This window comes from Anomalospiza imberbis, chromosome 14 (genome assembly GCF_031753505.1).
Source record: "Anomalospiza imberbis isolate Cuckoo-Finch-1a 21T00152 chromosome 14, ASM3175350v1, whole genome shotgun sequence".
Classification (NCBI taxonomy): Eukaryota; Metazoa; Chordata; class Aves; order Passeriformes; family Viduidae; genus Anomalospiza; species Anomalospiza imberbis.
The window spans coordinates 15,408,835-15,522,924 of NC_089694.1; the positions used below are offsets into that span (position 1 = coordinate 15,408,835).

Sequence of the window (114,090 nt, forward strand, 5' to 3'; positions counted from 1 at the left end):
AAACTCAAGGCTCATTAAATAACATCTCAGTTTTGGCTGGGAAACTATTTTAGGGAATGTGGGTGTTTTTCCAAAGGCCACGTGTGTTCTGCAATATCTCCAGGGTATTTACAACAGGCTACTGGGCATCCCAGGAAAATCCCTCAGGCATCTCAGCACCCCCACCCATGGCAGGGGGGTTAGAACTAGATGGTCTTTAAGGTTCTTTCCAAACCTTATCAGGCCACCTGCAGCTCCTTCTCAATTCCCTTCAAATGAGCAAGAGGAGCACCTGGGAGCTGCTGCTCCTGGAGCCTGACAGTGCCTGAGACCAGCAATCACAGGGCAGGGAGGGAGGGGAGGGTCAGGAGCATGAGGAAGAGACACAGTCTCTTTCCAGAGGGTATCAGCTGTTTCTTGAGGCACCAGACCACCTTCTCAGGGTTTTCTCTTCCTCTGTGCAGCACTCAAGTTCTCTGGTTTTGGCTGGCAGAGGTTTGCTGGTGAATAGCTGGTGAGTGAAGGAGGGTTTCCCATATATGTAAGGATTTTCCAGGAGTCACTCAGAGTTCCCAAGGGGCTGGTCAAGCTCCTGCAGCCCCTGAGCATGTGGACTTTCCTGAGACACACAGCCTGACTTAGCTCCTCACCTCAGGCAGCAAGTAAAGCCTCCATCAGGTGCATGCTTCCGAGGGAAGCCCAGCCAGCCACACTCTGCTTTGCTCTGTCAGCAGCTTCTGAGGATCCAGCCTTCTGCTCTGGCACCCTCAGCAGGACCCAAGTGCAGCTTTCACCCTGCACATCAGAGCTTCTGGGTCCATCCTGCTGCCATCCCCCCTTCCTGGTGCGGGCACCAGGAGCAGGATGGATGGACAGCCCACCCAGGCTGTGGTGCTCCTGCTGAGTTTTTCACCACCTCACGCTCTGCAGAGCACCATTTCACTGATGCTGAGGCAGCCATGAGCACCTCTCAGGTCTCATTAACTTACCTGGAATTTATCCATGGAACCAGCCTGTGAGGACAAGCCTTTTTGGAGAGAGCAGCTTGGGAAAAGAGTGGGAAGGGGGAAAGAGCCCTAGAGTGACTCTGGTATGTGTAGCCAGAGGCTCCCTCCTACCCAGTCCAGCCTCACTACTGCACTCAGCTTTTCTTAGGTTTTACCCCAATATTCCTGCAGGCACCATTCCAGACAGGACTTCTCACCTTGTGCCACAGAAGCCATGAGGTGCCAAGAAGGAGTTTCCTGCACCTTTCCACCATCACTGGCCAAACTGTGCCTGGGAAATACTGATCCCAGAATTCTCAGCCTTGGCCAGGTGGGATGGACTCCTCCAGGAGAGGCAGGAGCTGCACCAGCCCTAGTCCAGGTGCCTTCAGAGTGAGGAGGAATGTCCCTCACTACTCCACATTCTGTGGTTCACCATCAGGCTGCCTTTGAAGCTTGCTAAGCTGGAAAAACACATGAAGGCAGTGATGGAAAACAGCTCCTGGTCACAGGGTAATGGAGAGCAGCTCCATCCACAGTTCTTCCCATGGGACAGGAGTGCCCAAAGGGAGGGTCTGGTTCCCCAGGACTCAGGGAACCCATTCTGTCCTTGCTGCCAGGGATTCCTGCAGGAGGAAGCTGAGCTGTGGGCAGTGCAGTGGGCAGGGCTGGGGGCTCCAGCACAGGGCAAATCCACACAAAGTTCCACAGGGGTGGGACAGTCTCTGGAGCTCTCACTCCAGACTCTCAGCAGCTTTCCCAGGTCCTGCAGCAGCAATGGGAGAGTTGGGTTGTGAGAGATACTGCAGGGACTGATGCCACCAGCCCGAGCTGCTGACTCTGCACAAGGGGCATCGCAGCTGTGAAGAAACCAGGGAAGGGCACAGCAGCAGCACGAGATGTGGGAGCAGAGCTGAGGAGCTGCCAAGGCAGGTGGGACACTCCAGCCCCTTCCCAGCCAATCTGCATCCTCATGCCTCCCCAAAGCCCTGCTCTTCATGAGGAGCTTTCTCTCAGAGCCCCCTCTGAAAAGCCCAGAGTTCTTCAGCACTAGAAAGGGAAGGATCTGATCCCAGTCACATTTTGAAATGATTTTGATTTCCCCAGAGAGGCTGCAGATGCAGTTCTGAAGGGAGAACAGTTAATGCTCAATTTAGCTCCACATGACCTAATTTGCCTCCACTGATTCAACAGGGGGGAAGCAAGGGAAGAGAACTCCTTCCACATGAACCTTGAGAGCCAATACATTCCAGGTGCAGAGGGAAGTGTCTCCAGTGGCATCGGTGCAGGCAGAGGATGCCCAGTGGCCACGAGCTGGGGACAAAAGCTGGTGGTCTCTCCAGGATTCCTCCAAAGCTGGACTCCAGTTCCAGTCTTCCAATAAGGCCATGGCTAAAGTGCATCTCCCTTAGGCCCTCTGCTGGGGAGGTTTCTGTGGGGAGTGTCTGCAGCTGACCTGCTCCATGCCCCTGTGCGTTACTGTGCCAGTCCTGTGCCGACATGAATCACTCCTTTTTCTAACCCACCTTGTGCCTTAAAGGAGATAGAGTGATTCAGGAAGGGATCAAAATAAAGTTTTCTGTGCTGCACCCCAAGCCCATGAAGAGGCCGAGGTGAGCTGAACCTGCCTCCAGGTTGTTTGACACAACCTGAAAATTGTTTGACACAATTTTCTCCCCGCAGCCAGCAGTGCAAGGACTTGGGGAGTGGTGTCACCAAAGGAGCTGGCCCTGGGAATGCCTGGGAACTGCAGGAGGGTCTGGTGCAGGTGACCTCAGAGTCCCCATCCTGGGGGAGCATATGCTGCTGCTCCACAGCCCTGCAGCCCAGGGCAGCTCCTCCTACATATTTCAGAAGTCAAGCATTTACTGGGGGGATTTTCTGTCTGGTGCCCAGATGCCATCACTGCTCACAGTGTTTTGTCCCCTTTAGTTTGGGGCATCTTCATGCACCGTTTGCCCTCTGGAAGAGCAATCCCTGTGTGATGCTGTCCCTTGGTGCCAGCTTCCCATTACTGGAGCAAAGGCTCCTCCTGATCAAGTGTGATGCGGTCTGGGTACCATTGGCCTCTGGGTCCAGCCCAAGGCTGACATCAGACGGAACACTGCTCAATTCCCCATCCCCAGCTGCTCCTGGTGCTTCCACACCCCTGCATCTCCGTTTCTGCTTCCCGGTGTTCCTAATGGCTGTGCTACCACCCTCCTCCATCCCCCCGCTCCTCTTCCCAGCTGAACTCTCCCCCAAACCATGTGTATATTTCTGATTAAAGGAAGAGAAGTGCATCTCTGCAGCCAGAGATTCCACTGCCCATTCCCTTCCAAAGGCCCCTTTCCAGCAGACTATTACTCCAACACGCAATATGCAATTTTTTTATTTAAGAAAACAAGGACAAATGTTTGCTGATAAACATTTCAGGGCAGTGTGCCAACAAGCAGATCCTTCTATTCCTCCCAGAACTGTAAAACACCAGCCTGCTGCCAGCCACAGGGATCAGAATGTTTTTCTTTTCATACATAAAAATGTCTTAGTAATGAATGCCCGTGTCAGTGGCCAGTGCTGAGGCAGCTCTGCCATATGCTGATGCACACCAGGACCTCGTGGCTTGGGGAATATTTAATACTCACCAGACACAGGGAATATTGTTCCCTCCCTGCATAAGTGTTGGCTGAAAATGTAGGGAAGTACGTGAGCCCCACGGCATGGCCCCTGCCCCGTCCATCTGCTCCAATGACACATTGTCCCCGGGAGGGTGAAGGGCACCCAGCTCCCTCGCTGCCTGGCCCTGACTGCAGTGCTGGGGCACCACTAAATTAGGGACAACTGTGGTTGCCAATGGCAGAAAAACAGGTGAAGTGACAGGAGTGACAGGAGTGACAGTCCTGCGCTGTGAAGGCCGTGTGACAAGTGCTGGTGCTTCCTGGTTTTGCTCTTCATTGTAGGGTTGTGAGGGGATGGGTTATATCTTCTGCTGGAACTTGAGATAAGTGACAAGCTTGTCCCCAGAAGAAGTCACAGGTCCGTGCTGGTCTCAATGACAGAGACCCAAAGTAACTCCCTGGTGTACATTCAGAAAATGCCTTGAAATATTTTTAGAATATTGAGAAGTGGTTATAACAGTCAGAAACTTCAGTTCTGTGAGGACCCATTTCCATTTTCAGAGCCAATCTGCTGAGAAGCCGTTCTTCTGAAGCCTGTTCTGATCTTTTGTTTCCTGCAAGATAGACAGAGCTGTGTGTGACAACGGGGAGCTCTGGAGATGCTCCACAAGAACAGGAAGTTCAGAGCAACCCCACACACCCTGCTGGGAGCTGGCCCCAAAGGGCACTGGACAGAGCCAAGAGGGACGGCCCCAAACACCTGGAATTTAAGAAGTGTGGATGTGGCACTTGGGGACATGGGTTAGTGGTGGCCTTGGCAGTGCTGGGGGACAGCTGCACTTGATGAACTTGGAGGGAGGAGGGATTTTCCATGATTCTGTGAAATATGCCCCACCATGCCACACCAACATCAGTGCTTCTTGCCCCACCTGGAATGTGGCTGAGCTCAACTCAGTGAATCGCATCCCCACCATGGGCTGGAGTAGCTCCACACCCGGCTTTACAGAGATCCTAAACAACCAAAGCAGGGATGCAGCCCTGCATGTTCCCAGCTCCAATGGGAACAGCCTCGTCATAAGGCTGTGATCTCTGTTCTACAATAAACCTCACCTCCACATCTCAGCTGTGAAATACCAGTTTAAAAACAGTCCCATTGGACAGGAGAAACCAAGATGTTATGAGGAAAACACTCAAGGATTTATCAAAGATCACACCCCACTGCAGCAACCTGATGGAAATCCAGGCAGGAACCCATAACTGTGGCTGCGACATTTAAGGAACAGTGTGGATCCCAAACCCTAGCCTAGGTTTGGATCCTGGCTGTTATTGCTGCATAAATGCCCTAATTGCTGCCATTTAAATTACACTCATGAAGAAGGGAGGTCCATCAGTCACTGGTCCCCCATTACAACAACGAAGAGCATCACAAACAAATCATTAACAGGCATGAAAATGGCAGGTAATTAATTTAGTATGAGCATAAACACTGTCATATGACTTTATTACCAGCCTGACCTTCAGGAGGGGATATCAGTAGTCTTAATCCAACAACATCTTCCCAGTTAATCATTTCCAAGAGGCAGGAGGTGGGTTTTAAGTGCTAAAGGCTAAAATGGGAAACCATCAGGGCTGTCAAAGCAACATGCAGGAATCTCATCTCTCTCAGGACATTCCATCCCACCCGGGGACACCCTGTGTGGGACACGCAGGCTGAGGCAGTTCACACACTGCCCAGGAGCTGAGCACACAATTTGCCACCTGACCTAAAACCTGGCACAGCCAGAGTTATTCCTTCCTCAGCCACCGTGAGATGCTGTCCCAGAAAATGGCATCCTGCTCTTTGGGCCACAGCAATTCAGACTCCCTTGGGTAACATCTGGTGGGAGAGAACAGACATTTTACTTTCATAACCTTGAATCTACTTTTCCTGAAGAGGTGGCCACATCCCATGGGGTAGAGAGGTATTCCCGGAGCTGGGGGTCCAGAGCCCTGAGCTCCTGCACTGGTTCAGCACTGGTGAGTATCCAGGGAGCACAGGCACAGCCTGGAGAGCTGGAGCTGCTTCTCCCACGTGGGAAATAGTCCCACCCTAAAGGCAAAATTGCCCCTATTTGGTTAATTAAGTGGGCACCAGGGAGAAAAAAAAAGGCAAAACAAAGGCAGACAAAGCCCAACCACGTGGAACGAAGGGAACACAGAGCCCTTTCAGGGAATGGGGGAGTGAGAAGCATCAATTCTCTCTGCAGACAAGGTGTTTGGGCACGCACCCGAGGCAGCATGAAGAGCACACAACAGCATGAAGACATGGATAATTACTTCCCCTGCATGGGGAGACACAGACTAATGAGGAGGAGGACAAAGAGCCTTTTATTTAGTTTTTGGCTGTGTGCTAACACTGCTGAGTGCTTTCCCTGTGCCTCTCTGCTGCTTGCAGAGCTATCCCGGGCTCCTGGGGCAGCGTCTGCCTCCACGTGTCCCAGGATGGAGCTGGGACACACTGTGGCCACAGGTGCCTGGCCTCAGGCAGCGAGGTGACTCCAGCACAAGGCTGTGCTTGGGATGGGAGTCTGCCTCGTGGGGAGCAGCTGCTCCTGCACCCCATCCCTCTTGGCAGCACCACACCCGCCCAGGCAAAGCTTTAGAGCTCCCCAGCCTCCCCAGCAGACAGCACCTCATTCCAGCCCACAGGGACCGGGGGAGGAGTTCTGCTGGCAGCACCAGGCACCCCGCAGGCATTGCCACACACCCCAGGCTGCCTTCTGAGGGTCCTGCAGTGATGCCAGACAAGCTCCAGACCACAGCTCCGGTCCTTGTGAGTGATGGGGCCCAGTCCCCGCGTTGAGGTGCTCACCAGCCCCCCATCCAAGCATGTTCCACCTAACCAAGAACACCTGGGCAGGGTGCTGAGCCCCTCTGCCCGGCCCTGCAGGGGGATAGCGGCTGGGCTCTGCAAGGTGCTGCCCACTGCCCACGGAGGTGCCCGGGGGCTCCAGCCCTGCAGCTGGCACATCGCAGAGCTGTTCCTGGCATGCACAGGAGCCTTGGGATGTGGACACACTCACAGGTCCAGGGTGTGCCCACCCCTGTCTCTGTGTAACAAATGCAGTGCTCACCCTGTCCCATGCTCAGACAAATAGACCGTGATAACGATGAGCATCAACTTGTGAGTGAGCATGAGAGGCAGTGAGGAGAAAATAAAAGCAGTTTGCACCAGGAGCACCAAAACCCATCCCTGTGAGGCCCTGAGCCTGCATAAATCACCTGATGACTGACAGAGCTGTCACTGGGGCTGACTGGAGTGCAGCCCAGGAGCAGTTATTCCATGCTCAGGTATCAATTACCATTGCTAATTCTGAAACGGAGACCAGCTGATGCTAACAGGGGACAGAGAATTAAACTGTCACAAGTTAAAAACATCAAGTGCCTCTGTATGTTTTCACCAGGAATGCTGAGTTTGAAATGGCCAGAGGTGCTGGGATGTAAATGTCATAACTGCTGCAAGATAAAAGGAGAAATCAAAACCATCAACTTTTGTCTCGGGTGGATCTGCCTGTAAAAGGAAATAGAGGCGTTTCCAACCCACATCCCACCCATCCTCCCACCCCACCTTCACCACCAGCGATGGAATGACACTGCTGGGCTGCTGCAGACACATGTGACTCCTCAGTAAAGCTCCCTCAGGGAAGGAGCAGGGCTTCAGCTGGAGTCCAGGCTGGTCTCATCTGTACTTCTGGGGAGGGAGATGACTAAGGGAGTCAGGGATCATCTGGCTGCTATTTTTAGGTATTTACTGGATTCAGACTTCAGTTGCACGGCAGAGCCCCCGGCTCCCTGCGCTGCTTCCCGCCGGGATGTCTGAGTGGGATGAGATGCCAGAGAAGTGCCAGACCCGCTGATTCATTGATTTCCCGACGAAAGAAATCACAGCTCCGTGCATTCCCTGCCATGGCTTTCCTCCCTCTCCAGCCTTGGCTGCTCCATTCCCAGCGGGGCTGCCGCGCAGCTCTGGGCTCGGCGGGAGCATTTCTGCCCCTGCTGCCCGCACCGCGGGACGGGCGCTGGGGCTGCCTGGGCACTGCGTGGGCAGAGGCTGCACCTGCACCCAGCACTTTGGCGTCTGGTGGTTGTGTCTTGAGGTGGGAAGAAGAGTCCTGAGCAGTGAGAACTTTGAGGTGAATCGAGTTCTTCCTCCAAAAAGAGCTTTTTAACCCCAAAGTGAAATTTTACATGAAGAGAAACTGGAACAAGTGGCTTTTGAAGGTTGGGAGGCTCAAAACAGCTAAACGCATCAGAGTAGGGATGAAAGGGGATCATAAATAAACCTGCACCCATGGCAGGTCCTTTCCTCCATGTCTGCTTCCCACCAGCTCTGGGCTTTCAGGAGTTACCACAGCCCTTCAGAGCCCCATCAGCTGCCCAGGAGGAGCAGGAGCCTGAGCCAGAGGCAGGAGGAGAGAACCAGTGTGAGGTGCAGGATTTTAGCAGGAGGGGGAGAGCAACTGGAAAAGGACAGGCCAAAGGGGACCAGCACCCAACTCCAAAGCTCTTGGCCATCAGCAACACTGGCAGCACGTCAGGCTCTGAGGAATATTTTCCTTCCCTCTGCTGGGCCAAATCCCCTCCCAGGCAGCACTGCTCGGCAGCTCGGGAGCGATTGCACAGTGACACCCACAGGAGAGGCCCCCAGGCTGTCCCCATCACACCCAGCCACCGTGCCAGTGCCGGGATGGAGCTGACGACAGGGACATCCTCACAGAGGAGCCAGCCAGGGGCGAGCACGGAGTCAAATGCTCCCTTCCATGGCCTGCGTTGGTGCTGGATGTGCACATGTGAAATAACTAATTTCTGTTCTAGAAATATGTACTGCCATACCAAAAAGTGACACTATTTATTTTCATGTACCGACACCACCCCTCCCTGCCAACCCTGGGCCCTATAAATATTTATATGAAGCCAGGGAAAAATATGTAGGTGATGTAGTATGCCTTTGAGGTAGAGATTGCATATAAAGCAGCCCCTATTATTTGGATATATTGCTGTACCACACACAGCTGCGGTTCAGCCGTTCACAGCCACATCAGACATTAAAAGTTTGGATTAGGAAAGGACACAGTGTGAAGCCCAAAATGCAAAGCCACATTTTGGCAGAGAGGTGCTTTGCTCTAGGCCCCCCCAAGTCCGTGAGTGTGTCCGTGACTGCTCCCTGCTCTGGTGTGAGTCCAGCTGGGGCAGAGTGGGTGAGTGCTGATGGACAGAGGTCCTCTGGGATGATCCATGAGTCCCCTCTCCTGCCTCATGTGCTCTTCCTTTCACAGCACTTGCTGGGATGTTTTCCCACCTGGAGGATCTTGTGGTGTGGGAACAACACCCCCAATTCAGTGCCCCCTCTGAGACTCTCCGAACCACACTGCCACTCTCTCCCTCCCCTGTTTCCCCTACCCCCTGCAGCTGGAGAGGGATCCCACAGGGACCAGCCATGGGCAGCACTGCACAAGCTTGTCTCCAGTACTGGGGCACTTTACACGGGAGTATGAGGGAATGCCCCCAAAAGACCAAGCGTGGACCCCCTCACACCCGTGTTTGTGCTGTTCTGCAGCTCGGGGGGCTCACCACAAAGCAAGAACAGCACAGGCTGTCCGGGTGTGGAAAGAAATATGGAGGGAGTAAACTCAAAAAATATGTGAAACCTGTGAAATCCACATCACTTCCTCACTGAAGTGCAGTGTTTCATCCTGACATTCCCTCCCCAGGAGGGGCATGGGGCCAGGAGTCCGTCCATACACCTGGGGCATCAGGGGGATTCAGCGTCTTGGGTTGCAGGAGCTGAGGTTTGTAGGGAACAAAAACCAATTTGGTGTGCAACAGTGACTCAGTGGGTGTAATAATGTGATTATACAACAAGGGAGATGTCAATTGCTGATCTGCTCTCAAAATTCATCCCTGTGAGGGAGATGAGGCCCTGGCACAGAGTGCCCAGATCTGCTGCTCCTGGATCCCGGGAAGTGCCCAAGGTCAGTTTGGATGGGACTTGGAGCAGCCTGGGATAGTGGAAGGTTTCCCAGCCCATGACAGGGGGTGGAATGAGATTTAATGTTCCTTCCAACCCAAACCATTCCATGATTCATCCTGCTAGTGCAGCCTCTGCTCTACCTGGCAGCAATTCACGTACCTGGAACCAAAACATCACCGGGGTTGAAGGAGTTACAGGCCAGTGAGTCTGTGTTTGTTCCTGGAAAATGGCTTTAAATTGTGATTAAAAATAGGCTAATGGAGCACAGATGGGATGACATGGGTTCTGTGATGGAAAACATGTCAGTGTCTCCAAAACATCCCTGCTCCTGCTCCCAGCAGGAGGTGTGGATGGTTGGGGTAGCCAGAGGCCTGCAGGACTACAGACAGGTAAAAGCCAGGGGAACGGTGCCTGTGTGGAAAAAATTACTTGAACAGAAAACTGAGGGACTTATATTCAATTTTTCACCGTGGATCTCACCACGGCACATACTAATGTTTTCCACAGCAATCTGGAAAGGACGAAGGGCTGGGCAGTGCAGCCCAGTCCACAGATGACACAGAGGGAAGTTAATTGAACCCAGAAAGTCCATTGCACCTCCAAACAGCCAAGCCAGGCAGCTGGAGGAGCAGTTTGTAGCTGAACATTCTCTTCAATGAACAAGCTATTCAGCACCTGCATTTCAGGAGCGCAAAGCCCAGCCCCTGGAGTGCACAGTGGGGACTGCCAGGGTGGGAGGGACTAACTTGGAGGGAAAAGGAGCTGCTATAATGATTAGGACCGTGTGTGAGTCAAAAACAGGGGAAATTGTAGCACATTTTGGTACCAAATGGCATCAGGGACCAGCCTGGGTTGTGGGACATACTTGGGGTACTGGCTGTGCCAATTAATTTTTAGCAGGAGGACAGGGAGTGGGGGGTGGTGGGAGCTGGATCCATGGGCCTGGCTGGGGATATTTCACGCTCCTCAGATGAAGTTCCGAAAAACCGGTGTGTAGCTTGGGAAATAAAGTGAATTGTGTAGGAGAAAATCTTGATCCCAGGTGCTGTTCCCTGTCCTGCCTCAGTGTCCTGGGCCACGGGGTCACGTCTGAGCAGCCCCATGGCCCCGGCAGCCTGTGTGTCCACGCTGGACCTCCTTGGCACCATTGCACGGCATGGCTGGAGGAGACACGGGGAGAGCCGGGGGGCTGCAGGAGCTGTCGGGCTCTGGAGCAGGACAGGGACTTCCCAGAGGCACCCCAAAGGGTGTCCTGGGAGGCACAGGCACACAGGCTCCCAGGCAGTGGGCTCTGAGGCTGCGGAGAGGGGCGCAGCGTGGGCTGGAGGTGTTTACCCACGGCTCGGGCACAGAACTCTGCCCCACAGCAGAGCCTGGGAGGACAAATCGAATGGGGGGGAGCAAACGGGGGCAGGACCTGGTCCTGGGGCATGTGGCCGCGGTGGGGATCCTGCGTGGTGCCCAGCAGGGTCCAGTGCTGTCTCTCGCAGATTCCACCAAAACCGCTCCAACCCGTCCCTTATTTTTTCCTCATCAAGAGCTGCTTAGAAGCATCCACGGTGCAAATCTTGGCAGAGAGCACCCTCCAGTGGGCACTGGGAGGCCAGTAGGGCCCCGCGCTGGGCACGGGGGGGCTCCAGCATCCGTGCAGCAGGAGTGAGCCCCTGGTGAGGGGTGGTGAGGCAGATGGAGCAGCTCCCATCAGAAGCTGCCCACGAGGAGCCACGCTTGGCTCACCTGCACGGCCGTGGGCTCCAGCTGAGTGCTGCCCTGGCGCCAGAGGTCTACGAGCAGTAAGAAGCAGTTCTGCAAAAGCAGAGAATTTGGCTGTTGGACACCGAATATCTTGGGGTTGGCCCAACCAGTGACACTGCTCTGGATTTATCAGCATCCAGAGATGCAACATGGGACAGGCAGTCGTGCGGAGAGCCGATGATCCTCAATCACCAGATGTTTAGTGAGTAGACACGAGGCAGAGGCAGTGGGAGTCCTCAGGACAAACTAGGGAGAAGGTCGGGACCGCCTGTTGACTTCCTCCAGGGTCTGGGCACCACCATCCCCTGACCCTCTCCACTTAGTGAGACTCACCCAAAGCCCCACAAAGCCCACCCCGAGGTGTCCCCTCTGGGCACGCCTCCCCTTCCTCGGAGGGGATGCTCTCCGCGGGGCGGAGTGGAGCCAGAGCAGGGAAGGCAATCCCTGTGACATCTGGTTGTAATCAGTGTTTGCAGAACTGGCCTCGCTCCTGCCGGCCACTGGCCAGCGGAGCTCTTTCCCACGGGATGCCGAGCCCGTGGCTCCCCGCGCCAGGGTTTCGCACATCCGGCACAGCAACCGCATCCCGGAGAGCCCCTGGAGCTGGCTCTGCCCGCGCCGAGGGAGCCGGTCCCGCCGACAGCCAAAACAATGTTCTGGCACTGCTTCTCCCAGGATCTCTCCCTGGGCCTGTCCACAGCTCCAGAGCCATCACGGGGCTGTGGCTCCTCATTTCCAGCCCTCCCACCCTGGCCAGCCCCACTCCTGATCATCAGAATAATGTGGTGACTTCATGGTGCAGTTTACTTCACATGGAAAGGGCCCTTGTAATTTTCTCATGCTAAATATTTGACAGAAGACTTCAAGAAAACACAATCCATTTAGGAAAAAAAAAAATAAAAGCCAGTTTAAGTTGCTAAGTGACCAAATTTTTGTCATTTATTGAGGTTGTTGCACTACACGATGGTTTTATGAATCCCTTGGCTCCCGGAGTCTGGATCTTGGCTCGCACTCAATGGCAAGGTGTTCACACCTCTCCAGCTACAGAAAAAGCTTTGGGAACGAGGCAAAGGCACACAGAAAGCAAAAGCAAAAGCCTTTGGCACTTACCTGGCTTAAAATCCTCCTTGCTAAGCCGGCCTCGAGACCTGGGCACTGCTGTCACAACAAACCTGCATCATGAGTCAGAACAAGAGAAAATCACCTGAAAACCAGACAAAAAATTCAATAAATTCCCATTTCACCAGGGTTGCTTGCCCTTGCCCTGACCAGCAGGACATTGCCCAAGTGGGTGTTGAGGTTGCTGGGGAGGACAGTTTAGGCCTCGTGCTTGAATTTCAAGACACACAGATCTGTGTTGAAAAAACCACAGAGACAGGCCCACTGTCCATGTGTTCCTTCTCGGCTGGCAGGAGGAGAGGTCAGTGCTGGGAAGGGCGGCTGGGCTGGGAATGGGGAGTGAGCAGAGCCCTGATGGGCTCCAGATGCTCTCCTTGCCCAGATGATGATTCATGATTGAGGCTGTCCAAGCCAAGAGAATCAGGCTGACTTCAGCCTCGCCGCATCCTAGCAGGGTGTGACACTGTACCTCAGTTTCCCCATCTGTGCTGGGAACAGAGCCAAGGCACCAGCACTCCTCAGCTCCTTCTGCCTTGATCCCATCCAGGCAGGTGACAACCACTACAGTCCATCAGCCCAAGGAATGACAGCACGGGAGAGCTCCAGGACTCCTGCAGGAGACACCGTTCAGCTCTCTGCACAGAAAGGAGCTCAGGGCACCTCACAAAGCTGAAAGGGGAAAAGGCAAAAGGGGAAAGGGAAAGGGAAAGGGAAAAGGAAAGGGAAAGGGAAAGGGAAAGGGAAAGGGAAAGGGAAAGGGAAAGGGAAAGGGTAGTTCTCAGTGGTAGCAGCCCCATGGAGCTGGGTTTGGATGCACAAACATTTAGACAAACCCAAGCAGAGCAGAAATAGTTCAGGAGTCCAGCAAGGTTCACCACACAGGGAGAAATGGTATCACAGGAAATTCTCAGCAGGAATTCTAGTCCTGCTCTGTCCCAGGCAACTGGAGCTGCTGGGGATGGGGTGCTGGGCCATCTGGATTGGAGGTTACATCCACCACAGCCACTCTTCTCTCAGCTTTTGCTGCTGCCCTCACTGCTGCCAGGAGCCTGGATCTCCCCGAAGCTGGGCAGCCAGGACATCCGCACTGCACCCTGGTGCTGCCCCGGCGCCACCCAAATACTGCTTTAGCGGGAACTGGAGCAGGGAAGACGGGGAGAGAGCAGCTGTTGGAGCAGGAAGACCCATGGGAAATTCGGGGAAAATGCGGAATTAACGGTCTGTCCTGCTGGGCGCTGCCTGCCTCGGGGAGCCTGAGGAGTCCGGGGCAGGACACGGGGAGGCTCCGCAAGCCCTCGGTCGCCTCACGGGAGGGACGGCTGCAGCTGGAGACAGCGCTGGAGGAGCCCGCAGCGGGGAACTGCCGACACCGAAGGGTGCCCGTGCCCTCGGGCAAGGCACCGGGAGGGAACAGGCGGCCCTGGCAGGGGTGCCCGCGCCCCAGCCCGAGCCGCGCCAGCTCCGGGGCTCCGGCCGGCAGCCAGCCCGCAGCGTCCCCGCAGCTCCTGCCGCCGTGCCCCGCCGCCGGCCCGAGCATCCCCGAGCGGGGCCGCCCCTCCCTCCTCTTCCTCCTCCTCCTCCTCCTCCCACAGACCGGCTCCGAGCCCCGGCGCTGCGGCCGGACCACAGCCCCTCGCAGCCGCGGGGCTCGACGGGGGGAACGGTGCCTTGCCTTGGCTGAACGGAACCGGGCCTGGGGGTAACGGGACCGGGGGAAACAGAGCCGATCCGCCCCGAGCCGATCCGCCCCATGCCGTTCTACCGACGGAGCGTGGCAGTGCGGGTCCGGCCGGCGGGGCCGCTGACCGATCTGCGGGACACCTGCAGCCTGGCGGCCCTCGCCCTGCTGCGGCAGCTGGCCGAGCTCTGCGGCCACTCGGTCTCTCTCCTGGGGGACATCGAGGGCCACCTGCGGGCTCTGGCCCGTCGCGCCGCCCGCCTGCACCGCCGCGCCGCCCGCCTGCAGTCGCTGCTGCGGGGCCGCCCGCTCCGCGCCGCCGCCACAGGTAAGGGGACACCCAGCGAGGGACGGGGCGTCCTGCGGGCCCCATCCCCCTCTGCTGGGGCCGCTTCCCGCTCCGAGGGGTTCCGCTCCAGTGGGATTCTGCCCCAGTGCCGGAGGGCCACGCTGCTGCTCCTCCGACGCCGTCACGCCGTGTCCCCTCCCCGGGCGGGTGACCCACGGCAGCTCCTTGCTTTCGGGGCCCATCATCCCTGCTCCATCAGCAGGGAGAGCTGGGGGAGCGGGGTAGGGGTGGCAATGCCTCGCCAAGGCCCGTGGTGCCAGTGGCCAGGGAACCGTGCCGGGCACTGGGGTGAGCTGTCATTGGGATGCTGGTGGCCAGGGCAACCCTGTCCTGGGGTGAGGCCAGGACAACCCTGCACCCTTTCCCTCTGCCCAGACTTTATTTCCCTGCTCACAGTGGGCATTTTCCAGGCTGCCAGCCAAGCACACCTCACGCTGTGTCTGCAATTACTGGGGGCTCTTTTGAGAAAGCAGGGACACTGGGCTGTCAGGGCCGGTCCTTTGCCACCCCCACACTGTCCCTGCCTCAGGTGCTTCACCTCATCCTGGGGCAAAGGACCAAGGGGGCTGTCCTGCCCAGCGTGGGGCAGTTTTCACTCGGGGTGTTGTGCATCTGGGGAAAATGCTGGGTTGTCATCCAGGCATTGTGTCAGCTCATCCCCTCTCCTGGCAGTCACAGGGTTTGGGTTGCCTTGGACTGCTTCCACTTCCCATTCCAAGCATTTCGATCTGGCACGGGCTGCTGTGCTGGGTCAGGAACAGGCAGCGCCGTTTCGGAGGATCTTAAAATAAGCTCATTTTGGAGTTGTTTACAGAAGTTTATTTTAAAGGCTTTGCGGGGCGGGGAGGGCAGTGCTGCTCCAGCACGTTCCCCTCAAGCTCCACGCATTTCCCAGGCCCTTGGCAGAGCGTGTGCCTCTGCTGTCGGCAAATCCCCTCGCAAGAGCTCCCTTGCTGCTCCATCTGCCTGGAGCCATGGGAAATGACTACCAGATCCTCGCAGTCCCGGATGCCGGGAGCGAGCGGAGCACCCAGCCCTGGTGTGGGAGCTGCACTGCTCTCGACAGCGACAGCGCTGTGGACCCGTCATTAGACTGGGAAGCGGCTCCCACTGCCCTGTGCATGGACCAGGAGGGGACAGCGAGCTTTCACAGTCACCCAGGCTGACCCGTGCGCTACACCAGCATGTGCCAAACCTGGCAGCATCACCGTACGAGCTGGACCAAGGTCTGCTGGAGGAGGAGCTGATCGTGCCCGTAGCCAGATGGTCCCTCACTGCCTGTGTCTGGCCAGCAGGCTGGGACTGCTCCAGGTGGCCACAGGAGTACTGTTTGTGTGCCACCGTGGTGGCAGGGCGTTGGTGTGGGGGGACCATGGAGGACACCATGGAGGAGATGGTGTAGAGGACAGGGGTCAGCAGAGGGATGCTGTGGGGGGATTGTCGAGAGATGCCTGCAGTTGCTGCTGTGGGCAGGTGGAGCCCACCTTGTGTGTTCAGCTAATTCCATGCACCTGGAAAGCAACACCACAGGTAGCTGCAGGTGTGTGTGTAAGGCAGCAGCAAATTGTCCTCCTGTGCTGCAGCTCCTCATCAGAGCCCTGAATATGCACGTGAGTAGATGTGCTGGGCTGGCTCAGAGCTGGGGTCAGAGGTGTATAGTGATAAAAATGCTGTGATTTATCTTGTGGGAAGGGTTGGGGCACTGTGAACAGAGCCAAGCTCACCTTCATTGCTGCTCAGTGGCACAGAGGCTTAGGAGGTTCGGTTCTCCCAGCATCCTAAGGGAACACAGCCCATTCACCCCCCCCCTCACCTGTTCCACCTCCATCCACCACCAGCCAGCGGGATGCCAGAGCTTCCAGTGTGACTGAACTTACTTGGGTAAAGAACAAAATCCTGACTGGTACTTCAGCGGCAGTTTGCTTTGCTAAGTGCTCCAGCATCAGCCCATGGTGGGGGATCAGATCATGTCTTGGGGGGATGGGAGCTCCTTGTGAGGCCCCAGCACTGTGGGAGAATGATGGCTGCCCAGGGCTTAAGAGGACACTTCCCACTGAGCTGCAGCACAGCAGGGACCCAGGAGTGAGAAGCAAACACTTAACAGTGCCCCGCACTGGGTTTGGGGCTTATTTTCTACTCTGGTTTCATTTCTTGAAGAGGATCCAATGGCAAAAATCACAATTCCCCTCTTAAAATTGAATGGAAGCCCATGGAAGATGCTCTAGGGGAGTTCACCCAGGACCAGTTGTGCCCTGGCGCAGCCTCTATTTAGCCAGTGTGGGTCCAAGTGACATGTCACAGCCTGTCTGGCCAGCTTGTAAGGACAGGGAAGGATCAGGCTGGAGATCCAGCAGGTGCCTCCCAGGCAGGGCTGGAGACAGCACCAGCCCAGCACCAGCTACAGCATGTCCTTGCTGCAGACTCAACATCATCCTGGGCTGTAGTAGTTCCATCCTTTAGCTCCTTTGAGGCCACTAGATGGGGACCAGACAGTTCTCAGGAAGTAGAAATGCTCCAGGCATGACCAAAGCCCAGCTGCAGTGCAGGCAGGGCATTGGGGTGGCTGTCCAGCCCTCACAGATGACCTGACTTCAGCTCCCATGTGCCTGTGGTGGTTTGCCCTGCCCAAGCATTGTCCTTGGGCCAGCTCCCAGATTTGGGCATCCTCAGCTGGGTCACAAGCCTTTGCCTGGTTTTGGTTCCTACCAGAGAGGTTCAGAAAGATTCAAAAGCCATGGGCCTCCTCACCCCAGAGCTGGGGAGTTCAGGTCACCACTGTGCAGAAGGACATGTCCATTGGTGTTTCCAGAGGCTGTGAGCTGAGGGAGCTGCCTCATCCTCCTCAGGAAGGGGAGATGCTAGTGGAGCAGTGCTGCTTCCAGATGAAGAAATCACACAGCAAAGGGCTGGGGAAACACTTGTCCAACAAGGCAGTGTGGCTGTTTCCAGCAGGAGACGGCAGCCAAGGGCTGTTGGATTCCTCTGCTCTTATTCACCGCCATGCAGGGAGCGGGGAGGGCTCAGCCTGTCACCAGGAGCTGGGAGCATCCCTCATCCCTTGGTGCAGCCAGCCAAGGATGTCACAGCTGGGTGCAGGGTCCCACTGCAGCCAGAGCAGATCAGGGACCAGGCCCACTCCCACTGGTACAGCCATGTCCTGGAGGGTGACACATGCCAGTATGGCTCAATCTCCTCTTCAGGACCCTGCAGCTCCAGAAATAAATCTCAGCAAAGCAAAGGATGGGGCCAGCGCCGAGAGCTATTCAAGGTGCAGTCCCTGAAGAGCTGCAGGACAGTTCTCTGGAAGGAACCCCAGGCTTTGCTGGCAGGAGCAGCTGTTTACTGCTCCTGCTGAAATGTGCAGTGTTCCCATCCTCTGACCTCCCAGCCTTCTCTGAAACCAGCCATGGAGATAGACAGAGCTGTCGGCCAGCCAGGGCTGCTGCCCCCCACGCCCTCTGCTCAGCTCTTCCCTAACTGAGCTAGCACAGATGTTTTCCCCCATATTCTGAGACTGGATTTTTTTTTTTTTTAAGGAATGAAAGAAAGAAAGGAAAAAAAAAAAAACATTCTGACATGCTGGAGTTTCCTGTGAGGCTGAAGTAGCTGTCTGTCCTTCAGTCCCTGGGACAGGGGACAGGGGCTGCAGCTGTAACTGCAGTCCCAAAGCTCACCCACGTGAACCTACCTGAGCCCCACTCCTTTGACCCCACAGCTGCCCTTGTCAGCACCTGTCCATGGGGTCAGTGCCCTTCAAGTTAGAACAAAGTGCCAGGAATGGTGCAGGGCTCTCACTGCAGGACCATGGGAAGGACATGTCCCAAATTCAGGGGTACAAGAGGTGTCGGTTTGGAGTGAGATGTGGTCTCAGTTCACCCTGATGCTCTCTTCCCAAGCAGCCCTGGCCTGCTGTGGCCACAACCACCCCTGTGAAATGGCTCTTGGAGCCTTCTTAGCCATCAGGCTGTGGCCAGTGTGGGGTGAGGGTTGCTCAACCCACAGAACTGCCAAAGCCTCACAGTAGTGCTGAAGATGCTTGTGGGGGCCCCCCCCTCAGGAGCCCAGCACTGCTCATCCCAGCCACAACCCACTGCAGCCTCCTCTGCAGGGCAGAGCAGCTCCCAAAACCCTTCCAGACCTCCAAGACATTTTCTCTGCCTGCATTTCCCCGAGCCAGTGGTGTCTGCAGTGTCAGAGAGGCGAGCACATCTCCCCAGGCTGCTGGTGTGGCTGGGAAGTGGGACGCTGACCAAGGCTGGATAGTTGGCTTGGCTGCCGGAGGAGGAGGAGAGGAGCCACACCCTCCTCTTAACAGGAACCGTCTGCAGGCTCAGCGAGAGGTGGATGGATGGATAAGGCACAGCTCCCATCGGCCTGCTCTGGATGAAAGCCGTCTTCGGCTGTGGGCTGATGGCCACTCCCTGAAAATGTGTGCTGCAGGCAGTGTGAGGGGAGGATACCCTGCTGATGTTCCTGCAAGGAATGGACAGCCCTGTCTGGGCTTTTCCAACCTCCACAGTTTCCCCAGGCTCCCCTGCCTGTGGGTGTGGGGTTCCTGCACAGCCTGGCCATGCTGGGGGAGGCACGTGGGACATCCTTAGAGCTGATGCTGAGGATAGCACCTCCAGCTCATTGCTGCAACCTCTCTCCCACCCTGCTGGGGTTTTTTTCAGGGCTGAGATTCCTGCTTGGATGGATCTAAACGCTCATTCCAAAAAAAGTGTTTTCACCCTTGGGTGGCATTTTGGAAGGATTCATGTGAGAGCTGAGCTGGTGGCCCTTGCTTAGGAGCTGGGCTGTGGCCCTCAGGGGCAGTAGGTCCCCTGGGGAGAGCAGGTCCTTAGGACCCCCATCACCCAGTAAGAACTGCATGAAAGCACGAGGGAGTACAATCACTGCTGCTCCCTCACAGCCTCAGACACCCCTGGTGTTTCTGGTTCCTCCTGCCTGGACCCATCTCTGCAGAGCAAGCTTAGAAGGAACTCCACGAGCACCAGTGTTCCTGGTTCTTCTTAGGAAGCACTTACAGCCTCTCTTTGGCTGGGAATATGGCAGCACTTACGGGCCAGGAACATGGGTTGGCTTCAACTATGTGTCTCCTTGGAGTCTGCGTCATCCTAAGTCAGCATGTGGGATGCGTTCACCTCCGTGTGGAAGCAAGCGCTGCAGCGTGCCTTGGCAGCCGGTTCTCCAGCTGTAGGGAGCTCCGTGGTGCTCCAAGGAGGCAGAGGTGGGAGTGCAGGATGGCTCCCCATGGCACCCGTGCAAGTTATCCATGCAGCGAGGCACCAGTGGCTGCGGGGCTGTGCTTTGGAGAGCAGATGACCCTTGAGGAAGGACACAGGAACCCACCAGGGACCCACCTGGCTGCTTAGGAACCCAGCAGTCCCTTGGGGATGCGTATCCAGCTCCCAGCCTGGTCTGCACTCCCCGGGTGCCCAGCGCCCTGCCCGCTGGCCATGTCCATTGCCCTGCAGGTGCTGGCACGGGGCCGGCCACACGCCAGTCCCCGCGCGTGCACAGGAGCCCTGGGCTGCCAGCACAAAGTCTGGATTGAGCAGGAGCTGGCGCAGCGCCCAACAGGCCAAGGATGCTGGCAAGGAGAATCTTCTCCTTAGCCGTGCCAGCGGGTTCTGCCACCCTCCTCCTGCTCTCCCGCTGGCTGCCCACCTTGGCACCGCGATGCCTGGCAGGGAATCAGGCTGGCACCTTGGGCAGCAGCAGGCGTGTGGCTCTGCGGGAGTACCCATCAACACGGGGGGTGACTGTCCCGTCTGTCTGCTGGAGCCTGACCCCACACAGATGCCAGCCCGGCACAGCACAGTGTCTGGCAGCTGGGGACGGCTCCAGGAGCCAACATGGAGCTGCATGGCATGGGGAAACTGAATGTGGTGGGGAGAGATCAGGGGAGGATCATTACTCTTGGAGTTAATTAATGGCAGCAGATCGAAGCAGACAGGGCAAAAGGTAATTCCACCTGTTACCCAGAAAGTGGCTGTCAGAGGCCATTTCCTCCCTTCCTGGCACCCTGAGGGGTTGGCTGCATCCATATGGAGCAGCATGGCCCCACTATGAGCTTGGATCCTGACTCAGGGTCCCCATAGCCAGGCAGGAGGAAGGGGACAGCAGGGCACCACACATCCCCAGTGCAGAGCAAACCCCCCTGGCACATGTGTCTGTGATTCTGTACATGTCTGAGTGTGCACACATGTCTGTGATTCTGTACATGTCTGAGTGTGCACACGTGTCTGTGATTCTGTACATGTCTGAGTGTGCACACGTGTGTCTGTGATTCTGTACATGTCTGAGTGTGCACACGTGTGTCTGTGATTCTGTACATGTCTGAGTATGCACACATGTGTCTGTGATTCTGTACATGTCTGAGAGTGCACACGTGTGTCTGTGATTCTGTACATGTCTGAGAGTGCACACATGTGTCTGTGATTCTGTACATGTCTGAGTGTGCACACGTGTGTCTGTGATTCTGTACATGTCTGAGTGTGCACACGTGTGTCTGTTGCAGAGATGGGGGCTCCTGGCATGCTGAGGGTGCCAGGATCTGTGTTGTCAGTGCTTCTGGAAGGGCACTCCCGAGTTGTCTTGTGCTTGGTCTGTGCTCTGTGGAAATGGGGGCACTGTGGGGTCAGCCCCGAGATCATCTCCCCCTGGGTCAGGTTTTTGCTGCAGTGCTTTCCCATCCACAGACCATGGCCCATGGTCTGTGGGCCATGGCTGCCCAATGCCCACATCTCTCCACTGGACAGGGAGAGGTCAATCACCATCCAGTCATAGCCGTCCCCAGGGCCTCTCACGTAGCTGTGTCCTGCAAGCAGGGACAGCAGATCCCCCATTGCATACCCAGCATGGGGTGGCCATCCCCCGGGCGTTCCCCTCCCCACAGCTGCAGCAGCAGCCTCCCGGGTGGTCCTGGCTGTCAGGCAGAGCGTGGGCTGCCAAGGCCACCTGCAAGGCGCTGCCTGTGTGGGACCAGCTCCCTTCCTGCTGCACTGGGACCCCAGCCAAGGATGGGGGGGATGGACAGCCACCTCCCTGACAGCCATGGGGTGCTGCCAGCGGCAGGAAACCTTCACCTGGCTGCCTGACCCCTGTTGATTACAGGAGGGTCAGCTGGCACTGCCCACAGCACCCACGCAGGCTGGCACAGCTGACAGCAGAGGTGGTGGATGCCATCTCCTCTCCACCAATCTCATCCCTTGCTGTGGCTCTCAGACTCACCGGAAAGACGCCGGCTGGCAGGATGCTCCATCCCCACTCAATCTCCACGGCTCCAGCACCCGCAGCAGGGTTGTGTAGCTATGTCTTTAAGAAGGGCCTGGGCTGGGGTGGGAGAAGCGTTTCCATCCAGCCTTTCTCCAGAAACCTGGTTCGATTTAGTGCGAGCAAGCGACTGCCAGAGCTGGCGCTGTGGCCGTCTCCCGCTCCCGGCCAGGGCAGCCGCCAGTCCAGCCCGGCCATGGGGGCTCGGGGCACCCACTGAGGTGTGGGGCAGCTGCCGTACCCCCGGCCTGGGGCCCGCTGGGGAGAGGAAGAGGAGGAGGCAGAGTTGGGTAAGTAAGAGTTTTGTTCTTTCCTGCCTGTGGGACTCCCTGCCCCGCCCCGGGAGGGTTTGGCAGCACCGCAGGACAAGGGCAGGGAGGCGTGGGTGCACGACGTGGTGGCTGTCACGGCAGGTGGGTGCAGGCGGCAGCAGCCCCAGGGTGGCACAGCCGCCTGCTCGGCTCCTCGCTGCTGCCTGCGCGCACCAAGGCATGGGGGTGGTGGGACGGGGCCAGCTGGGGCTGGGCACCCCGTGCCCATCACGGGAGGGCTCGCAGGCAGGACGCATCGATGGCGGTCACAGGCAGAGCCCCGGGAGGGGTGCGGTGCCCTCTGCTCCTTGGCAGTGCCCGTGCCCAGCCCAAGGAATGGATGTGTCCCCCCTCTTCCTCCTCACGCACTCGGGCTGGGACAGAAGCCTCCCCAGAGACCCCAGCGGGAGGAAGGTGGACGGCGTGCCCCTGCAGAGGGGCAGGGGGATCCAGTGGCAGTGCGGGGGCCGTGCCAATGCCACCCCTCGCACCCCACGTCTCCCGTAAGAGGCTCATAAATGACAGGTGCTAGTGATGGTGCCACGGCACGTGGTGGCAGCCTGGCTCTGCGCTGCTCTCTGGCACAGCTGTTTTGAGGGGCATTCAGAGGAAGCTCTGGGGGTGTGGGTGCAGGTTGTGGGGTAATCAGGGCTGGGACAACCCTGCCTCCTCTGCCTGACTCCACTCACCGCTTCATGCCGAGCTCTCACCCTGCCAGGGGTGTAGCAGAGCCAGGTGACCACATCCTGCAGCCCTGGCACACCGGGAGCGGGGAGGGCAGCCCTGGCAGTGCCGGTCCTGGGCAGGACAGTCAGGCCCCAGTGCAGTTACCAGGACACAGAGCAACGAAATGTGTTTGGTGCACTGAAGGAATCCCAGGAATGCAAGCCTGGAGGGGACTCGAGGTGGCACGAAGGTGTCACGGCAGCTCCAGCCCTGCACGCAGATCCCCTGCCGGGCCTCGGGGGGCAGCTTGGGGGTCACCTTCAGCAACATAAGGTGTTGTGGGACTCGGTGTCCCAGCTCTGCCCTCCAGCTTGGCGGGGACCCTGCCGGTGGCTCTGCTGGGACGTGGCACCTCTCAGGGTCCAGTACAGCCCTGGGAGCGACTCACCATGGTGCCGGCGCGGGGCTGGGAGCCCTGGCCCTGCTCCTCGGCTCTGGCCCGGCCCCAAGCCGTTGTTCTCCTATGAGCTCATCTGCCTCGCTGATGGTGAGCTTTAATATGGCCTCTTGGCCCGAAAATAACCAGCTCGGCCACTTAGCAAATGTTTATGGCTTCTTCATAGCTGGGTTCTCTGCCAGTAGAGGGTCTGCTCCGGGAACGCGGAGCGGAGCCGCTCCCGCGCTCAGGCCGGACTGAGCCGTGGCACCGGCACTTCCCCACTCAGCCACCTGCAGCCTCCTGCCCTTGGCCCCGGCACGGTGAGCCCGGTGTCCTGGATGAGCCACCTGGATCTGCCTGGGCCCCCAGGAGCCAGGACAGTGCAGGCCGTGTGTGCCCATGGGGCTCGAGGAAGATGCGGGGTCTGGGACTGCCCCGCACAAGGTGACAAGTGACTCGGAGTGATGGGCACCTGGCGTGGGTCCCCAGGGCAGGGAGCAGAACAATGGCCACGCTGTCGGATCACAGCCCAATGACCCACAGTGGGGCTGTTTGTGCAGGGGCCGCTGCCCCCCTGCCTGACACCGTGTGCTGGGCTCGGCTGGGGCTTGGCAGAAAGTATTTTCTTGTTGGAATTTCTGCGAACACCCCCAGCTCACTCCAGTCCTTCACCTCCCTGGGGAGTGCAGAGGCTGGGTGAGGTACCTACAGCCCCATGCCAGGGTCCCTGTGAGCTGAGGCACTGCCACAGCCCAGCCCCAGAACAGGGGCACAGCATGGGCAGCGGGGTGCCACCGCGGGGCCCCCGCACCGCTGCGGCTGTCACACCCACCTGCTCCCACATCAGTCACACAAAGTGCTCCTTGCACCAAGTACTGATCCAATTTGTGGCTGTTTCCATAACAACCTCCCAGCGCTTTCTGGTCCTTTCTGTTGCTATATGGATGCCGAGATCCGATGTGTCAGGGATGCTAGGTCCTGGGACACAGCGACTGGGCTGAGCCGTCCCAATGCCTCTTGGCTCCCAGGGGTGAAGCACTCCGCACGTGGGAGGTCTTGGCATGCTAAACAGGTTTCCCCACTCTGGAAGGGCTTTTTTCCTCATGAGAGGGATATGGTGAGGTTTGGGCCAGGGGAAGAATCCCAAGGGCAGTAGCTGATCCAAGACTCCTGGGGGTCCCTGCATGCAGCTGAACTTTGTGCAGTCATAGCACTGCCCGGGACACTCAATACCAGGAATGGGGACCTTAGAGGCACTGGCAGACAGAGACGACCCTGTTTCTCCTATCTGAGATGACATCACCCCCAGGCCTGGCTCTTGCAATGTCCTGCAGCTCTCACATAGTTTTCCTGACAGAACCCAGCCCCAAAGCTCTTCCCACACCTCCTATTTCCCTCTGTGCATGGCTCCAGCTGCTCTTGGAGCTGACCTCTGCCTCCTGTCAGAGGTCCCCGATCCCTTGCCTCCATCCATCCCCTGCTCAGCCACCCACCCCACAGGGCCAGCACTGGGGTCCCCACCCAGCCCCAAGACCCCTGGTGTGCCCAGCCCCAGGACCTCACATGCAGCCCCCATTGCCTCAGGGGTGCCCAGCCCTGGCATCACCTCATCCCCACCACGCCCGGGGGCTGTCCAGCCCCAGGACCCCCTCCCACTCATCCCTAAACCAAGCAACTCCCCAGGGACTACCCAGCCCGAGGGCCCCCAACCCAATCCTATCGCCCTGGGGGCATCCTCACACTAGTGGTCTGAGAGTGCCCGGCCCCGGCAGTGCCCCACAATCACCCTGACACCCCCTATCTCCTCGGGCGGTGCCCAGCCCCGGTACCGCCACCCCCGTCACCCCAGTGCTCCCCAGCCCCAATCCCCCCAGCCCATCCCCATCACCCCGGTATTCCCGAGTCCCGCGCCGCCCCCGCCCGGCCCCCGCAGCCGCCGCCATTGGGCGCCCGTTCGGCTCCGAGGGGGCGGCGGGGCGGGGGCCGGTGCCGGTGCCGCCTGGCGCGGCTCGGCTCGGCTCGCCTGGGCTCGGAGCGGCGCGGCGCGGAGCGGAGCGATGCGGCCCGGCCCGGCCCGGCCCGGCCCCGCGGCTCCTCCCCGCGCGGCGCGGCGGGCCCGGCGGGGGGCGGCCGGGGGGCGGCCCGGGGGCGGCGGCGCGCGGAGCCCGGGCCGGGCGGCGGCGGAGGATGGGCAACGCGCAGCGGAAGGGGCCGCGCAGCCAGCGGCGGGGCAGGATGCGCTCGGCAACAGGTACCGGCGCGGGCGGGGCGGGACCGAGCCCGCGCCCCCGCCGCCCCCGGGAGCGCCGCCGCCCCCGCGATCCCCGGCTGCGGCGGCGGGCGGGGGGCGGCTCGGGCTTGCTCGGGCTGCGGCTCGGCACTCCTCGCTCCCCCGTCCCGGTGGGTCGCTTGGAGGACGCGGGCAGAGGTCACCCCGGCCGAGGCTTGGCCTCCTGACGGGGACGGCACGGGATGGGGCTGGCGGCGGGGGCCACCGCGGTCCCCCAGCGTGTGGGACAGGTGCTGGCTGTCCGAGCTGCTGGGATCCAGCCCCGGGTTACAGGGAGCCGGCCCCATGCAGTGGGGAACCAGTCCTGGGCACGGGGATCCAGCACCAAGGTGTGGGGAGCCAGCCTGGGCAGCGGGGATCCAGCCCTTGGCATGGGAATCCAGTCCCAAGCTGTGGGAAGCCAGTCCTGGGCACGGGGCTGCAGCCCAGGCAGTGGGGAGCCAGCCCTGGGGACAGGCACGCAGCCCCAAGGTGTGGGGAGCCCTGTAGTTGCTGTCCCCGGAGCTGGGCCCCCCCAGGCAGGGAGCCCAGCGCCTGTGCAGCCCCCGCAGCCCAGCTCCCTTCTCCCACACATCGCCGTGCTGGTGGGTGTCTGGGGGCTCCTGTACCACAAACAATCTCGGGGAGGCGGACAGCCCTGCAGCTCTGCAGGGAGCTTTTTGAGGGGGAGCAGAGGGAGCAGAGGACCCACTTGGAGCTGGGAGCGGGCAGTGAGGGCAGGTGCCCTCTGAGGAAGCAGGGTCAGACAAGCAGGACCTGTCTGGTCACTCCTTTGTCCCCATGTAGCTGGTCCAGGCAGTTCAGCAACCCTCCCCAGTGCTCCAACTCTTCTTCCAGCCCAGCTCCTGGGAATGCCAGAAGAGCCGGGAGCTGGGGTCTGCCACAACTCCTGGCACCAGGCCCATCGGAGTCCTGGAGTCCTGGAGTGCAGCATGCTGGGCTCTGCTGGCTCTAGCTCCTGCTGCCCTTTCCCTGCCTGCTGGCTTGAGAGCGGGACACAGCAATGTGGGCAGCAGCAGGGAACTGAGCCCTGGGAGAGACCTCGGGAAGATTGCTTAGAAACTGTAGAAGAATGGGGACTGCTTGTCACAGCCCAAATGACTGTCACAGCTTAATAATCAGTGGGCAGAGAGGGTGGCAGCACAACCGCCGTCTAATTTTGCAACCGCTGTTGTAGCAGTGGGTGCAAAGCACCGAAATGGGGCACAAGAACTCGGGGTTGCACAGGAGGCGACCAGGAGAGAGGCTGAGCTGCGGGTTGGAGGTGGTGAGATGTGGGGCTGGTCAGTATCCATCACATCATCCTTGGCTCCCCTCTTGGGGCCATGGGAAGCGGGCAGTGGTTGGACTGTGGGGCTCAGAGGGATCAGGGGATGCTGGCCTATTCCCTACCAGGAGGCAGTGCCTGGACCACAGGCCTGCAGGTCACGGGGGATGAGGGATGCTGTGCCAGCTGCTACCCAGCACAGTGCCCTTGGTTCCCATTTGCAGGCATGGAAGATGAGCAGTGCCCAGACCATTGCTGCTCTGCTCCCTGCCTGCCTCTCCCACCTGGTGCCACTCAGAGGGAGAACTAATCACATTCTGGATTGTCAAAGGAATTCTTAGAGAAGGACGGAGAAGGACCCAAGGGGGATTGTGGGGCCAGGCCCTGGCCAGAGCTGGTTCATCTCTCTCCTCAGGTCACAGTTCCCCACCAGCCTGGAGATCTCCAGCAGATCTCCCTCAAGTGCCTAGTCTCCCTGGAGAGATCTGCATGTGGCTGCTGGGGTCAGGGAAGGGTGGGATTTGGCACAGCATGGCTCAAAAGTTGTCTTGGGTGTAAAGCTTGAACAAATACTTGGACACTCACAGGGCTGCTGAGATCTCAGTGCCTGGGGCATTCCTGAGCAGTTGCACACCGGCTTCCATGCAGAGAGGTGGCAGCAGGTCCAGGCTGGAGCTTATCTGCCAAGGGGAGGGAGCTGAGGCTCCAAAAGGAGCAGCCCTGTGGTGGGTGTGGGTCGCTGGTGGTGTGGGATGTTCCTGAAAGACGCCTGTGCTTGGGGAAGCATTCTTGGCTCTCCTGCAGCCCTGGCTCCCAGGAGCCTCCATCCTCTGGGAGAAGCCAGCTCAGCTTTACAAAGCCCTGGGGCACTGGGAAAGTGGTCCCCCAGGAGCCTTTGCTCCAGGCATTGGAATGAGCTGAAGTGAGATGAAGCTCCAGGCACTCTGGCAGCTCCCAGGTCAGAGCCAGGGGGTTCAGAAGGGCCCCTGGTTTTGTTAGCTGTAAGGACTGGGGGAGCTGGTGGGCAGCAGTTCAGCCGGGCCGGGGGCAGCCACAGGCTCCAGGTGCTGTTTTCTCCACAAGGAGTCTTGTGGTTGCTCCATGTAGGAATGGCCATGCTCTGCTGAGAGGACAAGGCACCACGTGCTGTGTCCCCCCAGGTCACCCACCACTCTCAGATGGTGCTCCAGCCACAGCTGGGGGATATTTTGGTTCCATGACCCTGTCCAGCTCAGGGAGTCCAGGCTGTCCTGGCTATAGCATCCCTCTCCAGGTGCTGCAGCAGCGATGTACATAGAGGGATGTGCTTTCCTGGGGCTGAGGGCGGGTGGATGTGGGATGGGCTGTGCAGAGTCACGGTCCCTCCACCATCCTTCCCCGGGGAAGGAAGAGGGGCCGGGGCCAGGACAATGGGCTGTGGCGCTGACTCAAACAGTCAGTTCCTGGTCGCTTCCTCTCCCCGCTGGAGCTGGAGGCAGCGAGGACGGGGAAGCTCAGTGCTCTCGGCCTGGTTTGAGGCAGGAGCTCCTGGGTGGCTGGAGCAAGCGGCCTCCCCCCACACTCACAGCCATGGCCAAGGTGGAGTGGCTCCTGGCACCCTGGCACCGGGCAGGTAAGGCAGGCAGTAGGGCAGGGCTGAGGCGAGCAGTGGGGGAGGTGGGGTCTGCAGGCACTGCTCACTCTGCAGGGCAGGACCCCGGGCTGGGGGCAGCTCTTGGGCACAGACCCTCTGGAGGCCACGCAATAGCCCCCAGGGTCAGTGCTGTCCAGCAGTACCAGTCTTGTGCCGCCTTCCCCAGACTGACCTGAGCTGTGGAGTGTCCCTGTCCCTTTTAAATCCTTCCGCCATACCCCAGCCTAGTGGGGCGTCCTTGCTCTGACAAAGCAAGAGAAAGACAGAGACTCCCAGCCCACGTGTCTCACTGACCACTCATCAGTCTTGCGGGGACAGGTCCTGCTGTCCCGGTGGTATTGTGCCCTCCTGGCAGCTTCCACGTGCTGCTGACAGCAGGAGGGAGGACCATGGGAACGTGGACTGTGGGTTGACATAAACATCGCAGAGACCCAGGACCCTCGCTGTTGTCACTGCTCTCAGTCCTGCTGTAGCTGATTTCAGGTCTCAGGCCCCTTTGTCCCAGGGCCTCTGGCCACATTCCCCTCTCAGGCGACTTCCTCACATTGTCCCAGCCCTGCAGAGTGTAAAACCAGCTGGGCACAGGGGAAGCCATGCTTTCCTGGAAGCAGCCTCTGGAAGCAGCCTCTGGCACAGGCAGCCCACACTGGGCAGAGTGGTGAGCACTGCCTGGGCTTCCATGTGCCACCGAACAGTCCCAGCCAGGCTGGGGACATCACCGTGGGAAGGCTGGTGGGCAGCCAGCTACGGCCACCCTGTGCCCGGTGGCTCCTTCGGCCATGATGCAGCGATGTTGGGCTGCTGGGACCAGCTGGGGCTGACAGGTTGCCATGCCAGGCTTCCTGAGGCTCTCAGGAAAGGTTTGTGGCTGGAGTTTTGCTGGGAAGCATGGGAGAGTGAGGGTTGCAGTATGAGGAGGCTGCCAGGCTCCCAGGGAGCCACAACAGGGCTGTGAGAGGGCTCTGAGTGCTGGTCCTACTGCCCATGGTGGAGGGCTTGGTGCAGGAATCTGGGTCCAGCCAGACTCTGGGGCTGCAGTGCATGCCCCAGTGCTACTGCTCTGGCCCCGGGAGCAGTGGATCTCAGCCCCTTGTCAGGGAGCAGCCTGAGTCCACCTTGGCTGGCATGGTCCCGGGCCAAGCCCTGCTGCCAGCTCAGCTGTGGGCAGTTCCCATCCCCACAGCACGGGCGAAGGGCACAGTGGGTTCCTCCAGGGCCAGGCTCACCGGCCAAATCCTGCAGCACACACGCCTCTCCTCCTGCCAAAACTCCCTGACCAGGGTCCATCGCACTGCTGGGACTGAATGTCCTTGCACACTGCAGCTCTGAGTCCTGCCGATGGACAGGGACATTCTTGACTTGTTTGCTGCTAGTGGTTTTCATTGACACCTCACATAATCCAGCCTTCTCCCCATGAGCTGAGGGACCCCCAGAGCTGCCAAATCCGCCCTGCCGCCAGCAACTTCTGCAGTGCCCTTGCCTCCCATCAGTACAAAAAGCAGCTGATTCCTTGTTAGACAGGGAGCTTGGAAGAGCCGAAAATCTCCGGCAGATCCGGTGTGTCGAGACAGTGTTGTTTCTGAGTGCCTGTGGTCCTGCTGGGCACCTGCATGGGAGCACGGGGATGTGCTGGACCAGGGTGCTGGCATGGCCAAGCTGGGGTCTGGGGTCTGAATTCTGCACCTCTGAAAGGCTTCCTGCCCCTCTGGCCTCAACCACCAGCAGGTCATACACCTGTGCAGGTGGCCCTGTCTCGCTGGGGGATTGAAGCTGAGCCACCAGACGTGTGACAGTGGGAGGTGTCCTGGAGAGGGTCAGATTTGGAGAGGGCACAGTCTCTTGGCTTTCCCAGTGAGGGTTCATCCCAGGCACAGCGTGTGCAAGTGGCACACAGGGCAGGTCTGCTCAGTGAGCACCGCTGCCTTGTGGCACTGGGCCTGGGGGTGTCAGCAGGGTGTCGCTTCAGGATTTCATTCAGACGCGGGTGGGCATCCGGCCCTGGGGCTGCCGTGCACGCAGACGCGGCTCCACATCCCGCAGGGAGCTGGTCCGGCAGGTCCGGTTCGGCAGGGGGTGAGCTTGGGACAGGAGGTGTTTCTGCGGCCGCTGCCAGCTCCCTCTGTGTGCTCTTTTCACTTCCTCCCCGCTCGCCGCGGAGCAGCATGCGCCTGGCTCGTAGCACGGGAATGTCCCCAAGCCGCACGCGCCGGCGAGGAGCAGTCCAGGATCGAGGACAGGCCGCGGCACTCGCTTGAAGCTGGTGGCACACGGTCCCGGCGCTGCGGCACACGGCTCCGGCCGGCGGGCTCGGGGTGCTGTCAGCAGCGGTCTCGGCTCCCCGGTTCACTGCCCTCGCCCTCCGGCGTGCTCGGTGCTCCGGACCGGCGGCGGCAGCTGCCGCTGTGCCTGTACCCGTTGCCATGGCTGCTCTGCTGATGGCGCATCGCCTGCTGCTGCTGTTACATCATTCCTGACAGTGCTCCACGCTGGTAGAGAGGGTCCGAGCGGCTCCAGACGCGCCCCCGGCATCTCCTGCACGTGGGGGAGCGAGCCTGAGAGGGAGAAGTTTGGCAGTGAATTCAAGCGAGAGGAATCGTTTCGCGGGAGCTTCAGCCTGGATTGAAACAGCTCTGATGGCTCTGTCAAATATCTCCCTGTGGATTCGGGATGCCTGGGCTGTGGGTGAGTAGGGATGCTGCTGTGGAGCAGGGGTGACTCAGGAGATACTGAGGGGCTGAGGGTCCTGCAGGGATGTCGTTCCTGCAGGAGAGAGCAGAGCTCAGCTCCCCTTCAAGTGCACTTCCCTTGAATTCAGCCTCAGTCCTTGTGAACCCGCCATGGCCGCAACACCCCGAGCCTGGACACTGGCTCACGCTCAGCAGGACTCCGAGGCTGCAGCATCTGCTGCAGCTGATGGTGCTGACTCCGGGAACATTCCAGGCAGATGTCCATCAGCAGGCAGGGTAGGGGATGCTGCCTGCTCCTCTCTGCATGCCCTAGGGCCGGGAGGGGGCCTGGTGCCAGCAGGGAGCATGGTGAACCCCCTACCAGCCATGCCTCAGTTTCCCTCAGCAGCAAGGCTGGCCAGGCTCAGGTCTAGACTGCTGAGGTTGGTGGGATGGAGCTGTCCCTCTGGCTCTGCTGTCCCAGGATGCCTTCATCTCCTGCAGGCATTCAGCATGGGGTGGGAGCCCCTCAGAGGTATTTTGGGCTCTGAGCCTGCCGCTGATAAGCGTGGTAGGAGGGTCACTGCCAAGGGCATTGGCTCAGCTCAGCTCCACTATCCTGGCCAGCCGCTGTGTCCTCTTGCCAGATACTCGTGCTTGGCTGAGGCATCCCATGCCCACAGATGGGGTGGCAGCTGGGCTTCCTTGGACGCTTACAACCCGGCCTTGTACTGAGCCTGCATCAGGCTGCTCCCGAATACTGCCTGTCCCTCGGGAGCACTGTGGCAGTGGCACTGAATCGGGACTGCCGGCTCCTTACACCCTGTCGCTGAGCTGCCGTGCGGTGCTGGGCTTGGCGTGCTACTCCCAAAACACCCTCAGAGCCACTGCTGCTGAAACACCCTCGGAGTTGCTCCTCCCAGGGAGCCAAAGCCTCAGGGTGCTGCTCACTCTGGCACAGTGCTGTCCTTGCAGTGCAAGTTTGGGGCATCTGGGTGCCAGGAGAGTGCTCGGCTCATCGGTTCTTTCCCCCACCCCTTCTCCCCTGCTGGAGAGCTGGAACCCACGATGCCTATGCCTCGGTGATGCCAGCACCTTGGCAATGCCAGCGGCCCAGCAGTGCCTGCACCACAGCCCACACCGGCTCAGGACTGCACTGTGTCACTCACAGTCCCAAAGGAGCATGTGTCAGCAAAGAGGGGGAGCTCCACGGGGGAGGACCCCCGGCACTGCGTGTTCCCCTTCTGGCCGAAGCTGCCCCCGCGGCGGGGCAGGGTGCTGGGCGTGGGTGCTGCCACGTTTCCGCCGCGCCCAGGGCGGCCCCGGGTTTGGTGCTGTGGTTTGCCCACGTGGCCGGTGCCCGTGGTGGGTGGCGGGGGTGACTCGGCAGCAGGCCCGAGGAGCAGAGGTGAGCTCCCGTATTCCGGGCACGGCAGCAGGGGCTTGCAGAGCTGCAGGGGCTGCTCAGGATGTCCCTGAGCCCTTGGTGGGGGGTGGCTGCAGGGGGATATATGGGCAGAAGGTGAGGAGCATCAGCTGTGCTGAGGCCAAAGGCTGGGGCTGCGTGAGCCAGGCAGGAGGTGCAGCAAGCCAGGATTTGGGGTGCACTGTTGGGCTGTTCTCAGAAAGGACAGGGCAGCACTGGATCCCCCACCTCGCCAAAAACAGCAGGGTCTGGAGTCTGCAAAGGGGAAGGTGTGGTCTCTGCCCCTGGCACGGGGGTCAGGTTTTTCGGGAAATGGGCAACCTTGCCCTGTGCATGGCACACACATGCACACATGCGCCCCAACACCTCTTGGTTGGTATGGAAACAAGTCAAATTATTTAGAGGAGGAGGAATGGGAAAAAAAAAAGGAAAAAACCCAGTGTTAAGGACCGTCGTTATGGAAACAAATTATAAAAGTAACTAGGGTGGGGACATGGCACCTTGCTTTGGGGTGCTGGGCGTTGTGCAGGCTCCATCAGCTGGGGGAAGGGTGTGCATGAGGGCACCAGGGGCGCAGGAGTGTTGTAGGCAGCAGGGCATCTGGGGGCAGGATGGCACTATGAGCAGCAGGGGGGATGCTCATGATGCAGTGCAGATGAGCTGGACCACAGCTGCCTGACCAGTGGGGGCAGAGGGAAATGTGGCTTGTGCTGGGGGTCCCACAACTGTTTTCGGGCCATTCCCCTTCCCAGGTATGTGGGATTGCTTCCGCTGCCCCAGCTGGGGCCTGGCACAGAGCAGGCTTTGGCAGGAGGGCAGTGGTGTGTTCCTGGGGCCGGGCACTGCACTGCACGTGGCAGAGGTGAAGTGTTTGTCACGCACTGGTAATCGGAGCGTCTCAACTGATGGGGAAGGGGACAAGACCATGCAGCAGAGGATGAGCCCTAAATCTCCAGGGATGAGATCCTGCTCATCCATATCCCTGTGTAAAGCTCATAGAGCCCCACTCTGTGCCTGACAGGGCATGGATGCCCTTGGAGACCTTGTGCCGTGTGCCACTCCCTTGAATCCATGCTGGGTACAAACCCACATCCACTCAGAGCAGTGCAGTCAGGGCTGCAGTGTTCCCATGGCAAAGCGTGTTTGTGGGAGCAGCGCTCAGCTCCCCACAGGGCCAGCTCACTGCTGAGCCCAGATTCTGCTCCCAGGGACTTTTCCACCCATCAAGGTGTTTCAGAGGGTCTGAGCAATCCTCACAGAGGTTTCCTTCCCTGGAAAGCTTTGGGGGTGCCCACGCCAGGGCAGGGCATGTGAACCCCAAGCTGCAGTGCAATGGAAGCGGCGGGTCCCTGGCTCCTGCCTTTCACTTGCAACTTCTGCTCCTCCACAGCCAGGATGTTGCTCCACCAGAGCGTGCAGCGTTTCCTGCGCCCGGGCGCGGTTAGGCACGGGTGGCAGGGCTGGCTTCCTTCCCCAATTTCAGCCAGCTCCTGTCTTGGCAGCCCTCAGGGACAGCGTCCAACCCCCAAAGTGGTGGTGGCGATGAGGGCTGGTCCCAGCAGGCAGCAGCCTGCCCGGGTGGGATGCAGCCACATCCCAGCATTCCTGGAGAGCTGGAATGGGATGAGCATTGTGCTGGCACCGTACTATCCCACAGCAGCAGCTGCAGGGAAGCTGTCCCCCACCTGCCTCTGACCCCACTCTCCCCTACCTGCAGCCACCTCTAACCTGGACGTTGAGAGCAAGAAAGCCGCCCCCGCCAAGCTGCCATGGCAGCAGCCCGTGAACGTCTTCCTGGCAGCTGGGCGCCCACCGGGCATGGAGCAGCTGCACCAGGAGGCCCAGCTCAACCTCCAGAGCATGCTGCAAGGTAGCAAGGAGAGGGGCTGGAGTAGGCTGGGTGAGGGTGGCGGGTGGGTGCGGACCAGGCTAGGTGACCACCATGAGCCTGAGCTCATTTCCCACACGCATGTCGGAGCCACTCCTTGGACCTCACCAGGCCGCAGGAGTTGGGTCCTGGGGGTCCCAGCCTCCAGTAGTCCCTCACCAATTTCTCCTCCCAAGTCACAGCTGCAGGTGCCAAAGCAACTGGGACCAGGATTGCCTTCTGGGGCCACTGATGCCAGTGGGGCCACCAGGGCACCCATGAGCTCCACCACAGCACAGTTCTCACAAGGGCCTAAGGGACCTGCCACGGATCTGCCTAACTGGATCAATGTGGCCAGTGGTTTTGTTTCCTTTCAATCTCTGGCCCAGGCTGTCACGCGGCCCTGGCTCAGATGCTCCTCAGGCATCAGATGAGATCAGCAGCCCAGCCATCCCCCAGCTTGTAATCTCATTAAATCAGCCTGAGCAGCCCTGCTTTCCGCCAGTCCACAGCCACCAGCATTAATTAGCCCAACAATTACAGGATGGGGACACATTGAGTTCCTGGCTGTCCCCAGTGGGGCTGTTTCCCAGTGAGACCCACCACATCCCCTGACTGCACCCCAGGAGTAGTGGGCCAAGCTTCTGGCATCTTTGCACTTCTTCGGTTCCCCTCCTTGGGGTCTCCCTTCCTCACCTTCTGAGCTGTCTGTCCTGAGCAAGGATGGCCAACTAGGCTGGGGACAGCCAGAGGGGACAGTCACCATCCCTTCACATGCCCCCTGCTCCAGGATCTGGCAGCAGGAGCAGGGTCCCAGGTGCCGTTTTTCTTGCAGAGGAGTATGAGGAGCAGTACACCGAGAGCAGGGTCACTGGGCAGACCTTCCGCGCTGCTGGTCACCTGCCCCCCGACACCTCCCCTGAACCATCACCTCGACCCCCGCCTGCCAAGCGCCTTGAGTTCGTGCTTATGGTGAGTTCTGAGGTGGCAGGGTGGGCAACAAGTCCCTGTTTGTGTTCCACCCTTGTCCCTTTAGTGGCTGATGTGCCTTTCTCTCCATAGCCCCCGAGCCAGCGAGTGGCTGAAGAGGAGACCAGCAGCAGCACTGTGCTCAGTGCTCGGCCTCCTGACACCTCCCTGAGCCTCCCCACCAGCCCGGACAAGCAGCCCCCCTGGCCCAGTGCCTTCCCCTTGCCCCCCGTGGAGGAGAAGCAGTGGCACCAGCCCGGCTCCATCCAGACCAACATTGTCCCCATCAATGTCTCCGGTAGGGCAGCACCCCATGGCGAGGCGGGGGGACACGGGGTGCAGGCAGAGATGTGCTCCAGCAGCCATTTGGGGCAGGGGATGGGTGGTGGGAGGGGGCTGTGGCTGCGAGCTGTGTTCCTGTGGGTTAGGTGGGCACCGGGGCAGAGAGGGGACAGCAGGGCCATGCTGGTGTCCGTCACTCCCAGCCATCTCTCGTGCCATCTGCAGCTTTGTGCATCTGGTCCACTGGCCATGCTGCTGGCAGGTCTCACATCCCTGATGTAATGCCCAGCCAGCCAGGTCTGTTGTCACCTGGGCTCTCACCACACACCGTGCACCCTGCCTGTCTCACCTGTCTCCCCTGTCTGTCCATCTGCTCATCCTCTCGGGGCTGCAGCTCCCAGCAGCACAGTCCTGTCCAGTCCTTGCAGACACAGGTGCCATGCTCTGGCCCAGGTCAGAGTCGGGGGCTGGTGGCTGGGTGAGGTGCCCCTTCTGAAGGGCAGAGGTGTCTCTCTGCACTTTCTCTCCATCATGGACAGCTGTGCCAGGGCCACACTGGTCCCTTTCCCTCTCTGTGCTTCATGTACTCATTCCCGGTCTGGCTCACCACAGTGGTGTGGGACCCGGCATCACCAGCACAGACCAGTGCCTGTCACGCAGTGCAGGGCTGGTCTCTGTGGCTTTCCATCCATCTCACCTCCCTCGACAGCATTCCCACCATGCCTCCATCTCCCCCATGCCCACCCCATGGTTCACACCATCATCCTGCATCCCACACTCCCACCTGTGTCACCATCCCAGGCTGGGGACACACAGAGAACACGGGTGATGGAGGGGGCCGAGCTCCCGGCCCAGCAGCGGCTCCCGGCACCGCGGCGTACCGCTGTTTGTTTTGGCTACAGGGCAGCACTTTGCTAGGCACGCGAGTGCTCGTCACTCCCTGTTTAACACAGAGACCGCGATGAACCCAAAGTCCACCCTGCGGCGTAGACGGACCATTATTGGATTCCCTAACCTGTCCCTGCGAGACCAAGGTGACGGCAAGAACCGCGCAGGCAGCACACGGGCAGGGCTGGCAACCCCCAGAGCTGCCCTGATGGTGGCACAGCCATCCCAGGGTTGGCAGCCAGCTCAGGCATAGACAGGCTCCCGGGGACAGCCGGATTGCAGGGAGGTGCAGGCACCACACTGACTCTGTGCCCTCCTAAGGCACTGAGGTGCTGGGCTCACTGGTGACACTGGGCTGCCTGAGGCTGGCATGGCATCCGGGACAGCCCCTTCATCCTGAGTCAGGGTTCTGAGGCAGGAGTCACCCAGCCTCGGCTCCAACAGCTCCCTGTGCCCACCTTCCCCATGGGCAGACCCTGTCTCAGGGTGCCATGGCTGTGAGGTACACACCTGGCCAGGTCTTTGCTGGGCTGGCAAGCTGGCCATGCCACGTGAGAGTGCCTGGAGTGCTTCCAGGCTGGCACTGGACCCTTGGGAGCACCAGCCACTGTGGCTCAGGAGCTCTGAGTTGCTGTCCCCTATGGAAGATGTAGAGAAATCAGAGCCAGCCTCTCTCTGGAGGCAGGTAGAGACAGGGGGAGAAGCCATGGCACCAGCTGCTCCAAGGCAGTTTTCATGGTGTAGGAGGAAGGTTTCTTCCCATGACAGTGGTCACACTATCAACAGGATGGTCACAGCTCCTCCTTGGAGTCAGTCAGACCTCAGCACACCACTTGAGCATCCCTGTCTGCTGGGGGTGTTCAGAGTGGGGCTGCTGGCTCTTGTGATGGGGTGGCACTGTAAGCCACCATGTCCCTCCCTGTCCCAGCTGGCAATGCCTGACCTGGTTCCTCCTGAACCCCATCTGTGTCCCCACCATGGAGCAGCACTAGGGCAACACTTTGGTTGCCATGGGACTGATGCCCCCATGGGTAGAGCCTCCTGCCATGGCTGCTTATTTGTCCATGGCACATTCCAGCCAACAGATCCACATTTTATGCCTGGGCAGAGGTGCAGCCTCAAGACTGGCTACGGGCTGGGACAGCGTGCGGAGCAGGGCCATGTCCCTGTGAGGGAGGCGGGAAGGTGCTCACCAGGCTGTGTCTCTCCATGCAGGCAGCGCCAACGGCCCCACATCCAGCACACACACGCCCATTGGTGAGTCCCTGTCCTGCAGCTTTGTGCCTGAGACCACAAGCAGGGGGACGACGCCCCAGGAGATCAGCCCTCGCCCGCCCCTCTCAGCCCCACTGAGGAAGACCTTCAGTGACCTCGGGGCCCGCTGCTGCCAGCCACCTGCTGCCATGGATGGGGCAGCCAACCCCTGTGCCAGTGCCTGCAATGGGACACAGGGCACCCCTTTTTCCCCACCTTGGACACCCCTGGGTTATGGGAGCCCCCCCAGCCTCACCACTGGCCCAGGCAAGGGGCCCACCTGCACCTCGCCAGGCGGCTTCATCCCGTCGCCCAGCCCAGGTTCACCCGCCGCCTCCACCTCCTTCTTCATCTCCACAGAAGAGCGCATGGGCAGCAACGGGCCCAGCTTTTTCTCCGGCCCAGTGCCTGCTTCCCCCCCTAGCTCCGAGTGCATCCAGGGAGCCAAGGGGAATTTGTTGCCTGGAAGCCGAGAGGAGCTGGAGCCAGCAGCAGGGCCAGCTCAGCTGGAGGTGGAGCGGGCAGGGTGCCGGTTCCGGGAGCGCTCGCTGTCAGTGCCCACTGACTCGGGGTCCCTCTGCTCTGTGGACATCGCATATGCGGAGACCCGGCGGGGCAGTGCCAACTATGCACTGGGCTACCCCAGCGCCAGCTCCGAGGGCAGCACCAGCACCGACAACATCTCCCTGGGGCTGGAGCCTGAGGGGCAGCGGCGGCGGCGCTCCAAGAGCATCTCCCTGAAGAAGGCCAAGAAGAAGCCCTCGCCACCCACACGCAGCGTCTCGCTGATCAAAGAGGGGCAGGACGGTGATGTGGGGCTCAGTGCGGCACTGCCCAAGGACCAGCGGCCCAAGAGCCTGTGCATCCCACCAGAGCTCCAGGGTCACCGGCTGGTGCACGCCGACCCCCAGGGGAGCGCAGGCAGGGAGCTCAACAGCACAGCTGCCCCCCACCAGTGGCATCTCACGGACTGGAGGGCTGGCAGTGATCCCTACCAGTCCCTCTCTGGCTCAAGCACAACCACAGGGACCACTGCTGTTGAGTGTGCCAAGACACGGGGCAGCTCTGAGTCCCTCGTGTCCCCTTCGGTCTCCAGGGCCACAACGCCCTCCCAGCTCTCTGCCGAGGCAGACCTCAAGACCTCTTCGCCAGGCAGGCCCACAGGGCTAATGTCCCCCTCCAGTGGGTACTCCAGTCAGTCGGAGACCCCAACGCCCACCGTACCCACCTCCACCATCCTCGGGCACTCCCCGCACCAGGTGCGTGTGAGGCCACTGGTCCCTGAGAGGAAATCCTCTCTGCCCCCCACGTCCCCCATGGAGAGGAGCCCCAAGGGCAGGCTGTCTTTCGACCTCCCACTGACTCCACCCGCCCACCTCGACCTCTCAGGGCTGAAGATCTCCCTGAAGGGGAAGACGAAGGTCAGCCGGCACCACTCTGACTCCACCTTTGGCACCAAGCTGGCCCAGAAGACCAGTCCCATCACACCCATCATGCCCGTGGTGACACAGTCCGACCTGCGCTCTGTCCGCCTCCGCTCCATCAGCCGCTCAGAGCCAGAGGACAATGTTGATGGCCCAGAGCACACAGAGGAGCCAGCGCGCGTCCCCTGCCCAGGGCCAGAGAGGAAAGTGAAGCCACCCGTGGCAGAGAAGCCACCACTGGCCAGGCGCCCCCCATGCATCCTGCCCAAGCCCACAGTTCTACGGGAGGAGGGTCCCCTGTCCCCCAAATCCCCACCAGGCACTACCGCCAAGGAGAAGGGGCTGGCACAGGATGCCTTTGTGGTGCTGCGGAGAGGGGAGCTGAGGAGGGGTCTGGGGGAGCCCCACTTGTCTCTGACCCCAGCGGGGCCCCGTCGGCTCTCGCAGGGCAGCCTGGACGAGCTGCGGCCAGAGCGGAGCGGTGCCGAGGGGGAGCGCAGGAAGGCCAAGGTGCCCCCGCCAGTGCCCAAAAAGCCCAGCGTGCTGTACCTGCCGCTCATCCCAGCCCCGGCACAGTTGGGAGCTGGTGTGGGGGACCTGCCACCCACCCCCAGCCCCATCATCACCCTGGACACTGACCCCACCTGCTGCGAGCCTGACGCTGAGGATCCGCCAACCCCCAAGGCTGTGGGCACCACTCCTGCCAGCGAGCCTGCCAGCGAGCCTGCCTCAGAGCAAGGTGAGGGTCTCTCCACCCCTGTGGTGGGATCACCCCAGGGATAGGGGTTCCCCATGCTGCACTGCTGTCTTCTCCCTGCCCACAGGCAGCTCAGCAGAAGCTGGCATGGAGGAGAAGAGCTTTGCCAGTGACAAGACGGCTGAGTCCATCGTGGAGGAGGACGATGAGGTATTCGCAACATCCCGCACTACGGAAGATCTCTTCACAGTGATCCACAGGTAAGGCTGGTGCATGCACTGGAGGGGACAGCCCCTGCACCCACTGTCACAACTCTGGGTGCAGCGTCCCTCCACCATGACACCTCCATTTTCCTTACTGGGGCCAATGTTCATCCTTGGGGACAGCCCGGTTGCTGCTACCTTGAGCAGAGTGCAAGCAGCAGAGAGGGTCCAGATTAGTCCTACTGGCCAGGAGCACCAGCTGCCATGCTCATGTTGTCACCTTGCCCCAGCAGAGCAGGCTGGGCACTACCATGCCCCTCGCTCTGGGACCTCACCACAGCCCCAGACTGCTCCCACCCGTGTCCCTTTGATGCCTAGGTCAAAGAGGAAGGTCTTGGGACGAAAAGAGCCTGGTGACACCTTCAGCAGCCGACCCACCTCCCACTCACCTGTAAAGACTTCAAGCTCCCCAACTGGCGAGTCGCTGGCAGCAGCAGGCAGCAGTGGGAAGTCTTCCAGCAGGAATGAGGATTTTAAAGCCCTGCTCCAGAAGAAGAGCAGCAAAACAAGCCCCGGTACTCGGCCATCTGCTGCCGAACTGCTCAAGACCACGAACCCGCTGGCCCGGAGGGTCATCACAGAGTTTGCCCCTGAGCTGGATGGCGCAAACAGCCCCAAAAGCCAGCCCTGACCACACAGGGGCCCCTCCAGCTGGAGGGGTGGCGATGGCTGCAGAGGGAGCGCTGCTGCAGAGGGCTGTCCTGGCTGCTGGGGAGCCCCTGTGTCCTGCTGGGGGGTTCTTCTGCTTTTGTTCCTTACTTGGAGAGCTGCTGGCAGAGAGGCAGTGGCTGGAGCCCAAGCTGTCATGACTCTGGGCCCTTCCCACAAGGGAAGTGGCTGGAACTGGCCCTGGCTGAGCCAGCTCCTGGGATTGAAGGCACCTGCCCAGGAAGCAGAACAGGATCACAGCCCCTGGTGTTGCCCCATGCCCACAGCAAAGCAGCTTGAGACTTTTTGGTCCCTTCGGCATGTGGTACTTTAAACAGATTTTCTAATGCACAGTGGTGGTGATGTTTGATTCTCTTCCCTTTGACATTGTACCTTGAGTTTCCCATGCAGAGATCCCCTGGTTAAATTCAGCTGGACACACAGATGCACTTTGGGAAGACGCCAGGGGTTCGGCTGGATCTGCGGTTGCTTGTGAGGAGTCACAGGAGGTTCCCTGTCATTGCCCTGAGCATCCTCCCTGTCACACAGGGAACTGGCACCCGGCGTCTGCAGCCAGTGCCACCACCTCAAGCCAAACCCCCACCCCTTGAAAGCCCCCAAAATGCTGCATTTTGGAGCTCCTCAGCTCTCAGTCCAAAAACAAACCCTGGGGTCACCTCCACTGCCAGTCCCCCTGGCCTCACTGCACAGGGGGTCTGGCAGCCACCCCACCCCCTGCCAGCTCCCATGCTGGGGGTCCTGCACCCAGCTGCCAACTGGGGCATTGAGCGTGCTGTGCCATGGGAAGGAAGTTCATCCCCAGCTCTGCCTCCTGCATCTCCACTACAGACCCTGCGACAACTTCTCCTGCTGTCCTGGCCACCGGAGGTCCTGAGATGCTACCAAGATGGTGGCTGGAATCCAGATGGACATCACCTGAGCCACCTCTCTGGTGACTCCTGGGTCCCCCCAGGGGTGCCCACCACTCACCTGTGCCCACTGGCCACCAGGGAGCCGAGCAAGGCAGAGTGGGACACGTGCTGTCAGGGCATGTGCACGGGGCCGTGGAAGAGGGTTTGCACATCCCTGGATGGGATTTGTCCCCCTCACCCCCAGCTGCTTCTTCCTGGCCTGGCTCCAGCATGGGGGCCCAGCAGCCAGTAACAGAGGCTGTGCTGTGGGGCTCGGGGCAGGGCGGGGAGGAGACATGAGCTCCGAGCAGGAGCACGGCCGGCCGCACACCCAGAGAAACAGGAAGGGCCAGCCACGGCTGACAAGGAAACAGGGCGTTTAGGGAAATTTCTGCCTGATTTCTTGATGTATTTTGACACACTCCAGCCCTCCTGTGCTGGCAGAGAGCGGTACAGTGGGTCCAGGCAGCAGCAGGGCACCACAGCAGTGCTTCAGCTGCCCTTCTGAGGGGCCTGGGCTGCTCTGGAGGGTCTCTGCCCCACCAGGAGCTCTGCATCCCTGGGGAGCACAGCCCAGGCAAACACTTTCCCATCCTTGCCACCACCCTGGATCTGATCCCACTGAGGCTCCAGCTGGTTCCCCTCTCCTCCCTCCTGGTACTCGCCCATCTTTCTCTTTCCTCTCCCAGGGCTGCAGATTTAAGCCTGTAATTAAGAGCCAGGCTGAGAAACTCAGGAAAAAAAAAACCACAAAAAAAGCTCTAATGAATGTCCACATTTCACCCCCATCCCATGGCCCCAGCCAGTGGCAGGGTGCTGGCACGGGATGGGGCCAGGGCACAGCTTGGGAAGCTCTGGGGACAGGTACATTTTGCACATGACTGCTCAGGAAACCAGGGACAGAGTCGGCAAAGTGGGCTGGGGGCAAGCACAGGGCAGGGACCTCCCTGCAACATCCCCAGCACCACTGGCAGCTGGAGTGGTGGCCAGTGCTGCTGGGGTAAAATATCCAAGTGGGCCAGAGGTCAGCTGTGGGACAGAGATCGGCCGTGTGATGGAGATCGGCCGTGTGATGGAGATCCTAAATTCCCTGGCCAAAGGAACATGCTCTTCCTGGGGCTCTTCCTGGCTGAGTGCTCGTCTCTGGCCGCTCGCTCCCTGCTCCCTCTGGCTGCTGCTATTCCGCTGGGAAGGCAGTGGGTTCCCGGGAAGAGTCCGACTGGCAGGACAGCTCTGCCCCGGCGTGGGGGCCGCCAAGGTGCCAACTACGGAACGTTGTACTTTTTATCTCGCCAGCTTGGTAAAGTGCTCCCTGCTGCCCGCCTGTGCCTGTGCTTCTTTGGGCTGCCGAGGGACCGGGGTGGGGAGGTGGGCACCCCCTGACACCCCGGGTGACTCGAGGGGAAGCGGCCCCCGAAGCTGGGGCCTTTCACAGCGTCTGCCGCGCACTGCTGTGTCCCCAGTGGCTCCGGGGCGGGGGGCGCAGGGACACCGCGAGGTGCGGGGACAGCCCAGGCTGGCACTGCGGACAGGCCGGAGCGGGGGCCGGGCATGGTCCCGGGGGCAGCTGGCATGGATGAGAGGGACAGAACAGCCGGGGGGACTGCTGGGGTCAGCCCCGCGCTGGGGAGAGCTGGGGACAGCCCTGGGCCCTGGGTACAGGCCGGGCGGAGGACTCGAAGTGGGGAAGGGTGGACTGGGACTGGGCTTGGAATCGGGGGACCGGTGGGATGGATGAGGGCGACAGCCCTGAGTGAGTGCTGGGGACAGCCCTGAGCGAGTGCTGGGGACGGCCCTGAGTGCTGGGGACAGCCCTGAGCGAGTGCTGGGGACGGCCCTGAGTGCTGGGGACAGCCCTGAGTGCTGGGGACGGCCCTGAGTGCTGGGGACGGCCGTGCATGACGAACGCAGCCCTGTGTGCCGGGTGGCTCCAGCCCCGTCCGGGCGGGCACAACCCCGTGTCCATCGGCCCCGTGTCCCGCAGCCCCGTGTCCATCGGCCCCGTGTCCACCAGCCCCGTGTCCATCAGCCCCGTGTCCATCGGCCCCGTGTCCACGAGCCCCGTGTCCATCGGCCCCGTGTCCATCAGCCCCGTGTCCATCGGCCCCGTGTCCATCGGCCCCGTGTCCACCAGCCCCGTGTCCATCAGCCCCGTGTCCATCAGCCCCGTGTCCATCAGCCCCGTGTCCCGCAGCCCCGTGTCCATCAGCCCCGTGTCCATCGGCCCCGTGTCCATCAGCCCCGTGTCCATCAGCCCCGTGTCCATCCCCGTGTCCCCCGTGTCCCGCGGCCCAGCCCCGCGCGGCGGCTCCGTGCCGGCACAGCGCGGGCAGCCGGGGGCCTCGGGGCGGGGCAGGGGCGGCCCCGTCCGGCGTGGAGTGGGCAGCGCGGGGGCCTTGCGGCGGCAAGATGGCGCCCAAAGGGAAAGGCGGCGGCAAAGCCGGGAAGGGTGAGCGGGGCTGGGCGGCACCGAGACCGGGAGGGGGACCGGCCGGGAGGGGGCTCGGGGACGGCACCGAGACCGGCCGGGAGGGGGCTCGGGGACGGCACCGAGACCGGCCGGGAAGCGGCCCGGGGGTGGTGGGGGCCGAGCCGGTCTCAGAGCCCGGCAGGGTCGGCGGGGACCGGGCCGGTGTCAGGGTGCTCGGTTCACAGGCGGCGACAGCGGCGGCGGCAGCAGCAGCGAGGGCAAAGCACAGGGCCCGAAGGGAGGCGGCAGCGCCGTCAAGGTGAGCGCGGGGGGCGTCGGGGACCAGGCGGGGTGCGGGCTCTCCGCCCCAGCGCCTGCCGGCTGTCCCGCCGCCGGCCCCGCTCGCCACAGCCCCGCTGGCCGCCCCTCCAGGTTCGGCACATCCTGTGCGAGAAGCACGGCCGCGCCATGGAGGCCATGGAGAAGCTGAAGTCCGGACAGCGCTTTAGCGAGGTGGCGGCACAGTACAGCGAGGACAAGGCCAGGCAAGGGGTGAGTGAGGGCTGCACCCGGGACCGGGCAGTGGGGCCGGGCAGCGGCTGCGGGAGCCCGGATCCTGCTCGACACTGGCCCACGGCCTCATCACCCACCCTCCCTGCTCTGAGTCTCAGAGCTTAACCCTGACGGCCCCTTGCTGCAGGGGGACCTGGGCTGGATGACCAGAGGCTCCATGGTGGGACCATTCCAGGAGGCAGCATTTGCCCTGCCTGTGAGCAGCATGGACAAGCCCGTGTACACGGACCCTCCCGTCAAGACCAAGTTTGGATACCACATTATCATGGTGGAAGGCAGAAAATAAAATGTGAATGACCACGATGACCTTGTTGACTGCTTGAATCCTGAGTCCCAGACACCTTGGCCTTGGAGCAAGTTGGGCACAACCAGCAACGTGCCTGGAGGCAGCTGGCTGTCCCTGCCACTGTGCTAGCAGAGCAGGGCCCTGCTTGGAGAGGTAAAATGTCCCTGGGAGGGGTGAAACAAGAGCCTTTTACAGATGTTGAAGTCTCTGTTGCCTGGCAGGCCAGCCTCTTGCTTCTCTACGTTATCTGTGGAGATAATGGCCTGTCAGTGGAATGAGGTGCCCAGGTTTTTATCAGCAAACAGAAATAATGCAGAAGGGGACAGAGGGGGCCCCAGGGCTTGGTCTCCATCTCCATCCTCCCCAGGAGGATGCAGACAGCTCCCATGGTGCAGTTTGTGCTCCAGGGCTGCAGGACAATCCGTTCAGTGGCGGGTGCGTAACACTGGAGCTGGGTCAGGCCAGGCAGGGAAGGGAGCAGGGGGCAGGAGGGGAGGAAGAGCTCTCCTGAGCACAGACTCATATCTTCCTACAGCTCCACCTTGCCCACTCAAAGATGGGGGAAGAAACTGGATAACTCAGGTTTGAATAAGAAAAAAAGCCACTAAATGCTTGTGTGCCACTTCCTGCACTTCCCTGTGCTCTGGGGAGTGCAAGGGAAGCAGCCCAGCAAGATTCCAGCCATCTCAGGAATCCAGCCCAGAGCCATGATCCTCTTCCTGCCCACAGAGCCCCCAAACGAGCCACAGCTCCAGCAACAGACACCAGCTTTGGTTACAGGTGAGCACCATGCAAAGAGCTCAGAGATGTGGAGGAAACATCAAAGAAGAAAAGGTCCTTCTCTTCCCTCCCTCTTCAGGGTGTTGGTTTTGCTGAGTATGGAACACCCAGAGAAGCCAGTGAATGGTCTGCAGTGGAGGGCAGACAGGCTGCCCAGAGCAGACACTGCCCCATGGAATGGTGCTCTGTTAATAAACCACTTGTTTCCAGGCTACCGGAGCTCTGTTCTTTCTTTTGGCAAAAACACATTGACACAACTGCACCAGCAGAATTTGCCATGTTTACTGTGGTTCTGAATACGAAGAGCTCCTCTCCCAAACTGCACAGCTCAGCCAGGTGTGGTGCTGCAGAAGGCAATGCCATGGCGGGAGGAAACATCCGTATCTGCTGCTGCGCTCTTAGCAGGTGAGACTGGCAGGAGTCAGTCCCAGTGACGAGCACGCCAGACTGAGGCTGTGTTGGTGAGGGGCAGGGTCACTCAAAGCCAGAACCAGGAGCTTTTGAGCTGCTGGTTTGTGGGATTGAGGCACTCTCAGCCAGTTTGCTGTCAACACTGAGCTGTGTGGTGTGGTCACACACTGGAAAGGAAGGATGGATCCAGAGGGATCTGGACAGGCTGGAGAGGTGGGAGCACGTGAAGAGTACAAGGTTCTACACTTGGGTCAGGGCATTCTCGGGCACAGCTGCAGAAGAGTCGGAGAAGGGATTGAGAGCAGCCCTGGGAGAAGGGCTTGGGGGTGATGGTTAACGAAAAACTCATGAAAAACCATGACCAGCAGTGAGCATTCCCAGCCCAGAAACGCCCTATGTCCTGGGCTGCATCCAAAGGAACGTGGGCAGCAGGTGAGGGAGGGGATTCTCCCCCACTACTACCTAGAGTCCTGCACACAGTTCTGGGGCCTCCAGCATGAGGACATGGAACTGATGGAGCAAGTCCAGAAGATGCCACAAAGTTGGTAAGAGGACTGGAGCATCTCCCATGTGAAGAAGGGCTGAGAGTTGAGGCTTTTCAGCCTGTTCAGGCTGGGGAAGGTTGTGTGGACACCTCATAGCACATTTCAGTATCTGAAGAGGCCTACAAGGGAGCCAGAGAGGGACTCTATCTAGAACTGGAATGACAGGATACAGAGTAATGGATTCAGGCTGACAGGGCAGGGTTAGAAGGGATATTGGGAAGAAATTCTTCTAAGAGTGATAAAATATTTGCACAGGTTGCCCAGTGAAGCTGTGGCTGTCCCATCCATGGAAGTGTTTCAAGGCCAGGCTTGGACAAACCTGGTCTAGTGGAAGGAGTCCCTGCTTGTGGCAGGGGTTGGAACTGGAAGATCTGTAAGGCACCCAAATTGGCTTATTTTAAACCCAAAAGGAGGGAATAACTACAGCATCTCAGAGCTGGGCTGTACAGCAGCCATGGGACTGTACTGTCCCTATCTGCTCAGGGGAGAGGAGCAGCAAAACCTGAGGGTAGAAAGGTGAATCCAGGGCTGCCAGCATGGAGAGGGGCTTAGACATCAACAATTCCATTCTTTTATTGAATAATCAGGAACATGAACCATTTTCACCTTTGTGAGTTGACTTCACAGTGACATTCCCTCCCCAGTATCGAACACCTGGATGTTTGGGCTGTTTCCTCAAGCAGGAGGTGCTGAATTTGCCCAGTCCCATGAATATAAGGCAGGCACCAACCCGGAGCTGGCTCAGGGATCCCAGGGCCATGGTGCAGACACACGGTAACAAGGAAGAGCCAGACAGTCTTCACAGAGCCACATACATGTCACTTCTGGGCCAGCTGTCGGTACAAGTTCAAAGTCAGCAGCATAACTTCAGGATCTCCACTTTTTATGTCAAGAGCTTGCAGGAAGCAGTCCAAAGCCTCCTGGAGTTTTCCATCATTCTGAAGTTTCTTCCCACTCTGTACCAAAGTGTCATAATCTGCAGCAGGAGAGGAACTCTGCCCAATGCCCTTTTCAGAGCTGCTTTCCTGGGTGAAGTAGTCAATCTGCTCGCCTGACTGGAGCTCAGCATCACCTGTGGATTCCTCCTGAGATGACTCCATCTCCTCTGCCTCAGACTGCTCAGATTCCACACTGTCTGTGTGGGAAGATTCTTCACTTGTATCAAGTGTTTCTCCACTAGGTTCTTCTTCAGGCTCAGCAGATTCCCCAGTGCACTCCTCAGCTTCGTCTTCCACAAGCCCATCTTGCTCCTCATCACCATCATCATCATCATCTTCTTCTTCTTCATCAGTGGTTCCCATGATTTCCCCAATATCCTCCACCTCATCTACCAACCTGCTGATGAACGAGCGCCTGGAAGCATTAGACCTGCTTCCACTGTTATTTAGTTGGGGAGAAAAGATGGCTTTAGCTCTTGTTTTGTCATATTTAGGGGTGGAAGCGCTAATTCCTTCCAGAAGTCCATGCCGAGTGCTGTCCAAGGGAGAGGAGGGCACTTGTTCTGGCTGCTCTTCACTCTCACTGTCTGAAGAAATTCTGTTTAAGCGTTTCTTCCGACCAAAAGTAAAGAGACCACTGCTTTCCTCCAATGATTTACTCTCTTGCAGAGAGGCATTTGGCTCTTCCTCAGCTGTGGGACAGGGTTTGCCATGGCTACTGGTCTCACTTGGCCAAGTTTTGTTTGGAGATTCTTTGTCTGGAGATTCACACAAGCTTTCTGCCTGCAGTTGTAAGCTCTCCTTCTCAGGGTGTTCCACTGATCCTCCTCTATTTGAGGCATCCTGCCATTCCTCTTCAGACTCTTCCAAAACCAGATTGAAGTCAACTTGATCCTGGAAAGAAGGAGCAGATGTACCCTCCAAGTTGTCTTCTAACACGTGAGACTTGTAGAGCGCAGCATTGATTTCTGGTGTAGCATTTGATAAACTCAGCACTGCAGAAGCAGAAGCCGGCTCAGGAACATTGTTCTGCTCTGTCCCCAGGGCAGTGTGTGGGTCACATATCTGAACTGACAATTCTGCCTCACTTCTAGGATCATCAGCCATGCCAGACTCAGAGGAATTGTGACAATGCCAAGACAGGTCATTCCTTGTCTTGGCCGAGCTGTCTGAATGGACCTGCGAATGCTGTTTCTCTTGGAGGCTCTGACTCTCTTTCTCGAGTGCAGGAGATGATGGTGTAATGCTAGATTCAGGATTTTGCTCAGATTCTTGTTCTGCTTGTTCTTGTTCAGATTGTTCTGCTGTTTTGCTGGTATTGAGCACTCCTGTCTCCATGCTGGACACACCTTGTGCCAGTTGCTCTTCATCCAAGTCAACAACAGTCAGAGTTGTCATTCTGGAACTGACATCGAGCACCTGAGCCTCTTCATCGTCTGTAAGATAAATAACTTTGTCTTTTTCATGTGCATCAGCTACTGGTGGTGAAACAAAGTGATTTTTGTCGTTCAACCCTGGAGACAACTTCTTTGGCCTGGGAACTGATCCCGATGGTCTTTGCCACGTATCTTCACAAGCATTTCTGATCCCCTCCATCCTCTGATCTCTGAGCTGGGACTCCAGCTGGACCAGCTCATGGGCTTTCTGTACCCTCCGCTGGATGTACTGATGGGCTTCCTCGCTCTCCACCTGCTCCTCATGAGCCATCTCCCTTGTGTAGATCAGGTCGTGGTCAGAAATGCCAAACATTGCCAGGGAATGCAAGTAAGCAAGATGCTCATCCAGCTGCAGGTCAGACTTCCTTTGCATGGCATGCAGGGACTGCAGCTGGATCTGAGTTGCAGATGTCCGAGTATCTTCCAACGTGAAGAGCTCCCTTAGTTCCTGTTTGGAGAAATAACGGAATGGGTTCTTTTTGTCACCGGTGGTCTGTCTGATTAACGAGTCCTTGAATACCTGCCGCCTGTATATCTTCTCTTCCACGGTGCCGCAGGTGATCAGCCTGTAAATCACTACGTTCTCTTTTTGCCCAATTCTGTAAGCTCTGTCCACAGCCTGAGCATCGGTTGCTGGATTCCAGCTGGGATCAAAGATTACCACTCGGCTGGCTGCCGTCAAGGTTATGCCAACGCCCCCAACCTGCGTGGTGAGCAGGAAGACAGAATAGTCGGTGTTGCTCTGGAAGGCGTTGATGCGCCTCTCCCGCTCCGTCAGGTGGGTCACCGTGCCGTCAATGCGCAGGATCTGGAATTGTCGGCGAGACAGGACGAGCTCTATGATATCCAGCATCTTCCTCGACTGTGAGAACACCAGGGTTCGGTGTCCCTCTTCTCTCAGCCGTTCCAGCAGTCCCACAAGGAACTGCATCTTCCCAGACTCCTGGATCACAGTCTCATCAGAGAGATGATCTATTTTGTTCATGCCTGAAAACATACCTGCTTCCATCCTGTAATCCTGCTCAGAGCCCACCTCCTCTTCCAAGCCCAGCTGGATACAGGCTCTCGCAGACAGAAGCCTGGGGTGGTCACAGAGTTTCTTCAGGACTGTCAGCTCAGCCAAAGGCGATCGGTTTGTCATCAGTACTTCCTTCACATGATCCAGGCAGAGAAAGTTCCTGTAGATTTCTTCCTGCACTGGTGCCAGGTATACCCACACAACAAAGTCATTTTTCCTAGTGAGAGATGGCATGACAGGAGCCTTGTTCTCACTTGGATCCTCAGGAAGAGGAGCATCAGCTTTATCAGCATGATTGTTTTTTATGTCTTCCTTGGTCCTTCTGAGGAAATAGGGCTTTATAATTGACATGAGATTCTCTGATATCTTTAGCCCCAGTGCTTTCTCACCTGGAGTTGCATCCTTCTCCCTTGCCCTGGTAATGGGATTCTCATATTCCATTTTAAAAGTTTTGGCAGTTCCCAGGAGGGAGCCTTGACAGGCAAAGTCAAACAAGGACCACATTTCCCGCAGGTTGTTCTGCACAGGGGTGCCTGTAAGCAGGATGCGGTACCGGGCCGGGATTGCATACACACACTTGGTTGTCTTGTTTGATGGGCACTTGATCTTATGTGCTTCATCAAGAATGATGTAGTCCCAGACAAACTCCTGCTCATGGCGGCTGGCCAGCTGCTTCCAATTGTTAATGAGCATCTGGTAGCTTGTGATGATGATGCCATTCTTCCTCTGGACCCTCTCCAAGTTCCTGGTGCGCTCTGTCTTGCTGGTGCCATGGAACTCCTTGACGCGTAGGCCGGGGGTCCAGCGAGCGAACTCAGCCAGCCAGCTGCTGACCAGGGTGGTGGGCATGATGAGCAGGACATGCTGGACGAGCTCGGCATCGAACATACCCGAGAGGAAGGCGATCACCTGGATGGTCTTGCCCAGGCCCATGTCATCTGCCAGGATGCCACCGGGCTTGCTGTCCTGGTGCAGGCGGTACAGGAACGCAACACCTTCCCGCTGGTGTTGGAACAGCTTCCTGTGCATCTCCCCGTAGATCAGCAGGCCGCTGCCGCACACGTCCACGAAGCCCTCATCCTCCTCCTCCTCCTGCTGCTGCTGCTCGGCCGTCGCCAGTGCCTCCTGCACCCGCTGCATGCGGTTCCGCAGCTTCTCGCTGGGGCGGATGGCAGCCGCCAACTGGAACAGCCGCAGCGCCTCTTCCAAGTCCCCGTCGGCCGCCGCCGCCTTCGCGCTGGCCACGAGCCTGTGGGAGTCACCGTGTGCACCGGGTGGCCAGGCCCGGGCTACACCCAGGAGTGCCGACCCGACCCGACCCGACCCGCCACCGCCACCCCCGGCCCAGCCCGCCCGCGGCCGCCCGGCCCCGTCCCCGCTCACCCCCGGTAGCGCTCCTCTTCTGCCGCCGCCGCCTCTCCCGGCCCCGGAGCGGCCATGGCGCCAGCGCTGCCGCCCTGTGCTTCAAACGCGGCCCTTCCCGGCCTGCACCGCGCCACATGGAAATCACAGCGCCCGCAGCCAATCAACGCCGGGGGCGGGAGCAAAGGGGCGGGGTGGAGCGCTGCCCGCACCTCCTCCCTAGTCGGGGCAACACCGGGACGAGCACCGGTCCCGGCCGGTCCCTTTCCCGCCGCGCGGTGGGAAGCGGGGTGCGGGACGTGCAGGGGGAACCCGGCAGATCCACAGGTCCACCCGGCCCCGGTGCACTGCCGGTTCCTGCCGTGCAATCGGTGCACGTCACGGGCACGGGCGGTGGGGACCTCCCGCCAGCAGGGGGCGCGGCGGCGGGCGCCGCTCTGCTCCGCGCCCGTGCCCAGCGCGGAGTCGCCGGGAGACCGAGCGCTGCCATGGAGGCGCGCGCCGCGGGCTGCGGCCTGCTCGTATCCGCCGGGCGCGGGGGGCCGGGCGGGCGGGGGGCAGCGGCGGGGCGGGGCAGGCCGGGGACCGGAGGTTTTCTTAACTGCGGCGCAGAGCGTTGCTGGTGCGGAGGTGCGGGCCGGGCGGCGGGAGCCGTGCGTGCTCGGCCTGGAGCGGCGGGCCGGCCGCTACGGGTGAGTGCGAGCGTGGCGGGGCCCGGCTCGCCTCGCTTGGTGCCGCCGCGGCGGGGCTGGGGGCGGGATGCGCCGTGCCCGGGCACGGCTCGGTTCTCCGCCCGGCTGCCACAGCCGTCGTGACTCACGGGATCCCTGCGTGCTCCCCCGGCAGGCTCCCCTCACCCTGCGGGCGGGGACCCGCGGGACCGGCGCTCCGGAGGTGCCTTCCCGGCTCCCCGACGCTCCTCCGGTAACCAGAGCCGCTGCCACCCCGGCGTTGGACCTGCCCCGTGGCAGGGAGAGTTCAACAGCTTTTACTTCTCCCCCGGGTTATCCGCGTCCTGCACGGTCTCGCCCTCGTTGCCTTTTTCTCCTCCTGCCCCAGAAGCTTAGCGATAAAAATCAAACATTGTGTCTCTGTACACACAGCTCCCGTTCCTCTGTACACACAGCTCCCGTTTGTGTGCGTTGCTGTCGGGGTTTTACAAGCCTTCCTTCTATCTGCAGGGTCGTTATTCGCTCCCAGGAGAAAGAAAACTCTGATCCGGATTATATTCCCATCAATAGCCGTTTTAAGTGTGTGCAAGGTACTGACTGCTGGGGGGAAGGTCGAGAATCCCCTGCTGTTCTTCCACAAACCTTAAACTTAATGGTATTTCCTGAGCAGTCTCCTGAGCCGCAGCAGATTGAATCCTTTCCCTGTGAAGCAGCAAGTCACATTTTATGGCATCCCCTTGTTCCTCATTCAAGCAGGTTGTCATTCCATGTCAGCATGCACTTGTGAGGAACTTGGCAGGCTCCAGTGCGTGGTGGGCTTGGCATCACACAGAGCCAACATATGCAGCACCTGGTTTCAGGGTCTGGAATTTGGTGTCTGCTGGTGTCTGCCTCTCAGACTTCTCTGCTATGCCAAGAGCTGGGAGCTGTTGCTTTTTCCTGCATGTTTACATCTAAACTTCCTAAGGTCTTGAAAGCTCTCAGCATCCCAGGTGTTGAATGAGGAAGGGCTTTAGGCCTTGTCTTGGAAGAACTTAAGTAGCAGTAAGTGGCCCTGGGGCGAATCTTTGTAAGGAGTAAAAGTCCTTTTTTCTGAATTTGCTCATTCCCTTGTGTGCAGTTCAGGATGTTCTGCCCCTGGTTTTGCTCTGTAGAGAAGCTCTGAAGTTCCTTGTCAAGTTGGTCTTTCCCAAAGTAGCTGCACTGATGGGGAAAAACCGTCCAGGTGTATGAGAAGTGTGTGGTGGGAATCTCTCTGGGACACTGGTTGGGAGGTGACTGTTGAGGTTCTCTCTGCCAGAACCGTTAGGAATGTACAGATGTAAATTAGAGCTCTTTGTTCCTGTCAGGACTCTCTCATGGCTGGTAGCAGGCACTGTAATTACATGAGTCCTCAATTACTGCAGCATCCAGCGTCAGCTCTACTGATCCCGTTTTTCTCTTTTCTAGAGGCAGAAGAAACTCTGCTGATTGATATAGCTACAAACAGTAAGTTTCATTAGGGTAGTGGTGTAGCTAAAGGTCCTGTCACGGAACAGCCTCTGGTGCTTGTTTTGCCTTCCAGTCTTCCTGCAGGCTCTGTGTTTGTCCTCTGCTCAAACAGGGGTTGTTTTCCCTCTGACACTGTCATCTGGCTCTGTGAGACACTCGGTTGTCATGACAGACAAGGTTTGAAATGCAAATGGTCAAAATGTTTGCAATTTTTCTTCCTGCTTTTAGAGCTCTTTTCTGCAAAATTGCAGTAGGGAGGATTCCTAAAGCCAGGAGAATGTGCTGGGGATACCCCAAGCAGGGTGGGGGGACCTCAGAAGCGCAGGGAGGGTAACTTAGGTGCAGGTTTCCATCACAAACAACACCTGGAAGCTGGGTGGGAAGCCTGGGGACTCTGAGGCAGCCTGGGCTGACTCAGTGAGTGTGTTTGAAGCAGGCTGCAAGGTCCGGATCCAGGGTGACGAGGCGCCGGAGCGGCTCTTCGAGATCCCCGACGAGGAGCGCTGCTTGGGATTCCTGTCAGAAGTGCAGAGCATACAGGAAGGTGAGCAGAGTTGCCCCTGTGCATGTGAAATCCTCTGCTAGCAGTTTCTGACGGAGATGGATTTTTTTCCAGCCCACCTGAAAGCATCTCTTCCTGAATCTAAGGACTCAGCCATTTGGCATCAGGTGGAGAAGAGCCTCACAGGTCTGTCTCCAGGTACAGTTGGCTTTGCTCCAGGGCCTGTGCAGTGCTGGGGTGCCAAGGGTAGGAGCTGGGTCTGGCCATGCTTCCTTGTCTGTTAATTCCTTCCTGAGTGCTATTTTCATCCTAGGTTTGTGCATGTTAAGCTTCTTCCTGCCTTGCCTTGTGGTTAGTGCCCCTTTCTCCCGTTTCCAGGGTCACACAGTTGATGTATTCCTACTCTCATTTGGTTTTTTGCTTTCTATGGAGTTACATTTTTTCCTTCTTGATCTGAGCTGTTTCAGATTGTTTCTCAGGGTGTTTTTCTTGGATTTTTCATTACAGGAGCTCTGGGGTTTGAGGATGACTTCAACACTCTGAGCCTAGAAGAGAAAAGAAACATGCAAAACCACCAGACGGGATCTCGACGGGAACCCCCACCTCCTCCTGTCCCTCAGAATAAGCAGTAAGTAACATCGGGGATCTGTTCCCTTTTTTACTTTTCTTCCTAGACAGCAGAACTAGTTCTAGTGCTGCTCTTGCTTCCTTCCTAGATTTCACCGGGAGAGAGAGGGCACATCCAGAGACCAGCCCAAGGTGACCAACACGATGCGCAAGATGTTTTTGCCCAGCACACGGTCAGGGCAGAGAGAGGGGCTCATCAAACATGTGCTGGCCAAGAGGGAGAAGGCCTACATCAACCTGCACAACTTCAGGTGAGACCTGGGAGGGAAGGACAGAGCTGTGGGATCTCTCCTTTGAGCTTGGATTTCACCCAGGATTGGACCCTGGCAGGTGGTGAGGGGTTGCAGCTCAAGTGGCCAGTGAGGATGGTACAGCCCAAAAGTCTCGTGTCCATGGGACAGCCGCTCCTTTTGTCTTCTCTCTGTGTATGTCAGATCTCCTGAGCCTTGGTGAGGCTGGAGTAGGTGGGCAGGAAGAGTGAAGACAGAGGTGCCACCATAGTGTCGTGGTGTTGCCCCTCGCGACGTGATGTTCAAAGAGCCAGATGTTTGCTGGTGGAATGCCTTACTCCGAGGGGACTGTCACTGGGAGCGAGCCAAGCCTGGGAGAATTTTCAAGGAGCCGCTGAGGGAGCAGGGAAGCCTCAGCCTAGAAAAGAGGAGGCTCAGGGGGACCTCTTGGCTCTCCCCAGCTCCCTGACAGGAGGGGGCAGCCAGGGGGGTCAGGCTCTGCTCCCAGGGAGCAAGGGAGAGTACAAGAGGAAATGGCCTCAAACTGCGGCAGGAAAGGTTCAGGTTGGACACCAGGAGGAATTTTTTCATGGAAGGGGTGGTCAGGCATTGGAAGGGGCTGCACAGGGAAGAGTCCCCATCTCTGGAGGTGTGCAAGGAATGCCTGGATGTGGCACTCAGTGCTCTGGGCTGGGTGACAAGGCGGGGATTGGGCACAGGTTGGACTCAATGATCCTGGAGGTCTTTTCCAACCTCAGTGATTCTGTGACTTTCAGCTCCCCCGTGGCAGTTACTGCCCCGTGCAGGGACAGCTCACAGTGTGTGCTTCCAGCCAGAACACTGCTGTGCTGCTGTGGTTTTCATTGTGTTTTCTAACAGCTCAGCTGCTTTTGTGTTGTAGGTTCTTTGTAGGAACCTGGAATGTGAATGGGCAGTCTCCTGACAGCATCTTGACCCCATGGCTGGTGTATGACATGGAGCCCCCGGACTTCTACTGCATCGGGTGAGCAGCTGGGGGGATCCAGGAGGGCTGGGTTGGGCTTAGGTTCCTGTCATGCTCTCAGAGGCTGCACAGAGCTGAGCTGTGTCACACAGGGGCCATCTGAGGACAAAACACCATTGGAAGAGGCAGAGGATCAGGTTGAACAAAGCTAGCATGACATAATAGATTTTTCTGGAGAGCTGGAAATATAGATTTTATCTGCAGAGCTCGCTCGTTGTCCTCTGCCTAAAGTGGTGTTTCTCAGGGAAAGGGCTGCTGGGGGGTTTGGGGTGGGATCTCAAAGGCACTATGGGGGAATTCTACTGCTTTATTTAGCAATTGGCCATAAGGAGCTGTTCCTCCAAGGGTTGTTGCTGGAGGTTTCGCATTCCTGTAGGAAGAGGGGGATGTGCAGGAAGGCTGGAGGCGCTAAGCTCTTGGGTTTCCAGATTCCAGGAGCTGGACCTCAGCACGGAGGCTTTTTTCTACTTTGATTCTACAAAGGAGCAGGAGTGGCTGTCTGCTGTGGAGAGGTCCCTGCACCCTAAGGCCAAATACAAGAAAGTGAGTTCTGCTCAGTGGCATGGGGGCTTGTCATGGAGCTGGCATGATGGGAAGGAAAGAGGAAAAGGGCTGCCCTTTTCCTCCCTCTTCAAGGAGCAAGGCTTGGAGAAACCAAGGGTGATACTGGGCATGTGCGTGCCTGGGCATGTGTCAAACGTGTCAAGTTAAATCTGGAGCATCTGTTTCTGCACCACAGTTGTAGGAGATGCTGTGCTTTGAAGTAGAAATTTATAAAGGTGGGGACTGGGACTACAATACCTTTATCAAGTAGGAGGTAGGTGTAAGGGAAGCAGCAGGTTCAAATTCTCTACCTATATTACCTTCTCATCCTGTACTATAGAAGCCAGGTGTGTCCTGAACTGGTAAATTAAATTAATAGCTTTTCCCCGAAGGAATGGGATGATTGATGAAGTGAAATCTTCCAGATGCTGCTGCCTTGAGTCAGAATTGCTTCAGCTGTGGCAGCAGGACTTCGATCTGGCTGGGTTAGAGCAAGACATTGGTTTTATCTCTGCTGTGACAAACCTTTCTGCTGCAGGGGTCAGCCCTGAATACACAAATGGGTTTCCCTTTCTTCCTTAGCTTGTGTGTTTGCTGTCACACCCCATACTGCTTGCTCTGAGCAGGTGTTACAAGAAATGAAGCAGGGAATAGAGTGTCTTGCTGAACTGAGACCTATCAAGAAGAGCCAGGAGTCAGGGCTTGAACTGCAGAGAGGCTCCTGCTCCCTCTCCTCTCTTTGCTTCACTTTAGTTTCGGGTGAATTTCTCCCATCTTAGTGAAAGGGAGGGCTATGACAGGATATGGCTGCAGGAGGAGGAAGTGGCTGAAGCTGTAGATAAGGCTTGTGGTCACTTGCAAATTCTGCTCCTGCAAAGCAGACTGGGTGCTGGACTCTTGCAGCCAAATTTTCTGCTCTCAGCTTCTTTCCTCACTCCATAGACTTAATCCCAACACATGTGAATGTTTCTGTGCATAGAGGTGAGCATGCAGACTGTGCTCAAGCAGACGAGGCCTGGTCACTGTTTCAGAGTGGTGATGTCACTGTTTCAGAGGGGTGACACCACTGTTTTGCAGGTGCAGGAAGGTCACAGACTGGGCAGTGTTGGCTTAGCACATGTAAAAGATCAGCAGCAGACCTGAGATCCCGATTGGGACAGGGCACATGAGCATGGTGTTACCCTCTGTGGGCTGAGCTCTGTGGAAGCAGATAACTGCTCAGATCCAGAGAGGCACTTGGCTTTAGGGAACGAGTATTTCCTGAGAATGAGTCAGTCTGTGTAGCTCAGAGATGCCTTTTGCTACCCCATTCATCAGGCACGTCTGCCTCAGGGAAATAGGAACATCTCTGTCCATTCCCCTCTGCACTGGAGTCCACAGTAAGCCAAGGTGGGCTCTGACTCCCACTGCACCTGCAGCCTTCTCTGCTTGTGCTGGTTAGAGCACGGCAAGGGCTGAGACCTGAGTCACAAACTTGCTGGGCATTTATTCAGTTTCTCTTTGCCTACCCTGTTGTAGGGAGGGACCAGAGTAGGGAATGTAGTGGGCTCAGCACTGCTGACAGCTCCTGAGGGGTGACAGATAGACCCCAAGAACCTTGCTGTGGACAGGAGACCCTTTGGGTTCTGTTGTTGCAATTAGGGATTGAGTAGAGAACATGAGGAACAGGGAGAGCCAGAGCAGCAGAGCATCAGGCAGAGCAGATCAGATCAGACCTGCATTCCCACTGCCTCTCTGGGAATTCAGGATCCTGTTTATTTTTGCAGGTGCAAATGGTCCGCCTGGTTGGGATGATGTTGCTCATATTTGCTAAGAAGGATCATCTGAGCAATATCAGAGAGATTGTGACAGAGTCTGTGGGCACAGGAGTCATGGGAAAGATGGTGAGTCACCAAGGCCAGCTTGTTGCTTCCCTGTATCCATGCAAGAAGTGGCACAGTCTGGTTTGGTTCACCTGTGCCATCCCAGTCCCCTCACCTGCCACCTGCTCCAACCACACTGGTCCCTCCTGTCCCTAGGGCAACAAGGGTGGCGTGGCCATCAGGTTCATGTTCCACAACACCACCTTCTGTGTCGTCAACTCCCACCTGGCTGCCCACGTGGAGGACTTTGAGCGCCGAAACCAGGACTACAAGGACATCTGTGCCCGGATGAGCTTCCTGATCCCCAGCTCGGACTGCCTGTCTGAGCCCAACATCATGAAGCACGAGTGAGTTGTACCCTTTGGCAGTGGTGTCGAGTAACCCAAGTCAAGTCAGAACCGCAGCAACAGGAGGTTTGATGCAGATAAGTTTTCTGGCTTAATAAAATAATTTGAAATCCCAAGGGCTGTGGTGTGCTGCAGTTCCTGCAGACAAACTGGTCACCTTCTTGTTGCAGTGCCTTGTGCACCCTCTCCTTGCACTTGTGTATAACTTCCTTTTCAGCAGGCCTAAACAGAATACAAATGGCTGGTACCTAAACAGAATACAAATGGTTGGTACTTGCATAATGACTACTCAAACCATTTAAAAACCAAAAATGAAGAGTGGATTAGTACAGAAAAAAACCTTGAAATATTAGATTATCCTTGATAATCCACTAATGGAAGTGTTGAGGTTTGACTATAAACAGGAAGAGCTTTGTTACTAGCAAGAGATTTAAATTTTAATCTTTAAATGAAACCTTTATGGAGTAAAGAGTAAGTCCCATGAGTGTTTCTTGAGCTTCTGATAGCAAGAAGGCTGTAGGCCTGGAGAGGAGCAGGGTGAGAGCAGGTGCTGGTGAGGTGTGGCTGATAGCAGGGATGGGAAACAATGTCCAGAAGGTTGTAAACTACAGGAACCTAATTCTGCTCCTGCTAATGCTGCTTCAGGCGGTCTTGGCTCGGTGGTGCAGCAGTGGCCTGCTCTGGTTGAAGGAAAGGCAGTGAAAAACCAACAGGTAAAAGCAGGGTGTCACATGAGGGATAACCCTGCAGATACAGATGCCTCACCTGTCCTGCTGGCTGACAGGCTGGCTCCACTTAATGAGCTCCACCATGGCCCTCTTCTTAACATGAGAAGAGCCTCAACACCAGCTGGATTTTGTGTGAACACTAGTCTTGCTTCATTACAGAGTTCTCTGTTCTCTGGCTTTTTTCAGACTGAGACAAACACAGTATTTCCTACTAAACCAAGTTTTCAATCTTTGGGGAATTCCAAAGGAGATGGACTTAGTCCTGTAGGATCTGCTGTCAGTAGAAATTTCTGCTGTTGGACTCAGTCTTTAATGTATCCTTTTTGTCTTCCACATGTCTCAGCTTTAATGTGGTTTCAAAAGGGGAGCTCTTAACTGCTGATCTGCTCCCAAAATTCTTCCCTGTGAGGTTGCTGAGGCCCAGGCACAGGCTGCCCAGAGAAGCTGTGCCTGCCCCATTCCTGGAATTCTTACAGGCCAGGTTGGACAGGGCTTGGAGCAACCTGGGATAGTGGAAGGTGTCCCTGCCCGTGGCAGGGGGCTGGAGCAAGATGAGGTTTAAGCTCCTTTCCAAACCAGACCATTCCACGATTGTATGTGTATCTTTGCAGTGTTGTTATCTGGCTGGGAGACCTGAACTACAGGCTGTGTCTGCTGGATGCCAGTGAAGTGAAGAATCTCATCAGCAAGAACGAACTTCAGAAACTGCTGACTTATGACCAGGTCAGTGAACTCGCCCCATCCCTGGGAGGTCATCTTGGTTTGGGACATGCCTCTGCTAGGGAGGAGCTGGCAAACATGGAGCTGGGGATGGGGCTGGAGCACAAATCTGATGAGGAGCAGCTGGGAGGGCTCAGCCTGGAGAAAAGAAGGCTCAGTGGGACCTTCTCGCTCTCTACAACTCCCTGCGAGGACAGTGCAGCCAGGTCAGGGTTGGTCTCTTCTCCCAGGTAACAACTGGCAGGACAAGAGGAAATGGCCTCAAGTTGTGCATTCAGGCTGGTTATCTGGGAAAATTTATTAATGGAAAATGCTGTCTAGCCATGGCACAGACTGCCCAGGGCAGTGATGTCCCCATTCCTGGAGGGATTTAACAGACATGCAGAGGTGGCACGTGGGGGCATAGGTTAGTTGGGGCCTTGACAGTGCTGGAGGAACTGTTGGACTCAATGGTTTTGGAGGACTTTTCCAACCTACATAATTCCATGGCAAACTGCAGTAAGGGTCTGGGCACAGACATAGACAGTGGACTCTGACAGAGCTCTGGGTGTCCTGGTTGCAACATCCCCGTAAAACCAGATTGTCCATACTGGGGTAACTGGGTAACTCAGGCAGTCACTGTGTAAGTGTGTCTGTGTCTCAGTGCTGGAGTTCTCTCTTAAATACAAACTACAAGCTGAACACAGAGATTTGTAAGAGCAACAAAAGCTGCTGTGATCAGTGTTGTGAAAGAGGTATTGATTTGGAGTCCAAATCTGCTCAGCCAGTTTGACCTAAATTCTGTGCTGTCGCCTTCCCTGCCTTCCCTGCAGCACACGGAAGCTGGTGGCAGGTGCTCTTCAGGTGAAAGGTTGCGCTCGGGAAACATAAACAGCAGTGGTGCAATATCACCTCTGACACAGTTTAACAATAAATTTGGTTGATTGTCCTCTGGAGCTCATTTTTGCTACAGAGTTTTGTTCAGGAAACAGCTGTAGTTTAGGTCTTACTGAGGAAAACATGCAGGAGGTTTTTCAGAAGAGGAAAGGAGCAAAGGAGGGTGGTGTCAGGTTGTCAGGCAAGTTCAATCCTGGAGGCTCTTGCTAAAATGATTGGTGGAGAACGATTAATGATGGCAATCTTAAGCCTGAAAACTGATGAAAGCATTTAGTAATTAATATTTCCCTTAACTCTTGCTTGATGCTGCCTGCATGGTCGGTTGAGCAGTACCATGCCCATTTGTACTCAGTCTGTTTGGAAAACATTCCACTTGTGTGTTAAAGGTGTGAGGTCTGAGAGGCAGTTTGGGGGTGTCTGTGAATCCCACAGAATGGCCACAGGCCATGGTTGCTCTGCCTGTAGATCTGCTCTCTAACACTGCTGTGGCAAGGGAGGGTTTCTTGGGTTTGGTTTGGTTTTTTTCTTTTTAAAGCTTTCTTTTTCTGCTTTAGCTGAATATTCAGCGCACTCAGAAGAAAGCATTTGCAGATTTCATGGAGGGAGATATTGACTTCATCCCCACATATAAATATGACTCTAAAACAGATCGCTGGGACTCCAGGTACATTGGCTGCAACTGGGTGTATCTACCTATGGCATAAAACACATTTTCTCACAAAACTTGATTTCCTGCTTCTTAGAGCTGTGCATACCTGTCAGTGTTAGTTTGGCCTTCCTTTCTTTCCTGCTTTCTGCAATAAGCAGCACCTGTGTATGTTGACCAAGCACATCCCTTAAACCTCTGTAGCTGCTGATCCCACTGGATGAAGGCAGGTGAAGTGTGAGCTCAGGTCACCCTGCCCTGGGGGCTTTTTCTATTACCAGGGACAGGCAAACAGTATAAAAAAGGAATCAAAGAGCTAAGGAAACAAGCTCTCTGAGTCACCCTGTCCCCTGACTTGCACACCCACAGGGTGGCTGCACTGTGATAGCAACTGTGGTTCCTGCTTGGTGCCTCCCACAGACATGGCTGCATCTGCTGCAGGGGCTGCTCCGAAGGGAGAGACTCCTAAGAAGGACTTTCAAACTATGTAGTGATTGAATTTGACTTGCCAGGTTTATGAATCATCACAGTAGTTACTCTGAAGAAGGATAACCCAGGATTCAGGCTTCACAACATAATAGTAATCACTGAGTAGACTTTCCATAGCGGAAACAATAAGCGATGGGTTGGATTGTGGGCAGAAGGGTCTGGCAGCACAAGAAAGTCATGCAGCTTGGGTCACAGCACACATGGGTTCAGGCTGTGGAAATGGGCTCGACTGAGGGTTGTTGTGTTTCCTGGTGCTGGAAAGGATGGGAATTTTATCCGCTGTATTGGGAAAGGGGGAGAGAGCAGAAGAAAAACCAAAATTCAAGTTGGGGTAAGTGATAGGAGTTCATCCCATCACTGCTGTGATGATATGGGTGGAGGGAACTGCCGTGTTGCGAAGAGGAACAGCTTGGACAGGATTGTTGGATTCCCCTGGTAACCTGTTTTTCTTTGTAGTGGGAAGTGTCGTGTGCCAGCGTGGTGTGATCGGATCCTTTGGAGAGGAGGGAACGTCAGTCAGCTCCGGTACTGCAGTCACATGGAGCTCAAGACCAGTGACCACAAGCCTGTCAGCGCCCTGTTCCGCATTGGGGTAGGTTTGTGTGTTTGTTGGGGCAGGATCCCAGCACTGCCAGGCATTCCAGGCATTACTGTGGGAGGCGGTGATGGAGTCGGGGCACATCTGCTGAGGCTGTTGCAAGAGGACAGATGAACCCAGCTGAGGTGTACCTGTCCAGATGCAGGCATGCCTGCTGCATCTGGCAGCACTGGAATGGGTGAGTCCTGCTGTTCCCTGCTCCACATGGAGGCACAGCAGCAGCCTGGACCTGGCTATACCTGTGCTGCGTCAGTTGTGTCTTTCGGTTCACAGCTGGATGTCTTCAGTGGGGAGTGACAGCAAATTCAGGTTTTCTGGTGCAGCAAATGGGGACACTCTATGTCCATTTCTGCTACCTCCTGCTCCCTGGGTGGCTGGTGGGTCAGGTTGGAAGGGACCACAGTGGGTTGTTAGGTCCCATCTCCCTGCTCCAGCAGGGCCATCCCAGAGCACATGGCACAGGATTGTGTCCAGGCAATTCTGGACTCTCTCCACTGAGGGAGATTTCACAGCCTTTCTAGGAAAACCATTTCAGTGCTCTGTCACCCCCGCAGTGAAGAAGCTCTTCCTCGTGTTCAGGTGAAACTTCTTGGGATTAGTTCTTGCCCATTCCTCCTGTGCCATTGCTGGGCCCCACAGAGCAGAGCCTGGGCCCTGCTCTGAGCCCTCCCTGCAGACAGGACCAGACAGGGCTGAGAGCCCCTCTCAGCTGTGTCTCAAGGGTGAACAGCCCCAGCTCCCTCAGTCTTTCCCTTAAGGGAGATGCTCCAGGCACTTCAGCATCTCTGTAGTTTTTGCTGGCCCCATTCCAGGGGCTCCATGTCTCTCCTGTATTGGGGAGCCCTGAACCAGACACAGCACCTCATGTGTGCCTTACCTGCGTTGAGTAGAATAGGCTGAGTCTATTTAAAGAAAAGCCTTTCTTCTTTCCCTCTGGAGAATCATGAGGAATGCTGCAGCATGCCAATGCTGTCTCACAGAGGTTGCCTCCAGTGATCTCCCAGGTGTGTGACCAGTGGCCAGTAACACCTGCAGGGGTGAAATCTGTGTAGAGTTGCAGACGCAGCTTGGGACTGCACATGTGTGTGTGAACTCTCTCAGCCTTGCAGCTACAGAAGCAAGTGCTTAGAGAAATAATTCACTTCTGCAGTTTGCTCATGATCAAGAAAGCTCCTGTGAAAGCCAGTCAGAAGTTTCATTGAGTGTTCTTTGTCTCCCACAGGTGAAGGTTGTGGATGAGCAGAAGTATCGGAAGCTGTTTGAAGATATTGTTCGTATCATGGACAGGATGGAGAATGACTTTCTTCCTTCGCTGGAGCTGAGCAGGAGAGAGGTGAGGTTGAAACTGGGATCACTGTCACTGCCCAAACACAGCAGCCTTCAAAGTGCCAGAACTTCTTTCAAAGACTTAGTTTCAATGAACTGGATTGTAGGAAATTGAACTCTATCCTTTATCTTATGATCAGGAGTTGGGTTAGCGAGGACATGTTGTCTTGGCTCCATGGCAGGACTTCTGTGAGGAATTTTGCATTAGGTGGGCTCCTCTCAGCCTTGAGGGGCCACTGCAGAGTCTGTGGGGGGCTGGTCATGGACCATATCCTGGCCAGTAATATCACTTGATTTCTTTTTGCTCTGCAGTTCGAGTTTGAGAACGTGAAGTTCCGTCAGCTGCGGAAACAGAAGTTCCAGATTACCAATAATGGGCAGGTCACCTGTCACTTCTCCTTCATCCCAAAGCTCAATGACAGCCACTACTGCAAGCCATGGCTTCGGGCTGAGCCTTGTGAAGGTTACCTGGAGCCAGGTGAGTGTAGTGCTGTAGACCCGCCCCATCCCATCTCCATTCAGTCCTTCCTGTATTTCCTGTATCCCACCTTCCTTGCCATCAGTCTTGTCTGTTTGTTTTTTCTGTGTGGCCTTTGTCCCTGCTACTGTATGTTTGTCCCCATCATCCCTTTTGGAGAGTGTCTGTGTTCTTGAGAGCTCCAGTGTGTTGCAGATGAGAGCACAGAGATCTCCCTGGATGTGTACGTCAGCAAGGACTCGGTCACCCTCCTGAACTCCGGCGAGGATAAAATTGAGGATATTCTTGTCCTGCACCTGGACCGGGGGAAGGACTATTTCCTGACCATCAGTGGGACCTACCTGCCCAGCTGCTTTGGCACCTCGCTCGAGGCCTTGTGCCGGATGAAGCGACCCATCCGAGAAGTTCCAGTCACCAAGCTCATAGACCTGGTGAGTTCTGAAGTGGCTCTTCTAACCCAGAGAAGCCTGATTCCCTTCTGATTGCTCCCAAATCAGGAGCAGTACCTGCAGGTCAGGTTGTCTGTGCTGGCTCTGAGCTGAGTGACTTCACAGAGCTTGAGGTGCTCTTTTATTCTTCCTGTCTACCACAGCCAATGGCTTTTGACAGCCTGTACTTTATCTCTTTTTTCTGTGTGGGCTCTGAATATTGTTTGAAGGGACAAAAAAGTGATCCCAGCACCTCATGTTGGTGTTACTGATGCTGGCAGGCTCAGCTGGGTGGCACTGCGGTGTCATAAGAGATGTGATTAGGGTCCTCTCATCCAAGGTATATGGGCTGCTTCGGCTATGGTGAGTGCCTCAGGGGCCTTTTCCTTCTGGATACATTCCCACTGCTCAGGGGAAGGAGCAAGCAGAAGCAGGAGGACTGAAGGAAAGTCTGTGGTGTGGGAGTGTGGTGCTGAAGGACACAGCTCAGCAGATGAGCAATGGTGCAGCCTCTCTGGCCATTTCCTCCCACACCAGCCACAGTGAGAGATAATGCCTTGGGTGAGAGATAGCTCATCAGGGAGAGATCTGTCTGTGGTGCAGCGAACTGTTCTTCTCCCCAGACTATTCCAGCCCTCAGCATCAGTATTCCTCCTCCCACAGCTCATTGTGTGTATGAGAGAGGGTGCAGTGGTGCCCTAGTCACCTCTTGTTTTTTGGCTACTCTCAGCTGTTTCTGGGATTGTTCTATTTTGGGGATGTAATTCTGATTTCCAGGCTGGTTTCATTCATCTCTCCTTACTGCCTTACGTGGCCATGTTCCAGTGAGGTGCAGCAGCTCCTGAGTGCCAGTTCATGTCCCTATTCTTGTTCAGCAAGGAGAGTCCTTTCTTCCTGTCCACCTGAAAACTCAGCCCAATTGTTTGAGTCTCTCTGCCATGTGTTCTCTCTCCTCTCCTATCTCACAGTCTCACCCTTACATGAGGGGGTTTTTGTCCAGTACGCTGCTGCTTTTCCACCTCTGTAGATTTGCCAGCCTCCACTCCCATTGTTTCCACATTTTCTTATCCTTTCAGCAGTTGTCCAGTGCCTCTCCAGTTCCCATATTTTATTGTAGGTACCTACTTTTCTCACAAGTCCAGTATACAGAGAAGTCCCTTTTATAGGAGAATTTTGCCTTTTTAACACACTATTCAGGCTAGGCAGGATGCAGGTGGCAAGATACATTGTTTGCCTCTTCAGGTCAAGCAACTGATCCAGGCTTCAGATTCCTCAGATTTCTGAGGATTTGGTTATAGTCAGTCTTGTTCTAGAAGTGGGTCTGGAACATTTCACTGGCCTTGGTTGCTTTTCCACCTGCTTTTTCCAGCTCAGCACCAACTTCTTGCTTGATGGAGAGGAATTTGGGCCCAGACTCTTGGCTCTGCCCTCATAGACACACACTTTTAGGTTTGTAAGAGGCTTCTTCTCCTTTCATATATAGATTTCCTTCTCCTGTTACTCAGTGAAACATCAAGAAATAAAGCAGGCAAAACAATCAGCAAGGAGCACCTGCTCCAGTGTCTGCAGCAGGGACACAGCTCTCCTTATGGACATGGCAGATATTTAATTTTTTGGTTCTGATTTTACCTGTGAGCTGAGAAATCCTTGGAATCAGACCAAGCTGAGCACTTACTTCCTGGGTCAGTGGTGCTGGTGCTGCGTGCCCTGCAAGCTGGAGCATTTGGGTGCAGTTCCTTGAGTTTTGGTGCTGCTCAGGCTGTGTGAGGCTGGCAGTGTCTGTGCATTAAGAACCTTCTGCACTTGCATGGGCTCATCCTTCACTGCCTCCAACATTTTCCTCAGCCTGGCTAGACTTTGTCTGTCATTTTCAGTGGAGACAGGTCTGGAGATCAGTCACTGAGTGGCTGAGGTAGGTGGGTGCAGGGCAGTACCATGTAGGTGGCAGTTTGTCTGGGAATGGCTCTCCTGGTTCTCCCAGGAGGCAGACAGTAACATGGCTGCTGTCACTTGAACACCTCTCCTTTGGGATTTCAGTATTAATGTCTCATCCTGTTTTTTCTTGGGATCCTACTTTGGGTTTTAAAAGCCTCTTGAAGAACCCCTGTCAGGAACAGGTGAGTCTTGTGGAGCAGATTGTGCTGAAGGCTCAACATTAGGGAGAAATTGTTCCCTGTAAGGGTGGTGGGGGGGCCTGGCACAGTTTGCCCAGAGCTACCCTATCCCTGGAAGTGTCCAAGGCCAGGTTGGAAGGGGCTTGGAGCATCCTGGGATAGTGGAAGGTGTCCTTGCCCATGACAGAGGAGTGGAATGAGATGAGCTTTAAGGTCCCTCCCAACCGAAACCACTCTGTGATTCTGTGGAGAGGTGAGCAGCCAGGCTCAGGTTGGGGGGTGAGGTGGAGATGACTCACCCTTTACAAAATGTGCAGGTGGCTGTCTGCCCTCCCAAACCTGTGACTGTGTCCCTCCCCCTTGCCTCAGGAGAGAAACCTGTGCCAGCTCCTGTTCAGAGCAAGCTGTTCTCAGGAAGAGGACAGTCTGTTGTGGCTCTGTAAGAACTCAGGGAGGCTCCAGAGAAAGCAGGCACTGCAGAGGCCACAGGGGACCCTGAGATGCTCCTCCCTCCTGGTGTCCCTGTGCCATGGGAGCTGCAGCTGCTCCCAGCTCAGCCTGGGAATGCTCTGGGGCTGTTCCCACCCTGAAGGGTCGATCTGCCAAGACTTATCATGGACAGCCTGCTTCCATTTCCTCCTGCAGACCCATGAGCAGTGTCCAGCCGGCCCTGGCTGTACAGGGATCCTCTTTGGGGATGCTGAGGGCTTGGCACACTCCTCTCTGGGCTATGCTAATGCTCTTAGGCTGCAGCAGCAGCAGCCGGGTTTGAGCACAAACCCTCATTTCCCTGACCCTACCGAAAGCTGCTTAGGGGCCCTGTGAGCTCCACAGCTGCCACACACTCAGAAACACAGATTTAGCCCAGGGAACGTTTTATCTCTGGCCTGGTCACAAGGGAAGATGGCTGAAATAACATAGGGACAGCGATTCTGACCAGGGAACTTCTTCCTAGCAGACACGTCTCACCTGCCCATGGCCCGGCTGTTGGCCACTGAACAGTGCTGTCTAAGCCCCTTGGTGGGCTTTCCAGAAATCCTGACAAGGCTGTGCATCATATGAGCAGGATTGTTGTTCATTGGCAGGCAAATCTCTCACCACAGGTTTAACTTTGTCAGCAAAATGTGTGAAGGACCTGGTGTTCAGTGGGTTCTTGTAATGCAAATTAGGCTTCTGCTTAATCAGGAGAGTTAATCCAAGAGTGCTTTCTCCCTCTTAACCACACTTTTCCCTCTCCTCTCTTTCCTGCTGCTCTCAGGAAGAAGACAGCTTCTTAGAAAAGGTAACACAAGTATTGCTGTGTGGCAGTCTGCTTCTCAGTGGTGTGTTTGTAAAGAATGAGAGCTTTTCCCTTGTTTTCTGTGGCAGAGGGAAGGGGAGGGGAGCACAGAGGGGACATGGCTGCCAGCAAAGCTTCTTAGCACAGCTGTGGGCTGGATGAGAGCATGGAGGAGCACGCAGTGACCCCAGAGCCAAGCCCTACTGCGATGTTAAAGCTCACCAAATTTGCTTTGAGGGGGGAAAAAAATTACTCTCCTGATCCTGACAGCAATGCTGGATATTCCCAAAAAAGATTGGCAGCCTTTGACATACCTCTGACCATAAGGAGGGGTTCACCATAGCATCCTCTCAGACCTGTGAGAAGAGGGCTGGAGTAGGAAGCTCAGGTCTTTTGTTCCTTCCATCTGATGGTGTCCCTGTGGAGGCCGGGGGAGGGCCTTGTGCAGGAGCTGGATGTTTCTGTGCCTCCTCAAGCAGTGGAGCTGGGGCTGCTGCCTCTGATGGCCACAGTGCCCGAGCGGGATCACTGCTTCCCTTGGCAGCCGTGCTCAGTGCTGGAGCCAAGCAAGGAAAACTTCCTTGGGAGAGCAAGTGGGAGATGCTGGGGGTGTTCATACTCTCCCTGTGCTGGCTCTGCACCGGCTTCCCAGTCTGAGGCTCTAGGCTGTCAGCACAGTGGCAGAGTTCAACAGGAGAGGGAAGGAATGTTCCCTCTCCAAGAGGGGATCGAGCTCGGGTGTTTAACCACATGAAGCTCACAGACTCCCTGCTGGCGGAGGAGAAGGGAGGAATTTAGATTTTTTGGGAGCATCTTCCCGTGGGAAGGACGTGGCCGTGCCTCCCTTCCTCACACGCGGCAGGAGAGGGCGCTCGGGGCCCGGCCGATGTGCACCTGCCTCCTCCCCTGCTCCTGCTCCTGCTCCTCCTCGTCGTCTGCCCCGAGGCATCTCGAGCCTTCTCCTCTTCGCTGAATACCTGGCATCTCCTGTATGGGGGGTCTCCACAGCTCTCCCAGTCATGCCAAGGGCTGCTCCAGCACTGGCCTCCAGTGATGCCCTGGCCTCCAGTGATGCCCTGGCACAGGGGATTTCTGTAGAAGAGCCTTAGCCCGGGAAGAGTGTCCACAGCCCTGGGAGAGGGCCTGCAGCTCTCCCCCTTTCCCTCTTAGAGGAATTTTGTAGTGCTCTTGCCTGACATGCTGCTTCCTGACCTTGGCAGTGCATGTGACTGAGCGAGGCAGCCATGAAGCCATGACTCCTTATCTACTGGTGGGGTCAGACCTGGTGCTGTGCAGGCCAGAGCTGTGCTGTGCTGTGTGGCAAGTGGGGCTACTGCCCGTGCCACCAGGGCTCGTGTCAGCTGGGGGTGTCTCCGGGCATAGCAGGGAAGCCGCCCCTGGCTGCTCTCAGTGGCTGTGTGTGCTGCAGGGACAGCCATAGCTGTTGTTGTCTCAGCTGGAGTGAGGTGCTTTCTGTGTGGCTTGTGGACTCCTCTGCTGGTGGCAGGGTTGTGTTCCTGCTTGTGCTGGTTCCTGGGTGCTTTGGGAGTGCTGGGCATGGCTTCCTCCTTGGAGGTCACAGGAATGTGAGTGATCATGAAGTGAGAGTAAAATCAAGCCAAGAACGTGGATCCGGTTAAAGCTTGGTGTGCTGGAGACATCTGAGCCATGGAGCTCATCAGCTGCTCCACAGGAGTAAGCAGGAACTGTGACAGTGGTGGCCCATACACAATGAGAGCTCTCCTTGGGAAAATCAAGGAAGAAACTTCAGGAATCAGGAGAGTTGCAGAGCCCTGAGAGCAGCCGTGGCTGGAGCACCCCGGAGTCAGGGAAGGCGTGGGATCAGTGGGGATGGGGCTGGGCTCCCCAGTGTGGCAGCTCCCCCAGCACAAGGACTTGGGGGGTCCCGGCCTCTGTTGGCTGCAGGGTGGGAGCTGGGATGGGGCCAGGGCACCGTGGGCAGCCAGAGCCACTTCCTGGGGGTCTGAGGGGGCTGTTGGAGAGACCAGGCAGGTCGTTCCATGGGGCAGCAGAAGGGAGAGGAGCCAGGACCTGTGGGGCAATGGCTGGTGCTGTGAAAGTGAGTCAGGGCTAGAGCACCCCAGGGTCCTGCTGCTTCCCCTCTCCCAGCTTTCCCTACCAGGGACTAAGGGCCTGAGGCAGAAGGGGCTGAGGTTTCCCTGAGCCCTTGTGTGCTTTCTCCCCAGGAGAAATCCATCCTGCAGATGGGCTCTCTGGACAGTGAGGAAGCAAGTGAGGTGCCGCTGCAGGTGCCAAAGGAGATCTGGCTCTTGGTGGACCACCTATTCAAGCATGCCCTCCACCAGGTGAGAGGGAGGATGGGGGAGAGAGCCTCCGCCATGCTGGAGCTCTCCTGGTGACCTGGTTCCTCACACACACCTGGAGATCAGCTCCACTTTGGTGTTTACAGGGCAAGGCTTTTCCCTGTGCTCAAGGCACTGGCTGGTGTCCCAGGGTTCACCATTCACTAGGACTCACCATCAGTCACCATGTGTCTCAGCCTTTTTGGGGAAGGTGACTTACTCCATCCCTGTGCTGTTTTTGACAGGAGGACCTGTTCCAGACTCCAGGCATGCAGGAAGAGCTGGAGCAGATCATTGACTGCCTGGACACCAGCATTCCCGAGACAATCCGTATCCTTCCCTGGTGGATCTCAGCTCTGCTGGGAGAGTTCATTCTCAGGAGAGCTTGTCTGTCACCTTTACCTGGCAGGGTTCCTGGCAGGGATAGGCTCCTCTTGGTCCCCCCCACAACCCCTCTCAAAGTTGAATCTCTGCTGGCCAAAGTAGCCGGGGGCTCTGGAAGCTTCTGCAGGGCTGTGCCAAGTGCAGGAGCTGGGATACTGAAGAGCATGGTCTGGAGAAGAGGCTAATGGAGCAGGGGGCTCCTGTACAGCCAGAGGGTGAGAAATGCAATGTAGGGTTTTTCATTGATGGGGGACAGTGGAGGACAAAGGAGGAGGAAAGGTTAGGCAGGGAACTTGTGTGACCTCCTGCGAGATGAGCATCTGGGGAGGGAGGGGATCTCTCTGCTCAGCATGACCCTTGATTCCCAGTGCTCCAGCGGGCAGTAACCACTCTGTGGCTGAAGCTCTCCTCATCTTCCTGGAGGCTCTGCCAGAGCCTGTGATCTGCTATGAGCTGTACCAGCGGTGCCTGGAGGGGTCCCACAACAGCCGGCTGTGCCGACAGGTGCGGGGCTGTGCTGACCTGTGGGGCTGCTGCTGGCTCAGGGCAGCTCTTGCTGCTGTGGGCTGTGCCATGCCTCTGGGCCTGCTGGGCCCTGCTCCCTGCCTGGGGGCTGGCAGTGGCTCTGGGAGAGTGGGCAGCTCTTCCAGAGAGACCCCAAGTGAGCCCTGTCTCATCCTGAGCACATGGGGAACAGGGAGGGGTGAGCCACCCCTGGTCCTGAGGGCTTGAGCACCTGCTCAGAGCTATAATTCCTGTCCTTCATAGAGGGCTGTGCGTGGCTCTTGACAGCTGGTGGAACAGCAGGCCAGGTCAAGCATGTCCCTGAGCAGAGGGGGAGGTTTTGGGGCAGTGAGAGCTGGGATCCAACTGGAAACGAGCAGGAAGCAGCCACAGGGCACTGGGGGCTTTTTCCTGATGACACAGCTTTCCTTGAAGCAGTGTCACCAGGAGCCACAGCCCACAAGTGCCATCAGTAGTGGGCTGCAGCTGCGGGTAAGTTGCTGTGGAGCCCAGAGTGCCACGTGTGCCCAGGCTGCAGCGGTGGGAGCTGGGAGAGCTTCCTGACACGACTTCCTTGCAGGTGATCTTTCAGCTGCCGAGCTGCCACCGCAACGTGTTTCGGTACCTAATGTCCTTCCTGCGGGAGCTGCTCAGGTACTCGGAGGACAACAACGTCAGTGCCACCATGATCGGTGAGTGTTGTTCCTCTGCAGCCCTCGCTCCATCCCAGCCTCTTCCTGCACCTCACAAGGTCTTTGTTCCTCACCACTGACTGACTTTACCTGCCTCTACAGCCGCCCTGTTCTCCAGCCTCCTCCTGCGCCCTCCGCCCAACCTGATGGCCAGGCAGACCCAGCAGGACCGCCAGCGTGCCATCAACTTCCTCTACAGCTTCCTGCTCACCGGGGACGAAGAATGACTCGTGCCGTGTGCCAAAGCCGGGCCCGCGCCCCAGCCGGGCCTCTGACAGCTCCGAGGGGTAAAGGCCCGAAGCTCTCCAAGTGCCGTGTTTACAGTCGGAAGGGACGCGTTCCCCCTCCTTGCCACGCCATACCCCACGCTGCAGAGGACCTGCACGCTCATTGCACTGCCATCCACCTCTGGAGCCTCCGGCTCCCCCGTGGGAGCCAGGTGGATCTGTTGATACCCGAGCACTGTGCCAGCACCCATCGTCCCGTGGCAGTATCACCAGTTCCCCAGGTCACGCTTCTCTCTGTGTCACCCCCATCTCCCAAGAGCTGCTGTAGAGAAGGGTGGGGATGGCTGGTGCTCTTGGAGGCCGTGGCACACTGCGTCCCTGCAGTGCCAGGTACGTGTGCTGGTGTGTACACCACCCCAGACTGCTGTGGGACATGTGCCACCCTCTGCCACACAGCCGTGCCAGCCCTGATGCCATCACTGTGCTATGGACTGTGCTGACCCAGGAAGGTTGTTTGGACATTCGGCCTCTCCCCTTCGGCATGGCCTTTCCCCTCTCCCCCCCTGCCAGGAGGACTCAGGGCCTCGGCACACAAGTCTGTCCCTGCACCCCCCACTCTGCCCTCACTTTCCTCTCCCTTCCGTGTCCCAGCTTCCCCCGAGGACACAGGATGGTGGGTGGCTTGCAGTGACCAGGGTCAGGCAGAGCCATGAGCTGCCCTCTGCTCCTCCTGGGCTGTCCTGTGCATCAGGATGGGACCGTGAGCAGGATGGGACCGGTGTCCCTCTAGCCCCGCCGACAGTGTGGACAGGCTGGGTCACCAGGTGCCACTAGATGGAGTCCATTCTCTCCTTCCTGCGGTGCTAGCAGAGGGTGCAGGTTTTGGGAGAGTGAAAGGAGCCACAAATGCTCCTTGGAGGCCAGAGGAGCAGCTTGGGGGGGCTGCAGTGCAAGGGTCACACTCAGCTGGCTGAGGGGACAGCCCTGGGGCTGGTGACTGAGGGTGCAAGAGTGGCCTGTCCCACTGAAACACTAAGAGGCCTGTGGGGCCGTGTGGCCTCAGGTGAGAGAGGCCAAAGCCAAGGGGAGGGGGTTGTGGTCACAGAGCCCCTGCCGGTGCCTGGGCTTAGCCCAGGGTGTCGTGTGGCCCTGCGCTCCCCATGCACTGGCTGAGCTGCTGCAGGCTCCCCTCCCTTCTGCCTTTTTCTTATCCTTAAAATTTTTAAATTACATAATTTATTGGGAAACCATTCGTTCCAAATAAACCTCCGTTGTGCAAGGCCTGGGGGCTGTGCAGGGCGCGCCTGCCCTCCCTCATGCAGTTCTGCACTGTCATGAAGCCCTGCCTAGAGCTCCAGGCTCGCTCCAGGCGCAGCTGAGGGCTGGGCTCTCCCCCAGCCACTCCTGAAGCGAGCTGGGCACAGCTGGGGACAGTGGCAGAGGGTCCCATGCCATTGGTTCCTGCTGGATGAGCTCCTGGGTGCACCCCTGATGTGCTGGCACTGCAGCTCAGTGCCTGTCCCACTGTGGGTGGTGGCGTGTGCCGCACCGGGATGGAGATGGCTCTGGCTCCGGCCAGGGGCAGCAGGGTGCTGGTGCCTGTGTGTGGCACACGGCTTTGGCAGCCCTGAGCACTGATGCCCGTGGTGCCCAAGGCCCTGCTGGGCCAGCAAGGGGAGCGCTGGTGGAGAAAGCCCTCACGTCCTGCCGCAGGAAATGGCGGCCGGTGTCATCTCCATCTGCTTCCTGCCGGCTCCTTGGGAGCAGGGCTGTGCCTGGGCAGCTGCTCCCGTGCTGTCACGGAGGTGACCAGCGCTAGGTGCCGGCATTGTTCCCGCGGCCACCACATTCCTGCCACTGCCGGCGGAAATGCCGGAGCGAGAGGGAAGCTCTGATGCTCCCTGGGGATGGGACAAAGCCCGGGCCTGCCCATCCTCCTCCTCAGGAGAGCATCCTTCCTCCTCCTTGTGGGGGACCCTGGAAGCTGTTGGGGTGCAGCTCCAGGGGTCTCACTCATGCATCAGCCCACCGTGAACGTGGGCACTGAGGGATGCTGGTGGTACCCAGGTGGTGGTGCTGGAGGAGCTGGCAGTGTCCCACAGCCACACTGAACATCGCCCTAGGTGGGCAGTGAGCTCTCCCTGCCCCCCCTGGGGACAGCCAGAGGTCCTACAACAGCAGGGCTCCTACGACTGCTCCCCATGCCCCCGGCACCCCTCTTTCCCTGAGCTGGGACCTGGCAGACCCCATCCTTGCCCTGCCAGGGCAGACCCTGCTTGCACAGCAGGTGGGACAGGACTGCACCGTGCCCCTCTGCTCATGTCCCCAGCACTGCCCTGTGCCCGCTGCCCGCTCTGCCCCACCTGTTGCAGTACAGGAGCGCTGGCACTGCTGTGGCACACGAGGCACGGGGAGCACGGCCGAGCTCAGCAGCTCCCACCTGCCTTGGGCAGCCGGCCAGGCCAGGAAGAGCCAGAGATTCCTTAGGTCTCCCAGCCCAGAAGCCTTTTCCTCCTTCCAGGCTGGCCACAGCCCAGCCAGGAGGTCCTCCCTGGCCTCCTCCTTTCAGGCTGGTGCAGGAGGGCTGGGGTCAGGGCTCAGCTGTGCAGCCCCTGGCTGCAGCCCAAGCACTTGGGGCGGTGCCTGGGGGACATGGGACATCGCTGCCTTGCTGCCACGGCCATGGCAGTTGCTCCAGGGGTCTACTGGCCCCCCCGCTGCCAGTCCTGCAGCAGGGACCTCACCGAATCTCTTGGGCAAGGTGCCTGCTGCTGCAGCTGGGGGGACAGACCACGGGCATTGAGGGGTGGTTTGAAGTGCAGGGGGAGAGCCCTCCCAGTTCAAACCAGTAGCAGCAGCACTGTAAGCTGGCAGTGGAGGAACGGTAACCCCCCCAACATCCCAGAGCTGGAGGGGGCTGTGGCTGGGACATCATGTCCTGCCCCACTGCAGCTCTGGGAGGCTGCAGGGTATGGGGGCCAGGACAGGACTGGGCAGTGAGCGGGCAACCCTCGCCCACCCACCCGGACCATCATGGGGGCACTGGCAGTGGCTCCTGGGGTGGCCGTGAAGGCGGGTGGGGGTGGCAGGGTCTCTCAGGGCAGCTGGCAGTGGGGATGTGGGGCAGCGGTGGCTCGCAGGGCCCCGCGGGTGGCGGGGCTGGCGGATCGTGCGGCGGGCGCGGTGGCGGCGCGGCCGGAGCGCTGGCGCGGGGCCGGGCAGCGCATCCCTCCCGGTCCCGGCGGATGAGCTAATGGAGGCCAGCTGGGTCCCGGCGCTTCCCCAGCCCCGCAGCTGCAGCCCTTCCGCTCCTCCACAGCCCCTTAACCCCCTCCCCGCCGGCACTGCCGACCCCTGCCCGCAGCCCCCTGCAAACAGTGAGGGGTTTGGAGGCCTTGCATGGGCACCCCCTCTCCCAGCTTCCCAGCCACGGCTGGGGGTGTCCTGTCCCATGGGGTCCCATCCCTTTGCAGGGCTCAGCTCCTCCTCCCCACCTGCAGGGTCCTACTGGGACCCTCAGTCCCCTGAGCCTTGACCCCCCCTGCCCCCCATATGGGTCCTGCTCACACCCAGCCCCATGGGGTGGGGACAGGTAGGGGAGGAAGGCCAGGGATACCAGGGACAGGGACACCAGAAACAGGGATGCCAGGGATAGCAGTGTCTGAACACAAGGGACAGGGATGCCCAGGAGGACCAGCATCCCTGTGCCCTTCCAGCATCCTTTCCTCCATCTCCCAGCCCCTCTGACCTGTGTTTTCCCACCCTCCTTGCCAATTCCACAGGCTCAGCGCACGGCTTCACTCCTTGCTGAGCACCTTCTCTGCAGCAGTGAGCTGGGAAAGGGGCTGCCATGGCCACAGCCATGACCCCCAGTGCCTATAGACAGCCCCAGGAGGCAGCGGAGGCACCTGAGATCCCTCCCCACCAACAGGAGAGCAACCCCTACCTGCCCTTCCAGAAATCAGCATTTACAGAGTTAATAATCATAATTCTTTATTATAAAGATGTATTTACATGGAATAAATCTTTACAGACACAGGAGACAATCAGCAGGGCCCAGCTCAGAGCCAGGGCCCCTCCTTTGGAGTATGGCAGAGCTTGACAGAGACCCCAGTGTCCCCCCATTCCTACTGTCCCATGGCATGAAGCAAAGGGGCCCAGGGCCCCACACTGTGTCCTGGGTGGGCACCCCACTCCACCACGAGGTGGGTCTGCCAGCAGGAAAGGGAGGGCAACTCACCCAGGGTGTGGGATGAGCACCATGGGAATAAATAGACCCAGGAAAAGCTGTGTGCTCCCCCCTGGCGTGGGGGTGACAGACAGGGCTGGGGCAGACCCCGAGGGAGCACACAGGCCCCTGAGGAGAAGCTGCTCTGCCTGACAAAGTGCTGTGCACAAAGCCCGTGGTCCCAGCGGGCCGATGCCTGAGCCAGTCCCGTGCCCACCGGGACAGGGCATCGTAGCTACCCTGACCCCTCTGCAGGCAACCCCCGTCCAGCCGGCCCTGCGAGGCAGTGAGGAGGGGCAGAAAGCACCTGCAGTGCCAGACATGGCACCGGGGCCACCAGGGGCAACCGCCGGGAGCAGGTGGGGCCAGCCGAGGGCTTACGGGGGGGACCCCAGGCTCAGGAGGGCCGGAGGATGAGCAGATCGGGCGAGGACGCGACGCGAGCAGTGGAAGCCGTGTCCGTGGAAGGCTGGTGGCAGCCCTGCAACAAAAGCAAGCCCAAGTACGTGAGAGTTCCCTCATGGCACCGTCACACGTTTGCCCGCATCCCCCGTGCCCCGCTGCATCTCACCTGGCTCAGAATGGCATGGGGCCCTTGTGGGAGAGCCGGGGCCGGGGCCGCCGGGACCTCCGCCAGCCCCCGGGCCGCTGGCCGGTCCCACGGCGTGCACCTCGCGGCCGCACCAGCCTTCGGGTGAGGCCACTCTGGGCATCCTTCCCGTCCGGCGCCTTCCCCAGTGGCCCTAAGGAGATCAGGAACAGCGTTAGCCACGTGTGCCCCCACGCAGGACAGGGACGGCAGTACCGTGGGGCTGCCTGGCCCCGGGCCGGCCGCTTTCCTGGATTGTCCCCAACGAGAGCCATCGGTGCCAAGTGCTTCCTGTGCCAAGCATGGCCATCTCGTGGGCCACGGCCAGCAGCCGCCCCGCGGGGCATGGGGCTGCTCAGCCTCTGCTTTCGGCCCCTGCCCTCCCCACAGCCACCCCGTTATTTGTGCCACCGAGACCCTCAGCCCTTCACCCTGAGCCGGTTCCCGCACCCCCGTCGTGCCTGGTGCCGGTGCTCCCAGCAGTGGTCCCATTCCCCCGGGACCCTGGAGCCCCTGGCCGGGATGCTCTGCTCCCTGAGCACTGGTCCTGCTCCCCTGGGTGCCTGGCGGGGATGCTTTGGTCCCAGCTCCTGTCCCAGAACCCCCGCGGGTCGGTTGGCAGCCGGGGCCGTGCCCGGCGTGGGTCCAGTTGCGGGACCCGGCGATGCCCGGGACTGTCACCGCGGCTCCGGACGCTCCCGCTCTGCACGGGGACTGGGGGGTTTTTGGCTCCAAAGAAAGTGCTTTGTCTTTCCCCAGCCCAGCGGCGGCGGATCCCGGCGCCCCCCAACCCGCGGCCACCCCGGCGCGGTCCCCGCGGTCCCCTCGGTCCCCTCTTTCCTCACTCCCTCCCTTCATTCCCCGCTGCCGGCGTGGGGTCCCCGCGGGTGTTCCGCTCTCACCGGGGGCGGCCAGGACGAGCCCGAGCAGCAGCAGCAGCAGCAGCAGCGGGGCCAGGAGCCGGCGCGGGGCGGCCATGGCGGGGGGCGGCGGGGGGCGGCGGGGGCGGCCGCCGGGGGAGCCGCATTTGTAGGCGGTGAGAGCCCGGCCCGGCCCCGCCGCCTCCCGTCATCTGGCCCCCGGGATGGGGGGGGACGTGTCCGCCCTCTGCCCTGCCCCGCCCCGCCGCCCGGACACCTCCGCGGGTTTCCCCCGATCCCGGCTTGCTGCCTGATCCTCCCCCGGCGCATCCTCCGGGGGATTCCCCGCCCGCAGTCCCCTCATCGCGTCCCCAGTGCTCTGAGACCACCCCAGCTTGTGCGGGGACCACCATCCAGCCCGAATCTGGGACCGGCTCCCAGCCTAGCCCCGGCCTCTGTGCCCAGCCTGGTCCAGGACTCCCTACCCCGCATGGTGCTGGGACTCCCATATTCAGAATGGCCCCCAGACCCTAACACAGCGGCCAGCTTGGCATGGGACCCCTGCACAGCCTGGATCCAGCATGTCCCCTTCCACCCTAGTCCTGGGACCCCCCTCCCAGCCTGATCCTCAGATTCTGGGACCCTCCACTTCACCTGGCTCACGCAACCCCTCCCAGTGCCCCCCTTCCCCCGGCACCCAAGGGGGCAGGGGCCTGTCCTGCCCACCCACTGTCCCCTCCAGCCCCCAGCCAGGCAGTGTCTGCAGAGGGGTCGGTGTGTGGTGAACTGCCCACAGTCCCCACTGCAGAGGAGAGAAGGGAGAGAAATCAGGAATGACTTTGGGCCCAGGAGGAAGAGAGGGGAGGGAAAAAGGGTTAAGGTTTGGGGATTTTTCTCATTACTCTGCTCTGATTTGATTGGTGATAAATATATAAAAGGGGAGATTTAGATCAGATATTAGGAAGAAATTCATGGCTGTGAGGGGGTGAGGCCCTGGCACAGGCTGCCCAAAGCAGCTGTGGCTGCCCCTAGCTCCCTGGAAGTGTCCAAGGCCAGATTGGACAGGACTTTGAGCAACCTGGGATAGTGGAAGGTGTCCCTGTCCATGGCAGGAGCTTGGTACAAGATGGGCTTTAAGGTCCCTCCCAACCCAAACCATTCCATTATTCCATGATTTTATGAAATTCCATTAATTTCCCCAAATTGAGTCTGTTTGACGCATGCCTGCACCTGGTGATGTACTGATCTTTATCTTGATCTTTTCCTTGTATTTTCCCTCCCTGCTCAGTTGAGGAGGCAGTGCTGCAGTAGCTTTGGGGGCACCTGGCCAGGGTGTGCCTCCACAAAGGTGGGTGTGATCAACCCTCAGAAAGGTGGATGACAACTACAACTGCACCCTGAGAGAGCCCCTGCCAGCGGGGTGAGGGGGGTGGTGGCCCTGACAGGGTGTGGGGGCAAAGAGGGGCATATGGGGGGACAGCAGGAGGAGTTGTATGGGGGCATGGGTATAGGGAGGTGCTCTAGGAGGGGCCGGTGACTGTATTGGGTGTGAGGGGGGGCTCTAGGAGGGGCTACAGGGGGAGTGGGGGGGTCTGAGGAAGGGCTGTACCTGGTGTGTGGGTACCATGTGCACAGCCCCACACGTCTGTGGTGCCGCGGGAGGGGCACATCCCCTGAACCTGTTCCCACCAGTGCTGTGCACCCCCAAAGTGGGGGTGCTTCTTCAGGGGGAGGAGGAGCCGCAGCCTCATCCCCGCAGCCCGGCTGCCAAGCTCTGTGGTGCAGGGAGGACGCCCCAGCCCATCCCTGGGCAGGCATCACTGGGCACACCCTGCCTGCCAGGGCACCCCCAGGGATCCTGGCAGCATCCCGGTGCCACCACCGGCTTCCGCATTCCTGCGCCCGCACACCCTCCCCGCGTCCTGTTTGCCGGGCGCGTCTCCCCGGCCTGAGTCACCCCGCGGCCTCTGCAGGTGACGGAAGGCCAACAATAGCCCACAAAGGGAGGATGTCCCCCCAAAGCCTTCCTCCGGCTCGTCTTCGAGGAAACCTCCCGCGGGAGGGACGGGCCCCACCGGACGCACGGCGGCCAAGGAGCTTCGTCCGGTTGACGCTGGTCGGAGCGACACGCGGCCCGGGGGTCCCCGGGGACGGCCCGGGCCACCCCCGTGCTGGGCGAGGAGGAGACTGCTGCTGAGGGTGCCATGGCACCGCTTTGCACTGGGTGTGAGGGCACTGCAGGGTGGAGCTCGAAGGGTAGGAATAAAGGGGGTGGGGACCCCCTCGCCGTGTGGACCCCCGGGAGTGGAGTGCAGCCGTGGGATGAGGAGTGCAGCCCCCGGCAGGGAGGACGAAGCACCATTAACACGTGTCACTAAGGAGCAGGATGGCAGCAAAGTGCTGCCTGACTGTCCCCACGGCACCGCATCGCATCCTTGGGAAACTGCGTAACAATCGCAGCAGCTTTGGAGTCCCTCTGCCACCCGTCCCTGTCTTTCCCCTGGTGGGGACCCTGCCCTGCCCCTTCCTGGGCTCCTCTCACAGAGCGGGGAGCAGCGGGTGATGCCAGGCACAGGCAGCCCGAGGGCATTCGTGACATGAGCGTGCCAGGGCTCAGCCGGAGGGAGCGGGTGGCCAGGGGTGCTCCCGGCTCTGCCGCTGCCGGAGCTGCAGGTTGGTTAGGGACAGGACACAGGACAGTGGGACACGGGACAGGACACTGGGACACGGGCCAAGGGTCTGCGGCTCCACGGCGCAGTCCTGGTGCCACCTCGTGGTGAGCAGGGTCCCAGTGCCACAGCTGGGCAGTCGGAGCGGTGTCACGGCGGGTGGAATGGTGACACTGCTGGACACACCAGACAGTGTGGGGACACAGCCAGACAGTCCCTGAGGGGACACAGCTGGACAGTCGGAACAGTGACACAGCCAGAGAGTTCAATGACACAGCTGGACAGTCAGAGTGGTGACACAGCCAGACAGTCACTGCAAGGGTAGGTGCGTGCCCAACAGGTACCTGTGTGCCCAACAAGCCATGAAGTGCAACTGGAAAGAGGCAGCAGCTTGGAGGGTTCGTGGTCCCCACAGAGATCCAGCTTTGTTTGGCCTTGAGCCGAGCCTGTGAGAGTTGGGGTGCAGGGACCCCAGGCCCAGGAAGAGGGAGGCACATCCCAAAGATCTTCATGGGCTGTGATGAGCAGCGACCCTGTAGGGAGTGCTCTGGGAAACCTGGGAGGGTGGGGATGTGAATCTGTGGGCACAAACGTTTTGGCAGGGTCCATTGCAACAGATCAAGGCAGGCCGGTTTTAAATTAAAGAGAGTTGGTGTGGATTAGATAGAGGAGGGAAAATCTTCCTTATGAGGGTGGGGAGTCCCTGGCACAGGTTGCCCAGAGCAGCTGTGGCTGCCCCATCCCTGGAAGTGTCCAAGGCCAGGCTGGAAGGGGCTTGGAGCCACCTGGAATAGTGGAAGGTGTCACTGCCCACGGCAGCGGGATCAAAACTAGAGGATTTCTAATGTCCTTTCCAGACCCAACCAATCTGCGACTCCATGACCTGTCCTGGGTGGGGACGTGCACTCATCCCTGGAGATCTGTGTCCATGCCAGAGGTGGACACCTCCAATGCCTGTGGCAGCAGGTCTGCCCCTCTCCCAGCCTTTCTCTCCACAACCAGAGTCATTAAAGCCGCTGGAGGAAGTAGCTGTGCAATCAAAGTGACAGCCCTCAGCGTCAAGGCTCCTTATGATGAAGATAATGAGGTTTTAGCAAAGCAGATGCACAGAGGTGTGCTGCTGATGGGCCTGGAGGGACAAAGGGCACATCCCAGCAGGATCCTCCCATGGAGCACAGATCCCTGTGCAGCCTCAGCAGAGGCTGCTGGTCCCAGGCACTGAAGAGGGGCTGGTGCCCCCCTGCATGGCTCCGTGTCCTGTGGAGGAGGAGGGATGGCTTTGAGGGCTGATTGGCTTGGGGGGCATCTGGCCCTCACCCCAGAGATCCCATGTCAGCTCTCCACAGATCCAAAACACAGGGGTTCCCCAGGGAGCAAAGCCTTTCCCTGACCTCTCCCTGGCCATCAGGTGGTGCCAGGCTTAGTTGGCACGCTCCCACTTCTGCTCCTGCAGGATCTTTGGACTTTGTGCTGATTCTGCTCTTTGCTTTTATTTAGCAGTGGAATTCACTTTTCAAAGGGACAACAAACCCTGCTCCCCACGGTGAGGCCTCGTCCCTCCCATTCCACATCCCTCTGCCCCTGGGGCAAAGGCACAGGAGGAGGGACCTGTCACGCACAGTGTCCCCTTGGTGCCCGCCGCGCCTGGCCAGGGCAGCCATGTCCCCCCCGCTCTGGATCGCAGCCTGCGCGCTCCTGCTCCACGGTACGGCAGAGGGCGGGCGGGGCGCTGGGGTGGGGCGGCACGACTGGGGACCCCGGGAACCAGATGTGCAGACCGTGGGATGTCCCAGCCGCAGCTCTGGGTGAAGCAGAGGTGGGTCCACCCCAGCGAAGGAGCCAGACTGTGTCGCGGGGCTCACCCTGCCGGGCTGCCTCAGGGATGGGCCTGGGGCAGGCGAGAAGCAGACCCAGCGTGCAGACACCTGGTACCCAAAGCCCCTCATGCTGAGGATGACCCCATCACGCATTGTCCCACAGACCCAAGCTGTGTGCCCCTGGCCCAAAGAGAGAGGCCAGGTGTCAGCTGGTGATGGAGAGCCCAGGTGGGACCCCGTGGTGGGACCCCGTGGTGGCACCCCGTGCCAAGCAGCCCTGGGGTAAAGTCAGGTCCAGCTGGACATGGCCCCACCGTCAGCCAGTTCCTTCCGCAGCCCCGGGGCTGGGATGCTCCAGGCAGGCTCCTGCCAGACCCTCTGTGCTCCGTGCTGGGCACAGCTGCTCCCCATGATGATCCCACTGTACCACGGGCACCGGGAGATTTATCTCCTCTTGAACCAGGGGATGATGTTGCTTTTCATCCACGATTTCTGAGGCTAAAACCACCGGGTTTTGCAAAAAGCCCCAAGCTTGGCTGGCTGGTGTTTGGGGCTGGGGACGAGGGTCACAGCTGCCTGGTGCAGTTCCGGGCTGGAGCAAAGGTCCAGCAGGCCCCCAGGCTGCAGCCTGAGGCTCCTGGCTGTCGCCGTGCCCGCAGGCTGTGCTGCAGGGCGGGTGCCTTCCACCAGGAATGACATCCGGGATTGCTCCGCGGACCCACCGGTGAGCCCTGCCTTGCTCCCCCTCCCTGTTCCTGAGACCCCCGGCACGGGGTCCCCCCCAGTCCCAGCACGTGTCCCTGTGCCACCAGTACCTGCCACCGACAGCCACCAACACGACGGCGCGTCTGGCCATGCTGCGGGGCATCATGCGGACCCACGGCGTCCACGCCTACATTGTGCCCTCCACGGATGCCCACATGGTAAGGTGGGAGTCTCCCGCACCCCCGGGGACCTGCTCCCTGCCCACAGCCACCTCTCACGGCTCCATCCCGGCTCCAGAGCGAGTACATCTCCGAGCGGGACGCCCGGCTGGGCTGGCTCACTGGTTTCACCGGCTCTGCAGGTGAGCGCATCCCCCAAACCCTCGGGTCGCTGCTCGGGGGGGCTGGCACCTGCCTGCTGGTCCTCATTCCTGGGATCCATGTGCACAGCACGATCCCACTCCCTGAGAGCTGCTGGGGGTCCCTGCCAGCTGCCGGGAGAGAGAAAGAGGTGACCCCTGAGCCCCCAACCCTGTCCCAGGCACCGCTGTGGTGACGCAGGACAAGGCTGCCCTGTGGACTGACAGCCGCTACTGGACCCAGGCAGAGCGGGAGATGGACTGCAACTGGGAGCTGCAGAGGACGAGTCAGTGGGGGCAGGATGGGGGCCTTCTGAGTCTCCCTGCTCCCAGGGACCCCCCCAGGCCCTGCCACAGCCGCCTCTGGGCTCAGCGTGGGCCGGGATGCAGTGCAGATCCGCGGTGCCACCCAGCTCTCTCCTGCAGTCTCGATCGAGTCCATCGGGATGTGGATCCTGAAGGCGGTTCCCGAGGAGGGGAACGTCAGTTTGGACCCCTTCCTCTTCTCCATCGGTAGGGCTGGCTGACACTGTGGGTCACCCTGCCCACGGGAGGGCAGCCCCTGGGTGTGGAGTTACCAGGAGCCCAAACCTGCGGGCTGCTCACCCCCCAGACACCTGGAACAGCTACAGCCGGGCTCTGCATGGCTCCGGACGGACCCTGCTCCCCCTCGAGACCAACCTTGTGGATCAGGCATGGGGTGACCAGAGACCCCTTCCCTCCTCCAGTGAGATCTACAGCCTCCCAGCAGAGTTCACAGGTCTGACCCCAGCCTCCCACAGCTCACCCACAGCATCCCCAGCCTGGGGCCGCGGTGGTCCCTGCACTGAGCTGACCACTTGCCCGACTCGCAGGGAGGAGCTGGCAGGAGAAGGTGGCTGGGATCCGGCAGCGGATGGAGCAGCACGTGCGGCGCCCCACAGCCGTGCTGCTGTCGGGGCTGGAGGAGACAGCCTGTAAGTGCCCACGGTGCCATGGTGGGGCCATGCAGAGACCGTGGGCTCGAACCCTGGGGGTTGGAGGGCAGTGGTAGTCACGGGTGCAGAGGTCTCGTTCCTGGCAGGGCTCTTCAACCTCCGTGGAGATGACATCCCCTACAACCCTGTCTTCTACTCCTACACCCTCCTGACCAACACAACCATAAGGTGGGCAGCATATCCCTGTGGGCACGGGGCCTGGAGGGGGCTCACCACCCACCCCTCTTCCACCCTTCCTTTCCTGAGCCAGCCTCCATGGGACCCCTCCTCTCAGCCCAGTTGCCCCTTATCCCCAGAGCCACCCCATCCTGCCATGCCCAGCTCCTTCCGAGCCACACATCTTTCCCAATCCATCCCCTCACTCCCAGGGCACGGCACACTCCCTTTCCTCACAGCCTGAGTTCCTCCCATTCCCAGCCCAGCATCCCCTCACAGCCCCCCAGGTCCCTCCTCTCTGCTGGCGTGGCCGGACTCGGGGGGACCAAAGGCAGCAGGTGACCACCACGTCTATGCCCGCCCCATCCCGCTCCCTCCCCAGCCTGTTCGTGGAGGAGTCCCGGCTCTCGGCGGAGGCGCGGGAGTCCCTGCGCTCGGGCTGCCCGGGGCCGCTGTGCGTGGAGCTGCAGGAGTACGGGCAGGTGAGCGCCCACCTGCACAGCTACGCCCAGGGCAACGTCACCGTGTGGCTGGGCACCGAGTACACCACCTACGGCCTGTACGCCATCATCCCCCAGGTGGGCACCGAACCTGGCCACGGGGCATGTGGGTCCTGCAGGCTCGGGGATGGCCCCATGTCACCTGACACCTGAGGGGAGAGGTAGCTGTGCCACCTTCTGCCTGCCCTCACAGGAGAAGCTGCTGGAGGAGAGCTACTCACCTGTCATGATGGCCAAGGCTGTGAAAAACCCCCATGAGCAGGAGATGCTGCGAGCCGCGCACGTAAGGGCTGTCCCCCTCCCCACGGTCCCCTGCAGAACCGGGGGGAGACCGGAGGAAGCAGGGTGCTGATGTCCCCTCCCCACTGTCACCGGGCATCCCCAGGTCCGGGACGCGGTGGCCGTCATCCAGTACCTGCTGTGGCTGGAGAAGACAGTCCCGCAGGGGCAGGTGGACGAGTTTTCGGGGGCTCAGCACATCGATGCATTTCGCCGGTCAGTGCCGCCCCCGGGGCCTGCCCTACCCAGTGAAGGGCAGCCGGGGACCCCCAGCACCTCCCTTCCTCCCTGCTGCCTTCCAGGGCCCAGGAGCACAGCCGTGGGCCCAGCTTCCAGTCCATCTCAGCCAGCGGGCTCAACGCAGCGCTGGCTCACTACAGGTATGGCTGGGGCAGTGGGCAGGGGGAAGTGGGCAATGGGCAGCTGGGAGATGACTCTGACCCCCCTCCCCTCACAGCCCCTCCAACGGGAGCAGCCGGACACTGTCTGCGAGAGAGATGTACCTCTTTGACACTGGAGGGCAATATCTGTGTGTAGCTTTGAACGGGACCCCCCACCACAGCCCCACATCCAGGGGCCCCCAAAGCCAGCGCTGGGGCTGTATCAGCCCTTTATGACCCATCTTTGCAGGGATGGGACAACAGACATCACTCGCACAGTGCACTGGGGTGAGCCCACCCCACTCCAGAAGGTACCAGCCCCTCCCATGTCAGCCACCATCCCCCTGCACTGCCCAGGGCACCCCTGAGATGCCCAGCATCCCCCTGCACTGCCCAGCACTCCCTATGGCACTCAGCATCACGGTCCTAGCCAGGGCTGGATGTGCAGGGGTGGGTGTCTGGGTACCACCACACTCCCCCCCTGCCATGCCCTACAGGAAGCCTACACCCGTGTGCTGATGGGCAACATTGACCTCTCCCGCCTCGTCTTCCCATCCAACACAGCAGGTGGGTGCCAAACCCAGCACTGGCCCTGCACAGAACCCCTGGCACAGGGAGCAGGAGGGCATGGGGGAGCCCCATAGGCTCCTTGGCCCCCATCCCACCTCTTCATTTTCCAGGGAGAACGGTGGAGTCCTTCGCCCGCCGGGCACTCTGGGATGTTGGACTCAACTATGGCCATGGGACCGGCCACGGCATTGGCAACTTCCTCTCAGTCCATGAGTGTAGGTGCCACTAGCACTGGTGCTGGGCATGTGGGCTGAGCTATGGGGACAGGGACGAGGACAGGAGCTCACTGGGAGCTTCCCAGCAGAGCCTCTATAAGGAGCAGGGAAATCCCTGCTTGCAACATCTTGCAGTCTTTGCCAGGGCAGCCCTGTGATCCTTGCTGAGGTGGTCCCAAGGTCCTTACTGGGATGATCCTTGTCCTTGTAGTGGTCCTTGCCATGGTGGCCCCATAGTCCTTGCCTTGGTGGCTCTGCGGTCCTTGCTGGGGTGTCCTTGTGTTGGCCCCGTGGCTCTCTCCGGTGTGGCGCCTTGCTCCTTGCTGGGGTGTCCCTGCAGCACATGCCATCCACAGAACTCTAACCCACCTCATGTCCCTGCAGGGCCCGTGGGTTTCCAGTCCAACAACATGCCACTGGAGGCTGGCATGTTCACCTCCATTGGTATGTCCCAGCACCCCGACTGGCACCCTGGCTCTCTGGGACAGCCCTGGGCACAGAGCACAACCAGGGACACGGTGTCAGCTCTCAGCCCCACTCAGGGGCCAGATCCAGCCCCGCTGGGGTGGGCTGGGAGAGCCCCTAGGGTTGGGGGCTCACCAGGCATGTTCCCGGCCCTCAGAGCCCGGGTATTACCAGGATGGCGAGTTTGGGATCCGCATTGAGGACGTCACCCTCGTGGTGGAGGCACAGACTGAGGTAGGGCAATGGGGACGGGGTGACAGAGGTGGCACACCATGGGGGCCTGCATCGAGTCAGGGGTGGGGACAACTCCAAGGGGGTAGGGGACACCCAATGACACCTCTCTGTGGCAGCACCAGAGCGGGGAGAAGCCTTTTTTGACCTTCGAGGTGGTGTCCCTGGTGCCCTATGACCGCAATCTCATCGAACTCAGCCTCCTGTCCCCAGAGCAGGTACAGGGGTGTGCTCGTGGTGGGGAGCAGAGCAGGGATGCGAGGTCAGCACCCGGGCTTGGGGGGTGGATGCAGGAAAAAGCCAGGACCATGGCATGAGGCTGGAGTGGGTAAATGAGGACAGAGCAAGGATGGGTGCATGGATGAAGAGGGGCAATGAGCTCTGCAGGTGGGGCCAGTGGTCAGGGTGTGGGGCAGCTGGACGGGGAAGGCCAAAGGCAGGGGCAGCACCCAGGCCACCCCTCGACAGCTCCCCGTGGTGCCTGGCTGCAGATCCGCTACCTGAACTCCTACTACGAGAGGATCCGGGCACACGTGGGGCCCGAGCTGCGGCGGCAGCGGCTGGAGGAGGCGTACGCCTGGCTGCAGGAGAGCACCGAGCCCTTCCCGGTGAGCAGCGCCGGCACCGCCGCCGCGGGCACGCTGGCCTTCGCCTCGCTGCTCTCGGTGCTGCTCAGCGGGCTGGGGGCCTGACCCCGCACCCGTGGCCCCACCACCTCCTCCCACCACGGCCGGGTCTTCCCCCGCCCTCACTTCCCTTTTTCTGGTGTATTCTATTTGTTCGTCTGTGATTAAACAAGAGCAAGGCGGGCCCTGCTGCGCCCTGCTGTGCCCGATGTGCTGCGCGCTGCCTTGTCGGCGAGTTAGGGCTGGAGCCCGGTCCCCAGCCCCACCCCTGGGACCCTGCTTGTGCCACCTTGTCCAGCCCTGAGGCGACCAAGCCAGCGCCGACAGTGGGGAGATGGATTTGGGCAAATTTCAACTGTGGGGCAAAAGATGGAGGACTTGGAGCGAGAAGAGGCAGGGCAGCCAGCCCAAGCAGGGATGTCCCCACGGCTGCTGGCAGCGGGGTGACCACGAGCACGTCCCACCTGCGTGTGAGGACCTGCGGATACGGGGGACATCCCAGACTAAGTGTCACGCAGAGGGCTTGGCTATCGTGTCCCAGCAGGATGAGCAGGCACGGGGGTGGGCACGACAGAGGGGTTGGGGATTGTCACCTTCTCCATGGGGGGATGCTCGATGCCCATCTGCAGATGGCCAAGGGGCAGCATCACCGAGGGGCGGCGGCACTGCCAAGGGGAGGCAGGGCACGGGCAGCATCACCGAGGGGCGGCACAGCCGAGAAGTGTCAGGGCGCAGACACCGTCCCCACCCAGGGGCCCCGGGCAGGGCAGCAGCTCGCTGGAGGGTTTCCTTCCTCCTGCCCCAGCCCGCGCTTCGCCAGCCACCCCGAGCACGGCTGCAAGCGCCTCTCATGTGACCGCCAGCTTCCTGTGCGCTCCCGGCTCGGTGCCGGTGCCGCGGGACGGGACGGGACGGGACGGGACGAGACGGGACGGGACGGGACGGGACGGGACGGGACGGGCCGCGCTCGCCGCTGCCGGACGCTGAGCCCTCGCCACCGGCCCCAGCGCCATGCTGCGCCGCAAGCCTTCCAACGCCGGCGACAAGGAGCCAGGACACAGGAAGGTGAGTGCTGGCGGCACCCAGGTGCCCTCGGCACCGCGGATGTCCCGGCACATCCAGAGCTGTCCGAGCCTGGGCTGCCGTGGGATGCTGAGCAGGAGGGATGGGGGGCTGGGGCAGGGCCTCGGGGGCTGGGACAGCATGGCAGCTGCCCTGCCATCAGTTTATCTCTGCTGCCACCCGCCACTGTGGCCTCGCCAGTGCGTGGTCCTGGCCTTGTCCATCTCCCACTCTGGCTTCCATCCTGGTGGGACGTGTGGCTGGGATGCACAGCACCCGGGATCAACATGGGTGCCAGCTCAGGTGCCGGTGGGACCCGCGGAGCTCTGCTGGGGGAGGATGTGGCCCCCCACCCCCCATGGCCTCCCCAGGCGTGGGCGGCCGCCTGTCATTTCCTGGGGGGGGACATGGCTGCGGTGGCGGGTGTGCAGCTCTCTTGCGCAGCAAGGTGCTGCGGTCGAGCCTGCAGCTCCGTCACGTGCGCCAGCCGCTTCCTCCGGCAGCACCGCTGCGAGGTGGGAGCCGCAGGAGCGCCAGCTGCCAGTGCCACGGCCTCTCGAGAGCCCCCTGCGTGGCACGGCCGTGTGCCACCCTGTGGCTGAAGTCTGGAGGCTGAAGTCACCAGTGGGGGCCAAAGCTGGCTCCTCATCCCCTGCCAGGTCTCGCACCAGCTGGCACTTCAGCTCTTGCCAAGCTTTGATGGGCTGGCATCAACATCAGCAAGTCACCACGGGGAGCGGGGGCAGTGCCTGGTGGCGAGGTCCTGCCCATGAAAGGCACAAACCCTGCCATGGCAGCTTCTCCGTGCTGCCAAGCTTGCGCAGGAAACCTGGGAGAAGTCCCCCTCCCTGCTCTGGGGTGGCCCATCCAGCCCGGCCAGTCCCAGTGGGCATCCCCTGCCCTTGCCCAGCGACAGCCACTCTCACTTCCCCCTCCTGCTCTGCTCCGGGACAGCCCGGCCCCCCTGACTCACATCCCACTGCCAGGCTCTCCATGGCCCCTCCAGCCCCAGGGCAGTTCTATCTCAGAGCTGTTTTGTCTCAGCACTGAAGCCCTGGGGGGTTCAGTGGACCTGGATCTGGTGGATTCAGGGCACTGGGGTGGGAGCAGGGCAAAAGCCAGCATCCCCCTTGCACAGATGCACCTGGAGCTGGCATGAAGCCACAGTGGCTGTGCGGCTGGGTGTGGTACCATGAGCCAGCCCTCTGCAAGGAATGGCAAAACCAAGTGCTCAGGGGTGCTCAGTGGAGCCAATGAGAAGGAGAATAAAGAGGGAACAGCACAGGGCCAGGCTGTGCAGGGCTGGGAAAGGCCTCTGCCACAACAGGAGCTGGCAGAGCTGCTTGAGAACAGAAATCCCTGTTTGTGGTGGTGGCAGAGCAAGCACCGTGGTGTGTGCTCCAAGGGCCTCAAGAGTGCTGGCAGTGGCTGCCGAGCTCATCGTGCCCCAGTGTGCTAGCATGCTGGTGCAGGCATCCAGGGATGAGGGACACCTGGGACCAGGTGGCTGTGCTGGCACCAAGGATGTTCCTGGCATGGAGAAACCCTTCCATGTGAGACAGGCACCTGAGGCCATGGAGAGGAAGGCAGGCAGGGGGCACAGGAAAGACCAAAATGGGCAAGGGATGGAGAGGTGTACCAGGACTGAGATCCAAATCTGGCTTTGATGGCTTAGGCATGGAGGTGGCACCAAGCCAGCTGGTGATGCTGGGGGTGTGCTCTCTGGGCTATGGGGTGACACTCACAGGTGGAAAACATGGATTTGTGATGAATCCTCCAGAATTTCAGTCCTGGAGCTGACCCTGTGGGTAGCAGCAGGGACATGGCCCTTCACTGCCTGCCCACCTGTGCTGAGAGGAGATGCAGCACTGCAGAGCCCTGGGTGCCCCCACGTCCTGGCCCATGTGCCAGGGTGGCATCATGGCACAGCCCTGGGCTGCTCCCAGCATGGCAGTGCCAGGCTCCACACCAGAGCATCCCTGCCCTGGGAATGCTGTGCCAAGCAGCTGCACAGGCACCAAGAGCTCCACATCCCAGTTCCAGGGGGTTGATGACACACGGCAGCTCCTGGAAGAGAGCAAAAAACTCTTCCCAGCACTGGCATCACCCTGGGATGGGCAGAGCAGCCCAAAGGGCAGGGAGGAGCTGCGGCAGGGAATGCAGGAAGAAGCCCATCTCCCACTTTTCCATCTCCCTCCTCACACCTCTGCCCCTGCTCCCAGCTTTCCCTACAGCGTTCCAGCAGCTTCAAGGATTTCAGCAAGTCCAAGGTCAGCTCCCCTGTGTCAAGCGAGGAGTTCAACCTGGAGGAGAATGTGAGTTCCCAGCACCCTCGGAGCAGCAGCACCCCTTGACACATCCTGCTCCCCTGGGAACAGCCCATTTCAGGGCTGGTTTCCCAAAACTCCTGGTGTTACCAGTGACTCACGTGTCATGGAGCAGCCCCAGGGTGCCAGCACTGGTGGGATTTGGGATCTCACAGCCCTGTGTGACCCTGCTGAGGCTTGCCCAGGGTGGGGGGCTCTGCCTTCACTCTCCATCCCTCTGGCAGATCCCTGAGGATGATCCCAGCAGTGCCAGTCCTGAGGAGGCCGTGCGGAGCAGCGGGACGAAGCTGGGCAGGAAGTGGCGGGCGGTCATCTCCCGCACCATGAACCGCAAGATGGGCAGGATGGCTGTGAGAGCGCTGGCTGAGGGGAAGGTGAGCAGGGGGTGTGGGGACACGCACAGGTGAGTGGGGGACAGCTCCCCCTCCCTCGGCCTGACCCCAGTACCCTCAGCAGGGAGAGGTGGAGGCGGAGGGGTCCCCATGCCCCCTGTCCCCAGCCAGCAGCGTGGAAGAGCAGAGCCATGACAAGGTGCCCCTGTCATACCTGGAGCTGGAGGAGGAGGAGGACGGGCGCCCAGCCCTCGGACGCCAGATGTCCAGCGGTGAGGCCAGCCCCAACGGGACACTGGCCCCACGTCCCCAGCCGGGCACATCCTGACCCCCTCCTCTCTGCAGGCAGCGACATTCCCAGCCCTGGCGATCCCAGGGACAGCCGGCCGCTGGAGGAGACCGTCCCAGCCTACACTGGCCCCTTCTGCGGCCGGGCCCGCGTCCACACCGACTTCACCCCCAGCCCCTATGACAAGGACTCCCTGAAGCTGCGGGTGAGCCACGGCCACTGCGGCCCTGGGGAGGGAGAGAGGGTGGCCAGGGACCCCCTGAGCTGGGGCTGTTCCCCGGCTGTCCCCGAGCCTGCGCCCACCACCATCCCACGTCCCTTGGCCTAGAAAGGGGACATCATCGGCATCATCGAGAAGCCGCCTGTGGGCACCTGGACCGGGCTGCTCAACAACAGGGTGGGCTCCTTCAAGTTCATCTACGTGGATGTGATCCCTGAGGAGACGGTCCCTGCCCGCAGGAGCCGGAGCTCCAGCCGGAACAAGCGCCTCAAGCCCAAGACCCTCCATGAGCTGCTGGAGCGCATCAACCTGCAGGTGAGGGACAGGGGCTGAGGGGGAACAGCAGCACCCAGCAGGGCACCAGCAGTGCGACCAACCCCTCTCCCCTTCACTATCCCCCTCCTCGTGGGTCCCTCCACCAAGCACCCAGGGGCACAGAGGGGACACGTGGGGCATTTCTGGCTAATGTGGGGGTAAGTGCCCACCGTAGACCCACTGAGGGGGGAGCTACAGGCCGGCATTGGGGGTCAGGGGGAGCCAGGGGAGCCACCCAAGCCCTGCTCACCCCTACCCACGCCCCCCACCCAGGAACACACCCCCACCCTCCTGCTGAACGGGTACCAGACCCTGGAGGACTTCAAGGAGCTGCGGGAGACCCACCTGAACGAGCTGCACATCACGGACCCCCAGCACCGCGCCAAGCTGCTGACGGCTGCCGAGCTCCTCCTGGACTACGACAGTAAGAGTCCTGGGGAGGGGCGGGAGAGCCCTGACTGGGTACCCCAGCAGCACCACTAACACCACGGCCCCTCTCCCAGCAGCCAGTGAGCCAGAGGATGGTGACACCACCGAGGCCCCGCCATCGCCCTCAGAGCCCAAAGGGGACATTCCCCGGGACTCCGGCTGCTTCGAGGGATCAGAGACCCTGGATGGCAGCCGGGAGGAGGCTGAGCTGGGGGGTCCTGAGGAGCAGCTGGGGCCTCTCTCCATGGCAGAATCCTCCTGAGCCTGCCGGCACTGCCACTTCCCGCTCTGGCCCTAATAGGGGGGCTGGATTGGAGGGGACGGCTGCTGGTGGGGGACAGGGGAGCCCCAGTGGTGGCACCTCGGGGCCCGGCTCGGTCCCTGCACCAGAGCCCAATGCTGGGTGGACACGAGGTGCCCCAGGACATTTTGCATGGCACTGCCTGGCAATCACTGCCCCGAGGCAGGGACTCTGGGCACGCTGGGGCAGCATGCTCCCCGCCAAGACACCACAGGCATTGGCTGCTTTTCCCAGGTTTACCGGCAGGCTCAGGAAGGGAGACCTGGGGATGGAAGCCGTGTGTGCAGGCAACTGAAGCCTGCCCAGGACACTGTCACTTCTCAGCATGGACACACAGAGACCTGCCCCCCTCACCTGCCATGGGGGACAGCAAGATGCAAATAACACAGCTAAGACACCCTGGAAGTGTGACATGGAGAGTCCTGGAAATGTACAGGGAAAGGGGAAGAGGCAGCTGGCTTGGGGCAGCACAGACACACAGGGGCTACAGCTCAGCCGTTTTCAAACCAATTAAGTTTCCTTCATTGTTTTAAAATTAAAAAAAAAATAATTAAAAAAAATAAAGAACACCCAACCCTCACCCAACCCCCTTCCCTCCTTCTGGAGACCCTGACCCGTGCAGGCAGGTCCCGGCAGGCAGCACTCCACACACCTCGTGGAACAGGGAGCAGCAAAGCCAAAATACACTTTTTTTTGCACCGAATTGGAGATGTGGTCAGTAGCGTGTTGGGACGACTCCCACGGGGTGGGGCACAGGAGCCCTGTCCCCGGAGGATGGAACGGGATGCGGCTGGGCTGGCTGAGGGCCATGGCAGGGCGGCTGGGGCTCCTTCCCAGCCACATTCCAACTGGGAGCAGCTGTGGCAGCTCTGCCCTCTCACCCGGGAGAAGAGGCCCCGCACTGCGGGAGAGGGGGCAGTGCCGGTGCCACGTTCACACCGTACCCCTCGCTGCCAGCCAGGAGCATCACGGACACACACACGGGACTGGCCCGGCAGGACGCCCCCCAGCAGCCATCACACACCTGCGGGGAGGAACGGGAGTGCCCAGCACTGTGACAAGGGACGCAGAGCTGCCAGGGCACGGAATGGCCTCTCCTCCACCAGCGACCTCTGCGGGGATCCCAGAGGTGTGAGGGTCCTGCCAGTGCAGGACGGGGACTGTGGAGTGGGGGGAGCCCTGCCACGGCACAGAGCTCTCCCACCATCCCCCCAGCCTCTCCTTCTCTGTTGAGGACATACAAGCCCAGTCCTGGGCAGCTGCCACAATCCTGGGAAGATCCAAGGCTCTCAAAGTCAGTCTAGGATGGCTGAGAACAGCAGAGCAAGGCAAGGGGGGGACAAGGGGATGCAATGACACAACACAGATCGGGGCTGAGGTCCTGCAGAGCTGCTGTGCCACAGCTGGGGAGGGCTCAGTGCAGACACTCAACAACAAATGCAGCCCCAGCACCAGCCTGGAGCCAGTGCACAATCAGATCCTTCCCTGCAGCTGTCCACCCGGCTGCCCTCTCCCTCCCTTGAAGCCCAGGGTGGTGTGAGCACCAGGGCAGGACGGGAAGGATGGTCCCCTCATAGCTGCTGCCTCATTACATCACATGGAAAGGAGCACAGGAAGACAGCTACTTAAAAACCGATGCCAGCAGAACTCCTCCCCACTTGTTTGGGTCCTTGGGGCACCAAAACATCTCCTGACAAGCCTTGCCAGGCCAACCACAAAACAACGCAACAGATTAGAGGAAGGAGGGAGAAGGGAAGAGAGGACATTGCTGCCACGATTGCTTTCCCCTTCCTTGGGGATTCCTCAGCAGGAGGGAGCAGGCCGGCCCTGACAGCCTCGCCCTGTCAGAGCTGGGCCGGGGCGGAGGGACAGCCCCAGCCCTGAGCCGGGATGGAGCATCCAGGGCAGCCCACAGAGCCAGAGGCCCGGCCCCAGGCAGACCTGGTGCTGGCAGTGCCCCACGGTGACCAGGGCGTGCCACCCGCGCTCGCTGTCCTGTGCCACCGCGCAAGGCCAGCGCTGCCCGCACCGCGGTGAGTAATGATTAAAGCAAAATGGCCATGGGGAATCAGGTGCCTGCCATCCAGCCCTTCTCCTCTCCTCCACCACTTCCAGCTTTGATTAGACAAAACAACAAAGTTCTCCCTTCCAAGCAGATGCTAGTGCTCCGCTCGCCCAGGGTCCGGGGAGGGCACCGGGAGCTCCCCAGGTGTTCGCTGCTTCTCCTCTGGTATTTCGGTGTTGCTCACAGACGGCGCAGGGACCTGGAGAGAGAGGACAACGTGACCTACAGGGACACCCCCAGTGCAGAGCCTGAGCACACAGGCTCCACCGCTCCGCTACCGCCTCCAGCTCCCACTAGCAGTGGTCTCAGCTGGGCTTGGGAAAAGGAGAAACCAAAACCAGGGGCCACCCAACAGGCAGAACAGCCGCTTCAGGAAGAGCTGGATCACTGGACTGCTCCAGCAGAAGTTGTCGGGGCTGTATCCATCAGAGAAGGGCAGCTCATGCCCAAGCAGGAGCAAGCTGAGCCATTTCCCACCACGCTAATGGAATAATTTAGGTGGGAAGGGCACTCTGGAGGTCTCCTGTCAAACTATGTCCTTAATGCAGGACTAATTTCAAACACAGAGCAGGTTGCTCAGTCACAACAGCTTTCTCCAAGGGACAGCCCTGCAGCTCACATGCAGCACCAGAACAAGATGTCTGCAACCTCTCAGCCCTCCCCAGCCCCGCCAAGCTCCATGGGCAACAGCTCCTGAGTGCTCTCATGGCAGGACTGATCTCCAAAACCACAGCCAGCTGTGATCTCCTTTGAGGAAATCCAAGGAAACCAAGACGCTGGTTTCCAGGGTCAGAGCAAACAAGCTTTTCAGCAGCAGCCTCTCACATGGCCCCCCATGTCGTTTTGTCCTTCCTAAGTCACACTCTCAGCTTTCTCCCACTGTCCCAGAGCCCCCCCCCCAGCTCCCAAGGGGATCACTCACGGCACTGGGGGGAGGAATGCTGCCATCCTGCTGCTTCATGCCACCCTCCTGGGCCTGCCCAGGGCCCTGCGTGGCCGGGGGCTCCTGCGTGCCGGGTCCCCGTGGGCACGACCCCTCCTGAGCTGTGCTCTCCTCCTGCTGCAGGATGCCCCGTCTGTCCAGGACACTGCAAGAACACAGCCACACCGTCAGAGACCCATGTCTCCCCAAATCCCACCTCTCTTCCCAGCAGAAGTGCTGGTGGAAGACAAAGGTCAAGGCAGCCCCTCAGGAGCTCACCTGGGGGGCAGGGGCCCGCAGAGCACCTCGCAGCAGTTCTTCACTATGTTGCCATGGCTGTAGGGATTCTGCACACGGTTCTTCCCAGTCCAGGACCCCTTAATCTGAAATAGTTGGGCACAAGCTCAGGTTTACTCTAAGGCCGCCCTGCCCCAGCCCCCAGATCCCTGTGCTGTGCTTGACACGCTGAGAAACAGTGACAGCTCAGAGGAAGAGGAAGGCTCTACTTACGTCTTCGTTGGTTGTCTGATTCAGTGCCACCAGGAAGGTGTGGAAACCAGTTAACCCCACCACTGACCACAGCGTGAAGAAACAGATGAGCACCTCCAGTACAGTGAGAACAGTTAAGGACTGGGAACAGCCTGAGAGCAGGCCCAGCCCACCTGTTACTGCCCCCACAAACACCAACTTCTCTTCCTCTCCTAGCCACTGTTTCCTGTTTTATTCTCCTCCCAAAAGCCAAGAAAATGCTCCCCACATTGTCATCCAGGGGAAAATGCTCAGAAAGACTCAGAGTGACCTAAGCAGCCACTCCCCAATGCAGCTCCCACTAACCCCCAGTTTTGGAGAAGTCAAGCCCTTGGAACCATGGAAGGATATGTCCCTGGGGTTTCCTTCAACGTGTTCAGAAACCCAATCTTCAGAGATTCTGCAATACAAAAAGAGAGAGATTTTTTTCACCGGGAACATCCCACAGAGTCCAGCTCCCTTTCCCACTCCCTAACTCTGGTTTCACACCACCATCTGTAGCCCCACTCTCTCCCTCCCCGCTCTCCAGGCAGACTCACTCAGTGCTACGTAGACGATGTTGAAGGTGAAGATGTAGATGGTGAGGAGGGAGAGCGAGAGGATGAAGAGGTAGAAGTAGCGGTAGTTCCTCTTCCCCACGCAGTTGCCCACCCAGGGGCAGTGATGGTCGAAGCGCTCTGAGGAAGCCAAGATGAAAATTAGCACTGCCCTGGCATGGCCCTGCCCACCTCTAGATCCTTGCTCCTGTGCTCCCACTTCAAAAATCCCCCAGGCTGACACAAACTGCCAAGTTCAACCCTCTGCTCAGTCAGGACCCCATATCCTGACCTCCTTTCAGGAGGTCAAAAAGTCCAAAATTATTTTATAATGAGTGATTTTGCTCATCAAGAGAGAATTGGAGCTTGACCCCCCCTTGTGTCTTCTCTCCCTGGGGTACAACAGCCACAGCACATGGGTTAGATGAAGGCCTGGGAGTCCCCAAGTTCTTACCCTGGAATAATCAGGAGAAGGTTCAAGAAACTGCATAAACACACAAAGGCTGGGAATCTGAAGAGGAGGAAAGGGGTCCAAAAGGACAGGATTTCTGCCTGGAGCAGTGATGCTGAACATGAGCTAGTTACATACACAGAAGGAAGACAACAACCAGGACACTCCAGGGAATGGCACAATCTCTGTGCTGATGAAGGAGCTGCTGTCACCTGAGACACAGCTCTCCACTGGAACCCTCCAGTCCTGCAAGGCCAGAGTCCAGTGGGACTCAAAAATGGGCTGCTCATGTACAGCTGGACTCGATTATTGCCAAAGTCCTGGCAAAGAGGAAGCACCTGCCTCCAGGTTCTGAGCAAACCTCAAGCTCCTCGAGCACAAGACGAGGCAGCCTGGACACTCCACCAGTCCAGAGCTGCCCAGCACGAGCCTGGGTGCAGGTCTGCCCTGTCCCAAGGCTCTCTGTGAGGAGCAAGGCCAGGCCAGCCCCGAGCACCACTCACCCACGCAGTTATCGCAGATGCTGCAGTGCGAGGCGCGGGGCGGCCGGAAGATCTTACACGTGTAGCAGTACTTGAGCTTCACAATCTGGTTGTTGATCTGGAAGTTCTTGATGCGCGGGGGCGGGCGCTGACCCTGCGGCACGGTCCCGTTGGTGGCCTCTGCCAGAGAGAACCGGGCACAGATCGGACCTGCTGCCACAACACGACAGGCCTCAAACGACAACTCGCTTCCCTGCCTTTCCTCCCAGCGGGATCGGAGCCCGCTGGCTCCGGAGCCGGAGGCTGCAGCTCTGCTCACGCAGGCCAGAGCCAACCTGGCAGCTTGGAGGCAGGAAAAGGGATGCCAGAGCTTTCACTGGCATGTTGAGAGTGGGCTGGGTGTTATCACCTGCATCCACCAAACCTCCTCTCTCCCTGAAGGATCAAGAGGACCACTCCAAGCTTTCTGCACCCCGTCTCAAAAGCAAACTGAGTTTGTATGTACTCAGCTATGGGAGAGAAAGCAGCAGGTGAAACGGCTCCCAGAGAGGGACGCAGGTACATTGTGCTGCCTTCTTGAAACTCGGCCAAGTAAAGTGAGCCAGCAGATTGGGGCAATCCTCACTTTTGGAGGTCCAGTCAGGAAGGTAAGCTTTGCAGGGACTGTAACCTAGAAATATGCCATAAACAGGGAGGCTTTTCCAGCCCTCACCAGCTTGGCCACTCCACACTCACCAATCTCCATCTCAATGAAGGCTGCCTCGTCGGGCAGGGCCCTCGGGATCACGCCGGGGTCGCTGAAGCTCGTCCGCAGCAGCGTGGCCATGGCGAACAGGAAGAGAACTGCTGCAAACACGGGGATGGCCGGGGACAGCTGGACAGCCAGGTACCGGCACCTGCGGACACGGGGCAGGAGACCACGAGTCAGAGCCTCATTGCCTGGCACAGCCTCAGAGCCCGGGCACTCCGCAGCACTGCTTAGATCTGGAGCAGAGAAGCGGTTCAGTACGTCCTTCTGATCCCACCACCACAGGGGAACACACTCCTGGGGCAGCTCCAACAACCAGGCACCATCACAGCATCTCCACGTTTTCCACCAGCTAGGCACACATACTTCCCAGCATTTGTTCTGTTTTCAGCTCCCATTTTAAGGAATGCCAGAAACACGACCAGGCAGCTGGAGTGTCCTTGTCCATTACATTCCTGATGCCATGGGATGGGCCAGACCACTGGGAGAAGCACCCAAGGCCTGGTCAGGGATCCCACAGCTGGAGAGAGCTGGAAGGCATGGAAGCCTGTGGGGATGGTGGGAATCTCTGGCTAACTCTTTAAAGAGCAGGAGCTTCCAGCACCACAGAAATTATTGGGATTAAGTGCATCCTGTGCTTCTTAGGAATGGATTCCTGTGGAAGCGCAACATTCCCATGCAACAAGACATCTGGCTTCCTTTGGCTTTCCTGAGACAATGGACTAGAACGCTTCAAACAAAGCAGAAAGGCTCCTGCTTCAATACTCCCCCAGCTCAAAAGGGAACAAGGTTTGTTTGCTCTACAAATACAGCAAGGCCCAACAAGGAGTTTATGGTGCTGATCCCACTAATAGAGGAGATGCAAAGGGAGCATGGGACTCATCTCACCATGGCCATGCTGATCCTGGACACCCACAGCCATGTCCCCAGAGGTGCTGCAGCCCTAGCCGTGTGGGAGGGCTGGGCAGAAGTCATGTTTTAGAGACATACTGGGCTGAAAAAAAAACGTATTTTACCCTAATTCCTTCAGAAAACCCTACTGATGTTGGGGTGAAGTTCCTATGGAGCTTTGCTACGGTTTAAGGGAAACCCCACCTAAATCCCACCACTTGTGTTATGTCTCACAACTCCTCACACACATCCCTTCCCCAGCCTCCTGATGCAGCTGGGCACCCAGGCTTTCAGGCACCTGGCTTTCTAGGATCCACCTTTATCCCTGCTGGTGAGGGATGGATCCAACCCAGACTCCTACTGTTCCACTGTTACTCTCTATGGGAGCATCAGGCTACTGTGGTGATTATCATCCCGGGGGGCTGCCATCCCAAGCAAGGCCATTTCCATGACCTCCACAGCACTATTTAATTCTGGATGGCATTCCCACCACAGATTCCCCAAACATAATGCAGTTTCCAGCTCCAGCTGGCAGCACCAGGCTCCGCAGGCCCACTGCAAGAACATTTCCTGGGCCATTGCCTGACTCCAGCACTGTCCCCCACATGTGACAGGGACAGAAGGGCTGCACACTGAAGCTACAGCTTCAGTCACAGCTGCAACACCAAAGCCCACAGCAACACACAGGGCCTGAGTCTTAAACCAACATCCTTCATTTCAGACACTGCACGCTCTGCCGTTCCCCAAAACAACGTCCCCGTGCCCAGCCGTGCCCACAGACAAAGAACTGGAGGGCCGAGCTTATCATCTTCAGGCAGCCCAAGATAACTTTGCATTCTCTTTGCAAGGGCAAAGTCCAGGGACAGCTGCAAGTCAGTCAGCAAGTAAACAAAAACCTTGGAGCCCATTTGGGGTAGAAATATGGAGTTAGGAAGATGGAACATGGATTTAGGTGCAGGTCACTCTCTTCTCCCAGGCAATCAGTGACAGGACACGAGGACACAGCCTCAAGCTGTGCCAGGGGAGGTTCAGGATGGACATCAGAAGAAGGTTCTCCATTAAAAGGGCTGTCAGGCATTGGAAGGGGCTGCCCAGGGAGGTGGTGGAGTCCCCATCCCTGGAGGTGTCCAAGGAACAACTGGATGTAGCACTCAGTGCTCTGGTCTGGTTGACAAGGTGGTCACCAGTCACAGAACTTGATGATCTTGGGGGGTCTTTTCCACCCTAAATGATTCTGTGATTATTCCTTTAAAAGCTGGACACTGTCTGCCCCAAAGGGCTGTAGCCTGACCCTTGTCCAGCTGATATGACAGCTTTTGGAACTGCTGTGACAACGTGAACATATTGTGGGTTTAAATATGGATCCATGAGCTGTGTTAAAGCTGAGCCACAGCCCTCCTGCTTCCACACAGGCTTAGCTTAGCTCCCCTTAGCTGGGCTGGCATCTGTGGCCCCTTGCAGGTGAGGGCAGTGGTTAGAGCCAGAGGAGCTCCCACCACGGTGAAACTGCATCTCCAGGCCCAGCGTGGAGCCCACCACGTGCCTCCCACCCTCCCTGTGCTGATGGGGCCTCGCTCTTCAGGTGACTTCCAGGGAGCACATCCAGGGCAGGGAAAGCAGCCACTCAAGGTCCTGACTTGGTACTCAAGTACTCACTAGCACTGGGGTATCTTCAGTCTACGCCTTGTCTCTAAGACGATTTCACTGCTCAGGAACAGACATTTAAAGATCTTTTGTTTGGGAGAGCTCAGAGCCAACAGAGATGCTCTGTTGGCATGTGAGGATGCTGCTCCCCCATTCCCAGCACCATATCTGTGCTCTGGAGCATTCTGTCACCAAAAAAGCAGACAATAACAGCACTATCACAACTCATCACCACAGCGGGGTGGGCTGGGGCAGGAAGGCTGAACAAAGGGACCATTGGAATGGGGAGCAGGGGGAGAAGCAGCTGGGAGGTGCCATGAGTTACGGTGCTTGGCTGGTTATTCTGCACCCATTTGGGAAGGTCTGTTGTAATCAGCACATTGAGCAAAGCTCTGGAGGAAGGGGAAAGCCACAGGGACTGCAGCCATGGCCACAGGACAGCACATCTCCCAGGCGGGCATCATCAGGGCTCAGCACAAGCTCCACAGTATCACTCACCCACATCTCACCTGTTTAACCTTCCTCAGCTGCAGCACAGCCACATCTTGTGTCTGGTCTGGGTGCCAGCAGAGCTGTATCTTTCCCCAGTGCCTGGCCCTCAGCAGGGCACTTCAGGCTGGCTGTGCTGGGTGTTCACACCAGGGAAGGGATGGTGTCTAGCAGCCGCTGTGTTTGCAGTAAGCGTGGGAGCAGCTGCTCCGAAGCCCAGCCACACCACAACATTGTGTCCAAGCCCTTCCCAGCAGCACCAGGCAGGGCTGGAGCTCTCCCTGGAACCTCTCCCCAGCTGCCAGCAGTGACACATCAACTGTCAGCACACGCCATGTGTTTCTGACACAACTGAGGCAGGAGACAGGTGTGTTATGCCGATGTCACTGCTCTTTTCCCAGCTAAAATCTCAAATCTCTGCACAGACAAATCACCCCAAGATCCACCCAGGAATGGGGGTGCCACAGAGGATGTGGAGGCTGCAGGGAGGGCAAAGTAATCTCCTGAGAAGGAGCCCACGTATTAAAAAAAGCTCAATCCAAACCCCAGGAGTGGACACTTCCCCCAGAAACAGGCACAAAACAAGCTGAACTCTGGACACCAAAAAGTTCACTTCTATTGAGAGAAATTACAATGACTAAAAAGCATGAATTAACTCACGTGTAAGTTTTGACCACGCTTGACACAGATCTAACCAGAGGTAATGCCAGCTCAGAGGCCCCTTTGTGAGTCTTGGGACTCTGGGCTTTGGAAATCAAAACCAAAAAATAAAGTCACACAAAGGGCAGTTTACATGTTTTCAACTCATCAGAAAACAAAGACATTTTCATCTCTACAAAGCTAAAAAAAAAGGAAAAACAAAGTGACAAACATGCTTGGGCATTGGAAAATCCAAGAGCAGCCCCTTCCCATGAGGAGCCGGTGTTGCTGGTGTTATCATGCCTCTAACATTTACAGATGACAAGTTTTGTGCTGAAAAGCCAGAGACAAAAGAAATCCCATTCCCTTCAGCTGAGCGTGGAACTCACTTCAGGAGAGACAGGAACTGCAAAGGGAACTCCCAGCCTGAGAGTTCCCTGCATCCCATCATCCCCGTTCGCAAAGGGATTTTTTACAAGTTCCTCATGTGGGAACACCTCAAGAAGACAGCAGCTAAGTGCCCAACCACAGGGCTGACATACCATTAGGAGTCTGAAATAACGCCAAGAGGATGTGAAACTGTATTTTACGGGACGTGTTATGGAGCAGACCCAGTTAAACACAGGTCTTGGACTCTGCAGGGAGCAGCCCAAGCAGCAGGAGCTGCTCCTGTAGCAGTGAGAGAGGTGCCCTTGGGCAGAGGACTCCAGTCGGTCGCTGCAGAGCCCTTCCCGGGAGCCAGCACAGCTCCGTCCCTCTGCCTTATCTAAGAGGGAGGAGTCGGATCTCAGGTACAGCACTGAGTTCTGCCAGCTTCTGGTTCCTGTTTGCTCCTGAATGGTGAGACTTGCCCAGTCCCGGAACACAGCGCTGTGGTTTGGGGGATCAACACAGAAATTCCCACCCACAGGGCTGAGGCGGCTCAGCCCGCTGGCCTGAGGACACCGCGGAGCAGTTGGCAGCACTGGAGAAACCTGGAGGAAAAAACCAGCACCAGCAGCAGCCCCGCGAGTGCGGCCATCGCTCCAGGGCTGGGCAGGAAGGGCCGTGGCTTTCCTCCTGCCGTGGGTGCCGGTCCCCACCGGCCTCAGCTGTAACTGGAGCCAGGGCAGCCCGGAGCGCCGGGATCAAGCCCAGCCCGGCGCAGGGCGAGCAGCCAGACACATCCTGGCTCCAGGCACCCGGAGCCGCGCTCAGACAAGGTGTGACTGCGCAAGTGATTCAGCTGAATGGAGCAGGCAGCACGGCACAGGCAGCATGGCACAGGCAGCCTGCAGTGAGGGGCAGCGAGGAAAAGGCTCCTCCGCCCACCGCCGGCTGCCGCGCTCCAAATCCACACACCAACTTTAAGGGGGAAACCAGGAATTTCCATGCAAACACTAAAGAATCTGCCGAACACTGAGACAAACGGACAACACCGTGAAAGATCGAGGCTGAGATCCTCACCCAGAGCTCCCGACACATGCAGGACCGGCAGGGCTCCGGAGCGGCCAAGCTGCTTATCTCAGCCTGATCAGTGAAACAGAGACCTTGGGGAGTGTTTCCAGCTGGGAAGGCAACATTTCATCCCTATCCCAAATTCAAAAATCCCCAAACAAGTTCAAAACAACCTCCTCTCTTCCAAACAAAAAAACACTGAGGTGTTCTGCACTGAATCAGTTTATTGGGTATTTGGATTTTCCCGAACTTTTCCTTATCTCCCTCAGTTGATTTAACTAAAATTCAGAGGTGATCCTGTTCCCAGCAGCATTCCCCCCACAGAGCCCACCCTCCAGGTCTAGGCACGGCCTGGATGTCTTGGTGCAAGTGACTCCTCCACAGGCCTCTGACTGCCAGAGCACAGAAAGGGGCTTCTCAAGGAATTTCCAGTCACGTTCCTGACTAACCACAGCCTAGGTCTGGAAATCAGCCTTGGCTCACTCTGCCTTAGTGCAACCACGGCAGAGCGGGATGTGGTTCACTCTCCTGCTACGGACAGGATCCACAGGGAGCCAGAGCAATTATCCCTCAAATCAGTGTTTCTGGTGCAGCAATAAGCGTTTCTGGAGCAGCAACACTTATTAGTTCTTCCTGTAAGGCAGGAAGGCTCAGCCCTATTTTTCAGATGGAAAAAACCCCAAACATCAAACCAAGAGTGGTGTCACTTGGTACCTCAGAATTCAGACTGAGCAGGGATAATTTGGGCAGGGAATTAGGGAGAGACACGCGGGGCCAGGGAACGTGAAAACAAGTTCCCTGGCTTAGGAATGATGCTGAGGAGGACAGCATCTGGGTCGAGGGCTTTTTGGATCTGCAGGAATAGCCAGGGCTTAGCCAGCGAGCAGGTCCTTCCACTCGCTCTTGGCTTTGCGACCTTTTGTATCACCCAACCCTGTTTCAGCCTTTCTGCTGCCCCAGAACACAAACATGCCCATGGAGGCCGAGGAAGGGAAGTTTTTCAGTTGTTTAGCTGATCCAAGTTCATCCTCTAGCCAGGCAACAGGGGTGTCCTGCCCCCTCCCACAGCATCAGCCCAGACAAACATAGGCTTTTCCCTTTTTGCTTGTTTTTTGATTTTAGGATTAGTCTAAGGCCAGCCCAACTCCCCATCCTAGCTCCTAGGGAGAGCTGAGGGGAGGGGGCAGATCCCTCTTTTTCAGAGGGGGCAGATCCCTCTTTTTCAGCAGCATCAAAGGTTTTGGCTGAAGGTCTTTAGGCTGCCAAGGTGATGTAAGGGGTGGTCGGATCCTTCCCAAATAGCATGGCTCCGGCCGCAGTGCAACCTGGGGCTGGGGCTAGGTCAGACTGGCAGGACCCCCGAGCTCACTCCGTATTAATCCTCCAGCTGGGGTCACCTCCCTAGTGGGGCTGATGTGGGGGCTGCACGTTCCCCCGTGGGCAGGGACACAGGCTGCGGCCCAGGCTGCGCCCCAGGGACCAGGAAGGGACTGCCAAGTCCCAGACAGAAGGTGACCCACAGGGAAGCAGAGCCAGCGTCACCCCTCGGCAGGGCTCCGGCAGGGCCCGTTCCCCCCAAAACCTCCAGAGTCAGTCTGCTGAGGGGGAGGAAGCAGATCTGGACAGGGAGAGCCACACTCCGCCAGGCTGCGCCGTGCCAGGCGTCCCTCCCTCTCCCGAAGGCCCCGGGCACACGGGCCCATTGCCATCCCCATCCCCGTCCCGTGGGGTCCCCGGGGAACTCACTCGAAGGCGAAGAAGAGGGCGCAGGTGCCGAGGATGAGGAAGAGCGTCAGGTAGAAGATGCCCTTCTGCCGGGCCATCATGATACGGCCGTCGCAGCAGAAGGTGTTCCTGCCCGGCAGCTTCTCCCATTTCCGAACCACCTTCTTCCTCGCCACCATCACCGACATGGCGGGGCCGTCACTGGGGCGGCAGCGGCCGCCGCACGTTCGGGCGCTGCTGCTGCTGCTGCTGCTCCTCCGCCGCCCGCGCGCCCAGCATCATCGGGGCCCCGCGGGGCCGAGCTGGGCTGGGCTGGGCCGGCGGCTGCGGGAGAGGGAACGGGGAGAGTGCTCGGTCAGCACCAGGGCGGCGGCGGCACCGGCACGGGGGGCGGCGGCCGCCGTCGCCATGGAAACCCCGCGCCCGGGAGGGGCGTTGCCGTGGGAATCCACCAGGGAGGGGGCGCGGGGCGCGGCCAGGAAGACCCTCGGGTGGGCGGCTCCGCACCGGGAGGGGACGCGGCAGGGCCGGGCCACGCAGGGCAGGGCAGCCCCGGCTCTGCGGGCGTGCCGGGAGCCGGCGAGGAGAGAGCGGAAGGGAAGGGTTAGAGAGGAGACGGGAGGGAACGGGAAGGGAGGGAGGGAAGGGGACGGGAAGGGTCCCGCGCCGCCGCTCACCCGGTGCCGGTGCCGCTCGGGCCGCGCCGGTCGCTCGCACCGCGCCGGGAGGGGCCGCCACGCCCCGCGCCCGAACGGGGCGGGGCCGCCGCGGCCATTGGTCCTGCCGCGCCCTCCGCCCCGCCCCGCCGCTTCCCTCCCTTCCATTGGGCGCGTGCGCTGTCAGTCCGCGGCGGGCCCGCCCACCGCGCCTCTTCTCGCCACTCCATTGGTCACACGCGCTGTCACTTCGCGGCGACCCCTCCCTCCCCGCCGCTTCTCGCCGGCCCATTGGCCGTGCGCGCTGCCACTCCGCCTGGTTGGCCCCGCCCCGGTGCGGACAAGGGAGGGCGGGGTGAGGGCGGGGCGCGGCACGTGGTGGGGGCGGGGCCGGGGCTCCGGCGGGGCCGACGGCGGGGGAGGGGCTCCGGTGTGGCCCGGCCCGGCCCGGCCCGGCCCGGCCCCCCCGGCTGCTCCCGCCAGACCTCCCGGTGCAGCCCTCGGCGGGGCAAGACCGGCGCCGCCCCCCGTTCCTCTTTTTCGTTTTCTCTCACCGGGTGCCCACAAGGACCGGGCTTCCGAGCCCCAGCGCCGCGGGGAGCGCACGGGATGCTCCCGTCGTGGGTTGCCCGCCCCGCCCCTCCCACCCCATCCGCACACAGTAGTTTTCACACGGTTTTGCACACCCACACCGTGGGGTTGGGTCCAGGGAGCCCCCCAGGCCTCCATCGCCGGCATCCCATCGATCCCTGTTATGCCAGCCCCGGCAGCCCTCTCTGGAATCCCGCACACCGCGCTCCCGCTGGGCACGTGGCTGCCAGCAAAGGCAGGGCCCGGAGCGCCAAGCCCGAGGGGAAAATACAGAACTTTTCCCGCGGTTGTTGCCATGGAGACAGGAGCAGGAGCTCGTTATCCCCCTGCCCCGAGCCCCCCGCGCGCCCAGCCCGGGACGGAGGAGAACGGCGGGGAGGACGGGGAGCACGGGGAGCACGGATGCTGCGGGCGCCCTGGCGGACACTGACACCGCTTCGTGGCTGAGAACTCCCTGCGTTTGCTCCAACGACCCTTTGGATCCCATCGACCCCAAAAATGCTCCCAGGAGCCGGGTCCGGCCGGGCGGGAGGAACCGTAGGTGCGGCAGCTCCGTCCCCGGGGGAAAACAGCGAATCCTGGAATCCCGGGGGCCGGGGGGACCGACGAGGGTCACGGACGGAGCGAAGACCCTCAGAGCCGCTCTGGCCCGCGGCGGCACCGGCGGCTCCCGCTGCCCGGCGAACCGGGGGCGTCCCGGAGGGCCAGAGTCGTCCCGGAGCCGCCGGGGGCCCCGTCCGAGGCCGGGAGGGCAGTGTCCGTCCCTCCCGGGCCCCCCTCGGTCCCCGCCGGTTCTCCCACCCCGCCCGCCGGACCCGCTGCCATGGCAACCTGGACGTCACGGGGGCGCGCTTTGCAGCGGGGCGCGAGGGCTCGGCGCGACACTCGGTGGCGCTTTGCGGCAGTACCGGCGTGCGGAGCCATGGCGGAGGAGGACCCGGCAGCGGCGGCGGCAGGGAGCGGCAGCGAGAGCGAGGAGGGGGTGAGCGGGGCCGGAAAGAACGCGACGGGCTCTCCGGGCGGCCTCCACCGCTGTTTGCGGGGCTCCGAGCGCTCTCCTGGCCGGGGTGGGCGCAGCGGAGGACGGCGTGGCCTGGCCGGGGATGTCGGGCCGAGGATGTCGGGCCCGGGACCCGGCCGGGCGGTGCCGTGGGGGCACCGGGGAGCACGTGGGAGCGGGCGCTGGGGCAATCCCCGCGGCCGCGCTCTGCCTCGTCGGGTCTGTGACCGCGTGTGCCGTGTGGCAGGAGGATGGCGAGCGGCGGCACCGGCAGCTCCTGGAGGCCATCAGCGCCTTGTCCGGACGGAAACGGTGAGTGGCCGCTACGGGCGTCCCGCGTTCAGGCCCCGGGGCTCCTGCAGCAGCCGCGTGGCGAGAGGCTGCGCAGGAAGGGCTGCAGGGGGGACGGTTCTCGGCCCTGCCCTCGGCACCGGCCCCAGACCCTCCAGAGCAGCCGGCGGACACGAGGAACCTCTGGGGTTGTTTTCCGTGTCTCTCTCGCAGGCGGAAGCTGGCGGAGCGCTCCGAGGCCAGCGGGCAGGTGTCCGAGTTCAATGTCACCTGCAAAGGTGAGGCAGGGAGCTGGGCAGGGCTCGCGGGTCTGGGATGGCGCTGCCCACCGAGAGCCAGTGTGAGGGCTGGGACAGCTCCCTCACCTGGCAGTGCCGCCCCTGTGCGTAGGTGCTGGGGAGAAGCTGGTTCTGTCGGAGCTGCTGCAGCCCATTCATCCCAAATCCACGCTGGGCAGTGTGAGGAAGGAGCTGGCCAGGGTGAAGCAGAAGGCGGCGGTGGAGCTGCCACTGAGCAAAGAGGAGGCCAAGAGGGTGAGTGCAGGGAGCCAAGGGGGTCTGAGCTGAGCCCCCAGGATCCCCGTGCTCCTCCATGATGCCACCATCACCTTTCTCTGCTCGGCCTGTTCCCCCCCAGGTGGTGAGGGAGGCCGCCTACGTGACCAGCTCGAAGGAGGTGGGGAAGTGGCAGCAGGTGGTGCTGCAGAACCGGCGCGCCGAGCAGCTGGTGTTCCCCCTGCGGCAGGACATCGCCACAGTGACCCCTCTGGAGAGAGTCACCTCGGCGTGGAAGGTGGCCACTGGGGGTCACGCGGCTGGGGTGGCTCTGGGGGTGCTGCCGGGGTGGCTCCAGGATCAGCTGGGGCAGGTCGATGTCTCCTGGCTGTGCTGGGGGCAGTGATGGCAGGCCCAGCCTGGCGGTGACACTGGGCAGGGAAGGTTAGCTTGGGAGCTTGGGAAGGTTAGAAGGGCAGTCTGTGCTCGTCTCACAGAGCAGGTGTGTAAATTCCATCTGGGACAAGCCAGGTAGCGTGTGAGCAGAGGGTTTGGAGCCTGCTCTCTCCCCTCTTGTAGCCTCTCAGGGCCAGGCACATGGGAGTGTCCCTTGGCTACAAGTGCTGAGACAGAGAGGATTGGTTTGCCAAATCCTGCGTGCCTGGAAACATTCCTTACAAAAGAGAGGTGTGTTTGGTTTTAAATGCAAGGTCCTGTGGGGATGTGCTGCTGGCAGGAAAGCACTGCTATCCCTGTGAGTTGTCAGATGCCCAGGGGAGGGAGGGGCAGCCCCTGCTGAACTCCCAGCAAACCTGTCACTCACACTGATCTGCCCAAAAGTGCCTTTCTGTTTTGGAGGGACGTGGCATTGCGTGGCCTGGAACTCCTGCTCCATGCTTCTTGTGTGGTGCCCGCCGGTCAGCGCTGCCTCCAACAGAGAGGCCATTTTTTCTAACGTGGGAGGAATTCTACCTGCCCTCACCGGCCCATGTGGCTGGGAGAGTGCCCAAGGGCTGTGGTGTGGGACCCATGAGTGGGGCTATGGCCACCCAGTCCCCCAAGGCGGGGGGTGCTTCTGTGGCCTTCCACAGACCAACGTGGGGGCAGTGAGAACGGATGGGGACATCCAGGGGAGCACTGGCGCTTGCAGCTCTCCTCATCTTCTTGCCACGTCTACTGTCCCAACAGGCCCGAACTCCACTGGAGCAGGAGATCTTCGGATTGCTCCACAAGACACAGCAGCCCGTCACAGACCCGCTGCTGACACCGGAGGAGATGGCCTCAGTGCAGGCCATGAGCTTGGAAGAGGTGAGGCTTCACGCCCCTGGGCCCTGGCTCTGGGGGCCTCTTCCTTGGCCCCATCCCTCACCCCGTGCTCCCCATCCCTCACCCCGTGCTCCCCATCCCTCACCCCGTGCTCCCCGGCAGGCCCGGCGCCGGCGGGCAGAGCTGCAGAAGGCGCGGGCAGTGCAGTCCTACTATGAGGCCAAGGCTCGGCGAGCAAAGCGGATCAAGAGCAAGAAGTGAGGCTGTGCCTGTGCTGGGCTGGGCACGCTGGGAGGGCAGGGCGGCCCTGCCTCGCCGGTGCTGCCCAGCCCCTGAGCCACCCCTGTGCCACAGGTACCACCGTGTGCTCAAGAAGAGCCGCAGGCGCCAGGCCCTGAAGGAGTTTGAGCAGCTGCACAAATCGGACCCTGCGGCCGCCTTGGCACGGCTGGAGGAGCTGGAGCAGCTCAGGATGCAGGTGCTGCCTTGGCACCTCCGCCTCACCCCTCGGGAGGGCCCTGCTCCTTGGGGAGCTCTGTGTGATGCTTCTCTTCCCCCAGGAGCGGATGAGCCTTAAACACCAGAACAAGGGAAAATGGGCCCGATCCAGGGCCATTATGGCTAAGTATGACCTCGAGGTGAGATGGAGCCACAGAAGGGTTTGGTGAGAAGGGACCTTAAAGCTCATCCAGTTCCACCCCCCTGCCATGGGCAGGGACACTTTCCACTAGACCAAGTTGCTCCAAGCCCTGGCCAACCTGGCCTTGAACATTTCTGGGGATGGGGCAGCCACAGCTTCTCTGGGCAATCTCTGCCTGGGCTTCCCCACCCTCACAGGAAAGAATTTCTTCCCAATATCCCATCTATCCCTGCCTTCTGTCAGTGTGCAGCCATTCCCCCCTGTCCTGTCCCTCCAAGCCACTGTATGAAGTCTCTCTATCTCTTATAATCCCATTTATATATTGGAATGCCATGACAGGGTCCTCAGCATTGCTTGGGGAAGGAGGGGAGGCTGAGGTGGGGGGGAAGGTTGGGAATGTTGTGTCTGCCCTGTGTTAGAGCCTCTCGGTGCCTCCCAGGCCCGCAAGGCCATGCAGGAGCAGCTGGCCAGGAACAAGGAGCTGATGCAGAAGGTGCGGGTGGAGCCACCCGAGGAGGAGCTGTGTGAGGTGCCCGAGGAGGACACCACGGCCTTGCCCGTGCCCAGCGGGGCTAATCCCTGGATGCTGGGTAAGCCCAGTGACCTGGCCCCAGAGCCTGAGGCACAGGAGTGTCCAAGAGATGACACAGTGCCTGGTGCTGTGGAGAACAAGGAGGAGATGGAGGAGGAGGAGGAAGAGCTGTCAGAGGAAGAAGCTCTGCTGCAAGACTTCGAGCAGAAGCGACGGGAGCGCACAGGGAGCCCCGAGGGGCATGGCAAGGACCATGGTGAGGAGCTCGAGGCCCAAAGCTGGGTGGGCTGGGAGTGCTGGGGGCTGGACAAAGGAAGAGGGATCTGGGGACAGTTTTTGGCAGGTTTCACACAGCTGTCCTTGCTCTCTGCCCTGTGGAGTGACCATTTCTACCCTCATCATGTAGGTGCTGATGAGACTGAGACTGGTGCTGAGCAGCCCAGGGACAGCCCAGTCCCCCCAGACTGTGCCGAGGAGCTGGGGGACAGCCCAGTCCCCCCAGACTGTGCTGAGGAGCTGGTGAGTGCAGGGCTGGAGCCTCCCCCTCAGGCCCAGGAACAGCTCCTGCTCTCAGAGCAGCTCCGCCATGTACAGACCATGGAGGATGTGGAGAGTCTGGCCAAGGAGGAGCTTGTGGAAGAGCAGAAGCTGGTAGGCCTGAAAGCAGGGAAGCGAGCACGGCAGCAGGAGGAAGGCAGAGCTGGGGACAGACATACCAAGAAAGCACCAGCCAAGAGGAAGATGATCAGTCTGGAGGCTGTGCTGGATGGGAAGCCCCACGAGATGGACTGCCTCAGCCTGCCGGTGGTCCTGGAGGAGGAGGTGAGCAGGACAGGCCTTCCCCATGCTCCCCAGTACCCAAAACACCCATCCAGTAATCCCCAAACCCTTAAGTCTCAGTAACCCCAAACCCTCTAGTGGTAACCGTAAACTCCCTTCCAGTAACTCCAAACCTCCTTTCAGTAACTCCCAGTAATCCCAAACCAGTAACTCTAAACCTCCTCCCAGTAATTAGAAGCCCCAGACTAGTAACTCCCAGCACTCCTAAACCCCCTTACAGTAACCCCAAACCCCCACCAGTAATGCCCAGTAACTTTTACCCCTTTCCCACTCTTCCCAGTACCCACAAACCCTCTCCCAGTGCCTCCCAATTTGTCCCAGTCTCTCCCAATTCCCCTGGTAACGCTTAAACCCACTCTGTCTTGTCCTTGTGCAGGAGGGTGGCATCGAGCAGCATGGGATGATCACGGAGGCCTTTGCTGGGGATGATGTGGTCGCTGACTTCCGCCGGGAGAAGCGCAAGGCAGAGGAGGCAGTGAAGCCGCAGCCGGTGAACCTGGTGCTGCCAGGCTGGGGCGAGTGGGGCGGCACAGGCCTGAAACCCAGCGCCAGGAAGGTCAAGAGGTGAGTGGGGGAGAGCTCGGGGTTCTGCCCAGCCCCGTGCCAGCCCTGACCTCTCACTTGCCCACAGGTTCCTGATCAAGCCGCCGCCGGCGCCTCCGCGGAAGGACCAGCACCTGCCCCACGTCATCATGAGCGAGAAGCGTAACATCCACGCGGCAGCGCATCAGGTGGGCCACACCTGTTCTCCGTGAGAGCTCCAGCACCTGGGCAAGCCTGGGGCGTTCCTGTGATCCCTTCCCAAAATGTCCGCAATCCCTGCCTGTAATCCCTGCCCAATGCTTAGCTTCCAGTTTAAACAGCTCAGAAATGAAGGAGGAGGGATGTACAGGGCTGCTCCCTTGGTGGTGGTGGTTGTTCCAGCCCTCTTGGGCTCTGCTGGCAGTGGAAAGGGAAGCAGAGTGTGAGTGGGTCCTGGACAAGTGGGAGGCAGTGAGCACTGGGGGCAGCATGGGCTGGAAAAGCTGGGCGGGGTGGCTCAGGGCTATTACCCCTGTGGTGTCCCCACAGGTCAGCGAGCTGCCCTTCCCCTTTGAGCGGCACCAGCAGTTCGAGCAGAGCATGCGGACGCCCGTGGGCTCCACGTGGAACACTCAGCGTGCCTTCCAGAAGCTGACAGCCCCTCGAGTCATCACCCGCACTGGCCACATCATTCAGCCCATCTCAGCTGAGGATGTCCCTGACACGGCCCCTGGCAGCGGGGCCAGGCTGGGGGGGGAGGCCATGCCTGAGAGGAAGGCTGTGCCCAGGGGGAAGGCTGTGCCCAGGGGGAAGGCTGTGCCCAGAGGGAAGGCTATGCCCGGGGGGAAGGCTGTGCCCAGAGGGAAGGCTATGCCCGGGGGGAAGGCTGTGTCTGGGGGGAAGGCTGTGCCCAGGGGGAGGGCTGTGCCTGGGCAGAAGGCGCAGCCCCCGCACTGCAGAGCACGGTAGCTCTGTGTGTGCAGCCTGGAGGCTCAAACTGGAGGGGGCGGAGGAACCAGGAACAGCTCCTGGTTCTGTCCAGGTCCTTCTACCTCTTTCTCTGCAATAAAACCCAGGGTTGCCCTCCCTGTGCTGTCTGCATGGCTGCCCTGGCAGTGTCCAGGGCTAGGTTGGGCCCTCCATCCTGTCCTTGGGGTCCATGCAGGGCTGGGTGCTTTGGCTGAGTTGAGGGTGAGAGCTTGGTCAGGAGCTCATAGTGGGGCACGTCTAGGAGCATGGTGAGGGACTGGAATAGCTGCCAGCATCGTGTCCTTTGTCTTTTATATCCCCATTTTGGTACC

At 59.4% G+C, this 114,090-nt stretch overlaps 8 protein-coding genes across 18 annotated transcripts; 6 read left to right on the top strand and 2 right to left on the bottom strand.

The window, feature by feature from the left end:
• Window positions 1-14,181: 14,181 nt before the first annotated feature.
• Window positions 14,182-42,972, top strand: NHSL2 (NHS like 2). Of its 5 annotated transcripts, XM_068205064.1 has the most exons (8): window positions 30,580-31,039; window positions 34,167-34,319; window positions 35,152-35,288; window positions 35,379-35,583; window positions 36,521-36,601; window positions 37,671-39,872; window positions 39,958-40,090; window positions 40,412-42,972. In XM_068205064.1, the coding sequence occupies exons 1-8, from the start codon at window positions 30,991-30,993 to the stop codon at window positions 40,722-40,724; spliced, it is 3,273 nt and encodes a 1,090-aa protein (XP_068061165.1). In that variant the 5' UTR covers window positions 30,580-30,990; the 3' UTR covers window positions 40,725-42,972. The 5 variants fall into 5 exon arrangements, with proteins under 5 accessions (XP_068061161.1, XP_068061164.1, XP_068061160.1 ...); XM_068205060.1 differs by lacking the exons at window positions 30,580-31,039; window positions 39,958-40,090; window positions 40,412-42,972 and adding an exon at window positions 14,182-14,452 and having other exon boundaries at window positions 36,470-36,601; window positions 37,671-39,928; XM_068205063.1 differs by lacking the exons at window positions 30,580-31,039; window positions 39,958-40,090; window positions 40,412-42,972 and adding an exon at window positions 21,843-22,041 and having other exon boundaries at window positions 36,470-36,601; window positions 37,671-39,928.
• A 1,271-nt stretch (window positions 42,973-44,243) lies between these two features.
• PIN4 (peptidylprolyl cis/trans isomerase, NIMA-interacting 4) lies at window positions 44,244-44,938 on the top strand. Its single transcript, XM_068205065.1, has 3 exons — window positions 44,244-44,381; window positions 44,495-44,614; window positions 44,763-44,938. The coding sequence occupies exons 2-3, from the start codon at window positions 44,531-44,533 to the stop codon at window positions 44,919-44,921; spliced, it is 243 nt and encodes an 80-aa protein (XP_068061166.1). The 5' UTR covers window positions 44,244-44,381; window positions 44,495-44,530; the 3' UTR covers window positions 44,922-44,938.
• Window positions 44,939-47,205: 2,267 nt separating this feature from the next.
• On the bottom strand, window positions 47,206-51,318 carry ERCC6L (ERCC excision repair 6 like, spindle assembly checkpoint helicase). Its single transcript, XM_068205066.1, has one exon. It carries the CDS (start codon window positions 51,187-51,189, stop codon window positions 47,476-47,478), a length of 3,714 nt encoding a protein of 1,237 aa, XP_068061167.1. The 5' UTR covers window positions 51,190-51,318; the 3' UTR covers window positions 47,206-47,475.
• A 441-nt stretch (window positions 51,319-51,759) lies between these two features.
• Window positions 51,760-73,779, top strand: OCRL (OCRL inositol polyphosphate-5-phosphatase). Of its 3 annotated transcripts, none has more exons than XM_068205067.1 (24): window positions 51,795-51,932; window positions 52,024-52,103; window positions 52,593-52,672; window positions 53,532-53,570; window positions 54,007-54,117; window positions 54,190-54,273; window positions 54,583-54,703; window positions 54,792-54,953; window positions 55,834-55,935; window positions 56,364-56,478; window positions 58,245-58,361; window positions 58,497-58,687; window positions 60,027-60,138; window positions 61,566-61,675; window positions 62,603-62,738; window positions 63,967-64,077; window positions 64,383-64,548; window positions 64,744-64,979; window positions 68,349-68,372; window positions 70,577-70,696; window positions 70,939-71,023; window positions 71,454-71,581; window positions 72,162-72,273; window positions 72,376-73,779. In XM_068205067.1, the coding sequence occupies exons 1-24, from the start codon at window positions 51,900-51,902 to the stop codon at window positions 72,498-72,500; spliced, it is 2,700 nt and encodes an 899-aa protein (XP_068061168.1). In that variant the 5' UTR covers window positions 51,795-51,899; the 3' UTR covers window positions 72,501-73,779. The 3 variants fall into 3 exon arrangements, with proteins under 3 accessions (XP_068061170.1, XP_068061168.1, XP_068061169.1); XM_068205068.1 differs by having other exon boundaries at window positions 54,010-54,117; XM_068205069.1 differs by lacking the exon at window positions 68,349-68,372 and having other exon boundaries at window positions 51,760-51,932.
• A 9,198-nt stretch (window positions 73,780-82,977) lies between these two features.
• On the top strand, window positions 82,978-88,334 carry XPNPEP2 (X-prolyl aminopeptidase 2). 2 transcript variants are annotated; one of them, XM_068205071.1, is made up of 20 exons: window positions 82,978-83,387; window positions 83,476-83,586; window positions 83,666-83,729; window positions 83,909-84,013; window positions 84,153-84,239; window positions 84,340-84,486; window positions 84,581-84,682; window positions 84,790-84,871; window positions 85,242-85,437; window positions 85,553-85,642; window positions 85,745-85,854; window positions 85,941-86,018; window positions 86,096-86,167; window positions 86,269-86,329; window positions 86,516-86,585; window positions 86,699-86,803; window positions 87,188-87,247; window positions 87,426-87,502; window positions 87,625-87,717; window positions 87,991-88,334. In XM_068205071.1, the coding sequence occupies exons 2-20, from the start codon at window positions 83,518-83,520 to the stop codon at window positions 88,189-88,191; spliced, it is 1,869 nt and encodes a 622-aa protein (XP_068061172.1). In that variant the 5' UTR covers window positions 82,978-83,387; window positions 83,476-83,517; the 3' UTR covers window positions 88,192-88,334. The 2 variants fall into 2 exon arrangements, with proteins under 2 accessions (XP_068061172.1, XP_068061171.1); XM_068205070.1 differs by having other exon boundaries at window positions 82,981-83,387; window positions 87,619-87,717.
• Window positions 88,335-88,700: 366 nt separating this feature from the next.
• Window positions 88,701-93,980, top strand: SASH3 (SAM and SH3 domain containing 3). Of its 3 annotated transcripts, none has more exons than XM_068205077.1 (8): window positions 88,701-89,190; window positions 91,410-91,502; window positions 91,739-91,888; window positions 91,971-92,118; window positions 92,192-92,340; window positions 92,464-92,670; window positions 92,944-93,094; window positions 93,174-93,980. In XM_068205077.1, the coding sequence occupies exons 1-8, from the start codon at window positions 89,137-89,139 to the stop codon at window positions 93,359-93,361; spliced, it is 1,140 nt and encodes a 379-aa protein (XP_068061178.1). In that variant the 5' UTR covers window positions 88,701-89,136; the 3' UTR covers window positions 93,362-93,980. The 3 variants fall into 3 exon arrangements, with proteins under 3 accessions (XP_068061178.1, XP_068061176.1, XP_068061177.1); XM_068205075.1 differs by having other exon boundaries at window positions 88,705-89,190; window positions 91,968-92,118; XM_068205076.1 differs by having other exon boundaries at window positions 88,705-89,190; window positions 91,968-92,118; window positions 93,177-93,980.
• ZDHHC9 (zinc finger DHHC-type palmitoyltransferase 9) lies at window positions 93,895-106,782 on the bottom strand. Of its 2 annotated transcripts, none has more exons than XM_068205072.1 (10): window positions 106,635-106,782; window positions 105,979-106,281; window positions 99,120-99,280; window positions 98,406-98,564; window positions 97,455-97,592; window positions 97,267-97,315; window positions 96,898-97,000; window positions 96,667-96,770; window positions 96,388-96,553; window positions 93,895-95,664 (listed from the first exon to the last, which is right to left on the bottom strand). In XM_068205072.1, exons 2-10 carry the CDS (start codon window positions 106,143-106,145, stop codon window positions 95,560-95,562), a joined length of 1,152 nt encoding a protein of 383 aa, XP_068061173.1. In that variant the 5' UTR covers window positions 106,146-106,281; window positions 106,635-106,782; the 3' UTR covers window positions 93,895-95,559. The 2 variants fall into 2 exon arrangements, with proteins under 2 accessions (XP_068061173.1, XP_068061174.1); XM_068205073.1 differs by having other exon boundaries at window positions 96,898-96,995; window positions 97,262-97,315.
• A 1,300-nt stretch (window positions 106,783-108,082) lies between these two features.
• UTP14A (UTP14A small subunit processome component) lies at window positions 108,083-113,877 on the top strand. The gene is made up of 14 exons (XM_068205078.1): window positions 108,083-108,186; window positions 108,452-108,516; window positions 108,709-108,773; window positions 108,886-109,028; window positions 109,132-109,287; window positions 110,178-110,297; window positions 110,418-110,512; window positions 110,610-110,733; window positions 110,816-110,893; window positions 111,335-111,683; window positions 111,834-112,249; window positions 112,644-112,831; window positions 112,899-112,998; window positions 113,339-113,877. Exons 1-14 carry the CDS (start codon window positions 108,127-108,129, stop codon window positions 113,756-113,758), a joined length of 2,379 nt encoding a protein of 792 aa, XP_068061179.1. The 5' UTR covers window positions 108,083-108,126; the 3' UTR covers window positions 113,759-113,877.
• Window positions 113,878-114,090: the final 213 nt, after the last annotated feature.

What these genes read in the sequence shown, in the direction of transcription:
- OCRL (XM_068205067.1), top strand. Translation starts at nt 51,900, where the DNA reads ATGGAGGCGCGCGCCGCGGGCTGCGGCCTGCTC. An exon ending in CGGCGGGCCGGCCGCTACGG is followed by an intron (nt 52,104 to 52,592) that starts GTGAGTGCGAGC and finishes TTCTATCTGCAG; the next exon opens with GGTCGTTATTCGCTCCCAGG. An exon ending in CCGTTTTAAGTGTGTGCAAG is followed by an intron (nt 52,673 to 53,531) that starts GTACTGACTGCT and finishes TCTCTTTTCTAG; the next exon opens with AGGCAGAAGAAACTCTGCTG.
- PIN4 (XM_068205065.1), top strand. Translation starts at nt 44,531, where the DNA reads ATGGAGGCCATGGAGAAGCTGAAGTCCGGACAGCGCTTTAGCGAGGTG. An exon ending in AGGACAAGGCCAGGCAAGGG is followed by an intron (nt 44,615 to 44,762) that starts GTGAGTGAGGGC and finishes CCCTTGCTGCAG; the next exon opens with GGGGACCTGGGCTGGATGAC.
- ERCC6L (XM_068205066.1), bottom strand. Translation starts at nt 51,189, where the DNA reads ATGCAGCGGGTGCAGGAGGCACTGGCGACGGCCGAGCAGCAGCAGCAG.
- NHSL2 (XM_068205064.1), top strand. Translation starts at nt 30,991, where the DNA reads ATGGCTCTGTCAAATATCTCCCTGTGGATTCGGGATGCCTGGGCTGTG. An exon ending in TCGGGATGCCTGGGCTGTGG is followed by an intron (nt 31,040 to 34,166) that starts GTGAGTAGGGAT and finishes CCCTACCTGCAG; the next exon opens with CCACCTCTAACCTGGACGTT. An exon ending in CCTGTCCCTGCGAGACCAAG is followed by an intron (nt 36,602 to 37,670) that starts GTGACGGCAAGA and finishes CTCTCCATGCAG; the next exon opens with GCAGCGCCAACGGCCCCACA.
- XPNPEP2 (XM_068205070.1), top strand. Translation starts at nt 83,518, where the DNA reads ATGCTGCGGGGCATCATGCGGACCCACGGCGTCCACGCCTACATTGTG. An exon ending in TGTACGCCATCATCCCCCAG is followed by an intron (nt 85,438 to 85,552) that starts GTGGGCACCGAA and finishes CTGCCCTCACAG; the next exon opens with GAGAAGCTGCTGGAGGAGAG. An exon ending in TGGTGGAGGCACAGACTGAG is followed by an intron (nt 87,503 to 87,618) that starts GTAGGGCAATGG and finishes TCTCTGTGGCAG; the next exon opens with CACCAGAGCGGGGAGAAGCC.
- ZDHHC9 (XM_068205072.1), bottom strand. Translation starts at nt 106,145, where the DNA reads ATGTCGGTGATGGTGGCGAGGAAGAAGGTGGTTCGGAAATGGGAGAAG. An exon ending in GCCCTCTTCTTCGCCTTCGA is followed by an intron (nt 99,281 to 105,978) that starts GTGAGTTCCCCG and finishes CCGTGTCCGCAG; the next exon opens with GTGCCGGTACCTGGCTGTCC. An exon ending in TTGAAGGAAACCCCAGGGAC is followed by an intron (nt 97,001 to 97,266) that starts ATATCCTTCCAT and finishes AACTGTTCTCAC; the next exon opens with TGTACTGGAGGTGCTCATCT.
- UTP14A (XM_068205078.1), top strand. Translation starts at nt 108,127, where the DNA reads ATGGCGGAGGAGGACCCGGCAGCGGCGGCGGCAGGGAGCGGCAGCGAG. An exon ending in GCAGCGAGAGCGAGGAGGGG is followed by an intron (nt 108,187 to 108,451) that starts GTGAGCGGGGCC and finishes GCCGTGTGGCAG; the next exon opens with GAGGATGGCGAGCGGCGGCA. An exon ending in CGGTGGTCCTGGAGGAGGAG is followed by an intron (nt 112,250 to 112,643) that starts GTGAGCAGGACA and finishes GTCCTTGTGCAG; the next exon opens with GAGGGTGGCATCGAGCAGCA.
- SASH3 (XM_068205075.1), top strand. Translation starts at nt 89,137, where the DNA reads ATGCTGCGCCGCAAGCCTTCCAACGCCGGCGACAAGGAGCCAGGACAC. An exon ending in GAGCGCTGGCTGAGGGGAAG is followed by an intron (nt 91,889 to 91,967) that starts GTGAGCAGGGGG and finishes CAGTACCCTCAG; the next exon opens with CAGGGAGAGGTGGAGGCGGA. An exon ending in CGGACGCCAGATGTCCAGCG is followed by an intron (nt 92,119 to 92,191) that starts GTGAGGCCAGCC and finishes TCCTCTCTGCAG; the next exon opens with GCAGCGACATTCCCAGCCCT.